The 144,179-nt window shown below is 44.5% G+C and overlaps 2 protein-coding genes across 2 annotated transcripts; one reads left to right on the forward strand and one right to left on the reverse strand.

Annotated features, from left to right (window-relative positions):
- The first annotated feature begins 1,810 nt into the window (after positions 1–1,810).
- SLC18A2 (solute carrier family 18 member A2) lies at positions 1,811–29,354 on the forward strand. Its single transcript, XM_056121047.1, has 16 exons — positions 1,811–1,935; positions 2,324–2,458; positions 4,189–4,552; positions 13,197–13,255; positions 13,404–13,487; positions 13,666–13,758; positions 14,360–14,449; positions 14,552–14,595; positions 14,819–14,879; positions 16,603–16,698; positions 18,734–18,812; positions 19,012–19,063; positions 19,707–19,770; positions 21,793–21,912; positions 22,224–22,357; positions 29,197–29,354. Exons 2-16 carry the CDS (start codon positions 2,338–2,340, stop codon positions 29,299–29,301), a joined length of 1,566 nt encoding a protein of 521 aa, XP_055977022.1. The 5' UTR covers positions 1,811–1,935; positions 2,324–2,337; the 3' UTR covers positions 29,302–29,354.
- Positions 29,355–31,112: 1,758 nt separating this feature from the next.
- PDZD8 (PDZ domain containing 8) lies at positions 31,113–100,168 on the reverse strand. The gene is made up of 5 exons (XM_056121045.1): positions 99,055–100,168; positions 75,158–75,283; positions 65,340–65,442; positions 40,965–41,127; positions 31,113–37,049 (listed from the first exon to the last, which is right to left on the reverse strand). Exons 1-5 carry the CDS (start codon positions 99,948–99,950, stop codon positions 34,834–34,836), a joined length of 3,504 nt encoding a protein of 1,167 aa, XP_055977020.1. The 5' UTR covers positions 99,951–100,168; the 3' UTR covers positions 31,113–34,833.
- Positions 100,169–144,179: the final 44,011 nt, after the last annotated feature.

Here is a 144,179-nt window from a genome sequence, read left to right on the forward strand (position 1 = left end):
CCAACAAGCCCGCTGCCCACAGCACCCCCAGAAGCCAACCCCACTTTTTGCCAGTGTTACCCACCTGTGACGCTTGCTCACTTCCCTGTGAGCTGTGCACTGTGGCACAGTCCATTTCCTGGGCATTTCCCGCCTCTCACACACGGTCTCTCCCTGAGCTTGAAGCATCTGAGTTTCCCTTCCCAGAAACTGGCCGCCTGGCTCCCCGCCTCCTTCCCTGCGACACGTCAGCTGCTGTATCATTTGTGTCTCTTCCGGTCTTTGCTCTTCTCGGCTCTGACCCATTATTTGCGTTTCAGAGCTCCAGCCCAGCGTTGGTTTGATTTGTTTCCGTTTGTTGGGATGAACGACTGGCGTGCTGTGCCCAGCACCGGAGTATTTCTTCTGGGTGCTCAGTACCCCTATTGCAGGGCTGGAGAAACCAAGGCACCCACGATCGATCCATAACTGGCACATGGTTAGTGACGGAAGAAGTAGCAGACTGGGGGTGGAAGGCAGGCCTCGACCACAGTGCCCCGACACACCGGGGAAGGCCTCAAGACTTCTGGTTTTGAGAATGGACCCTTGGGGACACTCAGGGGCTGTGGTCCCCTTCCCCACATGGCACACCCGCCATCTGCTCCCAGCCCAGGTGGCATCCTTCTGGCCACACCGCTTCATACACAAGCTCTGGCTTCCCCAGTGAGTCCACGATGGAGGCTCTGACCTACTTGTGTACCCAACCATCCGTCTCACAGCAGGGGCAGCGACCGCGGGCACAGAGGGGTCTGGGGTGGGAGTTGGGTGCGGGAAGCCCTTCCTATCAGCGGGAAGCTCTCAGCCGTCTCGGCTGAGCAGCAAGACAACATGAATTAAACACGGCTGGACTCTGCCGTGCAGAACAGCTCCTCGGAGTGGCTTTAGATGGCTCTTGCTCCCCGGCAGGAAGCACAAAGCATGGCTGCTGCTTCTCCTCATCTAAAGGGCCGGGAAGGAGCTCTGAGCCTGCCAAAGGGAGGGTTTCAGCTCTGGATCAGCCTCCAGTAGGCACCCGTCTGTCTTTTGTTTCTCCAAAGAGACATTGCAGGGGGGTATGGGTGGGGGTATGGGTGTTGCACCAGGGCCATATCAGGCAGTGCTGGGTGTGAGTGATACCACAGGCCGCCCTTGAGCTGGCTCTGCCTCTCCCCAGGTGGGTCCCTGGATGGTGACCAAGTTCCCAGGGTCCCCAGGTCCAGGCTCGAAGTGCTCAAAGTGCTTCTTTCTGAGTCCCGACTGCAGAGTGTAGGGCTCTGCACCCCTACCGCCCACCACGGGGAGATTCTGAGAGACGCCCTCCCCCCATTCCCATCTCTGTTCCAGGGGACCCAGGATGAGGCTCTGGGGTAGGAGGGCACCTGCTTTAGGCTCCAGAGATGCGAAGGGGGTTGGGGAGTGGCCGCAGGAGAGAGAGAGAGCTGCCCGACAGACAGTCCCCATCTCCCGGGCACACTCACCTGCTCGCTAGCCCGGCCTGTGGGTGGGTTTCAGCCACAGAGACGGAAGGAGCAGCCTGGTCCCGACGACTTGCGGTCGGGTCGAAGGACAACGCTGGGTTCCGCTTCTTCCCTGGGTTGCCCGCTCCACCATCTCCCCGAGTCCCGTCCAGGGACGCTGCTCCCTTGCCTGGACGTCTGGGTTTCACCCCGCGCTCTGCACCCCGGGGCGGGCCAGGTCGTGCGCTCCAGGCTACAGGGGACCCGGAGACTCGGGGTTCGGGTGCGGGGCGGGGCCGGGGTGGGACAGCCCGAGACCTGCCCCCCCTCCTCTTCGGCCCCCCGCCCCTCGGCCGTGACGTCAGAGCCGGAGCGGGTAAACTGAGCGGCGGCGGCGGGGCGGGGGCGAGACGGCGAGCGGAGCGCGGGGCGGCCAGACGGAGCTCGCGGCGGCGGGGCAGGCAGCGCCCGCGACCCCCAGGTAACGGGACCCCGCTGGCTGCCGGCAGGGCACGGACGGCGCGGGGGTCGAGAGGGGGGTTCGCCGGGGTTCCCCTCAGAGAGCTCCTAGCGCGCGGGGTCCCTCGGCACGGGCTGGGCGCGGGGCGGCGCGGGTTCGGGCGGGGACGGGCGGGGACGGACGGGGACGGACGGGGACGGACGGGGACGGACGGGCGGGTCCCCGGGTCGGCCCCGACGGCGCTCGGACGCGTTTCCTCCGGGCGCCCGGGCTGGTGGCGACGCGCTCGGGGACCCGGGACGGTCGGGCACGCCCGGGCGCGCGTCTCGCTCCCCGCGCCTCGGCGGTCTGAGGTTGCGGGGTGCAGGGACGCGCCCGACCCGGCCCCTCACCCGCGCTGCGCCCGCAGCCGAGCCCCCAGCCATGGCCCTGAGCGAGCTGGCGCCGCTGCGCTGGCTGCAGGAGAGTCGCCACTCGCGGAAGCTCATCCTCTTCATCGTGTTCCTCGCGCTGCTGCTGGACAACATGCTGCTCACCGTCGTGGGTACGTACGGCCGGGAAAGACACCCCCCTTTTCCGCGTCCCCTGTCGGGGGCGCGCCCCCCCCCCGTTTTCCCGAGCGCTCCTCGTCGCGCGCGCCCACCTGGAAAAGTTGAATAGGCTTCGCCCCAAATTGCCCGTGCGCACACACACGCACACAAACGCGCGCATACACTCATACACACGCATACACGCGTACACATGCACACGTCTGCACACAAGACTCATACACACGCACACATACACGCACACACGTACACATACGCATACACACGCACGCCCACACATACACGCGCCCATGCGCGCGCGCACACACATACACGCACACACATGCATACACGTAGACACACATGCTTACACGCACGCACATACATATACGCACACATACGTGCGAGTGCGCGCACACACACATGCATACACACACACGCACGCGTGCACACACACACACACACACACACACACAGTCCCCAAGACTGCCGGCCCGGGCTAGTGGCAGCAGTTTGTGGGTTCATTTTCCTGGTGGTCGGATCTGAAAATTGACATCCGATAAGATGCAGGGCGTGTGTTTCCTTCTGATAATTTCCTGCTTCCCCTTCCTACTGTGCTGCCACTACGACGGATTCGTTGAAGAAGCAGCTCGGGTTTGGGGAATAATGTCAAGGTCATTATTCCGACTCCCAGAAAAGGGGCTTCCTTGGGAGAGGCCTCCTAGGGTGCAGCTCCAGACCCCGCCTGCGGGGGGCGCTCTCGGGCGCCTGCAGTGGACCTTCCCCAAGCCGATTGTGTGGGGCTGCATTTCTGAGGGAGTTTTGAAAAATGAAATAACTGGAATCCATCTCTCCTCATTAGCAGCACAGTCTTTGCACACTTTCCCACTAAAAACAAACAAAACACCAAGACGAACCCAAACCCTCAACTTGAATGAATCAGAAGTGGTTTTTCACTTTAGACCCGCAGGTTCTCACAGCAGTTTTTTTGAGCACCTCAGAGCTATTTATTTCTGCTTCATTTTCTCTTTTCTTTCATTTTTTTTTCCGGGAGGGGTGTTCACACTCAGCAGTGCTCAGGGACTGCCCCTGACTTAGGGCTGGGGAGTGGGAGGGGCGGTGGGGGGCACTTCCCGGCCCTCTGAGTTGATTTTCACTTCAGGGAATGCCAGAACCGGTGTCCTCCAAGCTCCTAACTCAGGCCTTCCTCTGGCTGAACCCTCTGTACACTCCCAGCGTCTACCCAATACATGTACATCAATTTTTCTTTTTCCTTACGAAAGTCTCAGAAATTTCTGGAATCTCCCGGGCTGTAAGGAAAATTTCAGATTCCCCTTCAGGTAACAGAATGACAAAGTGGTTCAGTTGCAGAAATTCAGGATTCCTGCCTCTTCTGGGGATTGCCTTAGTGGATTGTTCCCCTAAGACCATCGCCCCCGCCCCCCGCAACTCTCCCTCCTTGATTCATTTGTTTCAAAGGCTTTGGAGCCTCTTCTGAGACACACTGGCTGGCTGATGGGACTTCAGATCCCTTTCCTGAAATGTTCCCACCAGGAGCTCTGCCAGGAGACACCCCCAGGACATCCCCGTTCTGGGAGGAATCTCGGGAACTCCCACAGACCTGGGGCTCTTCTCTTGCCCACTCGGGTGCCCGTTCCTGGGCTGCGGAGCCAGCCACTGGGACTCCTTTAGCGTGGGCCCTGGCCGTGATGTGGCTGGCCACCTCCCCGTTCTGCTCTGTCCCCAGTCCCCATCATCCCGAGTTACTTGTACAGCATCAAGCATGAGAAGAACGCCACGGAAGTGCAGACCCCCAGGCCGGCGCTCCCGGCCACCACCACCACCACCACGGGCAGCTTCCAGAACATCTTCTCCTATTATGACAACTCCATCATGGTCACGGGCAACGGCACCGGAAGCCATCCAGGTGGGCCACCACCGCCCAGGGCCACCACGCAGCACATGGTCACTAACCGGTCTGCTGCCCCTTCCGACTGCCCGAGCGAAGACAAAGACCTCCTGAATGAAAATGTGCAAGTGGGCCTGCTGTTCGCATCCAAGGCCACCGTCCAGCTGCTCACCAACCCCTTCGTAGGGCTCCTGACCAACAGGTGGGCCGCGGGGTTTGCTCAAAGGCTCTTGCAACAACTCGGTTCCAAACTCACTGCCCCTGAGTCTCTGTTCTCATCCATTTTGCAGAGAAACGGGCGGGGGGTGGGGTGGGATCCCACCTCTGCCCCCTCCCCCCTGCGGCTCATAATCGTTTCTAGATAGTCCCTGCTTTCACCTCCTGGTCAGACTGGCGGGGTCAGGCCCTGCACTCGCCCTTCTGATTGCAGTTCCTGTCCAGGGGGCCACTGACCAGGCCAAGGTGGGAGTAGACAGACACGCGAGCTCAGCATGCACAAGGATCTCTCCTTGTACATCTCTGAGGCTGATTTCTAGGGAATTCCAGCTGCCCCAACTAGCATTGTCTTTATCTGGAGGCCCAAAACATTTTCGGACTCATGTTAGTTTGAATAAGTGTTACATGGCCGGTGTTGATGTGCTTCCTGCGTTCATTCATTCAATCGTTCTTTATTTCTCTCTTTATCTCTTCCTTCCTTCCTTCTTTCCTTCCTTCCTTCCTTCCTTCCTTCCTTCCTTCCTTCCTTCCTCCCTCCCTCCCTCCCTCCCTCCCTCCTTCCTTTTCAACTAATCCCAGCTGGGTGCTGGGCAGGGGTCACCCTCGGTGGTATTCAGGGGCCCTGTGGTTCCAGGGGCCAACCCCCTGGAAAGTGTGAGCCACATCCCTGAGCTACTGTTTTCCTCCCAACTCAGCCTGGACCAGGGAATCTGAAAGCAAGGGACCAGGGCTTGCAGCAGTGGGAGGAGATGACAGCTGCTGAGAGGGAGCTGGGGGAGGCAGGAGGAGGTGAGGGGTCTGTAAACGTGGTGGGAGGGGTCCCGAATCTCTGGGAGCCAGGCCTGGAAGCACGGCAGGAACCAGAAAGGAGCGAGAATGGAGGAGGAAGGGCTGGGAGATGAGTAAAGGGACCCTGAAGCTTGAATCAAAGAGGAGGGCTTTGTTCTGGGATCCTGAGGAGCAGCGAGACCAGGGTTCAGGCAAGGGAAGGGTGAGCAGGAACAGCTGTGTAAATTATGGGGAAGATTTTCGGGGAGGGGAGTGGCCGGGGTTCTGACAGGGAACCCTGGGGTCCTATGGTGCCCTGCTCCAGCTCTGCCGGGTGCTTGGGTGCTTGGGTGCCGGAGTTCTAAACCATCTGCAGTTGGGCTCTCTGGGTTGGTTAATGCCACTGATTCAAGGTTAACCATTGCAATCCCGCCCCGCCCTCCTAGTGGGCCTCTAGAATATTCCATGGGGGCCACAGGTGAAAATTGCATAAACAGGGAGAAGCACAGCACGAGAGCAGAGGACCACAGGAAGGAAACAGGGTGGGACGGGGGCCACAGTCAGAAAAGCTGTTCTAGTCTGCGTCGCGCCAGGACTCTAAGGCTGTCCCATAAAATACACAGATGGACCTGGAGCAGGGCTGCCAAGGAAACCCCTGGTCAGGGTGACCTTCAGAGGCTCTCTGTTCTAGAAAGACTGTGTTGTAATACACGCTTGGTATAATTGCAGAAAGGGCGTAGGGTTTGTGTTCGGAGAAAGCAAACAAGTTAAACATTATCTGAGAAAATTGAGGTCCCTACTGTAATGATGAAGCCTCAGTGATTTGCTTGGTGAATTGTCCAAGCAAGTCACCGGGGCGCCAGTACTCCTGGCTCTGTGGGAAGGGCCTCAGCCGAAAAGATGCAACTGTTCCCTTTTCCCACAGGTGAATGACCCATGGGAAAACTCTTTAAGCCCCCCCATCTTAGAGGTATTAATGCTTATCTTACCCCGGTGGGGGAGAAGCAGCAAAATCCAATGAGACCTTTCTTTTCCTATTAAAATTTTCAAAGTTTTCACACTACAGTGACTCAAAACTCGTTTTGAAGCTTTCAAAATTTGTCTGCTATGAGATTTGTGATTCGTGACCTGTGACAGTTCACTCGATTTGCTTGGTGAATTGTCCACTTTGGTTCTCTATTGGTTATGTAGAGTGAAATTTGAATCCCTAATGGGTCTTCTCGTTAAGTTTCAAAATCAATCCTTGTTTCCTAGCTCTGCCTTAGAAGGTGAGCAGGCAAGCTCTTTGTTAATGTTGCTGTGGGTGGGACCAACACGCCAACTCTGGTCCTTCAAAAACGATTGAGTGGTCCCTTTTCTACTATTTTCCAAGCCCCGTAGACATAAATTTGGAACCTGGCAGCAATTCTGAGCTCTCTACAGCTCTGCTCAGAGAAGCGATAAATGTGTCCCCGTTCCCCTTACAGAATCTTCCCCTTCGAATAGTCCTTTGATGTAATTTGTGCCAATCACATCCTCAATTACCGACAAGCTGTGTGACTCACGGTTTCTGCGTTGTAAACAAGTGTGTTTTAGAAAACGGCGGCGTGTTACAGTGGATTCGAATGTTTCTCATCAAAGAGTAGTTAAAACCCTAGCCCTGGAGGGCTCTGCCCACTGGGGTAATGAAGCAGTGTTTACAGTTGGCTATATGTTTCTGATTAAAGAATTATTAGAATGGAGCATCAGAGCTCCACTGACTCGGATCCTGGCTGGCCGGCTGGTCCTGGTAGTTTTGCAGGCAAAGGAAGAGTCTCCAGTGCTCAGGAGGAGAGGACCTTTTGTCTCAGCTGTGGCAGGACTGAAGCCAGTGGCCAGCCGTGGCCAGTTCTTCCCTTCCCCAGCTTTTTGTTCTCACCCACAACCGACTGCCATGCAGCCAGCAGCTACTGCCTTTCTTGCTTCTCCTTGGGTCGTTTCAGATTGTACTACGCAGAGCTAGTAAAGTGCCACGCGTCGAAGCTGTTTGCTATTTTTAATTTGTGTTTGAGGAATTGGATGGGGGGGGGGGGTTGGGGGGGAAGTCAGCCTGATCTGGGGATCAGTCAGCCCATCCTTCACCTCCCTGGCCTGGCTTCCTGTCTCTGCAGCATCTCTGATTATAGAGAAGCACTTGTGTGTGGTTTGAAATCTTGTGTGGGATCTCGTGCTAGATCCTGAACAAAAAATAGCTCTGGGGAAGTGTCTGAGTGCTCACTTGGTTGCATGGATGGGTGGAAGGGACTCCTGCTTCATTTATTCTTTTTTTTTTTTTTGGTTTGCTGTTTGTTTGGGGGCCATATTGGTGATGCTCAGGGATTATTCCTGGCTCTGTGCTCAGGAATCACTTCTGGCAGGGCTTGGGGGACCATGTGGCTATCCCGGGTTGGCTGTGTGCAAGGCTACCTGCTGGATTCTCTCTCCAGCTTGCAATTGTTAATGAAGTGTTAAAATTCTTAACATTATTCTTCAAATGTTAAGAATAGGGGCTGGAGCGATAGCACAGCGGGTAGGGCATTTGCCTTGCATGCGGCCAACCCGGGTTCGATTCCCAGCATCCCATATGGTCCCCCGAGCACCGCCAGGAGTAATTCTTGAGTGCATGAGCCAGGAGTAACCCCTGTGCATTGCCGGGTGTGACCCAAAAAGCAAAAAAAAAAAGTTAAGAATAAATGTATTCTTACGCAGTTCACTTTTAAATTTTTATTTAAACTGAATATTATTTTATTATTAATATATAATAGGTAAAGGTAAGGTAAAGGCCCTCCCGTTGATCGTCGATTTGCTCGAACGGGCCCAGTAACGTCTCCATTGGAGACTTCGTTGTTACTGTGTTTGGCATATCGAATACTCTCTGTAGCTTGCCGGGCTAATGTTTTATTATGAATATTATTATTTTAAATAATGTTATTATTAAACTGAAAAGGATGTGACCAGGTAGGGAGCGAAAGTTCTTCATTCTAGGTAAGCATGGTGATGATGTTTCTGGCTCAGAGATCAGAGCCCCTAAAGGGATCGTCTTGTGCTTTGCCTGACGCGATTTTCAGCTTTGAGGCTGTGTGGCTTATTTTCTGTTCCAGTGTAACCATTCATTTCCTGGTTGCAGTTGTGTGTTGGGGTTGGGGTGGAGATGACATTAGTGTCACTTGTATCCTTTGGCCCAGGAAATGAATTTTGGGGAGATACAGAGAAAAGGAATCTTTGGGCAGATAAACAGTGAAAACGCCGTTGGCCTCTCCTTCCTATGGGGTTCTGATGTGGCAGCCTTGGGCTGGTGAGGCAGTGCAGAAGGTTGGAACTGCATGAGGCCCTGAGTTCGATCCTCAGCAATTCATGACCCCACCCAGCACTGATACGGATAGTCCTAGAGGCCCCTGGAACACTCCTGAGTGTGACTCTGGTGACCCCCACACTGCTGAACCCGGGCTTCGCTGCATTGCAGAATCTGAGCACTGCTTGGGAGACGCATCCCCACCCAAAGATAGAATGTGGCATTTGCTTCACACAGAGCTTGCCTGGCGGTGCCCACTGCGTCCACAGTGCGTCTTGGCCAGCGGGACGGTCGGGGAAAGGGTTAACCCTGGCCTCTGGGGCCTGCTCTGCTTCCTCCTTAGCTTGTCATTGTCTCTGTGGTCTGCTTTTTATCAAGCCAGTATCAGTGGCTTAATTTATTTCCATAGTTACCTAGTACATGTGAAAGGCAGTTATTTTTCCTCACAAGTCTTCACCCGCATCTGCATGAGGCGGAGGAAGTCAGAGGGCAGGCAATCTCGACCCCATCTCTCATGGCCGCTCCGGCAGGCTGTTTCTGCAGTGGGCTCTGTCCAATAAGCAGTGACCTTTTCAGCTTCTCTGTGGACAGGAAAAGCAGCTCCTTGGGGTGGACACTGAGGCTGGAGGCTGGGAGCGTTTCTCCCCCTTGAGCTGTGCGGCAGAGAGGGGGCGACTTCTCAGGCAGAGAAGCTGTGCCCACCCCTCCCACCTACCCCCCCCATAACTCCCAGCAGACAGGGGAGCAGAAGGAGAGCTCCCCACCACTGACCCTGAGGGCTTGGTTTTATTACAAGAGGAGCGACAATAAACGTCCTTGCTTGCGTGGTCGGTTGAAAGCATCCTTTTCTGTTTACTGGACCGTCTTCTCTCTGAGAAGCGGGTTGAAGTCATTGAGAGGCGGGAGCTTCACCTCTTCTCTCCTCTGTGGCAGTTTGCACCCTTCCTGCCTCTCCCTGCATCCTTGCTTTGGTGACAGCCGCTGTAGAGGTGACCAGGTCTCAGCAAACCTGAGAATAGCTCTTGCTTCGGGTCCTCCGGGGAAGTTTGAAAGGCCTCATGAGCATTAGAGAGAGAGAGAGAGGGATTCGGTTGTCAGTGGTGATGCGGGGCCCAGGGCTTCTCCACCACGGAGCAGGCACACAGCAGGCAGGCATGGTGGCTGCCCTGTATTCTTTTCTAGGAATCCAGCATTACCACTTCCGCCTGTTCCAACTGAGTTAGCTGTTCCCCGGGCTCGGCCGTGATGCCCGCGGGCCCAGGCTGACTCACAGGGCTGGGGACGGAATATGTGGGGATATTGGGTTAACGGTTCATCACATCAGATCGGGCTCTGCTGGGCAGAGTGTTCGTTGAGATGGCAGTCGGTGGAGACACAGGCCACCGGATGTTTCTGACAAATGTCAGCCACCTTTCATCTATCTCGGGGACGTGGTCCAGCACATTCAGCTCACATCTGGTGGCCCTGTCTTGCTGCAGCTGACCACTACTCTAGGGTGGGCGGTCAGGAGCTAGAGAAGGTGGAGGAAGCCCAAAGGGTTCTCAGTGTGCCGCCTGCTGGGGGCTGGGGAAGAAGACCCCCAGCATTTGCCTTTGAGAAGCTGTGCCCACCCCTCCCACCTACCCACCCCCCATAACTCCCAGCTTGGGCAGTGGTAAACATGATGGGCACACGTGTCCTGGGAGGGCAGGAGGTGGTGTTAGGGGCACTCCAGTTTGTTCGCTTGCCTTCCTTCCTTCCTTCCTTCCTTCCTTCCTTCCTTCCTTCCTTCCTTCCTTCCCTCCCTCCCTCCCTCCCTCTTCCCTCCCTCCCTCCATTTCTCCCTCCCTCCCTCCCTCCTTCCTCCCTCCCTCTTCCCTCCTCCCTCCCTCCCTCCCTTTCTTCCTTCCCTCCCTCCCTCCCTCCCTTCCTTTCTTCCTTCCTTCTGTCCCTCCGTTTCTCCTTCCTTCCTTCCTTCCTTCCTTCCTTCCTTCCTTCCTTCCTTCCTTCCTTCTCTCCCTCCCTCCCTCCCTCCTTCCTACCCATCCTTCCTACCCATCCTTCCTTCCTCTTTTCTTCTCCCCCTCCCTCCCTCCCTCCCTCCCTCCCTCCCTCCCTCCCTCCCTCCTTTCCTTCCTTCCTTCCTTCCTTCCTTCCTTCCTTCCTTCCTTCCTTCCTTTTCTGTTCATTCATTTCTTTCTTTTTACTTTTGGGGTACACCTGGCTGTGCTGATGCTTACTTCTGACTTTGTGGTCAGGGATCCCTGCTGGCAGTGCTCAGGAGACCACACAGGGTACTGAAGTTGGAACCAGGATTGGCCCCAGGCAAAGCAAGAGCCTTCCCCCCCCCCCGCCCCCCCTCCCCGCCACAGCCCATGCTCCAGCATCTCCACCCCGCCCTGCACGAGGCTGAGCTGCCCCATTTCCGGTCAGCCTGGGGCTTCCATCTGTCACTGCCTCTGGCCTCATCAGACATGCAGACATGCTGGGTCAGAATCCCAAAGGCAATGAACAGGGGCCACAAGGAGTGTCTTTTTGTTTTGTTTTCGGGCTACACGGACTATGCTCAGGGCTTATTCCTGGCCATTCTGGGGGAGCGTATGGGGAGGGGGGCCAGCGATTGAACCTGGTTCAACAAGTGTCCTCTCCATGCTGTACTGTCTCTTTGGCCCCACAAGCAGTGGTATTTATTTTATTTTATTTATTTTTTTGTTTCTTGGGTGACACCTGGCGGTGCTCAGGGGTTACTCCTGGCTCTGCACTCAGGAACTATTCCTGCCAGTGCTTGGGGGGACCATATGGGATGCCGGGGACTGAATCCGGGTCGGCCACGTGCAAGGCAAACACCTTTCCTGCTGTGCTATCACTCTGGCCCAAGCAGTGGTTTTCTGCTTTTGTTGTTGTTGTTGCTGTTGTTGTTTTGGGCTATTCCTGGTGATGCTCAGCGGTTGCTCCTGATTCAGTGCTCAGGGATCACTCCTGGTGATGCTTGGGGAATTGAGTGGTGCCAGGAATTGAACCCAGTTCTCCTGCAGGCAAAACCCTTGTTCCAGCTCATGAAGCCATCTCTCTAGCCCCACAGTTTTTTTTTTAAATTTATATATTTTCTTTTTTTTTTCTTTTTTGGTCACACCCGGCAATGCACAGGGGTTACTCCTGGCTCTGCACTCAGGAATTACCTCTGGTGGTGCTCAGGGGATCATATGGGATGCTGGGAATTGAACCTGGGTCAGCTGCATGCAAGGCAAATGCTCTACCCGCTGAGTATCACTCCAGCCCCTTTTTTTGTTTTTTTAAAGCACAGCCCCTGGTCTTGTCAGAGAGACCCATAAGCACACAGGTCTCAGCAGCTTAGAACAGAAACTGCCTTTCATCCCTGCCCAGTCTCTCCTGGGACTGGCATTGCCACCAAAGTGGCACACCTTAGACCTTCGAGATAAGTCTGTTACTCTGAATTAGGGGCCTGTCCCGTAAGTTCCCTGAACCTCAGTGGAATATGTGGAAAGAAGAAAAAAGCGACCTCTGTTTCCCAGAGTTGTCTCTCAGCCCCTCCCATACACCTCTGAGATCTGTCTGGAGTTTTGGTCTTTGGTTCTGAAGACCCAGAAGAAAGTTAGGACAGGAGAACGAGAGAGAACTTTTGGAAAGGTTTTCACTGAAGCCAGCTGGGAGGATGCCAACTTGCCAGGCCAAGCACTGGACCAGGCAGAACAGCCCCAAGTGGAATCAGCCCCAGGACAGGGGACCGTGACCTCAGTTTCCCCTTCTGCCACCAGGAAGATAGATTGGCCGCCCTTAACCCTTCTCCAATCTCTGAACTGATTAGTGCCAGCGTCTGGGGACTGAAGCAAACCTTCCAGTGAAGGGACTGTTCGACTCAGACCTGCCTGCACCGGAAGGGCCCCTTCAGGCTGAGTGTCGGGGTTTGGGGCTCCCTCTCCTTCCACTTTCTGGGTCTCGTTTGGTTCTTGGCCAGAATCCTGGGGCACAGAGAGACGGGAAGAAGAGGCCTGGGGTTCCCCCTGGTTCCTGCCTCTCAGGTGACCACCTGTGCTGACACCCTCAGGGCAGGGACCAGGAAACTGCCCTGCTCCGACCTCAGCTGCCTGCCCAACCCAAAGAGGGTAGAGCGAAGAAACAGAGGGGGAGGACCCCACTTTCTGGGGTCCCTTCCATGCTCTGGCTCAGGTTTAACATCTAGTCTCCCATCCTGCGCTCCTGGGACGGACAGGGGTCTCTTTGTGGGTGGGGTAGAGTGGCAGGGCAGGACTGGGCATCAGGCCTGAGGTCGCCCTGGTACCGCCCTGGTCTCTTGCTACAGCCTCTCCTGGCCATGATCTCTTTGGGGACAGAGCCGCTCCTGAAAGGCTGCCTGCCAGTATCGCGGCCAGGGAAGCCTCGGTTCAGGGCGATGAGCTCCACATGCATCCGAGATGGGCAAACACACAAAGGTCAGGCAGGAAGCAGCGGCCGGGATGAATCCTCCACCCGGTGGCTGCAGCTAGTCCGTCCGTCTGCTGGGTCCCCAGGGTGGGCGGTGTGAGCCGTGAGCAAACAGAGGCGGCCGCTGAGTTCCGCGCCTTCTCTCTTGCAGAATCGGCTACCCCATCCCCATGTTTGCAGGGTTTTGTATCATGTTTGTCTCCACGCTCAGTAAGTGCCTGATTGCTTTGGGGCGAGTGCGGCCGGGTGGGGGGGAGGGGGGCCGGGGGGGAGGTTGGTCCCTGTGAGGCTCACTCGAGGGGGGGCCGTTGGGGAGCCTGTGTGAGGGTCAGCAGCCCGCTCTGTGCTCCCCCTGCAGTGTTCGCCTTCTCCAGCAGCTACGCCTTCCTGCTCATCGCCAGGGCACTGCAGGGCATCGGCTCCTCCTGCTCGTCCGTGGCTGGTAGACGGGGCGCCCGAGGGAGGGCGCAGGGAGGGGAGTCATTCAGGGACTTGAGGGCGTGATTTTTGGCTCTCAGGTTTCTTGGATACGGGCAGGGTGGGGGGGGGCTGGAGAGTCGAGGGGTGAGTCTTGGGTACTCTCCGAGCTTGCCTTGGTCACCGTTTGTCTTCCTGTCCAGGCATGGGCATGCTGGCCAGTGTGTACACAGATGATGAAGAGAGAGGCAACGCCATGGGGGTCGCCCTGGGAGGCCTGGCCATGGGGGTCCTAGGTGAGAGGGGAACGCTGCGCCCCACCTCCCGGCCCTCCTAGTTCCCCCCGCCCTTTCATGGAGCCTGTGAAAGACAGTGGGAGGGCTCCAGTTCCAGGAGGACCTGGACACCCCCTGACTCTTCCCCACCCCCATGTACTGCAAACAAACCTTCCCCGGGCCCAACAGGAAAATGAAGGCTTGAACAAATGGTGTGCTGAGATACTGTCTTCTAGAACATTCCCTGAACTGTAGCTTCCAAGGGCTTGCCTCCACACCTGGCCTGGCCCAATTCCCAACATTTCCCCCCCTCCCGGCCCTGTTCCCCAGAGGTTTGGTCCCCTCCCTTTCTGTCAAGTTCAAGCCTGCATTGGGGGGCCCTTCCTGAGCCCAGTGCAGTGCCTTTGACCTTTACTTTTGGGGTGCCCCAATAGATGCCCACCCTGGTCTAAGGCTGCAAGGGCAACTTCATCTTACCACACAGAGTGGAGGGGCCACTCCCAAATGTTTCTTTGGAGCAGAGACCCGGGAAGGGGGAGGGGGTGCCCGTTGGGAGGTTCTGGTGTGAGGGGGCAGGTTTGCTCTTTGAGACCCAGCCGGGTCCCCCATCTCCTCCCCGCAGTGGGCCCCCCCTTCGGGAGCGTGCTCTATGAGTTTGTGGGGAAGACCGCCCCGTTTCTGGTGCTGGCGACGCTGGTGCTCTTGGACGGAGGTGAGTCCACGTGGATGGCGCAGTGGCCGTGGCCTCCCTAGTCGTGGTCTCTGGGAGCGAGGGGCTGAGGGCTCAGGGCCACGCTCTCCTTTTCTCTCGCAGTGATCCAGCTCCTGGTGCTCCAGCCATCCCGGGTGCAGCCGGAGGTAAGCGGCGGAAAGAGGGTGGGGGTGGATGTCGAGGGTTTGGTTGGAACTGGGCTTTCTCCTAGTGACTGTGTCCAAGACCTTCATTACTCGGCCCTGGAGGGGGACAATCTGATGGGCCAGGGGAGGTGTGAGCAGGGTCTGACCACAGGGGCTCCCCACTTCCCAGAAGAGGGCCCAGAAACTCCCTTCCGCTCTTCTCACCCCCATTTCCATTTGGCAGAGCCAGAAGGGGACTCCACTCACCACCCTGCTGAGGGACCCCTACATCCTCATCGCTGCAGGTGAAACCCCACCTAGTGCGCGCCCTCTGTGCCTTCTTGAAGCCCGCCTTGCGTGCTGGTGCTGGAGGAGGGGCCTGGAGTGCGCGCACGGGGAGGGGGTGCATGGGGAGGGGGCGGGCTGCGGGGGGGGGGAGGTTGTACACGGGGAGGACCCGGGCTGCCGTAGAGGCGTGGAGGGCGCTCACAGGAAGGGATGGGCGGGCGTGGAGGGCGTGCAAGAGGCGGGGGGGCTGCTGAGGGGCGCTGAGGGCGAGCACTGTGGGAGACTGCGGGGGAGGAGCGTGGAGGGGCTCAGAGGGGCACACTATGGACTGGGGAACTGCGCAGGGGCGTGGAGGGGTGCACTGCAGGCGGGGGAGGGTGGTTTGAGGAAGGGGCGCACTGGGAGACTCGGACAGCAAAGGTGTCACCTCCAGGAAGCTGCTTTTTTCCATCCCTGATGTCTCACACTCGGCTGAGTCCCTTTACTTTTTTGGGGGGGCGCGGAGGGTTGAGACACCGGGGTCCCCGGGACACGCTGCCCCAGACTGGTTTGGGACCGGGTTTTCTCCTGCTGGTTGTGTGGAAGACCATGGTTGCTCGCCCCTCCAGGGGGACAGTGTGATGGCCATGAGGAGGTGTGAATAGGGCCTGACCGCAGGGGCTCCCCACTTCCCAGAAGTGTTCCTGAAACTCCCTTCCACTGAAGATGGCATTTGGGGAAGCTCTCAGTCTGGATGGACCCTGAGGAAATCCTGGGGTTCTTGCAGGAGAAAGTGGAGCTCCCCATGGAGGGGATTGAAGCTTCGGTCATTCCATTCCGACTCAGTGTGAGAGTTAGGGGCTCGGATGTAAGCCCCTGAGCTGGAGTTCGGCTCCCAGTAGGCGAATTAGCAAAATTAAGGGAACCGATGTTGGATGGGGGGCAGGGGAGGGTTCATCCACTGTGAAATCCGTGGGACAGAGTAAACGGTCTTTCTGCATCATGCGAGCACCTTCACCATCAGGGTGCAGTGTTCTTTGAATCGGGATTGGAGCCATTAGAGGTTCCCCAGAGCCAGAGCCCAGAAAGTCCCTGAGGCCCCCAGGAGCACCAGGGCGACCCTTCAGCTTCCTGAGCCTCGGAGCTTCTTGGCGATGGCTGTTAAACTGACCCGCAGGGGCTCGGCTGGTGCCACTGGCCCAGAACCCTGGGGCACAGGTGTCCCAAGCTCAGTGGGCTCCCTGGGAGCAGCTGTGATGAGGCATGAGCCGGACCCGGTGGGGCTTGGAAGTGCACTCTGCTGGGGTGGGGGTGGGGGGTTAAGCATCTTGCGACTCTTCACTGATAAACTGGGGTGTTAAACCATAGCACCCCTAAGGATCCCTTGACGTCTAACCATCTGGACTCTGACATTCGAGTCATAGTCCTGATGAGATGGTGGTGGTGGCAGGGATGATATTAAACCAACCTTCCTCCTAGCCCCTTGACTCATTATCTTTGGGGAGCAGTGCTAAGAGTGTGCTGTCTGGAGTACTGGGGACCATGGGGTCTGGGGGAGCAAACCTTGGGCTACTGCATGCCAATCCTGTGCCCTTTGAATGCCCTCCCTGGTCCTCCTTATTTTTCTTTCAATAGCAGACGTTTGAGGTTTTCATGTGGGTTTGGGGAATACCCGTGGTTACAGGCACATCACTGTGTTCAAAGGGGCGGGGTGGGCTGGGGAGTCCCTGACAGACAGACCCGAACCCCTTTCCTTTGCAGGCTCCATCTGCTTCGCCAACATGGGCATCGCCATGCTGGAGCCGGCCCTCCCCATCTGGATGATGGAGACCATGTGTGCCCGCAAGTGGCAGCTGGGTGAGCCCAGGGGTAGGGCGGAGGGCTGTTCTCACTCTACAGCATGGGTTCCTCGGTGGCTTCTGTCATCCTTGCTCTGGTAGAGCCGGTGATACGGTGATGGTTCCTCTTGGGATTGGAATATTTGAGTCCGTTTCCAAGGAGCAGTGAGTGGGGTCCTCCTGTGCGTGGGCTCTTGCATTTGAACTTCCCGATGGGTGCAGAGTTGGTGGCCTCAGAGACCTCTTAGCAGAGGGAAAGTGACGTCACATCATGGTGATGAAGGCTGGGAATAGATTAGCCGCGTTCCTCATGGACACGGCAGGGAGGGTCATGGGAAAGACCAGCCCATGAACCTGGTTTTGAAGAGGATGGGTTTTTGGAAAGCATTTAAAAATTTTATTATTATTATTTTATATATTTTAGTCAGGTTTCAGTCATACAGTGTTCCAACACCCATTTCTCCACCAGTGTACATTTCCCACCACCAAGGTCCCCAGTTTCCCTCCAGACACCCTCCCCTCGCCTGTCACTATGGCAAGCACTGTCCTTTTGAAAGCATCGTCAATGTACCAAGTAGAACATGCTTATTATTTTATTTATTATTTATTTTTCTTTTTATTTTTCTTTTAGCTTTTTGGATCACACCCGGCAATGCTCAGGGGTTACTCCTGGCTCTGCACTCAGGAATTCCTCCTGGCGGTGCTCAGGGGACCATATGGGATGATGGGAATAGAACCCGGGTTGGCCCCATGCAAGGCAAACACCCTACCCCCTATACTATCACTCCAGCCCCACATGCTTGATATTTTAGAAGAAGCAAAGTACAGTTGGAGGAAGTCAAGACTCAAGTTTATCTAAAAAGAATCAGTGCGTTTCTTATGAATGACTTTGCCCACGGTTCTGTGGAACGCTTGTCTTTCCGGTTTGATCTGTGTGTTCCTGGCAGGCTACGGTACGAATTCTTTCCCCGAAGTCTGACTCGCCCGCCCTGGCTTGGTCACATGTCTTCAGAGACAGCGTGTTTTGGGTGCCGGCTCAGAACGCTGGAACCGGTGGGATTTCCCTCTCTGGCCCCTCTGTTATCGCAAATCAAACCCAAAGCGGCTCGGACGATGGGTTTGGTGGACAAGACATCGGAAGTAATCTAATGCCTCAGATGGAAAGAAACTCAGAAAAGAGTGGACTGAGATAACTGACTGTCCTGGGGTCTTAGTCTTGAGTGGGGACCAGAGCACCAATGTGAACAAAGGCCCTGACAGCCGGGCTGGCCAGATGTGAGTGGGTCGTTTGATGCTGAGGATGTGGTCAAAGGTCAGCTCAGTTTGACCAGAGCTGCATCTCTTGCTCCTGAAGGGCTTTAAGCCTTAGACTCAGTGAAGCTGGTCACCTGAGTTAGTCACAGACCTGACCGGAAATCATCCTTTTTTTTTTTTCCAAAAAAAAAATCATTAGGGATTTGTAAAGTGGAAAAAGCTACACAGTGCAAAATAGAATAGCAGGTATGGTTCCTGTTTGGGTGGAAGCTGAGCACAAAAGTCTGGTCCCAGGCAGGCAGATTTACTTCTGTCTAGAAAGAGGGATAACTTGATTGTTAGGGATGATTTTTAACGTGTGTGTGTGCTTATCTTAATGTTCGCTAATTGTGTCAGTGCCTGTGTCTGACGTCTGTCGTGTGAGATAAGGTCAGGTAGCAAGGACCAACGCAGAAACCACCCGACTTGCTGGCGCGTGTGAGGTCACCGAGGCCCCGTGCCGGGAGCTGGCGCTGGCCAGGCCAGGTGGAGAACTGGCCCCGGGCAGGGCTGAAGGGAGATGAAGTGGCCGATAGATAAACGAATTTCCTTTCTGGAGTGTCTCGGCAGCTTTGTGCGTCTGGATAAGCGACGTGGGGTCCGGGCTGGATCAGTCAGCCGCCGGATATTAGCTGCTTGGGTGCTGGCCTGGGGCTTCATTTCATCCACTGTAATCACCGCAGTGGTGTCTGACGATTATTAGTTTTCCTAACATGTGGCTGAGATCAGGCCTGATATGGTGTCCTTTCATCAACTTTCAGGCATCGCTTTCTTGCCGGCGAGTGTCTCTTATCTCATTGGAACCAACGTCTTTGGGATACTCGCGCACAAAATGGGGAGGTAAGGTTCACGCAGCTGTGCTCACTGTTCCAACCGGGCTGGGCTTTCTAAAAGGCCAACTGTGGCTCTCTCTGGGCTGCTACGGGTAATTGTTTGGATTTTCAGTGAAAAATTGGACGGGGAGAAAAATCGAAGTCATTTATGGATGGTGCTTTTGTTTTTGTTTGTTTGTTTTCTTTTCTGTTGTTGTTGTGGCTAGGTGGCTCTGTGCTCTCCTTGGGATGATAATTGTTGGAATCAGCATCTTATGTGTGAGTACCATGACATTTGACGAGGGGAATCAATCTGGGAGAAAATTTCGCTCTGGGCAGGAAGCATTAGGAAACACTTGACTGTACTTTGAAGTTTATTGATCTTAGTCTTGCTAAAGCCTTCCATTTTCTGCTAATTTTTAAAATTACCTGTAAAATGTGGGGGACAAGATTCTCCCAGGGGTGTATTTGTGTCCGTTGCAAATTATATCTCCCTCCTCCTCTCCCCCACCCCCATCATCGTAAACATCTCGGTATCTTAAACTCTTTGGACATTCAGCTTGGCTGAGAGAAAACAAACCAAACACCTACCCATGGCCACTGTCCACCCCTGCAAGACCTCTACTGCTCAGATATGGGGCGGACAGGCTGGGCTGGTGTCCACAGGTCCAGAGCAGTTGTAGCCTCTGAAGAATTAGAGGGTCTCCGCCTTTCCAAACCCTGTTCCTCCTCCTGATTCCTTCTGAAGGGAACATACGTGGTTTCAACTGAAGTGAATGGTTTTATTTAGGAAGAGAGAGGGGAAGGAGGAGGAGAAAGACTTGCTGAGGGTGCTGGCAATTCTAGGGTACCCTGAGAAAACCCATTTCTGACTTTCCAGAGCAATTTAGAGGTAAGCATAGCTGTTCTTTCCCCCTTCCAGGTTCCTTTTGCAAAGAGCATTTATGGACTCATAGCTCCAAACTTCGGTGTGGGGTTTGCAATTGGTAAGTCCCATGAGCCTGTGCCTGCAGTTAAAACTTGGATGCAATAGTTCATATTGAGAAAAGAAAAAACAACAGCCAACCCGCTTTTCCTCCTTCCTGAGAAAGACTTCCTCTAAAGAGGACAACTCGGCCTAACATTGCTAGAAGCCTGAGAGGAGGCTGTGGACAAACCTGTCACTTGTCCCCAGGAAGGCACCTACCTAGCTGCTTCCCCAGACTAGTTGCTTCTGTCCCACACACCACCGTTTGCACAAACGTGCCGTTTACAGAAACGCACAGCTGCTCTCTGCTGCTGTGGGCAGATGGGACAATTCTTCCGTTAGAGCAGATTGGTTTGGGCTCAGCTCTGTGAGCTGTGCTCAGCCCTGTCGTGGGAAGCTGGGAGGCAGAGATCAGGGGACACACATGTTTTTGAGATATTGGTACATATTGGTGCAGAACAGGTGAGCCACAGGTGCTGTGGTGTATGATGATCCCTTGGTAGCGTTAACTGAGAGTAATGTTACTCTAGCTGGACAGTCTCCTTGTCTCTCATCTGTCATGGACACATGGGGAACGGTCAGTGCTGAGTCTCATGGCATAAAAGCAGGGATTTGAACTTGGATTGGGGCACTGTAGGAAGAACAGAACTTGTGCTGACCCCCACCTGCCAGGCCCAGGGAGGGTTCCCTGGGTTCACAGGGCCCTGGGCATATGACTCTGCATTGTAGTTCCGGCTTTTTCTTTCTTCTTTTTTGTTTTTTTTTTTTTATTTTTAGGTCACACCTGGTGATACTCAGGGATTACTCCTGATTATGCACTCAGGAATTACTCCTGGTGGTGCTCAGGGGACCATATAGGATGCCGGGGATCGAACTTAGGTCAGCCGCGTGCAAGGCAAATGCCCTTTTCCCTGTAGTATTGCTCCAACGCCTGTTGTTCAGGCTTTTATTCTGCTGAATGGGCAGCTCTGGTGTTTGTTTTGCTTATCCAAAGCTGTGGCTTCTTGTTGTAGGGAACGACCAGCAGTACCTGCTCCGATGGAGCCAGTGGGATGCTGACAGTGAGACCTCAGTTGGGGGCATCCACAGGCCTGTTTCATTTTAGGCTGCTGTGATCAGCCCCATGTATTAGGGGGAACGAGATGGGGCCTGCTCACCGGGCTGGACAAGTGAACCCAGACTCTCTTGTTTGTTTTGAGGGACACTCCCAGAGATGCTCAGGGGCTCCTGGGGATGTCCAGGACCATGTGGTTTTGGGGATCAAACCTGGGCCTTCCATATGGCGAGCTAGAGATAAGGTCTCTGAGCTGTCCCTGGCCCCTGAGGAAGGTAGAGTTCTGAACAAAGTATTTTTTTTTTTGTTTTTTGGGTCACACCCGGCGATGCTTAGGGGTTACTCCTGGCTTTGCACTCAGGAATCACTCCTGGCAGTGCTCAGGGGATCATATGGGATGCTGGGAATCGAACCTGGGTCGGCCGCATGCAAGGCAACCGCCCTACCTGCTGTGCTATTGCTCCAGCCCCAGTATTTTTTTTTTAATTGCCACTTGTCCCCAAGTGGTGAAGAGACCAGATAGTCTAATGCTGGCAGTGGTTTAGTTGTTGGTTTAGCCAGCTGAGAAGATGCTTTTGATTTGAGTTTCCTGTGGAGAGTCAGGTATTCTGGTACTTTCCACTTGAATTCTCCTGGTCTAAGTGAAGTGCGAGCATGGATGGGGAGATGGGTGGGCACGTGGTGTGTCAGCTCAGGAGGGACCACCCCAGGGAAGGAGGCCTGGGGCTCATGCTGCCCTATACTGCAGACTGGATTTGCAGAGTGGCACGTGAGGTACTAGACCACCAGGCGACCTCCCCCAGAATTCATGCTGTTCATGTGAGGCAGGGCAAGTGCTAGCCTGCAGTACTGGTGTTCTCTTCAGAGCAAGGCAGGTTGCAGGGAGTTTGCCTGGAGCCCTGGAGAAAGCGATGATGAGAGGGGGAGGGTGGTGCCGGCCACTCAGACCACTTCCTGCTCACACCCATGTTTCCTGACTGTCCACAGGGATGGTGGACTCCTCCATGATGCCCATCATGGGCTACCTGGTCGACCTACGCCACGTGTCCGTCTACGGCAGTGTGTATGCCATTGCCGATGTGGCCTTTTGTATGGGCTATGCCATAGGTAAGAACCATCTTTGACCTCCTGCATGACAGATGGTGCCTGCCAAGAGTGCAGCCAGAAGGTGATGTTCTGGGGCTGAAGCAAAGGCACAGCGGATAGGGCGTTTGCCTTGCATGTGGCTGACCTGGGTTAGATTCCCAGCATCCCATATGGTCCCCCAGCACCACCAGGACTAATTCCTGAGTGCATGAGCCAAGAGTAACCTCTGTGCATTGCCGGGTGTGACCCCAAAAAGCCAAAAAAAAAGTAGGTGGTATTCTGTCTACAAGGCATCTGGAGAGCATTGGGTCTAACCTTCTCTTTCCCAAAAGGTCCTTCCGCCGGTGGTGCGATTGCCAAGGCAATTGGATTTCCATGGCTCATGACAATTATTGGAATCATTGATATTCTTTTTGCGCCTCTCTGCTTTTTCCTTCGAAGTCCCCCTGCCAAGGAAGAAAAAATGGTAAGAAAATTTGAGAGGGTGCGATGAAGTATTCCTTGATCATGTTAGTTTGGCTGTCAGGATAGTCTCCTTGTGGTTTAATGGTAAATTTCATTTTTGCGCCTTTTGGAGATAACGTGAATAACAAGAGTTCCTTTTAAGTTTATACCTCCTCGGGCAGCTGCTACTTTCACTCGATCAAGCATTTTGTGTAGACATTTGAAGAATGAAATTACTTAAACAGATGATTAGTCATTAATACAGCTCCTTTATTGGCCAAATATAAAGATCGGATAGTTCCATTCAGTGTTCAGTGACTATTGAAAAATCTTGGACATAATTTTCCTTTCTGCCTCTCCTCTCCTAAGATTAGTCATTTTTGGTGTTCTTTGCTTTGCTCCTGATGCTTATGGTTTCCAGTAATAGTGTCTTGGTCATTAAGATTCTGGAGAGGAGTGAGTGTAGCAAAAAGGTCCCCGTATAAAACTATCATATGAGCACATGTATGCCCACATTACCTTTTATTCAGAATTTTATGACAGAGTCATAGTATTAGGCAGGGCATAATAGTGAGAATAAGAAATATGTTTTTTGAACAAGTTCCAACTTATCAATTCTAAAATTTGAATTTTGAAATGGCATGTTACTTTAACCTTTCTGATGACTGTTCTTACGTAGTAGTGCTGATGTTTTAGACATCAGATAGTGGCAGACACTAATGTGGCTGAAAGACAAGTACCTTGGATTAAGAATGAATGAGATAAACAAGGAGATACACGAGGAAGATGGCATTTGTGTTTGTGGATGGGTCTGAGGTTTGCTGGAGACATCCCCTTGAGAAAGCTGTTTGTTCTGATGGTTGAACTGAAATGGGTCTTAGTGCTTCAGCATTTATGTTCCTCTTTTGACTGCCCCCCACCAAGACGTTGACTTAAAGAAGTTACAGACCCTGCAGTTAGGCCATGTCCAGCCTCTGTTTGGGGGCCTTGTTTGTGTCTTTCATTCATGCTTCCTATTCAGAATCTGTATCCAGCATTGAGCACTGACCCTGGGCTCTTTATTTTGTATGGCTGAAATAGATTGTTTCCAATTGCTCACGACCCATTTGGTGCAAGGGGAGCAGACAGTGCTGTGGGCATGTTCTGAGGGCACCCTGGCCACGCCTTCTCTGTACCCGGGCACATGAGCAGACCTAGCCGGGTGCTTTCCCTGTCTCTAGCCTGGTGCCTGTACACCTTAGTGTAGCTGCTACCAGCACAACCTTCACCCAAATGAAAGTCAGACGTTCACAGTGCAACACCTCAGAATTCTGTCATTGGAGGTGGAACAAAGTTTATTTCTCAATAAAAATTGGACCCTAAAATTTGCATTTGATAAAAAGCAAAGAAAATAACAAAAGCAAAACAAAATAGCTTTAGTCCACCAGGCGATGGCTTGACTGTTGGGAGAGCGTGGAGGGTGTGCTGGAAGTGACAGTCGTACCCTTCAGGGATATTGGGAGGACTGAAGCTGAGGCTGCCACATGCTCGGCTGCATGGTCACCCCACTCTTCTTGTTCTCCCTAAGTGCTCCCTGGGCTCTCGCCTCTTCCGTGAGGTGAGGAGCTGCTTTATTTTTTTTCCACACCCGGTGATGCACAGGTGTTACTGGCGATGCACAGGGGTTACTCCTGTCTCTGCACTCAGGAATTACTTCTGGCGATGCTTGGGGGACTATATGGGATGCTGGGAATCGAACCCCGGTTAGCCGTGTGCAAAGCAAATACCCTCCCCGCTGTGCTATCACTCCAGCTCCATGTGAGGAGCTGCTCTTGACTGTCCAGACCCCAGCCCTGCCCAAGTAGCAGACCTTGGAGACCGGCGTCAGCTAGCCACTGAGCTATTGGCTGGCAAGACCTGAGACTCATTTCACCCCAACCAGGCAGACCTGCTGGCTTCGCAGCATGCCAGTGGCTCGCCTGGGGCCCGGGAGGACATCAATGAGGCCAGAGGATGTGCTGGCTGGTGGTCCCAGCTGGCCACCACCCCAGGACTCAGAATGACGAGTAGAAGGGGCTCAGGCCTTCTTTTCTTTCCACCCTTACGCTGTGCTCCAGCTCATTCTGAAACAAAAAAACTGAAGGGTCTGGGAGGGACAGTGTTGAAAGGCAAAGTGACCCCAAAATGTAGGCTTCTAGAAAGTCACTTTGCTACCAGACTCCCCGAGCAGGGGCTCGCAAGAGGAAGTCATTCGGAACCTGGGAAGATGTGCTCTTGCTGTAGGTCATGGATGCCCCTCATCCAAGGCATCTCGTCAGAGATGCCTGGGCTGGTAAACTGGTCACATGTGAGGTGAGAGCCAGCTGTGGTAGCCTGTCGCTGGTTACATAGGCCAGGGGTAGGGGTGGGGCAGGTGGAAGGCAAAAGCCTGGTGACAGGAGCGAGGCCAGGCAGCGTGTGCCTTGGAGGAGAAAGAGCTGATTATGTCGCTTGAGGAAAGCCAGTGCAGACAAGGCGCGACTTTCTGGGGCGCGGCTATGAAATGAAGGGCAGAGAGAGCAGAGCAAGGCTGACTCCAACTTTTCAGGCGGCTCTCAGAGACTGGGGTGTTGGGACTTAAAGCTTCTCTGATGTTGAAAGCGTCAGCACTTTTCTAAACCCCAGTCCTAGGTGCATCAGCTAGAGATAACATGAGCTCTTGGTTTGGGCTGGATTTCTATTTGAAAAAAAAAATCATCAGTGGTGATTACAATAGTAGCACTTGTCTGTAGCACTGTCCTCCTGGTTCCTCATCAATTTGCCTGAGTGGGGACCAGTAACATCTCTATTGTGAGACTTGTTGCTGTTTTTGGCATATCGAATACTCATGGGGAGCTTGCCAGGCTCTGCCGTGCGGGTGAGATACTCTCAGTAGCTTGCTGGGCTCTCTGAGAGGGACAGAGGAATGGAACCCAGAGGAATCGAACCCAGATTACAATAGTGAGAGAGGGGGAAAAAAAAGCGGGTTCATTTCTTAAGTCTCTCTGCAAGTCTGAGAAAGAGCAACACACATTTGAGGAAAGTGTGTTTCAGTTCTATGAGTTACATGTAGCAAGAAACCCACTGGGAACAACTGTTTCTGGCCTGGGGGTTTCAGGTAGAAGAATTTGTTTTTGTAGAGGAAACTCCCAGCAGTGCTCAGGGCTTACTCGTGGCTCTGCACTCCAGAGTCACTCCTGGCGAGCTGGGGGAAGGGCCGGGGGGGGGGGGGGGACTGGATGGAACCTGGGCAAGCTGCTTGCAAGAAGAGCACCCTACAGGGCAGGGTACTCCTTACCTCTTCTTCAGGTTTCTCTTTTCTGACCAGACAGGGTGGGTGGGCTGTTGGGAGGCCAGATGGCCCTGAGTGTTCATTGCTGCCCAGGGGCTGGTTGCCTTGGCTGGGCTGTGTGGGCTGGAAGCTGAGGAGATTGACTGTGTTCTTGCAGATTCACTTAATCACTTAATCACTTAACTTCCCGTTAGTCGTCGATTTGCTCGAGCGGGCGCCAGTAACGTCTCCATTTGTCCCTGTCGCGTGCTAGTGTAGCCCAATGGCATCTGTTCGCTCCGGGAACATGAAGGGCCTCAAACCGATCGTTCATGATCTTCACGAAGAAGTCTGACCATCTGGAAGGTGGGCGGCCACGCGGTCTCTTGACATCCCGTGGAATCCAATCAGTAACAGCTCTAGTCCAGCGGTCGTCTTTAAATCTCATTACGTGACCAGCCCATCTGATTTTCGACACCTTGGCAAATGAGACAGCGTCCCTGATCCTTGATCGTCGACGGATGTCAGAACTCCGGATTCGTTCTCTCATTTGAGTGAAACGTGATAATTCCAAGCATAGCTCTTTCTATTCTTCTTTGGGAGACCTGAATGGCGTTCTCATCTTGTTTGCGTAGGGCCCAGGTCTCTGAGGCATATGTTAATGCAGGAAGAACAGTGGAATCAAAGAGATGTGCCTGGGCACATCTCTTCTTGCAGATTATAATTCCTAAAAGCATACTTCTCTTGCAGGGCACGTAAGAGCACCACTAATTCTTGCTAAAGCAGGTTAAATGAAGTGTTCTAGCACACAGCTTAGCTGTCTTTATCTCAAGGGCTGAAGTGGAAACCTTGCTTTGGGTGTTTTCAAAATCCCTGCTGAGTCTCCGCAGCACATGTATACTGTTTGCTCCGACAGGTATTGGTGGAGCCAGACTTTGCTCTGTGTCTGATGAACTATTCCTCTGCTCTCAGGAACCAGGCTCTGGGCTGTCATCAGCGGACGCTGATCTTTTTTTCTTCCTCTTGCAGCAGTACCTGGGGGAACTTGGTTTAAAGCACAACTCTCCCCCTGGCCCCTCTCCCTGATACCACGTGGTGTACTCATGCTTCTCTCTAAGGCACTCTGGGATAGTAAACTCCCTCTGGAATTTCTAGGGTGATGGGGGACGGGCTCTTTTTTTCCAAAATGGATAGATAGGTTGTATCAGCAGAGTTGCTCAGTTCCCCTCACTGTGGTCCAGTTGGCTGACTGACCTTCTCTTGCAACGCTCCTAGTTAAGTGTGGATTGAGTACCCTGGGCTGCAGTGCGAGGTCCTTAGGAAGCTGACATATACGCAGTCAGCACTTATAGTGGATGGACTGGGGCTGAGAGGGTGATCCCAGTGAGGTCTAATAGGGCCCCCTTGGTGCCTGCGGGCCCTGTCAGGGTCAGGCTCCTGTGCTCAGCATTCCTGACTGCCGTTGGACTCTGTTGGGCTTTCTGATTGGTTGGTCTCATCATACCTAATGGTTTCCAATGGTGCCCAGGCTGGCACACTCAGAGGTCCTCTTTTTTTTTTTTTTTTAAATTGAATCACCATGAGATACAAAGCTTTCATGTTTTAGTTTCAGTCATACAATGATCAAACACCCATCTCTCCACCAGTGCACATTCTCCACCACCAATGTTCCCAGTATACCCACCCCCCACCTTCCTTTCTAACCCTCCCCCGACTCCATGGCAATTTCCCCTATACTCTCTACTTTTGGGCATTATGGTTTGCAGTACAGATACTAAGAGGCTATCACGTTTGGTCTTTTATCTACTTTCAGCACACATCTCCCATCCCAAATGATTCCTACAACCATCATTGTCTTAGTTACCTCTTCTCTATTCTAGCTGACAGTGGCCCTGTCTTAATGTTCCCAGGTGGTGCAAAATCCATAGCCTACTTGTCCCCAGTCCGCCCATTGCTGCTCCTTTCTCCCTTCAAGGTCCCAGCCTGCTCCCTCTTTTCTGTGTAGCTTCCCTGAGCACTCCCATGGGGAGCTCTATTGTGAGCCTGGAGCCCAGCACGGTAGGGGGGCTCCACCGCTGACAGACACACCCAGTGGGGGCCCACAGGCCACCACCCTCTGAAGACTCTGCTGTGGGCCTCAGTAATGCCCCGTAACAAGGGCTATTTCTCAGACATCGTGCTACCAGCCCTGCCAGATCATATCAGGAGGACCCTCCGTGATTTCATTGAGGCTCACTGATCTTGGGGGTTGAGCGGGGGACCCCTCTCCCCGGGGAGGGTAGTGGCTGTGTACAATGCCTCGGTGACTCAGAAATTGAGGTCTTTATTTGATGCATGTATTTGCTCACCTTGGAGAAACAGTAAAAAATGTGGAGGGCCATTAGTGGCTGGCACCTAGAGAAAGTCCTGTGGGCAGCTCATTTCAGGGTTCCTTGGGATTGAGCACCTTATCAGATCTCTGGGAGACACCAAGAAAGGTGGCAATTGGCTCAATAGGAATGAATTTTAACCCTGACTACCATTTTCAGTTTCTACCCAAAGCTAACAGGGTTAAAGAATTCAAACGGGGTGTGGGCTGGGGGTTCGGGTGGGGAGTCCAAGACAAGTTGGTGAGGGGATTCAGTTTAGTTGTACCCCATTGTCCCACTGGCATCCTTTGAACTCACCCAACCACACCGAAGTGTTTCAAAAGCTGACTTTGCTGTAAGGCTTCCTGGGTGCCTTCCTACTAACTCTAGCTTTACTTCCCCATGCGAAGCTAGAGCTCTTAGGGTACCAATTTATCCCACATAAGGTTGTGATGCTGGGGTACCACACTGAAAAATGCATGGCATGATCTTGGCAATGTAGATGTCATGTATTGTCAGACTGCATGTTTGGTCTCTATTCTCAGGAGGAGTAACAAGTGCTTATCAGCAGAGCCCCTATGTAAAGCATTGCTTCATGCTGTGGTTGCTTAATCTTCACTAATAAGGTTTTCATGTTTTCAGGAGGAATGTACTTTGTATCATTTTGGTCCAGGGATTTGAGTAAGGGTGGTCAGGATTTGGGGTCAGGGGCTCTGTAAAAGGCCCTGTGATGTTTAGTCTTAGAAACCTAAGGGGCCATAGCACGTATCTTAAAATGCTCTAAGGTCAGTCTGTGAAGATGGTACCAGAACCAACAGAAACAGGTCAGAATCCAGTCTCGGGCACACTTCCATATGGAGGGTGCATCTCACTGGGAGTTAGCATGTCCTTGTTATGGGTGTTAACATAACTTCTGTGAATAGAATTTGGATTGGCTGATGTCCAGAATCCTTCCAGTTCCAAAGTCTAAATATCTTCCTTCTAAAACCTAACCAGCAAGTTTTTCTTAGCACAGTTTTGCTGCCAATTAATCTTTGGTCCTTCTACCATCTCCTTTTGTTGAATTCTTTCTAAGTATAGATCACCAGGTCTCCTAGCCAGCTACTTGTCAAGGGCACCAAGTGATTGGGTGACAGTGGGTAGTACCAAGACAATCTTTACATTAGTTAGTAATCCTTTAAAAACAGTAGATCAGACCATCTTCCCTCTATGAAACAAGTTAATGTGCACTTTCTTCTCTTCTAGGCTATTCTCATGGATCACAACTGTCACATTAAAACAAAAATGTATACTCAGAATAATATCCAGTCGTACCCAATAGGTGATGAAGAAGAATCTGAAAGTGACTGAAACCCTAAAAAATTCATCCTAGTATTTGTGTCAAGTGTTTTCAAACAACTCACTGAACATCGTCTTAGTCATACCATCCATTCCCGTTGAAAAAGTATGACAACCAAAGGTTCTTTTTTTTCCATGGTTATGATCGATTGCCAACAGCCTTATAAAGAAAAAGAAGCTTTTCTAGGGGTTTGTATAAATAGTGTTGAAAACTTTATTTTATGTATTTGATTTTATTAAATATCATACAATATATTTTGACGAAATATAGTGTAAATCTATAAATATCTGAATCCAAATCAAATATAATTTTTTTAACTTACATTCACGAACATCTGGGCAAAAAAAAGTCTATTTTTTTCTGAATATTGGTAACGAGTGTTTAAAACTAAAGTACATGTTCTGAGACACTTCTGACAATGAGAAATAAGAAAAACATAAGCAAGACAGCATATATATGTAGTGATACTAAGTGTTAACTTGTAATCACTGTAATCAATATATCTGAGCAACAAGCTAGTTATCTCAAATGCAGAGAACAAGAACTCATCAGTCATCTTTGGGATTTATCCATAAATCTTGGCTGGTCTTCTATGTCATTATCTACCTGGAAACAGATGGCTGTAAACTATGTTTACATGTCAGGTAGTTGGCATTAAGTAAAAGCCAGTAAGGGAGAAGTAAACATGTTCTGAAAGTCAAGAAAAGCACCCAAAATGTAGAGTTAGGAACTAGAAGCTTCCTTTTAAGACACTTACTTGATCATCTTACTGGATGATAAAACTGTGATATTTACTGTCAAGGTTGTTGAAGCACAGCAAGGTATATTGAATGAAGATCAATTTTTAGAAAAGAAACTTAAAAGCTGGTATGACGTGGGGAAAAAAAAGGTTCTGATAATCCTTGACCTCTTTGGAGGTCATCCAAGTGCTTCCTAGGGATTTATTAATTTTGAGTTATTTGAAACTATTACTTTTTAGATTTCTAAAAGTTGTTTACATCATTGTGAAGACAAAGGAGGAATGAAATTGTCTTGAATCACATTAGGAAAACAAACAGGTAAAGACAGGGTGCTCAGGGCACCCTTTTTCACAGGCAGGAGAAACCAAACATCTAAGATGTCTGTGTATTACTCTACTGTCCAGTACTGTGTGATGTGGTTTTTCTAAGCATGACAACATTGACGTGCCTTTTCAGTGTAGCAGCAAATACTGTTAGTGAACATTGTCACTTTACATTGTGTATGCGATATGACGGGAGTGTGGAGATAGTATGGAATGTCTCAAATAATAGACTTGTTAATTCCTTAGTTCTGTAATCATAAAAAACGACCTAATGTCAGTTCTTTGGCTAGAATTGTATTTGTTAGCTTAGACATCAAGAAGCAAAGAACTCTAGAAGACTCAACCATGTAACTGTCTAGCAAAGTAGCTAATACTTTCATTTTCATTCTCTACGAAGATTTTAGATGGGGCTTTGCAGAGATCTGAACTCTGGGTTTCAAGTGTGTAGCTAGAAGCAAACAAGCTTCCTATGCACGTCTGTTCTGTGCAACTGGCACAGGCCTGCTGCTTTGGAAGGTGGTACTGGAGGCACTCATGTGGCTACAAGGAAAAAGGCAGGATTGTTACCACCATGTGGGGAAAGTCAAAACATGTTATAAATCAATTCTCAGAGGGTTTGTAGTTCTCCCCACCCAACATCACAGAATTTATCCACAATTTTTGCCTTTAAGGCCTCAAGAATGACTAGTAAAAGCATGCCTGCTGCTATCCCAAAGGATGAGAGATTTTGGTTTAGTTTAAAAAATTTTTTTAATCAAAAATATTCTTTTAAGCAGAGTTTTGGGATCAAAAGACACCAGTTTTATCTGAGGGAGAAAACATTTTAAGACTTTTGTTTGCTAATATTCTGGGGTTACCAAGACTATGAAGATAGAGGTTTTAAAAACATCTTTTAAAAATGCTTTAGATCATGTTTTTTAGAACAAAAATCATGCAGCTCTCTGAAGGTTTCTTTTGAGCACAGGCATATTTTGGGTTGTACCTGGCAAATTAAGACAGAAAAATCTTAATGAGGTAGCTACGAATGAATGTTTTTTTTCAAATGCTGTATTGAATGTCTATACCATCCTTAGCTAGTTTACTTACTTAATAAACCTCCTGAATGCTACTGTGCCTGATTGTATTCCTTTATAAGCCAGATGTTAATTATAGAATAAAATACATCAGAAGGTATCATTTTGAATGTGGATATTCAATAGCTATTCTTTGCTTGAAAGCATCACGTAAAATCCACTCCAAGTTAGTCTGAGCCATACATTTTGGTTTTGTAAACTTTGTCTTACATTGAAATATATACTAGCAACAAGTCATCTATGTGGAACCCCAGTAAATTATCCTTGCATCTCTAAATATGTCTCTTCCTATGTGAAAAATTTCCTTTGTGAACAGTTAACTGTCTGATGGAAAGAACTGTAATGTTCAGACTTTTGACAGTGGGTCCCTGGAGGGTCCTTCAAAGTTAAAAATGTATGAGTCTTTGAAAGTTGAGAGCAATGGTTTTAGTCAGACCTTAAAAGAGGGATATATACAAGGTACCCTCCTGGAACCCCTTTAAAGGAAAACTTATAACTTACATATCAATTTAGAAATAAAGACAATACATTTTTAAATTAGTGATTAAATTTATTGACTTTTAGGGGACTTTTTAATTATAAGATTATTTATCTTATTAATTAGTAAGAACAAGTATTTTTCAAAAAATCCAGTTAGTCTTAATTTAGAACTTGACAGTACTCTCCGAAATGCTTGGCATGTGTTTTCTCCTCTTAAAATGACAAATAGCCACATAGTGTTTCAAGTGGTTTTAGTAATGAAGAATGTAAAGTTTTATATTAGGAAATGTAACCTATTGATCCCAAAACAATGCTAAAATGTTGCTCAGCTTGACTGTCTAACCCAATCGCTAAAACCAATGTAGAAAGTTTATTTTTAACATTCCTACTGACTAAACGCAGGAAGTCATAATCCTGATTATTTCAAAGCTTAAAGAAACACAAACCAAACACTGATGCTTTTAGGCTATTCACAAAATAGAAATTCTATTTAGCAAAAGTGAACTTTGTTAAGCTTCTTTGCATAGCCAAATTGTACCAGGCAATAATTCCATAGAGATGCAGCCATCACCTTTTCCAGGTGTCATCAATGAAGATATTCTTGTTTTCTGTGGTAGTTTTTATTCTTTTAAAAATTTTTAGCTATTGATAACATAGCATGGCAGCAAGATTACATCAGAAATGTAATAGAATACAACTTCTCCCACTGATGCCTTACACCTTCCTATGTATGCCCTAGGCTACTTGGAGTGCCCCCCACCCCCACCCCTTGCACTAAAGTATAACTGTGACACCTTTACTGCCTCTCCCAGGATATATAAAAATATTGCACTACATTAAAGGTATATTTTACAATTATCATTAGCAGCATTACTGAGCTTTTCCATAATTGTGGTTCTACAGAGTTAAATACTTTAAAAACACGAGATTTTTGTAATGAAACCCAAGTTTTGCATTATTTCTACAGCTTCCAAATGCCCCCGATTTCAGCAGCATGTCTGGATGTCACTAAACGTCCACGATCTAATCCATAAATACCAGCCTCTTATAGACACTCCGCCTTCCAGGTTATCAACGGTAAGTTATTTTTTATAAGATGGAAGTTGGTTATTACATTGGGCAGAATGTTTCAAGCTTATGCTACACAACAACATTTTAGCTTTCAGAGAATTTGGTATATAAAGATTTAGGTGTGTTCCTTAAAAGGCAAGCATGCTTAAACACAAAGGAGGGGGGGGTATACATTAATATATTTTGTTGTAAACTTGGCGAAGGAAGTTTCCTAATATTTCACTTAATAAAATAGCAGGAATGAGAACTGGCTACTGGTTTTAAAAACAGAGTGACTTTTGTGTTCTCAAATACGTTTTTAATCCTCTTATAAAGCATACCTTCTGAGGTTTTTCTCTTCAGGGCACTTTTGCAGCCATCCTACATTTTCCTCACAACAATCCTGTGAGGTAGTTATTGTTATTTCTCCTTGGAGCTGAGTGACTGCAGCACAGAGTCCTCCGGTGGCCTGCTTATGGTTGTAGTTCACTAATGGCCAGTGGAGGAGCTTCAACTCTGATGTAGCATCCTGTGCAATAGAGTCAGAATCTCTACTCCTGTATGCTTTTTGTCCTGCCAGCTGTCCACCTGTTTCAAATTCATGCCAGTTCATTATTGCAGATCATGTACCATAGTAGTAACCTACAAAAAACAGCCATTTTGTAGGTAGATAAAAGGCTCACACTTATTACCAACAGAGGTCATGCTCACACATTCCCCTTAATCATGTGCTACTGGAATCTACAAGTTAGACCCAGAATCAGTGTAGATGTTCGCTTCCAGAGAACTGGCCCCAATTCCTCTGTATCTATACCATTTTTGTTTGTATTTCTTTTTTTTAATGAGTGAAGATACAAGCGTTCAGGATGATCACCATTCCTTTAAGCTTGCGGGATTTGCGACAAAGCAACAAATCTATTTACATAATTCCTCTCATTTACAAAGTCTCCAGCATGAAAATAATTTCTGAGACAGTCAAAACCAGTTATCAATATGGTGACTTTAAGGACAGTCCCCTGAAATTTACATATGCTTTATTCCCTATGAGAGAAATGAAGAAGAAAAATAATTATAAATGTTTAGAATTTCCACCTAAAAGGAAAGTATCAATTTTGAATATTTCAAATTTCTACTGCTTACTGTTTAAGAACATTAACCTCATCACAAAAGTCTGGACCAATTGCACACCTATTTATACCCTATTACATTTTAATTTTCAATGCAAACTCTTCAGTTGCACAAAACGTTAAAGAAAAAAGTCACAGAAGCATAGAAAGCAAGCAATATGTCAATTAAAAATAAAACTAAATTCACATCACCAGCTAAAACTGCAGCACCTGCTTTCGTATTACATTTGGCAAAAACAAAAAAGCACCCTTCAAACCCCCCAATAAGAAAAATGTCAAGCAAATAGAGATGATAAGCTTCATGTTCCCTCAATGATTGCTGTTGTCAATATCGGCATGCAGCAAATTTGCTGTGGTAACCGTGATGGAAATGAACATATATAAAAAATTTAGACAGTATCTTATGTAACACTAATTCCAAAAACTGAGAAAGAAAAGAACCACAATGAGATATCACATATACATAAACAGGAAAAGTTAGCTTACATAATTAGAAAAAGTTAAAAATAAATTAGTAAAAATAAATTCCCAGTATAAACCCAAAAAAGCTAGCTATAAATGCAACCTGAAACAACCAATTTAGTGATCTGGTTGTATTTTTGCTGGAAAACGATCCTGCTCATTCTCGTTCCTACACAAGCAAATAATTGTGGGGAAGCAGACCAGAGTGTTATGAGAGGGCTTAAGGTCTTAGTCTCTGTGGGACTCAAGAGACAACTTTTCCTCAATCACTTCAGAGTTTAAACAGTGTCACACAGACTCGGATGAGCCAAACAAGTCATCAGATATGCTGCTGAATGGTTGAGAGTCTATTAGCTGGCTTAATTCACTATCGAGGTCTTCTTCTGCATCATCTGTGTACTTGCTCATTTTTTTGGAGTGCTGGTCTAAAGACAGACTTTCTAAGGATTCCATATCTTCGATGCCTGCTCGATAGTGGATCATAAGGAGAGTGAGAGCTTGCAGTCTTTCGCCTGACTTAGTCAAAGCAGCAGAGAGAAGTGACTTCTTCCTTGTATCAGTTGTCTCTTTTTCTTCTTTAACAAGGGAATTATTATGTTCCAGCTCCTGATCAATTTCATTCTGCAGCTTATCCAGCATGAACTCGAGTTTCTGGATCCTTTCCTCTGTAGGCAAGCCCCTATACAGATCGCGGCCAATTTCTTTCACAGCAATGAAAACACTGTCGTCCAGACCACCCTCCTTTCTCACCAACTTTATTCCCGTGTGGTTTCCTCGTTTAGAAGGGCTGTTTGGCCCGCAGACCTCTGTGTCGCTGCCTTCGTTGTCTGACGTGTTGGGTGTCTGTTTGGGTGAAGGCTCTACTAGATCAGTTCCTGGTTCCGAAAGTCGAGTTTTGGAGACCTGACGCAAATTTAACAAGCGAGAGCTAGTGTTGATGATATGTCTTGTCAAACCTGTCGTTTTATTCACTGACTTGCTAGCTTCAGCATCGACACGAGGAGGCAGGCCTAAGAGGCTCTCTTGTCCTTCCAGCCTGAGGTTTTTGAGAGTCCGGTCTATCCGTTTATCAGTTGCTCCACAGAGAGGGGTCTCAGCCAGACACTTTTCCTGACATTTTTTATGGCAAACGTAAGCACAGAACATACACTGGGAAGCAGCTTTAGTCCAAACTTTTTTCTTACAGTAATCACACCAAGTTGGGTTCTGGAACTGAGTATCCTGGAAACTATGTTTATTTTCTGGTAAACCCATCTGTCCCACAAAGTGTTCCTCTTTAGGTGGAGCAGAAAGATCTTCAACTAAATGGAGTTCTTTTTCTTTCTCTAAGTTACTGACTACATGGTGGTGGTCTGATTCTCCTTCTTTCAAATATTTGAAGTGAACAGTAATGTCACCAAAGCAAAATTTGTCATTGAATCCTTTTTTCATACTCAGATTGCGCAATGCAGTTCTACTGACCGCAGCTTTAGGAGAGGGGGCTTCCAGCCTGAATTTGGAAAGGTATTCCATGTTTGATGTGGCAAGACAGCCTAAAGCCACCTCCTCGAGTTTTAAACTAACGTACCCCAAACAGATGAGGCCTCCTAATTTGAAAGGATCCCTGCACCACAGGGCAATGTTTAAATATCTGTGACTGGCTTCAATGTCAAAGAAACATGTCGCTCTGGCTTTTGTCCATTTTCCTAGCTTATTACGGTAAGGAATTTCTGATGATTCCCATGTCTGAGGGTCATCTGAACAGTCCTTCGGAGGGCAGGAGCTTTCTGAAGTAAAATCTCTCGGCACTTCTTGCTTTGTTAAAAATTGCTTCGAAGCAGTAACTGCATCTTCAACATGATCCAGGCCTTTTGCTTGTTTCTCAGCAGATTTATCTGCAGGAGGAGGAGGAGGAGGAGGCGGGACCTTCTCTGGCTTTTCAGCAAGAACATCTGGTTCTGCTGGACTTGGGGCATCAGCAGAAGGCAAAGGAACTTTCAGTTGTGGTCGTGGTGGCACAGGTGGTTTGAAGGAGGATCCTTGGGTAGGTTTTGACACTTGCACGGGGTCTGTTATCTCAGGTTTTACTAAAGGTTTACTTCCTTCTTTGGATGGGAGTTTTGGAGGTGGTGGTGGGTGACTTCCTGCAACTAATTTGCGATTTAAAACTGGTGATATAGTTCCAAGGGGTTTAACAGAAAGTGTTGTTGGAGTACGTTTGGGACTATGACTTAGAGACTGGGCTTCATCCTTGAGCTCACTTTGTGCTCTAACATCACTCGCCAAGTCTTCAAATTCAGAATCCAAGTCTCTGCCTTCAGCATCTATTGCCAACCCGGTTGTTTCCTCTTCATAATTTGGTTGGCATGAGCTTGGCAGAAGGTTTTCTTCCAACTGGCCCAAAGTATCTTGTAGCACTGCCCCTTGACTGCTCTGGCCAACAGGCCTTTCATAATAGACCAGGACTCGGTCACCAGCCTGCTTGATAAGTTTCAACACCTGTAGCGTGGATGTGATTTTCACACCTGTTTAAAGATTTTAAAAGGGAAAACATGTAAATTTTTGCAATTTTGTAAGGTTAGCTAAATTTGCTATTTGCAATCATTTTCCAGCCTTCTCTAGGTTTAAATGCCATCATTTCTCAAACTTGAAGTAAGCAGAGTGAGACTTACTGAAACAGATTTTAAGGTTAAACCAGACTTACAGTAATAAAAAATTATGATTCTACTAAAGAAAATTCTAAAATGCTTAAGGCATTACAAGCTATGTAATGAGCAGCTCAAATCAAGAGACCAATGTCTGATAAACTCAGCAAAAGACTATACAATGAATAATGGGTTCTTTCACAGAGTTTTTCTAAATTAGCTCTACCCATTAATCTTTCCTAGGACAGAAAGACAACAAAAACATAAAACGTTATACAAGTCAGTTGAGTATCTCTGCATTCTATATCAGTATCATCATTTTTAAATTTAATCATATTATTCTCTAACAGGTGCTATATTAACATGGTTCAAACTCAAAAGGTAAGAAAGGTAGATGTACAATAAAAAATCTCCCGGGAAAACTGTCCTATTCCTAAGGTAGTTGGCTTTTGCTTTGTTAGCATTTAAAGCTTCTAGGCTTTCTGATCCCATCCACTTTCCCTGAGACAGTGCTTACTTAAGCTATCACTATATGCAGGTATAGAGAACACTGAGAAAGGGGGTCTTTACTTTCCTCAGTATATCAAAAAAACATCAGCCCCATGTGATAACCTGCTCTTAGAGCTCTTCAATTTATATCCTATTATAGCTGCCAGGCAAGACCCTACTTTGATTTTGGGGGCAGGGTTGAGGGTCGGGGGGCAGAGACTATTTCAGATTTAGAGGCTATTCCTTGTAGATAGTACAGCATGAATTGCATGAGTCTGACTGGGCTTGATCAAACTAGATCTCATGCACTCCAGCCAAATGATCTATCTATCTTCCCTACTCTACATACATATAGACCTGGCCATCATTTGGAAGTCTTCCACATCAAAGATCCACAGGTCCAATCATTCTGCTGTGTTCTCATGGCTAGCTGATGTCCTGACATTCCATCTTGCTGTTTTTCTCCTTAAGATTTCAGTGATGTTATTCTCAGACTTTTGATCTCTGGCTAGAGCTCTTTCCTCCTTTTCTACCTCTCTATCATTCTAATCTCCATCTCCTGTTTTCTGTTTGCTCCAGAGCTTCTCACTTGAATCTAGCATCAAATTATGCAATCCATGCTATGTTCAGCATGGTGTTCAATATTATTTTATCATTCTTTTGACTCATCTCCTCCTACCTCCTGTTTTTTCTCCTCTTTTTATTTTGTTTTAATGACTAAGGGTTGCACACATGCTGTGCTTATGCATTTAACTATAGCTCTCACCTGAATTTTTTGCTTTCTGGGTCACACTTGGCAGAGCTTAGGGGATATGGCCTGATCCCTGGAGATCATTCTTGGCGGGGTTTAGGGATCCATGTAGTGCTAGGTAACAGACTGGAGCCTTGTACATGTGCTCTGGACCTTTGAACTACCTCTATGACCCTCACACTTGACTTATTTTAAGCACTAAACATTTGCTTCCACATTTCTGAAAGCTTCAGCCCAAATTCTTTAGCCTAAAAACTCATTAATACTGAAGTTTAGATCATTCTAAGAAGGTTCTTTATAAATTACACATCCAGTCTTCTATTACTTCCCTTGAAATATATACAAGGAAAACTGTCGTTTGACCTGTGCATAAGAGATAACTCTAATGAGCTGTAGCAACTAAAATAATAGTCTAAACTCATTATTTGGTAACTTAACACTGGGCCCGCTCGAGCAAATCGATGAACAACGGGAGGACAGTGACAGTGACAGCTCTTTCTTGAATATCAGCATTTTTGTGGCAATAGCCATATATCCCTTATGGGATATAAGGCTGGTTGACCAATGTGAATTCCTTTCTATTTGGAATATTTTAAACATACACAAAACTCTAGAAAACAGTAAAATATAACTGCATCATTCAGCTTCAAATACAATGGCCACTTTGGCAAACATATATCAATAATTACAATTCTATTACAAAATATTTTTTTAAAGGGCTGAAGCGATAGTACAGCAAGTCATTTGAACTGCATGAGTCTGACCTGGGTTTGATCCCAGGCACCACATACGTCACCTGAGCCATGCCAGGAGTAAGTCCTGAGCACAGCTGTGTATTGCCCCCTCCCCATCCAATATATATGTGTGTATACTTATGTATGAATCACACACACACTATATAGCATGTATATCCATACAGAGAAATTATAGCTATGAAAAATGAACATACAGTACTTTAAAAAAATGTGAGATATAAGTCAATGAATTTTGCTTTATCACTATACATACAAAGCAGAGAGAAGAGAGAGAGAGGCAGAGTGAGAGAGCATGTCTGGATTCTTTCCTTTTAATAATATTTACTATTTAACTAAAACTATAAACCTTTCCTAAAAGAGAACACAAAAATTAATTTTAATTGGAAGATATAAATCTAAACAATATATGAACATGTATAATGAATTGTGGCTTTTAGTCAGGGAGAATAACTTTTCTGTTTATATTATACAACATGTGACAAATACAGTCTATTTTTTTTTGTCTGTTTATTTTTGGGGTTACCCCTGACTCTGAACTCAGGAACTAATTCTGGTAGGCTTGGGGACTATATGGTATGCTAGGTATGGAACCTGGGTCAGTTGCAAGGCAAACACTCTACCAGTTATGCTATTACTCCAACCCCAAATAGGGTCTATTTTATGCCTTGTACTCTTTAAGTCTATGGATGGCTGCAGCATCTGTGCGCTTGTTAAAAACAGACTAATAGACCCCATCCCAGATCTACTGAATCAAAATCAACACTTTGGCCTTTTCCACTTTGGAGAAGCCTCTTGACCTTGTTATCAATCTCATCTCTCTCTCCCTTCTCATTTCTCTCAGTAAGTTTCTTTAAATAAAATTATCTTGAAAAAAATCATTTTAACACTATGTATGTAGGTGACTGGCATACAAAGTTCAAGAAAGCTGCTATGCCACGCTCAGAGAGATTTCTATGTAAAACAGTGAGTTGGGGTGGGGCCCCTCCCAGTGCGCAACAAAATCATAACTGATCTTAATCAAAGGCTTTTTTTTTTTGGTGGGGGGGCAGGCACGTATATCCAAGACTATTGCTCCTTCATGTAGGAACTGATGTGTGTTACTATCTTAAGTGTTAGACAACAAAATTGTCACTGTGACCAACAATGTGTTCAAGAAATCTTTGCTAAGTTTGAAATGGGTGAGCAAGGTAGTAGAAAGGTTAGGAAAAGTTTGCACCTTTCCCCCACTGACATGCACTGTGGAACTCCACTGCCTATTCACCATCAAGCAAGTAATCTGCCTATCAACATGGTTTTTGTTATTAACAATCCAACAGACAGGAAGGCACACAGATAGCAGATTTTTCTACGTTATGGTCCTTTGGTCTCCATTCTGAATGACAGTGTCATGGTGGACAGCGCGGGGGCTACAGGTAAGTGGAGGTGTACCTTTCTGGACAGGGAGTATTCATTTCCCCATTCTTTACCGTGCACTAAATCATAAGGAAAGCCATATTAATACTAACAATTTCAGGGTTAATAATAATGGTTGTGGTTATAAGGAAAGGAAACTGTTGAATTATCCTTTCTTCCACATTCAATAAAAGAGAAAGAGAAGGGAAGAAGGGAGGCTTAAGTAAATTGGTCTAAAGGTGAAGCATTATATATTATTTTGGAAGACTCTTTTAGATTTTAATTGTACTACAGTTACTGCCTTCTCTTCACTATAAAAGCACCATGTACTTAGAGAAAAAACAGAAGAGAAGAAGAGCTCCATCTCTAAATCTGTTTTTTTCTGAAAGGATGAAATATATTGATTACCTCCAATAGCAATTAGTCGATCTCCCCGCTGAAGATCTGCAATTGCAGCAGGTGAGTTTGGGGCCACAGTCTCTATTATTACGTGCCCGGCATATCCATCGGATGACTGGACGAGACGAAGTGTAAGTCCAACACTTTGTAAATTCCCCTTGACTAACTCAACCTTTGATAAAGGAAAAAAAAAATCTACTGAGTTCAAAACAGTAGAGTGAGAAAAAATAGTCACATCCCAAGTGAACTGCAGCTGCTGCTTTTGTGCTCTACTGCCGAGCATGTCAACTAATATTAACTCTCAACACCTCAGTTTATTAAAAAACTTAAACATATACTTACCATATGATTCAGGTATTTATTGAAAGGAAAACATTTCTATATAATCTTAAGTCTACATAAGAGCTTATATACAAATATTGAAAAAATAAAAACCAATGAGTCAACAAAGAAGATCAAATGACAGAACTCTGAACATCCACACAGCTGGAATATTTCTCAGCCACGAAAATAAAATATTAATAGAGCAAAATGAACAAATCTTGAACAAATGCTTAGTGAAGGAGTTAAATATGAAAGGCCATTTTTGTTTGTTGTTTTCGGGTCACACCCCGCTGTGCTCAGGGCTTCCTCCTCCTGGTGCTTGGGGAACTGTGTATGATTCCAAGGATCCAACCCTGATCGGCTTTATGCAATGCAAGCATGCTACTCACTGCACTATCTCTCTGCCCCTCAAATACTTATGAAATTGGTATGAAAATCTCAAAAAAGGCAAAGACAGAGTGTGAGAAGAGCAGATTAGGAGCTGCCAAGGAATAGGAGTTGGGGTCCAGAGACTGAGGGCAAGTCAGGCAAATAAACTAGTGAGCTGGTTTTTTTTTTTTTTTTTTTGGCAAGGGGTAGTGGAGAGGGAGTTCCTGCTGCTCAAGTAATGCCGGGGGGGGGGGGGGGGGGGCTAGAGATTCCTGGTCAACTGGGCAGTATAATCCAAGGACCATGCAGTGCTGAGGACAACTACCCTAGCTATGCCGTGTTCAAGGGCCTCAAGAGCTGCTGCACCAGACAATTATTGGGGGACCATGTGGGAACAGCAATCAAACTGAGCTCAGATGCATGTTTACCTCTACTGCCCCACATCTAGTGAATTTATGCATTTGTACCAAACCTCAAGGTATTAAAAATAAAACACAGACACAATTCTGAATGCCATTTCTGCAGTAAGACACATAAATACATATAACTCATTCAGTTAGCCCATAGGTTTTTTTGTTTTGGGATCACATCTGGCGACACTCAGGGATTACTCCTGGCTCTACACTCATAAATGTGACTCTGGACAGTGCTAAATGTGACTCTGGACAGTGCTAAGGGGACCATATGGGATGCTGGACATTGAAGCCAGGTCAACTGTCTGCAAGGCAAGTGCCTTACCCACTGTATAATCTAAGCCCCAGTCCTTAGTCTTTTAATTTATGCAATTAATAATAAAATTAACTTGTGATGAATTTAGATGATGCTTTGTGAATCATGAAGGACAGCAGCCTTTAGAGTCATTCCATTTAACCTATGTTAGGTAAATACATGCTGACCCTTAGCCTCAGATAAATGGAATGCTAGAATAGGATTAAATCAGACATAATTATAAAAACAAACAGTGATGGAAATTTTAAAGAAATCAAAGTATAACCTAAGTTTTAATAATAAAATTTCAATTTTACCCAGTACTTGCATATAACGTAAAATGTCAAGTTTATGAATGGGAAGCTGTCCTTTGTCTTCCACACACCTACTCCTGTATTAAGGCAACCTCCATGATTGTTTCTGTTTCTAGTTGTGTTAGGATTATTTCCTTTCTCTAGATATCATATCATATTTCAGATGAAGTGTTGACTTCCTACTGTAACAACGATGTTAATTAACTCCTGTTCCTTCCCCACAAGACCAGTTATGTCACTATTTTTAATTCCTCCCACATAACCAAGACTGCAATTAGTACACTTTTACCAGTATTTTTAATTTTGTCAAGCACAGGCAACTCTTTTAACACCAAGTCTTCTACACTTCACCTCTCTATACTCTTTATCTTCCAAACTGCCATCACAGTCTGGCAAGGTGAGGTTATCTGTGTACATCATTGACCAGAAATGTCAACACCACTGTAAAAGCGTCACCTTAACTTTAGTAAATTTAAAAAACAAATTATGCCATCAAATCTGCAACAACTATTTTCATTTACTAACCATATTAAGTTATCAAGGTTATATGATTATAAAAGCTGAAAGTGGGTATTTTGCAATATTAAGGCTATATAATATTTAAGTAGAATTTAATGTAAGGACTACTTCATTGATTATTGCATAAATGTCTCTATCCAAAGGTTTCTACATACAAAATTTTAGTACTTTGTTGGAGAAAAATGTTTTCCTTAACCCCATCTTCTGCCAAAAAAGAAGCTGGCTATAAATAAATATAGAAGGAATGATCAGATTAGAAAAATCACCCTTTTGTAATCCCCTTAAAAGACTGGACTGTTTTAGATGAAAATTTATATTTTAAAAAAAGGTAAGAAACTAATGTAAAGTATAAAAAATGACCAAATCCTAGTTAAAAAAAAAAACCAATTTCTAAATATGTTGTGTAAAATGGTAAGAAACAGATCTTACAGGTTTAAGTTAAAAGGTCTCACTTGAGCAGCAAAGTGTTCAAGCACCAAGTCCCTGCCTGAATTAGCTGAACCCAGACTAGCTACCCCAAGGCCAGGATTTAAGAGGAGAGGTTTCCGGACTATGTATCTCGCCTGCATGGCAAAGGCAAGCTACCCATGACGTATTCAATATGCTAAACACAGTAACAACAATTTGCTTGAGCAAATAGATGAACAACGGGAGGACAGTGACAGTGACAGTGTTTCCTTTCTATTCACGTGAACTGAACCCTGCTTCCTTCTTTTATGTAAGGGGCAGTGGGCCAGTTTCTAAAGAGTCAGTGCAAGGTTAAACAGAGGCAGAGAAATTATACTTCATGTTCCTCTCTTTGGGTGGCTCGAGCAGAGGGATCAGACTTGAGACAGGAAACCCTGTAATAACAGAAGAGGCCTGGACAGGATCTTTCTCTGATCCCATCACCTTAGATGATGGAAAACAGCTAAATGAGAACAGCACCTGCTTCTAGAAAAGGGAGGCTTTGAAGATGAGACCATTTTCTTCCTGAGCCATGATTAAATACTCAACTGGCATATTTTGAAAGTATGTTACTGACTGTATAGTTTTTGCCTGATTCTCCCCCACCCCACCAACCACCATCACACTCATCTGTCATAGTCTGACCACCTAAATTAAAAAATTTCAAAACACACTTTTGATATTGCAGAAATAAATGTATTGTAGTATTATTCAACCGGTTCACACCTGTGGACCAGCACCTGCCCTGCATACTGATCCTTTGACGTGCAGTTAGAACCAAGGTGGCAGACCAGTGTTTATCAACCTCTTTATGCCTATGGTCGGCTGGTCTGTGTACTGTATAGTTTAGTTTTATATGGGAAATGCTATTTTTCTGTAAAATTCTAAGTATTCTTAGACCTGCCTTCCTGCCAGGCCTCTTCAGTATGTCGTCAGTTCTGCTGCTTTACCTACTTTCTCACAGATTATGGAGGCTGCTTTTCCCCACCTTAAATTCTTTTTACACAAAAGAGCCAAAACTGATAGTTCTGAGGGTGGAATGGGAGAAAAGGGAGGGAGGGAGCAGGGGAAGGGTATAAAGAGCTGGGGCACTCCTATGCTAGGCATGCACTCTAACTCTTGAGCTATCTCCCCTGCAACTCTCTACCATGTCAGTTTTGGAGCCCCACTCGGCAGTGTTTGGGAGATTGGAAACTTTATGCAAAGCATATGATCCAGCCTTGAGTCATCTCCCTGGCGCAATCTCTCTACCTTTTAAAAACCTTCACTGCCTGGCTTCCAATCACCAGACAACAGTGCATTATTCTTGCTGAAAGTCCCTCTGGCAAGGTAAACAGCCTTTTAAGAAGTACAGAGACTCCAAAAATTAATTGAATTCTCAGTCCTCAGAGACAGTACAGGGATTAAGATGACTGTCTTGCACGCTGCCAATCTGGTTGAACCCCTTAACATATTTGGTCCCCTGAGCACCTTCAGGTCTGGCCCAAAGACTCCAAAACAATTAGTTTCTAAGTTCTGGAAAATAAAATAAAGTTGAAATTAAAGCTACTTGTTTGTGCCAACCAAATATTTTGGATATTATGGAATTATTAAAATTTTAAATAGAGGTCCTTGAAAACGATTAATGCAGCATCTAAGTAAGCATTTTTACTGAAAAAATTTCTTGGCCTTATAAAATGACTGCTGTATCATGGGCACATAATACAGCTCCTTTGATCAAACCAGCACTACCTATTAAGTATCAAGAGGACACTAAAAATGGTCAATTCTTTTCTAAATAGTATGTTCCTCTAACAATGATGGATGGAGGGGCTCAGGAGTGACCAGGGTCACCCTGTCATTGTGGGAATGAGTGGAGGAGGTTATGCAGTGCCAGGAAACCCACGCCTTGAGCCATCTCTTTGGCTCCTAAAAGTCATCTGTTTTTGTGGGCGATTTTACAGATTATCTTTGATCGGCGTCCAACATGATTGTTGAATTCTGAATCTCACAGATTAGGCAATTATGTTTAGATCAATAAAAAAAATTTCTCCAATTTTTAATTAACAATTGAGGTCAAGGTTTATAAAACTAGAATAACTGTTTTTAAAAGTAACTGAGTTATTGGCAAAAGGGACTTTAAGTACATCAAATATACTTAGCACAGAATGTGTTAGACATTTAACTTTCTAGCCTTTCATTGAATGCCTGATGTCAGACTAATTTGCTAATGGGCACAAATTACTGCCAGGCTACAAATAATCTGTTTATCACCCATCTTGAAAAGAGGCAGCAACAAGGCTGTCTCACCTAAGAACGAGATTTAAATCTTACTTTTCATCATGTTCACCATTAAAAATCTCTATAATTGAGCCAGAGTGATAGTACAGCAGGTAGGGTGTTTACATTGCATGTGGCCAACCCGGGCTCAATCCCTGGCATCCCATTTGGTCCCCAGAGCACCACCAGGAGTGATTCCTGATTGTAAAGGATGGAAGGGAAGGATGAAGGGGGAGAGAGAGAGAGAGAGAGGGAGGAAGGGAGGAAGGATGGAAGGAAGGAAGAAAGGCTATAATTGATGATCCTATTCCCCCCAATTACAGTCATGCTAAATATTCATAAGGAGAAATATTCTACTGTTCAAATTCGTTCTATCCCAACCCCTTAATCACGTCCACTCCATCCCCTTTGGTACAAAGTAGTACAAGTAATACTTGCTCCAATTCTGAAGTGACTAATTTAGAGTCAGAATGCTATGAATTAATTTCTGCTAGAAAGTTATTTCAATAAATGATAATTCAAGTTAGTTACCAAGTAATTGCAGGGTTTTAGAAGAAAGGAAACAACATGAAAAACAAACTGAGTCTGAAGAAAAAAAACAAAGTAAGTCTATATTAGCCTAAGAAGCATAGGTAGTTTTATCACTACAATGCTGACAAATTTCATGGGACACTTCAACAACTAAACAATTATGTTACATTCTTTCCAAGGAGTCAAGTAAATATCCCATCATCTATTAAGGTTCATCAACCTGACAAAAGGATGTATTTATTAAGTCCCCTTTTGACACCATCTTTTATCAGCAAAGAATATTCACACTGTGTATACAGTGTCTTTTTCTGAAAAAATGTAATTCTTGAAAGAATACAGCAAACATTTTAAAAACATCTATTGGTGTAAGAATTCTATCAATTCTCACAGAACTTTACAAAGACCTGTCATTAAAGTTGAATGAATTCATAAGGTATAAATGAGAACAATTCTAAAACTCTTTAGACCATATAATATGCCAGCTTACAAAGTGCTAACACAGGGGCCAGAGACATAGTGCAGCAGGCAGGGCAGTTGCCTTGCATACAACTGACATGGGCTCAATCCCCAGCACCTCAGAGAGTTCCCCGAACACCACCAGAAATGATTCCTGAGCACAGAGCCAGGAATAAGCCATAAGCATCGCCAGATGCACCCAAGGAAACAAAAGTATGCCAAGTAATGTCTTAAAGAATGTCAACAGATAATACTCCTAACACTAATTTTAGATATCCTTACAGCATTAAAACAATGGAAAATTACTAAGTGTTCATCAATGGGTGCTTGATTAGCTAAGTTATGGTAACATTAGAATATCATGTAGACAGGAAAAAAGACATGCATAGGGGCTGGAGCGATAGCACAGCAGGTAGGGCGTTTGCCTTGCACTTTGCCAACCCGGGTTCGATTCCCAGCAATCCATATAATCCCCCGAGTACCGCCAGGGGTAATTCCTGAGTGCACGAGCCAGGAGTAACCCCTGTTCATGGCTGGGTGTGACCCAAAAAACAAAACAAAACAAAAAGACGTGCATAATGGAGGTAAGAATGTGACCTCCAGGACAGAGGGGTAGAACAGCATGTAGGGTGTTTGTCTTCCATGCTGCCAACCTGGGTTCAATTCCTGAGCACAAAGCCAGGAGTAAACTCTGAACATCACCAGGTGTGGCACAAAAAAAAAAAAAAAACAGAAACAAAACCAAAGCACCTATACACACAACTGTTAAGTAGGGAAAGGTTACATGATTTACATAATCTATCTCACTTTAAAGGATAATAGTTTGTCAATTATTTTATGTCTGTTTGTAAGGGCTAAACATTTTTTAAACAAGAATTTACAGTGCTTCTCTCTGGGTATTAAGAATATGTTTGAGTTTCGCAGTTTTCTTTATAGCTTTCAAAAAATATTGTTTTAAGGGGCAAAAAAATAGCTCACATCTATTTCCAAACCTCATTATCTCATTTATAGAAATCCATGTAAAATATGCATTGTATGCAAAATGTGTTACTGTAAGATACTTATGTTTCTTGAAATTTTGAAATGAGAGCATCATGAAAATTAAAGCTATCACCATGACGGTGATTACGTCCTTTTGTTCAATTGTTTTCTACTCAAGACATTTCACAACATTTTTAGTAATAAAGACAATTCACACATTATTCATTTCAAAACCATCTAAACATATTCTGAGTCATTTAATGACCTTTAAAAAATATTATGAATTATCCAGAAGTCTTATTTACAGTGCTTAATGAAACACTCTTATCTCTTCCACTATAGAACATGCTGTTTTTATATAAACAGCTTTCAAATATAACCACCTATTTGTCTTGTACAATCCAATATCAATGTAAACCAACATGCTTACAAATGGGAAACACAGCTGTTCCCAAACCCACTTTAAACACTATTCATGTTCAATATTTATGAAGAAAAATACACAACACCTTATGGAAGTATTAAAAGACTGAGTTAATGGAACACAGTGTTGCTACCCTTGCCAACTGGCTATTCAAAGACAACAAATATTTGACTCAAATTTTACTTTTATTGAGCATCTTTAAAATGTCTTCACTTTAATTAGTAAATAATAGAATGAACTTCACATTTATAGTAAAATGAAAAACTGTCAAGTACTCGAGGTGTCAAAAACCAGTTTCATGGACTATTATTCCCAAATGTTCTAGAGCTACAAGTTATTACAGGTCATGAAGACCAGTGGTTTTCAACCATTTTTACACCTGTGGGCGGGCACTGCTCCACAGACTGCCACATGAAAATCACTGACAGATTTATCAACATTATGACATTGATGGGCTGGAGCAATAGCACAGCGGGTAGGGTGTTTGCCTGGCATGGAGCTAACCCAGGTTCGATTCCTCCATCGTCCCTCTTAGAGAGCCAGCAAGTTATGGAGAGTATCCCACCCACACGGCAGAGCCTGGCAAGCTCCCCGTGGCGTATTCGATTTGCCAAAAACAGTGACAAGTCTCACAATGGAGACATTACTGGTGTCTACTCAAGCAAATGAACAGCAGGACAGTGCTATATGACATTGATGTAAATCTTTAGTCATAAGTTTCCTATTTATTTATTTATTCTTAAAGTCTTAAACCACACTGAAATTTATGTGTCTGTCAATGCTTTTACCATAGTTGAATATGCAGCAGTTAGTTAACTGACATCTTTTTTTTGGGTAATTGTTGGGGGAGTCACACTTGCTGGTACTAGAAGTCAGGACATGCGATGGGGACAGAATTCAGGGTCTTACACACATAAGGCATCCAAGGTTCAATCACCTGAGCCATAACCCTGGTCTTCCATCAAATATATGATAAACTTGCTGATGTTCTTAAATGTTACTGTTTGGCTCTCAACTTTAAAAAAAAAAATAAAAGGCAGTCCCACAACCAAGTCATTACTCCTGTTTGCCTCATCTTACTCAGCAAGAATTTAAACAATAGAGAGTGGGAGCAGGGGATTTATAAAGACAGACAAAAATCAGACAGCATTATGACAAGAGAAGGTCTTCAGGGCAAGTCCAATAAGACAGCCATAATTAATTATGCTGTGTCAGAAACTGCACTATTTTACAGACATTTAAACCTTATTCCTGCTACTAATCCCTGCATTTTAAAGCTTATCATGTACTCATAGTCATTCACAACACTAGAGAGGAAGAACCCAGACGTGAATCCACCATTTGTGGAAGTGATGGTGTAAGGGCGAACTGACGCCATGACAGGCAGCAGAAATCAGCAAAATCAGCTAGGCCTTGGGTCCAGTTCCTAGAACTGAAACAGTCTCAGTTTCTCAGCAATGAAGCAATGTGTAACTAGCCAACCTGAACCCACCTGGGAAAGTTCCTTGGCTCAGCCAGTGGGCTCAATCAATCTAATTCTCACAATACCCCAGAAATTGCCTTTTGTAAACCCTAAAAGAATGAGTAGCATATGTAACCATAAACTGCTAGTGAAAACTACTGTTTAACTATTGCCTGACCACTGTTACCCTGGACACTTGCCAAAACACCTTTGTTTGGTAACTAAGTAAGTTTTCTTTCTGAAATAGTAAGGCATGTACTGCTTATACAATCAAACCCTATATAAACCCCTTGGTGCCTGAAGTCAGGGTCCCTATTAAGAGACCACTCTGTGGGTGAGATAGTTGACTCCAGCATATTGAAATAAAACTATTGCTTTTGCATTATCGAGTTTGTGTCTCTGTCTGTCTCGCTGCTTGGGAACCCATGGTCCCGGGCTTAACAATGGAGCGAAGGGCAGCGGCTCTGGAATCACACTGCTGGATATGCCAACTGTCTTTACCACTAGAGAGCTAGGTGATCTGGGAATGCTGCTTTTTTGTTTCCATTTCCTCATATATAAAAAATAAATATAATTATAGTTATTCTGAGGTTTGTTATGAGAATTAAATGCTAAATGCATGTGAAGTCTTAAAGTCATGATAAAAAACACTGAAAAACACCATCCTCCCATTGTTCATAGATTTGCTCAAGTGGGCCCAGTAACGTCTCCATTGTAAGACTTGTTGTTACTGTGTTTGGCATACTGAATACGTCACAGGGAGCTTGCCAGGCTTTGCCGTGTGGGCGAGATACTCTAGGTAGCTTGCCGGGCTCTCCGAGAGGGGCGGAGGAATCGAATCCGGCTTGGCCGGGCTGGCTGCGCTCAAGGCAAACACCCTACCGCTGTGCTATCAGAGAAATGGCTCTTATCTTGTTTTTATTTTTTTGCTTTTTGGGTCACACCTGGCGATGCTCAGGGGTTACTCCTGGCTCCGCACTCAGGAATTACTCCTGGCAGTGCTTGGGGGACTATGTGGATGGTGGGAATCGAACTAGGTTGGCTGTGTGCAAGGCAAATGCCCTACCCACTGTGCAATCGCTCCAGGAACTGGATACACTGCAAGATCTCTGTAATACCTCTCAAATTTTCCTAAATTGTTTACTTCCTGGTTCTGCATCTGAGTGTATGACTTAGAGAAATCAAACTATTTGGCTAACTGAGTTCTTATCAAAAGGAGTTAAATGTACTTTGAATAAGATATTTTAGTTCATGACAAAGCATGAGCTGAATGAATCAGCTCTTCTTAAATCACAGTAAAATTGGAAGGACATGAGACACAAAATTCAAAAACAAAGTTCTATTAATGTAATTTCTTTAACTTGTTCTCAAAGCTCTTTAACAACTACTCAGATTCTTACTTTATAGTGAAAAATATACTGCTTTTCATTATGTGAAATAACATCTCAAACAGAGCAGATGCCCCAAATAAACTTCAACTTCCGAGATAAGTGGTTCAAAGTCCAAATAGCACCGAGAATATAAAAACCAACCCTTGATAACCACTGTGGCTCAAACCTAACATGTCCAGGAGATCTGTGTCCTCTTCCCTCCACCTCCTCATGGTCCCAAGTCTTCCTGAATGCCTCTCTTACTATCTGAAAACGCTTCCATTTTCAGTGACATCCATGGCATACTAATTCTGGTTCAAAGTTTTAGTTTCTTTCACCTCTACTATTTCAGGTCTTACCCTTATCAAATCATCCATCACTTTCTCCATTTGCTGCCAGATTTGATAAACATGTTAGTTATGAGCTACGGAGATACAGTGCTAACATTTTTATACAGAGAACCCCATTTGTCCCTCATACAACACATAAAAGCATTATCAGTCCCATTTTACACAGAAATGAAATACTTAGTGGCTCATATGGGTTTAGGAGCTTGTATGATCATGCTACAATTCTACAAAGTCCAGAGTCACACCTGACTAAGGCAAGATTCTGATGAGATCATTTTAATTCTAAAATCTTCTGTCTCCATACCTCCTACTCTCCTGAAGGCTAATAGTCAACACTTTTGAGTTTGGCATTTAAAGGACTTCTATAACATGGTTCAAATCTTTTATTCTTGCCTTGAGTAATCATCCCCTACTGATACCAGCTTATCCACTGTGGACAAATCATTATATCCTGCAAACAAAAGAATATTCTCTTATGTGGATTTATCCCATAAGAGAATATTCTATTTATTCTATCTTGAAACATCTAAAAATCTTAGCATACTGGAAGATGGTCAACATGGCTCAAGTAGAATGGGAAAGCTAGAAAATTAGATATCAGGTATATTTGATAGAACTGATCAAAGAACTGGGTCTTATTCTAGGAGCAGTAAGAAACTTCAGAGACTGAAGGTAAAAACTGATAAGATCAGATTTTTATTTCAAGAGCACCTCATTCTCTCTTATTCTTTCCAGAACATTCACTCAACAACTGCAACATGCTAGAAAATTCTACTAGGTACAGAATGCAGAGCATAAAAAGAATATGGCATATTCTGGATTTTACCAGTGAGTATTGTCTCAAATGTCATCTCCTTCACAGTTTTTCCTGGTTTCCCCAAGGCTAGCTTGCTAAAGTCATGCAGTTTGTTGCTACATGGAGGGGCCTGGAAAGTATGTCAAGTGAAGTTAGTTGGGGGAGAGGCTGACACAGAATGCTGTCTCTCAAATGCAGGGTCTAACGAAACATAATGGGGGAATAAGAAATGCCCCAAGACAATGGAAACAAAGAACATGAGAAGTGATAGTATGAAGTGGTAGTCATAGCACTTGAGGGGGGATAGCACCGGGAGGGGCAACAAGTATAGTGGAGGGAAGATCAACTAGGAGGAAGAAGTGGCGATGAACGGTGGTAAAGTGTCATGTATGATACCCTATTGGCAATAGTACTGTAAACCACCATACCACAATGCAAAAACATATATATATATGTGTGTGTGTATGTATATATATACACACACAAAAGTGTGTAAAAATATATATATATATACATATTAAACACACACACAACACATACACACAAACACACACACACACACACACACACACACACACACACACAAAGTGCCCCTCATAGAGGCAGACAGGTGAGAAGGAGGCAAATAGGGAAAGGGAAGAACCTGGTGGAGGAAAGTAGGCACTGGTGATGGGACTGGGGTTGAAATAATGTATGCCTGAAACCAAATCATGGATAACTAATTTCACTGTGACTAAAGAATAAAATTCAAAAGAAAAGCTATCTTGTCTTCACAGAAACCTTCACAATGCTGTATCTCAGAAATTCTTAGGAGTACTCATGTACTAACATCAATCCTGATGTTCTTTGTACTGTGACCTGATTTCCTCATTCTGATCTTCCTTTAAGGGCAGACCACTCACTGTCTTATACTTCAGTTTCTTCTCACAGTAATTTATACTAATTTGAATTAGAGAGAACTGATGTTTCTATATTTTAACCTAAGTTCCTACTCTTTTCACAGTATTTTCAAAACAATATTAAATATACTCAGAAATCTGAAAGAGAGCTGCCTTCCTCATTTTTTAATCAAGGTGAACTTTAAGAGTGGAAATATTGCATAGGATTTACTATGAAAGCTCAGAGGTGTTTAGTTTAAGAAACCAAATTACAGAACACTACATATGGTTAAAATTTCACGAACTCCCTGCTGCATTCGCAAATATTGTCAAATTGAACTAAACCAGAGCTTTCATAAAAACTGACATTTTCAAAAAAGCTTTATTTGCTTTAATCTTTCTCTTCCTTTTGATAAGATTAAGACTGTAAATGGCAAATGGTTAAATAAGAGTACCAAAAAGCTATCTGCAAGGTATCTCTGGCTTTAAACCAACACACCAAAATGCCAACTGTGAAGCTTCTGGCCTGCTGCATTTATAAATTAGTTTCCCATGTCCTTTCTTGAAATCACTTCTGTAGGGTACTCTTTTAGACTCTCTGTATTTACATTCAACAATCTATGGATAGATCTGAAGCGGTATCATTCAGCAAGACTTCAGACACTCTGCAAAACAAAAGGGAAGACAAGAAAAAAATTTAGACCTGTCATTTTACTCATATACCAAAGTTCTCTTAGGGAAAAAAGAGACAGAAATGTGACTGAGTTGCTCTGAAACCTGAGAGTCTGGAGCAGTGGCCTTCAACTACTGGTCCATGGACCGGTGCCAGTCTAAAAGTGTAGAAAGGTTAAAAACTACTGTTCTGCCACTTTGGTTATAACTGCTGGTCCTCAGATAGAAAACGGTTGAAGGATGCTAATCTAGATGGAAGTGTTGAAGGTCAGTGGGAGTTTCTGGGCAGACAGCTTCAAATCTCCTGGAAACATTTATTGAATATCCTCAAGATCTCAGGTGCTGTGAACAAAACCAGTCAGAGTGCCTGTTTGAAAGGAAGATACTGGTAGGGATAACAAGAAAGTATACAACTGTAAATGTGAAATGCCAACTGTGGGAAGTGTTATCCTAGTTTCATCTCAGTAGGGAAGGTTTCCCAGAGGAATGATGATCAGTTGGTTTATCGGTTGAGAGAAAACAGAAAATGCCAAATGTATAGAGGCTCTATAAAACAGAATCATCACAAAATAACGGAAGACTTAAGGTCAAAGAAGAGACAGTGAAGCAACTGAAATATTATTTGTAAGAGTCAAAGTCATTACCAGCAGTAGGATAAAAGACAGAGGGAGGAAGTGATAAAGTAGAGGCCAGGGGCTCTACTTTAGCTTCAAGAAGCTTGAGGCCTGGTGGTTCTGTTCTCTGGAAGTCTAAAGCCATGCAGGGCCCAAGGGCCCAACAGCAGCTGTCAGGCATGCCATGCAAGTAGAGTAAAGGAGAAATACCCTGGAGCTCCCTAATATACACATTTTCCTCCAGATCTCCACACTGGTCAAATTTAGGTCAAAGTAAGCTTTGGCAATACAGTTAGCAGAGGTCATGACATAGCACAGGGAAGGGCTGGAGAATGTATCTGAGAACATTTATGTTCCTGTAAACCAATGTTAACTGGAAAAAAAAAAGTATCTGAGGGCAAAAGAGTTATCTTATTATTGTATTATTTATTATTATTATTATTATTATTATTATTATTTGGACTTTGAACTGCTTATCTTGGAATAAGTTACTAGGCAAAAAAGTCTGGCAGAAGCAGAAATTTGAAGACAGAGTAGGTAGAGGAATGCGAGATGCATGTGAAAAAATGTCCTGGGGGAAGTTACACTCATACAAAGGCTGTGTAGTGGAAAGATAATGGCAAGTATGAAGGAGTGGAAGATGGTCAGCATGGCTCAAGGAGAATGGGAGAGCTAGAAAGCTAGAGATCAGGTGTATTCGGTAGACCCCATCAAAGAGTTGGTCCTTATTCTAGGAGCAGTAAGAAACATCAGAGACTTAAGGAAACAACTGATAAGATCAGATTTTTATTCCAAGACCACTTTCATCCTCTCTTTTTCTTTCCAGAACATTCACCTAACAACTGCTACATGCTAGAAAATTCTACTAGGTACAAAATGTAGAGCATAAAAAGAATATGGCATATTCTGGATTCTACCAGCAAGTATATAGGATTATTAAAGACCTTTTAAAAGTGTCCTAGCATTTATCATCTGATTATTATTAAGGACATAAAATTTATCTTCATAGCTCCCATAAATTTGGTTCCTAGCTCAGTAAATTTGTTGATAATCCTCCTGCTTACTTTTTCTAATTACATGCTTCCATTAATCATTCACCTGTCTTTCTCAGCTGAAGATCATTAATTTTTTTCCCATCCATTTATCTTTATATGATTATGCACTTCCACGTTAATTTTAGTTCTGTCTCCTCATCTGTTCCAGCTGGCATAATTTTTTTATATTACAGAAAACAGAAATGCAGATAATTAATTCTCTGAGAATCTTGACTTTTAAATAAGCATGTTCATTCTTGGCTCTAACTCTTGTTTTGTTTTGGGGCCGTACCTGGCAGTGCTGAGGGCTATTCCTGGTATAATGCTCAGGAATCACTCCCTGTAGTGCAAAGCATTGAACCTGAGGGTTCTACACACAAAACAAATGCTCTAGCCTTTGTGATCCTTCCTGGTCTGTATTTATTTTAGAGGCACAATGACACGCCGTCTACTTCTTTAAGAATCCTAGACCTTGTATGTTTTTAGTAATAGTCTGGAATGGAATTAATTATTTTGCAGGATCCTCCCAAGTAGTGCTTCTAGGCCCAGGGCCCCCTTCTGGTAATCTAGGCCTGGTTCAGAGGTTGAATAAGGGCTCAATGATGTGGTACTGCTCAGATTCCATGAGGCTGAGCATTACCTATACCTCCACAGCAGTGCTTAGAGCACTCCAGGGTTGCCAATTTAAACATTTTTAATTTAAATTAAAAATTTTAAATTAACTGGCAATGCTTGGGGGAACCGGTAGTGCCAAGGGCTGAACCAGGGTTGGCCACAGACAAGACATACATAGTACTTTATCTCTCCGGCATCTGAGAGTTCCCTTTAATATTTTGCTTCTCTTGGCTGGAGCAATAGCACAGCGGTAGGGCGTTTGCCTTGCATGCGGCCGGCCTGGCCGAGCCAGGTTCGATTCCTCTGCCCCTCTCAGAGAGCCCAGCAAGCTATCGAGAGTATCTTGCCCGCCCTGGCAAGCTACCCGTGATGTATTCAATGTGCCAAACAGAGTAACAAGAAGTCTCACAATGGAGACGTTACTGGGCCCGCTCGAGCAAATCAATGTACAATGGGAGGACAGTGCTACTTGGCAATTCTTAGGAAACTTTGAGCTATGTGCAATTATGAATGTTCTACTGTACATTTCTTCTTGGTCTACGCTGTTCAGTACAGTAGCCACCAGCCATATGCAGCTACTAAGCACAGTAAATGTGACAAGGATAAATTGCAGGGTGCTATAATTGTAAAGTATAACTGTATTTCAGACTCGGTATAAAAAATAAAATACCTCTTTTATTTTTCTGCTGGTAACATGAAGAAATGGAAATAACTGGGGTACATGGTTCAAATACAGCATTACTAAAATTAATTTTACTTTTTTATTTGGGGGGCTGGAACAATAGCACAGCGGGTAGGGCATCTGCCTTGCACATGGCCAATCTGGGTTCGATTCCTCCGTCTTTCTCAGAGAACCCGGCAAGCTACCGAGAGTATCTTGCTCGCACGGCAAAGCCTGGCAAGCTACCCGTGATGTATTCGATATGCCAAACACAGTAACAAGTCTTACAATGTTACTGGGCCTACTCAAGCAAAAATTGATGAACAAGGGGAGGACAGGGACAGTGATAGTGACAGTTTTTATTTGGGGGGCTGGAATAATAGCACAGCGGGTAGGGCATTTGCCTTGCATGCGGCCAACCTGGGTTTGATTCCTCTGCCCCTTTCGGAGAGCCCGGCAAGCTACCGTATCTCGCCCACACGGCAAAGCCTGGCAAGCTACCCGTGACATATTAGATATGCCAAAAAACAGTAACAACAAGTCTCACAATTTGTTGTGAGACGTTACTGGTGCCCGCTCAAGCAAATCGATGAACAATGGGAGGACAGTGACAGTTTATTTGGGGGGATCCTAAGCAGTGTTCAGGAACTGGGGCGGCCACTTTTGAAATTCTCAGCCAAATAAACCTAATGATCCAATCCTCAAGACCTACTGATATGGTAACCTAAGGGTGGTGGTGCTGGGGTTTACCAGGGTTATACCAGGTAGTGCTCAGGAGAGCCATGTGGTACCAGGGATCTAACTCTGGTCCCTCTGAATGTGATGCATGCACCCAACTTCTGGATCATCACCCCAACCTCTCCAGTTGTTTATTTTTAAAATATTGTCCAAGAAAATTTATAAATTACCTAAGTAGTGCACATTAGAATTCTACTTTTTGTACTGTTTCAGACCATTCGTAAAAACGAATCAAAGTTCTGCACTCAGTCATTTATAATACTATACTTGATCTTGACCCTGATATTACACTTGACTTGATCTTGATACTACAAGATCTTGACCCTGCTTCAAAATCATATCCTTAAGGCAGACTTGTGACAAAATATTCTCCTAGTCACTGTCACTGTCCTCCAGCTGTTCATCGATTTGCTCAAGCAGGCCCAGTGACGTCTCCATTGTGACAATTGTACTGTGTTCGGCATATTGAATACATCACGGGTAGCTTGCCAGGCTTTGCCGTGCGGGCGAGATACTCTCGGTAGCTTGCCGGGCTCCTAGTAATAAAGTAATTTGGGAACCTTTGCTATAGATCTTGAAATTTTTTCTAAAGGCCAGAGAGCCAACTCAAAGGGCTGAGCAAACACTGAGCATGCAGCAGGGCCAAGTTTGGTCCATGGCACTACTGTCAGGAGCAAGCACTATTAGGACCAACCCCAAGAACAAAGCCATGAGAAGGCCCTGTGCACTGTTTGGCTTGAGCCAAAATAATAATAATAATAATAATAATAATAATAATAATAATAATAATAAAAATTCCTAGAAGTTAAAAATACGTCTACTATTTGTGTTTCTTCTATATGCTTATTTAGCATCCTTTAATTTCCCTATATCCCTATTCCCAGAGTCTCCTGCCCCCGTGCCTGGCTGTCCTCACTGGGGCCCCTTGGAAGGGGGAGGGTTGAGTTTCTCTCTCCCACCCCCGCCCGCCCCGAGCAGAGTCCCAGCAGCTGAGGGCCTCCGAAGCCAGCCACGGCCATGCTGGGACCACTCTCCACGTCCGGACGGGCCTCATGCATGAAAGAACTGGCAGAGGAACCCAGGCATGCGGGTCCCGGGGCTGAGGTCTCCAAGCCTACTTGGATTGGGACTGGGCCTTTTCCACCCAGACCCCCCATCTTCCAGTAGGTAGGCGTCACACCCACCAGCTGCCGCCAGTGCCAGGTTGGTCCCATCAACGGCCAAGATGCAGAGACTATAAAACACAACTCCCGGAAGCGTGTGACCGCAATGGCCACGCGACATCTTATCTTATTTTTCCTTTGGAGAACCTGGCAGGCTACCAAAAGTATCCTGCCCGGACGGCAGAGTTTGGCAAACTTCCCATGTCGTACTCAATATGCCAAATACCAGTAACAATGATGGGTCTCATTCTCCTAATCCTGAAAGAGCATTGAAATGGCTCTTTTAAAATCTCAGGACTAGGAAGAAGGAGACGTTACTGGTGCCTGCTCGAGGAAATTGATGAACAACAGGGTGATCGTGAATTTCCCTATATACTGTGTTTTCTCCCAAGAGATCACCTTCCCTCTGCCAAGAGTCTCCTAATTTAGTTGCCTATCCTGTATTCTAGGAGACTCACTGGCCTCTATAATAAGGCAGACCACTTCAGTATCAGGTTCAATTTGGGCAGTTGACTAAATGATGTTATTCTTAAGGCCCCCTTACATTCCAATTCCATTTTTCCATAGCTGCTCTCTATGATTCTATTCTCAAATGAATCTACTATCATCATTCTCAAACTTCTCATTATTATTGTGCTATTACAAAACCAGTTTTGGTTAGAGGTGATAGAGTTTAATGTAAAATAAGGATAGATTTTATAAGCAGAAGACTTTGTCTTTTTTGAATGGAAAAAATATTTTCACGTTGAAATACACCTGCTGTGAAATACACATTAGCTTGCATGTCTCTTTTCCTATCCTGACTAGTTCTTACAAAGCAAGCATTATATCCTCAAATGTTACTTTAATTGTAAGGAATGTTAAAAAAGAAAATTAAAGGAAACCTGGCATAAATCATTTTTCAATCATATGCTTTCAAGAGGCTTTGAAAAGGAAGCAATAAAGAGAAGGAAAAGCATTAATTCAAATAAAAAGATAAAGTCTAGAATCTAGGAGATAAATTCTGACTTCCTACTAATTTCAGGTACATCTGGCTCTACCTATTGCTACGCCCTCCTTTTATTTTTGTTTTGGGGCCACACTGAGAGGTGCTCAAGGGTTATTCCTTCTCTCTTTACACTAAAGAATTACTCCTGGCAGTGCTTAGGGAACCACATGGAATGCCAGGGATTAAATCTAGGTCAGCATGTGCAAGGCAAACACCCTAACCACTGTACTATCACTCCAGTACCAACATACTTTTTTTTGGTTTGGGGGCCACACCTGGCAGTGCTCAGGGCTTTCTCCTGGCTCTGTACGTTAGGGATCACTCCTAGAGGCTCAGGGGACTATATGAGATGCCAGGAATCAAACCCAGGTTGGCAGTACTTAAGGCAAGCACCATCTTCTGTACTATCTCTCTAGACCCCTATGGCCTTTCTTATAGCAGTTGCCGAGTGTGAAACTGCTGGTTGATGCCATATAACTCTGGATTAAAAATAATACTTTTCATTAAGAGTTCCAAATTACAATTTATGAATTCTTCTCCATTGTTCAATTAAATACTCTTCATTGACATTACTTTTCAGGCAGATCTGAAATATAAAACTTCAATGCCTTTAACCACATTTAAAGTCTAGTGCCTGCAGATTGGGCTATATTAAGATATGCATTAATATTTAACACATGACTGTTCCTGTAGCTCTCTTCTACCCAGCTACTGTACTTTCAAGGGACACAGAAGTACCATCCTAATTCATTCTTCATTTCAAAATGGGAAGAAATTCATATTCTTCCTTCCTCTCTGATACATATTTATGCCAATATACTGATTTAACAATTATTTGTTAACCTTCCATCTCCTTATTGTGAAAGAAAAGATTTGATCTCCTGTGAAGAACAACTGCTATTAAGTATTTGACTGCACTGTGATAACTTGAAAGGAAGAGGAGGACAGTCAGCAGGAGAAAAAGTACATTAAAAGCCTGCCTCTAAAATCAGAAATCTTCATCCTTTTTTTTATTTTTGGCTTTTTGGGTCACACCCAGTGATGCACAGGGGTTACTCCTGGCTTTGCACTCAGAAATTATTCCTGCTGGTGCTCAGGAGACCATATGGGATGCTGGGGATTGAACCTGGCCGGCCACATGCAAGGTAAACACCCTACCCGCTATACTATCACTCCAGCCCCCAATCTTCATCCTGTTACTCAAATGCAGAAGAGAGAGAGGAAGACTAAATAGGTGCAATTGCTCCCACTGCCTTCTCTTCTACCCATAAGTCCCAGATTCAGATTCCACAGCCCAGTTCCATAATTCCTTTAATTTCCCTAAAAGGTCCTCAATGTCACAAGTTTCTTGTAGAATAATGTCTATAGAACCAAATGACAGCATGGAAAAATGACATGGCAGAAGAAAACACAAAGAGGACACAGGCAGGATAACTGAAATAGGCAGAGAGACAGGATAAAAGAACATTTACTAATAATGTTTTTTCCCTTGTTTTGGGGAGAGGTACATTCAATGCTCTGAGTTGACTCCTGGCTCTGAACTCAGGGATTATTCCTGGTGGTGCTTGGTGCTGGGTATCGAACACAGGTTGGTAGCAGGCAAGGCAAGCATCCTACCTTGGGAGTCAGAGAGACCATATAGGAGTTAGGGCAGGGAATGTGCATAGGGCCAACCAAGTTCAATTCTCAGCACATAGTCCTCGTGAAGCCCTGCTGGGTGTGGTCCAGATAATTCCAAATACAGACCTGAGAGTCACTGCATTCTTGGGCCTTTACCCCTCAGCCTCCTGAGCACCACGTGGCAAGTCCCCACCCCAAAATTAAAAGGAAAAGCAAACCATGAAATCGATTACATTTATGGGATCTATCTGCCATGCACATAATGATGATTATGTGTGCATCACTTTTTAAGTTGTAGATACATAGATGTTTTCATGGTTTAATAATGAAAAATAATGGTTGTGAAAGTTTCAAAATCTTAAAACTTCCTACGTTTCCTCCTCAGTGAAGAGTAAAGTGAAACCTGCAAACATAATTAAAATGAATCATAAACTGCCTTTGTTCTTTCAGGTATAGGCGAAGGTACATTTAGCATCAATTATTATCTCAAGTAAGGAAACTAAGTTTTGCTAATGACGTGATGCCAGGAATAGAACCTAGACCCAGCACCTTACATGTGAAGCATTTACTCTAGCCCTCTGTGTTATCTTCCTAGAAGTGGCACCAAGGGCTCCCCAGCACTGCTGGGAAGGTCACCACCCTCTGCCAAAGAAATAAAGTTTCATTCTGCAGTCATGGAAATCAGCAGCTAACTTAATACATTTAAATATCTAAAAACCTAATAATTTTATTTATACTGCTTCTAAGCTTATTATTTAAGCATACTTATTGATTTATTTATCTATTGCTTTTTTGGGTCACATCTGGCAATGCACAGGGGTTACTCCTGGTTCATGCACTAAGGAATTACTCCTGGAGGTTCTTGGGGGACCATATGGGACGCTGGGGACCGAACCCAGGTCGGCTGCGTTCAAGGTAAATGCCCTACCTGCTGTACTATTGCTCCGGTCCCCAAGCATACTTATTTTTAATGATACATTTTTTTTTTCTAAGCAAAGTTGCAACACATTCCAAATTATCAAATGCTATTCTTTAATTTTTGTATGTAGTCTTAAACACTCTAATTTTTCTCCTTCAAGTTATTAAATTCCGACATATGTAACTTAATACCTGGAGAAACTACTGATGACATTTTCAACATTGGATGTAATTACTAACCTAGAATTCTTTCTGCAAAACCATTTATGACATGTTAAAATCTGAAATAATAACTCAAGATTAGAGTCTTGGTAACCTTTGTTATAAAATATTAAGTCTGTCTAATCTCATTATCTTTGCAAATATAATAAAGGAAACTGAAAATGTCAATAGCAAAGGCAAGTTATGACCTGGGCAAAACAATAATGCTTTTTCATAACAAATCATGAAACTGATTATTTCTTGGGAAAGCTGCTTCAAATCATTTGAAACATAAATTAAAAGTAACTTGGGACATGACAACCTCCCAAGAAAAGAGATGTTTTGAAATAGATCATCATTTTGACCTTGTTACTCAGATGCATAGAATCTTCACCAATTTGCTACTATTTCCAAAAACTTAAATTGTGGGGTCAGAGAGATAGAAGAGTGAGTAAGTGCCTTGCATGTAGCCGAACTCGGTTCCATTCCTGGAAAAACATATGATCTTCTGAGCACTGCCACGAGTGATCCCTGAGCAAAGAGCCAGGCGTAAACCCTGAGCATTACCAGATGTGGCAAAAAACAAAACAAAATTTAAATTTAAACTTAAATCAGCTCATCCTTCTAAGACACAGTGACTAACTTACTCTATTTACCCCCAAATAATTTCACAATGCTATGTTTTGTATAAGGATGTTCACAATAATTACTACATAAATTACAATCAACTTAAAAGTTAAAGGAACATTCGTAAAAATACCATATAACCATGTTTATCAAGAGTTTGATGAAATGCTTATGCTCCTACTTAAATATCTAAGAATGGCAGCTATTTTAAAAATGTAATGAATATTAGGATTACTTCAGAACTACCAAAGCACATTATTACTTCTATAAAACAACTGTGCAGTACATTTCAAAAGTGCCTATTCATCAGTATAATTAGTACATAATAGAAAGATACTTTTCCTAAATATTGGCTACATAAATAATCATAGGATTGGCTATACTGCCATCAGGAGTTAAATGTGATAGAAACAAGTAAATATGTTATTAAATGCAGCTTTAAAGAACACAACTATAATTCATTGCTAAACCAAACTAATAATGTGCTAGATTTCATTTTTAAAAACACTAAAGAAATTCTGAAAACACTTAGATAAACACTCTAATCTTTAATGAGCTATTAGATTCATGTAAATTCCAGAAGGATATTATAATTACAATTAAAACTGTTATGCAGAATATTCAGAAAATATCAACGCAACTTTGGAAATAAAGTATTAAATAACCCATGAAAATTTTTATTTAAAATAAAAATTTTTAAATTTAAATTTAAATTTTTACAGAGCCCAAGCGCAACACGTGGTTGATACAATTTAATGGTAGAGCATATGCTCTGAATGAAAGAGTTCCTAAGTCCAGTTCTTGGCACCAAAAAAGGAAAGCTAATCAAAGTAAAGCACTCCTTTTATTAAATTCAGCTCTGAAATTATTTTAAAAGAAAACTACGTTTCTTTTAATCTTGCAAGTTGAGGTGACAGTGTCTTCTGAGACAAATAAAAACAGAAACTTGAAGTCTTTCATAAAACTGAAGTGTATCAATTGTGATCTTAAAACTCTCCCAACTGTAAAGACTGGGGAGCTAACTGACAGCGCTGGAGCCCATACTTTGCATGCTGGAGTCCTGGGTTCAACTCCCAGCATTATAGGTTCCCTAGGCACAGTGCTATCGTGCCCGCAAAACAAAGACAGAAACAAACCTCTTGTACCACAAATAATGGTGGTCAAATGGAAATTAAAAAATATTAACATGCCTCACTAGATTAAGCATGATTCAATTTCACTCATTTTCTAGCTGCACTAGCCTTCTATCTGTCCCTCAGACATACATGCCTATTCCTCAAACAAACTCCCTTCCCACATCTGTGGTTCATTTGCTTGAAATGCCTCCCTTTACTATACCTAAACCCTGCAGCTACTCACTCCTCCTCTTCACGTATTCAGGCCCCACCTCCAGTGTTGTTGTTCAATTAGCAAAACACAAAAACTAAGGAACATAATTATACTGGAAAAATAATTTACTGTTTATCTGAGATTCAGGTCTATTAAGTATTCTGTATACCCTTTGGCAAGCCTGTTCAAGTGTCATCTCTTAAAGGCCTTCCCTATAAAGAGTCTCGTTTGTTATAACTCCTAAATCATTTATCATGGCACCAAAGTTTCTCTATCCTACTTACTCACTTATTGCTATATTCTTTCTCCATCCTAAGTTCTACCTCACCCTACTAACCATCATACAAAATCCACCCTGTGCTAATCCCTTAAAATGTTCCACATGCATCTAAAACAGTACTTAATATAACAAGCTCTTTGAAAGATCTTCAAGAAGTAGGTTGCTTGCTTTGCATGCATTGAGCCAGGTTGGATCCTTGACCCTGCCATGAGTGACCCTCGAACAGGAGTAAGCCCTCAGCACTGCTGGGTGAGCCCCCACTCCACTGAATTTATGCCCCCAAATGCTGAATTTATATGCTTTCTAAGATTTAGAATTCTTTCCTTATAATTTCATAACTATAAACACATACTAAGTCCTGGAAGGAAACTAATCAGACTAGGTTTCTTCTTCTTCTTCTTCTTCTTCTTTTTTTTTTTTTTGCTTTTTTGGGTCACACCTGGCAATGTTCAGGAGTTGCTCCTGGCTTATGCACTCAGGAATTACTCCTGTCGGTGCTTGGGGGACATACGGGATGCTGGGCATCAAACCTGGGTGGGCCGTATGCAAGGCAAACGCCCACCCGCTGTGCTATCACTCCAGCCCCCAGACTAGGTTTCTTATTGTCATACTATAGTTTTATGTGATTCACTCATTCCTGCTGCTGTACTTCAAAAAGACATTTAAGAGTACACAATGAAGGTAATAAAAGCATACTGACAGAATAAAGACTTTGAACTATACAAATCCATTTTACCGTTTTAATAGAACTCCTTTGTTTTTCTTCCCAAACACCACTGCTCAACTCAAGTGTGCAATGAATATTTGCCTCTCTGTCATAGGATCCAAAAATGAATAACCTGCAATTATAAAAATAAAAAAAGAAAACTATTATATCAGTTATATGAATTAAAGTTTTCATTCTGATTATATCAAAGAGCAATTATTTACCCCAATACTATTAGAATTTGGGTAACATAAAAATTAGGCGCTGGAGAAATAGTACAGTGGATAACGCACCTGCCTTGCATGTGGCTGACTTGGGCTGAAACCCTGGCATTCAATAGGGTCACCGAAACATTGCCAGAAGTAATTCCTGAGTGAATAGCTAGGCATGGCCCCCAAATAAAAAAATTAAAAAAAAAAAAATTTGAACACTTGGTACACCCTCTAGTGGGAAAATGAAGTAAAAGCTACAATTAAGAACTATCTCAGGACAAGCTCTTTTTCAACAGCTAAATCAAATAATCATAGAAAGTAGGATATATACTTGAGGTCAGCAAAGTGATCAGATATTTGTACATACATTAAAAGGTATAAATTCACAAAATGGATTAGTTTATAAAATAAGTTGCATATTAATGCATATAGCACGATACCACATTTATAAAAACATACAAAACAGTGCACTATAGTTGCTTCTCTCTCTCTCTCTCTCTCTCTCTCCCCCACACATACACATACAGACCCCTAATGTGACTAAGTAAATTTTCAATATCACTAAGCCCACCTCCAACTAAAAAGCTTGAAATAAACACAGTATTGGGGGTTGGAGTGATAGCACAGCGGGTAGGGTGTTTTTGCCTTGCACACGGCCAACCAGGTTCAATTCCCATATGGTCCCCTGAACACCACCAGGAGTAATTCCTGAGTGCAGAGCCAGGAATAACTCCTGTGCACTGCTGGGTGTAACCCCCCCCCAAAAAATAAATAAATACAGTATTCCTTAGAAGTGGAGAGTAAAAGAAAATTCATACAAAGTATTTAGCACACATACTACTAAATCTCAAGTGCTCATGGTTTTTATTTCTATTATCTTGATAACTATCCAAGGTATGGTCACATGTCTAATTGTATTATTTAATATTAAGATGAAGAAAGGAAATCTCTGGTCTAATCTTAAAATGATTACATTACTGAAGGAAACAAAATATATCCAATTTCTAAATCAAAACATAAGTCTGCGAATGTGTTTCAGGAGTAAGCTTTAGCATTAATCAATATCTTCACTACTATTCTATTACTTTATTTCTCCATGATAACAATGGTAACTAGAGTGAGATAACAAAAGTAGATAAAAACACGTCAGAACAACTATACCTCATGGTGTTTCACTAATAAAAATTAAAAAAAAAAAACAAACGTCAGAATAACAGAAAAAAAAACATTTCCAAAGTTGGAAATTTCAAATAAATTGTGCAGTTTATTAACCAATATTAATAAGTCTGATTAAACTCAGTTAAAAAAATTTACATTTAATTTTTAGTCGAGGCTGTAGCGATAGTACAGCGGGTATGGCACTTGCCTTGCACGCAGTCAACCTGTGTTCATCCTTGACATCCCACAAGGTTTCCCAAGCCCTGCCAGGAGTAATTCCTTACTGCAGAGCAAGGAGTAACCCCTGAGCATTGCTGGGTATGGGCCAAAAACCAAAAAAAAGGAAAAGAAAAAACCCCACATTTTCTTTTTAGTCTTAAAAGGAAACTAAAAATTTAAGAATTTAGAACACACTACCAAAAAGGCAAACCATGAACATTAAGTCTTATAAAATATTAAGTTTATTTAAAAAGGAAAAAACAAAACAAAACAAAACCAAGAATTTTTCACTCATCAGAGCTCTGCTGCCACCATCTGTGCAAAGGGCAAAACTACCTTAAGAGTCCTGACCACACAAATCTCTGCACTAACATGTGATGCAAAGTCCCACAGATACTAATCTTCACGATTTAGGAATGAGAAACTACAATTTCTGGAATTATCCATAAAATTAGAACTTAGCATTTTTCATAATATTTTCTTACATTTAAAAAAAATAAAAAATAATGAATAAAAATGAACTCAAAACTTTAAAAGGTTCTCCAGTCCTAGAATTATCTGTCTCCAATAAACTCCAGATATGGTTCCCAGAACACAGTTTATGCTAGTGTTTCTTGCCCCTGCATTTAATTTATCACCAATGTATTCCTTCAATCAGTAAAGACCTAGCAACTACTTTAGTTCTCATAGAAGAATTATAACATCCCCCCCCACACCTTCATTTTCCTTTCATCTTGAGCTATCTCTTGAGATTTCGGAGAATATAAATTTCTGAAAAATAATCCCAGAAAGAAATTCCCATTAGAAACAATAGTATCAACTATTAGATGAATTCATATGGAATTTTTGCTTTAGTTTATAAAAGAATATTTAAAGCATTCAGAAATATTGATTTTCATTCCAAATTTCTAAGTACTTTACATTTACAAATTCAATCTTGACTTAGAGGTTTTTCATTCCAATGATATAGTCATCAGAAAATAGTAGTAATAAACACGGCTAAGACATATTTTGAGTGAGTGGAGAGATAGTACAGCAGGGTACTTGCTGTGCACACAGACAACCTAGGTTTGATCCTGGCACCCCAGATGGTCCTCCTGAGTATCATCAGGAAAAATTCCTGAGTGCAGAGGCAGCAATAACCACTGAGCATCTCCAAATGTGGTCCAAAACCCAGAAAAAAAAATTTTTTTTCAAGTAAAATTTTTTTTACTTTTGGGTCACACCCGATGATACACAGGGGTTACGCCTGGCTCTGCACTCAGGAATCACCCCTGGCGGTGCTCCAGGGACCATATGGAATGCTGGGAATCCAACCTGGGTTGACCACGTGCAAGGCAAATGCCCTACCCGCTGTGCTATTATTGCTCCAAGTAAAATATTTAACATATATCCAAGAACTCAAGAACTGAGGACAGGGGTTGGAGCAACAGTACAGTGAGTAAAGCCCTTTGCCCTGTACACGGCCAACCTGGATTTATCCCCAGCATCCCTTAAGCACCACTAGGAGTAATTCCTGAGTGCAGAGCTATGAGTAAACTGAGCATTGCTGGGTTGCCCAAAAAAACAAAACAAAACAAAACAAAAAAAGAAATGAGAACCAACCAACTTCTACTATTATAACTACCAAGAGGGAAAGAAGAGTACATACTGCCTCTTCCAGAAACCCGGGTTTCTTATGTTAGCTCAGACACGTTTAATAACTTAACTCTAATAAAAGATTAACAATAACTCTTTCTGTGCTAGCAAATGTCCCCCAATTTAGTATTTAGTGTTTTACATATAATACTACTTCTTTCAGACTGATCCTTGAAAATATAATTTTTCACTTTTATCTTAACAGCTTTTTTTCAGTAACCTAAAAATCTATGATTCAACCTGTATACCTATCTCAAGAAGATACACCTTTTCTTTTTTCCTTTTTGTTTTTGGGCCACAACCAGTGGTGCTCTGGGGCTATTCCTGGCTTTGCACTCAGGAATCACTCCTGGCAGGCTTGGGAAGCCATGTGGGAAGCCAGGCATCAAACCTGGGTCTGCTGGATGAAAGGCAAATGCCCTACCTACTGTACCCAAGATGATAAACTATTTTAGCCATGGAATATTCTTCATGTTTGCTTTTGTACCTCCCAAGTGGTGCTGAGGGATCAAACCTAGGGTGCTATACATGCCAGGATTAACCTAACCCTCAGAGTTATATATATATATATATATATATATATATATATATATATATATATACACACACACACACATATATATAAAACACCTCCTAAAGAAAATACTAATATTTAAAGAAATTATATATGTGAATGGCTTACTACAGACTTACACTGTAGGTAGTAATGTTATTAGTAACAAAGGCAGTATTTGCAAAAATGTGCCCCAAACCTTCAAGTTTAGCTACTTCCCCCTTTTCAAAAAGGTAAAATAAACCTCAAAACAAAATGCAGAGAATACAAGGAATTTCCATGAAAAAATAATATTCAGCATTCTTTGCTTCAGAATGATTTTTCCAAAAAGCCACTACTTGAATTAAAATAACCAAGTAAATGGAATCAAACTCAATACTAGAATAAATGGAGAATTCACAAATACCTGCAAGGACGTATTTATAGCACCAAATGATTCTTTTTTTTAAAATTTTTTTTTAAATTTATTTATTGAATCGCTGTGGGAAAAGTTACAAAGCTTTCAGGTTTCGGTCTCGGTCATGCAAATATCAATCACATTTTCCTTTACCAATACTTATTTTTCGAAGAACCCCAATAAACACCCCCCCATGTCTGTGGGGCAGATGAATTCTAGTTAACACTCTGTCTACTTTGACTAGCTTCATTGTTTCGATAAAAGTTGCACCATTATTATTTAGACTTTACCCCCCCCCCCCCCAATCAGCCATGCTGAAAAAGCATTGTGAAATGATTTGCTTTCTACAGCTGGGTTCAAGAATTAAATGATGTCTGATGGTTTTGGATTTCTGCTATTTTATTTATTAACCCTAGAACTATTTCTCCGAGAGTCAGATAATTAAGAGATTGGTTTCTGTGCTTCTGGGGCCGTGGCCATGCCGGAGAGCCGCTCGTGGAGGGGCAACTGGTGACCTCAGTAGGGCGTGAAGGACGTGCCGGAACGCCCCCTCCCCCCATGAGGTATCCGTCGCGCCCCCCACCCCTAGCTCAGACCTGCTCTCCACAAGGCTCCCATGTGGCTGCCATCTTTCTTTCCAGAGAGGAGAGGGCGAATGGGGCAACACCCTTTCCCCTCCGGGCAGGCAAGATGGCGCGGATTAATGCATAGTCCGCTTTTCTGCTCCAAGCTGCTGGATTTCTGTATTAAGTCCTTGTGCTTCTGGGGCCGTGGCCATGCCGGAGAGCCGCTCGTGGGGGGCAACTCACCAAATAATTCTTTTAATTATTAAAAGAATTAATAATTATTTTAAAATAAAATAATTATTACAACTCATCTTGTATGTGAATTTCAAAATTCCTTAACAACCATCTCCACAGAACTAAACATTTTATTGTATTAAATGGAGATAATGTTTAAGAAACAATTTCTTCTATCAAAATTTAGCTTGAAGCTGCCTTGGTTAATACACGAAGCGGGATCAACTGGTGTTTATTTAAAATTAATGTAATCACATTACTTACTAAATGCTAAAGTCACCTATTTCTTGTTCTAGAAGGATGGCAGTGGTAGTGGCACTGTTTTAAATCTTCCCAAACCTCCTCATCAAAGCACAGGGGCAACAAGAAAAACAAAAGCAAAGCTGTCAACAACATCTACAGTAAAACCAGGTAACTGATATATTAGGTAATGGAAAGTCATACAACTCATTACAGTATTTAGAAAATCTCGGGGGAAATTTTTTAAAAACACAATTTGAGACAATAAAGATCTTCCCAAAAGAGACAGAAGCCAGATGTCTAATGTCAAAAAACTTGCAACAAGTACAACTTGTACTTTCTGGCATGAGCGCATGATCTAACATGAAGCAGTCTTGGGGTCAGGGATATGGTGGTGCAGTCTGAGCAGAACTTGAAGTCTCAGAGGTTAAAAAATGTTAAAAAAAAAATGTCAGAATCCAGGGGCAGAGCAAGCAGGGGGTTCAAACTGAAGCAGACAAGTAAGCCCAACTAAATTTTAAATGAATAATACAATCACACCAGAGGTAACAAAAATTTACCTAATTTATAGGTATCTGACCATGTGCCCTCAAGCTTAGAGAAGAACTACAAATAAATGAGATTCTTAAGTATTTCATTTTTACTTATTTTTTTTTTTTGCTGTGCTTATATGGACAAAACAATTCTGAAATTATTTGAGAATATTATAGGATTAAGTAACTGAATAAAAATGCTCATTTCACTTGAGCCAGTGTTCTAGGGCACAAAAATATAAGTTGGGGAAAACCAAGAGGAGAATTATGTCTTTGAGAGTCAACTAGAAGTGGATGGGTGAGGCAAACTCAAGAATTTCTTCATTTTTATGTATATAAAAATGAATATACACACATGTATTTCCTAACTCTCCACTGAAGGGGCATCTGAATATATAAAGAAGCAATAAATACATTCAATACCTGATCCTTGATTTCTAATGTAATTCCTTACTGAAAATAATAGATTTGGGGGATAGTATACAAATTAGGATTGTGACAGAGACACAAAATATATCTGGAATAGCTTGATATAGCAGAAAGTTAAGAAGACCTTAGAAAAAAAAAAGCTTGGGGCTGCAGTGATTAGTACAGTGGGTAGAACACTAGCTTTGAATGTGGCTGATTCAGGTTCGATTCCCAGCATCCCATATGATCCCCTGAGCACCTGAGTAATTCCTGGAATGCAAAGCCAGTAGTAACTCCTGGGCATTGCCGGGTATGACCCAAAAAGTAAAAAAAAAAAAACAAAAACCCACAAACATACAAACAAAACAAACAAACAAAAAAAAACCCAAAAAACAAAACCTTGTCATTTCACAATTTATATAGAAGTTGGCCTGAATAGGTCTCTTAGTAGCCAAATCTGGATAATTCTGGCATTGAAGTAATTTTGAAACAAAAATTAGACCTACAGAAAATAAAAAGAAATTCATGAGTTTGCTGATAGTAGATAAATGTGGAAAAGGGAGGGCTCCTAGTGAAATGCCAACTGCTGTGCTTATGTGTACTAAAAATTTAACATTAAAAAATTTTAATAAAGCATATCTGAAACCTGCCTGGTTAACAAAACAACACCTAGATAGATGCTGCTGAGTGTATGATTCAGTGACAAATTAACCTTAATTAGAAGCTCTTCCTGTCTATAATGAGGTCAGGCTATTCTAAATATATTGCTTTAGAGTACAGTTATCTCATACAATAGAACCTTTTTCTTTTCTTTTTTTTGGGGGGGTGGGGTGGGGACAGAGTGGCACACCCAGCAGTGCTCAGGGTTTAGTCCTGGCTCTGTGCTCAGGAATCACACCTGACAGGGGACCGACCATTTATGTGTTGGGGATAAAACGTGGGTCATCTGTGTCCAAGGCAAGAACCCTACATCTGCAATCTCCCTGGCCCACAACTAAACTTTTAAGAGGCCTTGCTTTCACTAACTCTGATCTTAATTTGTTTTGTTTTGTTTTTTTAAATGCAACTGGTAAAGCCAGTCCCCTAACCCCAGCACAACCCTCCCTCCACCTCACAGGGTTTTGGGGGTGAGGGAAGGAGGAGAGGGGACAACAAATAACAACAACAAAACAAAAGAGTAAGCATGCATTGTATTATTCAATGATTGCACTTTAGCATGACTTCCAGCTTGGTGCCTGAAGATGAATTTAGGCAGCGCTCAGGGGACCACGCAGAACCAGGGATCAAACCTGGGACTCCAACATGCAAAGCACACACTCCAGCCCTATGACCAGTGCCCCCGCCACCCCCCAATCCAGTTATTAATGGGGTTTTGTTGCTGTTTAATTCCACTTCCCTTTCCCTTTTGGTGGTATCTATTTGCTGGTGGTGCTGTTTGCTGGAGGTCACACTCTTTATTCTCTGTGTCTGTATATGTGCTCACTGTGGGGAGTCATACTCCTGCCCAGGACATTTGCTAGACATTACACACTAACTGCTTCCTTCCCTCCCTCCCTCGGTATTATGACTGTAATACTACGTGAAATAATTTAGTCTTCCAATAGCACTAAGAATATAGCAACTGAGTTCATCTCTGGTTATAAAAGTCAGCTCTGGTCAATTTAAAACAAAAATTAAACCTTTCACAAAAATCTCATTTAAGGAAATTGACAAATACAAAGTGTTAGTACCAAATTTTACAAACAAAACTGCCATTTCATACCCAAGCTTTTAATTGGGATATCTAAAAATGATTATTTCAGATAAAAAAGAATAATCGGGCTGGAGCAATGGCACAGCCACTAGGGCATTTGCCTTGCATATGGCAACCCGGATTCAGTCTTCATCAACCCATCTGGTCCACTGAGCCTGCCAGAAATGATCTCTGAGTAACAGAGCCAGGACTAAGTAAGACCTGAGCATTGTGGTCCCAAAACCAAAAATGGAGAGAAGAATGTCCTGCACAGTACAACTTTAATTAGTACAATTCAAATCCTCATTCTCACATTGAACACATAAAAGAGAACAATTTTGTTTAATGATATTCTTCTTGAATAAATACTATAATGATAAAATATGGCACAATAAGTCATATCTACTGAAGGCTTACTATGTGAGAGGCATTATTACTTATTTACTAAATTTCTATCACAATCACAGGAAGGTCAAAAATAATAAGATACATGAGTGAGTCATAATCTCACTGGCAATGATGAGGCAGAGGAATTGGCTCTTGGGGTAAACATTCTGAGGTGTCAAACTTGGTTTTGCAACTTTTCAGGGTACTCCTAATTATCATAAACAATTCTCCAAATATCCATGTTTAATACAGCTCTCCAATAGTTTGAAACATGCTAACAGATTACTGCAGAAAATTTATGCCTCCCCCAAATTACATGTCTTCTTTTTTGGAGGTAAGCTGGGCCACACCCAGAGGTGTTCAGGAATTACTCCTGGCTATGTGCTCAAGGATTATTTCTGGAGGGCCTCAAAACACAGGTGGGCTGCATGCAAGGCAATTTGCCCTACCCACTGTACTATCTCTCCAACCCCATATAATGCTTCCTAAAGATTGGTATATAATTATTTTTAATTATTTTTGTACTGTTGTTATCAAGGCAGCATGTTTACATAGTGTTAACATTTACTGTTTTGATGTTCAGTTACTGTTTCTCACCACTACCAAGTGCCCAGTACCACCCAACAATGTCCTTATTACTTTTCGTTTACCTTGTCATTTCTTCTAGCATCCCACATCCCTGCCTGGTAATAATGTTTTCTAATTCAAGGCCAAGGGTTTGTCACCACTGTTTGCCATCGATTCCCCTGTTTTATTTCTCTATATCCCACAGATGAGTGGGATCTGGTATGTGTTCTCCTCCCTCTGATATATTTTACAAAACACGATGCCTTCCAATTCCATCCATTATTGTGAACTACAACATTTTATCCACAGCCAGAGCAAGAGTATGGTAAGTAAGGCACTTGCCTTGCACATAGCTGACCTCATGTTCAATCTCCAGGACCCCAAACAGCTCCCCTGAGCCCTGCCAGGAGTGCTAAGCGAAGAGCTAGAGGTAACCCCTGAGCACTGTCAAGTGTGGCTCAAAAGCCAAGACCAAAACAAAAAACCAACATTTCATCTTTTCTTATAGCTACATAATATCCCATTGTATATATTATGAAAGCTACAAAGAACTTCTTACACAGTTTATGAAAAAATTTACACCCGAAATAACAAATATTAGCACTGTAGCATTGTCCTTCCATCATTCATCACCTTGCTCAAGCGGGCACCATTAACGTCTCCATTGTGAGACCTGTTGTTACTGCTTTTCACATATCAAATACGCCATGGGGAGCTTGCCAGGCTCTGCCGAACAAATATACTGTTTAGTACACTTTCTTTTTTCTTTTTGGCTTTTTTTGGGGTCTCATCCAGCGATGCTCAGCGATTACTCCTGGCTCTTCACTCAGGAATTACTCCTGGTGGTGCTGGGGAACCATATGAGATGCCGGGGATTGAACCTGGGTCGGTCTCCTGCATGCAAGGCAAACGCCCTACCCATTGTGCTATCGCTCCAGCCCTTTAGTACACTTTCAATGCACTTTTTTCCCCATAATGTAATAAAGATGAAACAATGAACATACCTGCTACATTCTAACAGTGTAACTTTAAGGCGGCCCTCAGTAAGTGCCCATTGCTGTATGTGGATGTGCTCGTCTTCATCTTCTTCAAATCCTTGCAAGGTTTGGAATGGAAAAAACGGCTTAAACCTGACAAAAGTGAAAAATAAGTCTAAATTTCTTATTAATAATAAATGGAAAGGTTCAAAGTATAACAATAAAAAAAAACCTGACAAGAAAAAAAAATAAACACCTAATATAGTATAAACCCCACAGAGCATAGCTTTGTTTTTAAATGGAAACAAAGTAACTAATGATAATTAGGATATGATAATAATATTAAACAACAGCTGACTGTGACAAAATATTCATCAGAGATGTTCACTCTTCATAGAGAATGGCCCCAACATTTTCAAAGGAAAAGCTTAGGAACTAAATCTTGTTAATACAATACCATAACTGAGTGCCCCACTCCCACTGCCGTGCCCACAGGTCAGACTCAGGGCCTCACACTTGTGAAGTGCTCTACAGATGAATTACATTCCTGGCCACAAGACTTCTGACTCTTAAAGAACATAGAATATTACTCTGTGATATAAAGCAGTAACACTGCACACAGCCAACTCTGATTCAGACCCCAATCCCTTGCACCCCTATCTTGCAAGGGGCAACCCCTGTTTCATCCTTAGCACCCCATGTGGTCCCCTGAGCACTGCCAGGAGTGACCCTGAGCACACAGATCCAAAAGTAAGCCCTGGACATAGTCAGGTGTGGTCCCAAAACAACAAAATCACATACACAAAGCAACTGAGGGTATAATCGATTTGGTTATAAACATAAGGTTGATAAACCATAGCTGCTTAACTTTTCTTAACAAATATAAAGCTAAAACTTAAGGGCAAGGAGTATATTCAAGGGGGTGGAGCCTCACTGGTATGTGCAGAGCCCGAAGTTTAATCTCCAGCACTGCATGGATGCCCAAGCACTACCATGCATAGCAGTGGACCCCCAAACAACCCTGGGTAAGGTCCTTATGCACTGTAGCACTGTCTTCCCATTGTTCACCGATTTGCTCGAGCAGGCACCAGTAATGTCTCCATTGTGAGACTTGTTACTGTTTTTAGCATATCGGATATGCCACAGGGAGCTTGCCAGGTTCTGCTGCGCGGGCGGGATACTCTCAGTACCTTGCCTGGCTCTCCAAGAGGGACAGAGGAATAGAACCCGGGTCCGCCGCGTGCAAGGCAAACACCCTATCCGCTGTGCTATTGCTCCAGCAGAGGTCCCTATACAAAATATAATTTAAAAAAATCTCGTGAGGGGTTGGAGTGATAGCACAGCGGGTAGGGCATTTGCCTTACACGCAGCTGACTCGGGTTCGATTCCCAGCATCCCATATGGTTCCCCCAAGCACTGCCAGGAGTAATTTCTGAGTGCATGACCAAGAGTAACCCCTGTGCATCGCCGGGTGTGACCCAAAAAGCCAAAAAAAAAAAAATCTCGAGTTTACTTGAATGTTAAATGAATAAATCCACTTTCAGTTTATTAATGCTTCTGGAAGCGCTTGTTAAAAGACTTTTGTATAAAAATACATTGAAAATTGAAGACAGAAATATGCATTCCATTTAAAAAGAACACACTAGAGTTTGAGAAACAATCCAAAAGTCTGAGATATGCTTTGCATGAGGGACTCCCAGGTCCTCTGAACATTGCCAGTAATAACCCTGAGCCCATCCAAGTGTGGTCCAAACTCCATCCACCCCCCCCCCCCATCACCACCAAATTTTAAATAACAGACCAGAATTGGGGATAGTTCTGTGGTCAGAAGTGCATGCAAAGCACGGGACTCAAATTTGGATCCTAACACGGCACCTCATGTATAAAGAAGGATGCAGTCTAATAGACATTGTAACTGATGATACAGAGAAACTGGGAAAAAAGCAGAAAAGAGTAAGAGAAGGTATTATAGCAAAGTTTTCATCTAAGTTGTAATCCAACGAGCAGAACACATTTAAAGTTGCTAAATCAAGAACAGTTGTAGGACTGTATTGAACAATATTTACCATGCAAAAATTATTTCATTTATCAAGCTCTCAGAACAGTTCTATAAGCTAGGTACTATAAATCGCCACCATTTTATAGATAGGTTGTGAAGGCACCAAGAGGCTAAATAACTTTACTCAAGGTTAAAGGGTCAGTAAGAGACAGAATCATGCTAAGAATCCACAACTGAGTACACAGGCAAGCCCCATCTCCAGACAGTGCCTCAACCCACACTCAACTTCTTCTGGCATACAAATGGCCCAACTGCAGGAGTGATCTCAGAGAGACACCAACCTGCTGAATCATCCCAGTTCCACCCCTCCTGGAGCACGTGGCCTAGATGTCTCCAAATTTCCCAGTACTGAGAGCCCAGTAGGGGCACAGCAAATTAGATGGGAACATTGCATAGGAGTCAACTAAACTCAGTGAGCAAAAACAGTAACAGAGAAAGCTCAACTAGTACTAAACAACTCAGTGAATTCTCAGGCAAGGACTTTAGTAATGCCTGCGATAAGTGAGACTATGTTGCAACAAGCAATATAGTTATTTTGTACCTTCGCACCTGTACAGCAAAGCCTGGCAAGCTACACGTGATGTATTAGATGTGCCAAACACAGTAACAACGAGTCTCACAATGGAGATGTTACTGGGCCTGCTTGAGCAAATCGATGAACAATGGGAGGACAGTGCTACAGTGCTACCTTCTAAGGGGGGCAGACAAGGGGGCTAGTGGGAAACCAGGGACAGTGGTGGAAGGAAGGTCACAAAGATGGTGGGATTGGCGTTAGAACACTGACTACCTGAAACTACTATATTATAGACCACTTTGTAAATCACAGTGCTTAAAGGTGCTTAAATAAAGTTTCAAACAACAACAAAAAAACTCTTAAGCAGCTGGTTCCAAAATCCATTTCTTAATTTAAAAATGTGTATTACTTTGGTAACATATTAAACATATATATTTAAATTTTGCACCTACAAGAGATGCCAAGATTCTCAAATATGGTTCTGAGAAAATCTTTTTTAACTTCTACATGTTTTCCCTCTGATTAAGATGTTTCTTCAATACAGTTCTATAAGCACCCTGAATGCCAGCTGGTGACATCTCGATCACATGGCGGCAGTAAAACTGTTTGCAAACACTGAGATCTCCAGAGAAAAAGGATTTACTATGAACATGATATAAAAATTGTCCCAAGGTCTAAATCTACTCTTGATTCCAGCATGGGCTTGTTCTTGCCCAAGTAATAAACCTGCTAGTTTTAGTTCAATAAATAGGAAAACTTACTAACAATTAAAGCTAATAAAATTAAAAAGGAAAAAAAAAAAACCAAAGCTGTTTCAAATGCCTTGGATGACTTGCTCTGTACTGCTGAAAATACTCACACAGAGACTGAATAAGGCTTTGTCAAAATAGAACATGTTGTGAAAAAAAAGCACAAAATTTAGAAATCATACATATATATTATTTATATTTAAGAACCACATAAATATCGTCTCAACTTCTAGAGATTTGTACCAATAATCAAAAGTGAATTGTAGGATGTCAAGTTACCACAGTTCTAGAGCACAGGCTTTGTATGTCAGAACCACAAGTTTGATTCCTAGCACCCCTCAGTCACCTAGCACTGCAAGGACTGACACTGTAGTGCCCAGTTGGAACCCTGGAGCATTACTGGGTGTGGTATAAAAATAGGAGGGAGGGGAAAGGAGGGAGGGAGGGAGGGGGGAAGGAAGGAAGGAAGGAAGTAAGGAAGGAAGGAAGGAAGGAAGGAAGGAAGGAAGGAAGGAAGGAAGGAAATGGTGGTTAATTTAGCTATTCTCTATGAGAAAATTTCTCTATAAAAAGCTTGAAATTTTCCATAATGAAGTTTGTTCTATATACTAAAGCAACTTGGGTTCTGCTTCCTTCCTCATAGCACTACCACTTGTTTCTCTGTGCTTCTGCATCAATATGCTTCTATAATGATGTCAAGCAAATCAAATTATTTTTTCTTAAAATTTGCTACTCTTGGGGCTGGAGCAATAGCACAGCGGGTAGGGCGTTGGCCTTGCATGCAGCAGACCTACGTTCAATTCCCAGCATCCCATATGGTCCCCCGAGCACCGCCAGGAGTAATTCCTGAGTGCATAAACCAGGAGTAACTTCTGTGCATCACCGGGTGTGACTCAAAAAGAAAAAAAAAATTTTTGCTACTCTTAGTGAAGTCAGTCTACAGAGAAACATACAGAATGGCCTACTATTCTACTAACCAATTCTATTTACTAACAGTATTTTAGTAGTATTTAATATCTACTATTAACTATTATGCTACTAATCAACCTATTTACATATTTGTCTTTCTAGTTCTTCCCACCACCTCCTCCTCTCATCTAAATGTGCATTACCGAGAACACACACACACACACACACACACACACACACACACACTCAGAGGTAGGATCAAATAGTGGTGATAAAGAGCAGAATCTGGAATCAGTTTAAATAGGAATCCCATTTTGCCACTTTCCAGCCATAGGACCTTGAATAAAATCAAATGACTTTAAGCCTCACTTTCCTTACAGTATGAGAAAGGAGGATCATAATTACACTTATCTGACTTTACTGTTAGCAGGAGTCCATAAAATAATGAAAAGCACTTAGCATCAAGCTAGCAATCAATATTACTTATCACGAATATTCAGATTAAATTCCTAGAAAATGTCTAGCACATAAACTGGCATTTAAAATCTACCTACTAAAACAATAAAGCTGTTCAATGATATAAAATACAACTTTGGCTTAATTAAACTACAATACTTAAAAAAGTTTTTGTTGTTTCTGGGCCACACTGGTGGTGCTCAGGGATTATTTCTAGCTCTAGTCTCAGGGATCACACCTGGCAGGGTTCATTTGGAGTGCCAGGCAATCAAAGCTGGGTCAGCCACATGCAAGGTAAAGCCTCACCACTTTACTATCCTCTCTGCCCCTTAAGTTTTTTCAATTATTTTATGCATGTCTTTTCCCTTTTATAAAGCCACAGGAATCAGAGTTAAGGGTCTGGATTTCCTTCTTTATTCACTACAGGACCCTGCTCACTGATAATAGAAATACATGTTTTACTTTATTCTCCACCTCTTTTGAGATAACTTATTCTTGATGAATTTCGTATGTTTCTCTAATTTTGCTTAAATATAATTTGTACATACACCATTAATTCATTCATTCTAACTTCATTTAATTCACAGACTACTGCTGAATCTGGAAATATCTACAATTTTCATTTCAACATCATTTAAGATATTAACTTTCCATTTTAACATTTAATAAATTAAAACAGGGACAGGGTTGGAGGAATAGCACAGCGGGTAGGGCATTTGCCTTGCACGCGGCTGACCCGGGTTCGATTTCCAGCATCCCATATGGTCCCCTGAGCACCGTCAGGGGTAATTCCTGAGTGCAGAGCCAGGAGTAACCCCTGTGCATTGCCGGGTGTGACCCCAAAAGCAAAAAAACAAAAACAAAAACAAAAAACAGGGACAAAGTCAATTCAAAGATTATCATTCAAGTTAGAAAACAGCTACAAATACTAATTTTTACCATAAAACATTAAATATAAAAGGTGACTCCACAAACAGGCAACAATTTGAACTCCCTCATTTTACAAATTGGGAAAATCAGATGCAAACAAGAGAAATATATTTGTTTTGGGTTTTTGTTTTGTCTTGTTTTGATTTTGGACCATACCTGGTGATGCTCAGGGATTTACTCCTGGATCTGCAGTCAGGAATTACTCCTGGAGGTTCTTGGGGGGATCATATGGAATGCCAGGGATGGAACCCAGGTCAGCTGTATAAAAGTCAAATGCCCTACCCAGTGTACTATCACTCTGACCCCAACAAGAAAAATATCTTAAAGCTAGTTGCAGATTTGAGTCCAAAGCTGCAGGTACAGTGACATCAGCATGGTGCTGTTTTAGGAATAAACATTTTAAGAGCACCAGCAATATAATTCTTAATAGTATTTACAAAAGCCAAACTACCTTGGTATGTACTCTGCTATTAAAATATCCTAGATGGGAAAGGGGCGGGGGGAGGGGGATGGAGAAAAGGGGGGAAAGAGGGGGATGGAGAAATCAAGGAGAAATAAAGAGAACAATTAAAAATAACCCAGAAAACTTTTAAATCATGAGGGGTTATTTTTAATATTACTGCCCATCTGAAAAATATAAATTCTTGCTAACCTCATTTGAAGTTTTGGTATCTCTTAGCCTTTAAAAAACTAAAGTATTTCAAAATGCAAATGTTACCACTTTAAAAAACTTTTGATAGAAACTTAGCAATTTTCTTCTAATTAAATAAACAGCAAATGTTTAAAGAAAACAAAATGTATTTATAGCTGTAATAGTTTACAAACATATAGTAAAACAAAAAAGCTTCTGTTGGACATGGAAAATGAGAATATAATCTTTGCTATGTAAAACAAACTAAACATATGTGCTGAAAACAGCCTAAGGAAATTTTAAACTCAATGAACACTTTAATAACTTTTGGAATTATCACTAAAATTCAGTTTAGTGTCATAATTAGTTATTTATGGATGAAATATGTAGGATTTGCTTCAAAAGAATTCATGGGTTGTGAGGGTCAGGGAGGTCACAGATAAAACAATCCTGTTTTATCAGGATTGGCCAGGCATTAACAACTGTTAAATTTGGGTAACAAGACCATGGGAGTTTATCTTACTCTCTACTGTTGAACTGTCTAAAGATTTTTAAATTTAAAAAGTCCTTTATCTTAAAATAATAAACTGAATATGATATAAATGTGAACTTTGCATTTTCAAGAGATCTGAATTTCAATTTGAGTAACTCAATTTAAGCTTTTTGAGCCTTATTTATATATGACAGAATATCACTATTATGGAGGTTCAAGAGTATTCAGAACTTCAGAATACTTTTCTGGCTCAAAAATTCAGCCCCCTTTCCCTTCTCTCAAAGTGTCTCCCTGTTCTTTAGACTAAGATTAGTTCTTTACTAATTGCTAACTCTTCATTCCCTTTGCTGCAATCCACAACTAATTTTAATTCCCATCATCTCTGATTTTCCTTTCATGGGTTTATTTTTATTTATTTTTCAGTTTCTGTTTGAATAAGGCATTTTAAGTGTTAAGCACATATGTTTAAGAGTAAGAACTTGGCTTTAAATTTTGACTATAATTTACTAGCTTTGTGGCGGGTTAAATTACTTCAAATATGAAAGGCTCAGTTTCTTCCTCTGCAAAATAAGGTAATTCTTAGCAACAATCTTACAAGGTTATGTAAGGCTTAGGTAAGAAATTTCACATAAACGCACTATGTCAAAGGCATAATGTGGTGTTTTAGAAATATATCTTACCAAACATTTTCTATTTAATTGTAATAAGTCTGTATGACACATCAAGCAGCAAAACGTCTTTCCTTCCAAAAAGAACTATTCCAGACTAGAATTCACTATGTATGATGGTCAGGCCAATGGCTATTTGTCTTCCTCAGGCTTCAGAGAACAATGACCATAATTTTAGTCACCATACTTTTTTTTTTTAAGTGAGTCTTTTGTAAGGATACCAACTTGCAAATAAAAGGAAAGAATGAACAATAATATACCTTCCTGCCTAAGATTTCACCTTTCTGTTACTAAGTTTTATAACTAAGGATTATATTAAACTGAATACATTAAGACACTGGCAATGAAACCCATGGAAATTTTTATTCTATTTCTGGAACTCTTTGGTGTGTACTACACTGACAGTGTTCAGATTTGGGGAAAATATTTTAATTTCTACATTCTTAAGAAAAAAATGTTATCCTAAGTAGACATAAAACCAATAAAAACAAAGGGGAAGGAGAATACTTTTATTAAAAATCTTCCTCTGCTTATCTACATACTCTTAACCTAATATGAAACTTCACTTTAAAAGAAATTGTTTTTAATTAAATCACTATGAGATACAGTTACAAAGTTGTTCACAATTGGGTTTCCCTCACACAATGTTCCAACACCCATCCCTTCACCAGTGTACATTCTCTTCTACCAACCTTCCCAGGTTCCCTCCTTCCACCCCCAGTCTACCTCTAAGGCAGGCGCTTGCATTCAAGCGCTCCCCTCCCCCCCATGCCCTCCCTCTCTCCCTTGTTCTACTTCCTTTTGGGCATTATGGTTTGCAATATAGGTACTAAAGGTTATCATGTATATCCTTTTACTCACTTTCAGCACTAACTTTTTGTCCAGAGTGATCATTGCCAACTACTATTGTCAGAGGGTTTCCTTCTCTATCCTAACTGCCCTCTCCCACACACCACTTTTATACAACCTATTTTCCAGAGAATAATCAAGATCTAAACTGCCTCATGATCTTAAGAAACGGTCTTATCTATACTGAACAAAAAGAGTGCTGAAAGAAGCTATATTCTCAATATAGAACAGCTGGCGATAAAGGTGAGTCAATGTCAATTGATAGTCTGTGCACCAGAGATAAAATATCAAATAGGATCAGTTGCTTAGGGAACCAAAAAGTAATTCTTATGACTGTACTGATAAATCTACCTTTTATTTTATCACAACCTACAATGTGAAGTTCCCTTGCCATAGTGGAGGATCAGTTAACATGAAATTCTTTTTAAAGGGGGTGGGGGGAAAACAATGACAAAATTCCTGTTTCTAACACTACTCTGAAGACAAACTGTCAGTGGACATATGAAAAAGTGCTCATCACCACTTATTACCAGGGAAATCCAAATCAAGAAAATAGTGAGGTAACATCTCACACTACCGAGAATAGCATTATCAAAAAGACTAGAAACAACTTGGGTTGCGGTAGCCAAAAAAAAGGATCTCAAATACAATTGCTGATGGAATGTTGTTCAGTCCAGCCCCTATGGAGCTTTCTAAAAAAACAAGGAGAGCTTCCATATGATCCAGTGATCCACTGGGTATAACCCCAAGACACAAAATTTCCATTTAAAAGAAATGGAAATGAACAAACGCACACCTTTGCTCATTGCAGCACTAGTACTATAGACAGGATATGGAATCAACCCAAATATGCAGTGAGTTGGATAATTAAGGTGTGGTACACACATAACAGAGTACTCAGCAGTCACAAGGAATAATGAAAGCAAGAAGAGAAAATACAATGGGTAGGGCACCTGCCTGCATGCATGGGCTGATCTGGGTTCAATCTCTTGCATCCCATTTGGTTCCCTGAGCACTCTCAGGCGTAATTCCTGAGCACAGAGCCAGGAATAAACCCTGTGCATCGCCAGGAGTGGCTCAAAAAAAAAAAAAAAAAAAAACCCGAAAGTGGGACAACTGGGATATCTCTTTTATACAAAATAAAAACAAAATTTAGGTCAGAAAAGCAGTTATCAGTTTAATCACAAGACCACTACACTTTTTTCAAATTAAGGACTCGAAAGAGCTGTTTATGGTGTTACCAACATTTACCACATTAGAAAGAAAATAACACTTTCTTTTTTATGTTTTGCGGTGCCAGTGATTAGCGCAGGACATCCACAGAAGCAAGTGCTATACTGCTGAGTTTTATTCCTGGCCCAAAATAACACTATGTTTTGAGGCCACACCCCGCAGTGCTCAGGGCTCTTCCCAATGGTGCTCAGGGAACCCATGTCCTGCATTCAAAGCCCTAAGTAACTTTTTTGTTATTTCTTTTTGTTCAGGGGTTTGCACTCAGCGGTGCTCAGAGCTTACTACTCGCTCTTTATCCCCCTACCTGGAACAGTTAGTTCAGGAGCAGATGGGGTTCTGGGGACTGAATACAGCAGCTGCAAAGCGAGTACTCTACTGCTATACTATCTCTCTGGTCCCCCCAAAAACTTTTAAATATAAAAATACACAGCTCACATTTCATTAGTTTCAGGAATGATGTCAGGTAACTCCTGGACAACTCCATTATACACTTACTTCTAAGAGGAGGAGAGTGAAAAAAGGCAAATAACCTTCCGTAATATTATGGAACTACTGACTTAGGGATCCCTGTTCCCAACATTAGAATGCTAAAGATCCAAAGGGGACCCAAACAAACATACTCTAGAAACCAAAGTTACTGTAGCACATTCAGAAATAGCAGTGCTTCTTAAATTCAAAACTAATCCGTTATCTTACTTTTAATACATCTTGTGTATCTTAATACATGGAAGGACTATTTCTTACAACTAATTCTCTTTGCAATATATTAAGCATAAGATCTAGTGGATGGGATTGCGGGGAGGGAAAAAAAATCTTAAAGCAAACTTCTACCTTCTCTACTGTGTAAGAATAAAGCACATAATAGAGAAGTGTGGTCTTCTTAAGCCAATAAGATATGTTAAACACACAAACACACAAACTTCATATCCCAGATATGAAGATGTAACAAAGATCTGAACATAAAAATGAGAAGAGAAAGTTAGTAGTTAAGGTTGTAACTCTACAGCTTCCTTCCCCGCCCCCCATTTAAACAAAAGAAGCAGAGCATCATCTGAAGTATAAATGATTTTACTATTTCTGCTTTTACTTCACCTAAAGTGGAATAGCTTATTAAATAAAAATCTTTAAGATGATTTAATATCTGTATGTGTGAGACAAATCTCCAAAAATGTGTCATATTAAATTTGCATAAATCTTTTCTCTAAGAAAATTAGAAATTTTGAGTTTTATTTCGATATTTAGTCTCAAAAATAAGTTGCACATCTTGCCCAAGGCTACACTAAATAACAAATAAGTGGTAATTCCAAGAAAGAAAGAAAAAATATTTCTTATTGTCTAATCCTACTGTTTCATAACAAGGGGCTGAGTTACCTTCCAGAGAAACTTTGAGAGCCTAAGACACTGGGCTGGGGAGACGCTCAAAAGGCTGTGGTAATGCTTTGCGTGGCCTGGTTCAAGACATGGCACCACAAGATCTCATCAATCACCAACCCAGAGCACCCCAAGGTGCAGACTCGACACACACACATAAAAAAGCACAGGGCATTCCCAAGGTCCCACAATTATTACTAGAGGCTGGTTGAGCACATGCTCATTTCAAACAAACATTTAAGGATATTACTCTGATGTGAAGAACATGCAATTTTAATCCTGATTAAAACCTGAAGTGACATACTAAGAATACCTTTCCCACTATGGCAATAAACCAGACATCACTTGTTCTAAATATTACAGAAAATACACTATAATAATGGTGAGGGAAGGTTTTTCAATGCATTAGCAAAATAATTATACAATGGATTTAGCTATATCAGAATGACTTTTACTTCCCATGAGGCACATTTCACAGAACTAAAAGGCTTTGAATTATTTACTCTCTTGACCAAATGACTAAGGTAGCAAGACTGCAGTTGGTAACCACAACCATCTTTAGTAATGAGTATGAGTATTATGTAGTATATATGAAAGACTATCTTGTGAAAAGGACACCAAATTAGCAAACAATACAGACACTTCATATAGTACTGAAGATACTGATGTTTGCCAAAAAGATATTATCTAAGAATTAAACAGTTGCATTTCAAAATATTCTTGTAACCAACTACTAAACTATCTTTTCACTAATTAAAATTTTACAGAAAAACCAGAAATCACTTATAATGCAGATTACACATATAAGATATTGACTAGACCTTTGAAGAAACACCATTTCTAACTATTCTTTGGTAATATTTACTCATATCTTATCAATAAAACACAACTTTATTGTGCTAATCACAGCATTTTTTTTAGGCACAAATAGAACTAATTATGCTGGAGAAGGGAAATTTTTTAGCTCTTTTGTCAAAGTTATGCAAATTGAAGCAGACATTTCAGTACTCCACCCACTATATCATCCACTCCTTCCATTTTCCCAACAATACATGAAGAATTCATGGGCATAAATATTCAAACTGCTGATTACAGAAGACATGTCCTAAAGCTTTCTGATTTCATGAAAATAATTAAGAACCTAGACCCAAGAAAATAAACTCATTATTTTGGTAATTTAATTACCAGGGCAAAGAAAATACAATCTAGTTTATCAAAACAGACCTTTATGAAGAACGTGAAATCAAAAACCAAGGTTTCTGTAGTATTAGGAGATTGCGAAACAGTCCTTTGTTTTATGTTTGAGTGATGGACTGTGAGGAGAGATGGTATACAAAAAGTGCAAGACAGACCCTGAGGTAGTACAAATGACCTCAATCAGCAAAACTGAGAGAGAAAGAGGTACAAACAGACCTTAAGGTAGTACTAATGGCCAGATACCTTAATCAGCAAAAGAGAGAGAGAGAGAAAATTTATGTCTGTGATTCCTTCCTCTTCATACTGACTTCATGATTTGAATTTGATTACCCACAATCATATACCCATTTTTATGGTGACAACTTGCAATCTTTAATAAAAAAAAGTTTGTTTTATACAAAAAACAAACAAAAACATTGTCCTCCTGTTGTTCATCGATTTACTCGAGTGGGCCCAGTAATGTCTCCATTGTGAGACTTGTTGTTACTGTGTTTGGCATATCGAATACGTCATGGGTAGCTTGCCAGGCTTTGTACTCTCAGTAGCTTGCCGGGCTCTCCAAAGCGGAGGAATCGAACTCGGATCGGCCAGGTCGGCCTCATGCAAGGCAAACACCCTACCTGCTGTGCTATGGCTCCAGCCCTGTTTTATACACTGCTTAATAAATTCAAAAATATGTTCTTTAGACACTCAGTTTAGAATCCCAGCACTTCAATTACATGGCTGAGTTCATTTTGTAAAAATACATTGTCATATACTAAGTATGTGGGCAGGTTTTGTATACGTTACACATCAATAAAGTTTGCGTAAAATATGGGGGGAGGGAGAGTCAGCATTTATAGAACTAATGAATTTTTCTGGGTAAAAGATAGCTAAAAGAAAAGATGTAAACAAGCCACTGAAAAAGGATGGAGTGGTGGGAAAAACATTACTGAAGATTAGTGAGGGCCTTGGAATAAAAACATTCTTTAAAAAACAAAGAACAAAAATGCTTACAATGGTGTACCAACTATGGTCCTGTTTTTAATAACAAAAATTAAGAACTTTTTAAAATATGGGAAGCCTCCAAATTTAGTTTTTAAAAGAAATTATTACAGATTTGTTACTTTGATATTTTGTATATTTCCTTTTTTCTTTTGAGGACTGGGGACCAGTCCCCAGCTGCACTTAGGCACCTAGGGGCGACTCTAAGCCACACTAGGCCGGCAATGCAGGCCTGATGAGTAGGTGCTTGGGCCTAGTGGTGAAGGACACAGGAGTCACCAGGGCAACATCTGGTGGTGCCAAAGTGCTGTGTGTTGCCCAGGATTAAACTCAGGCCTTGGACAAGTCAGGAATACACTCTATACCCTTTGAGTTATCACCCATGCGCCAAATATTTTCAAACTGAATTTTTACAATGAGCTTATCACTTATTTGAAAGGGAAAGTTTTAAGGTAACATTTAGCAAATGTCTGACATCTCTAGCAAAACTGACTGGCATCTGTAAGATAATCAGTAAGTGTATATATTCAATTACTTATTAAAGTGAAGATAGACCATTTACTCACCATGCATCATACATGTGACATTTATGATCTTCAATGAGCTCTTACCTGCATTTCTATTTTGCAGCTACAGAAACCAAGACTAATAGAGGAATGAGCCTTTTATCCAAAGTCTCATACTCAGTACAGTGCTGAAGTCAGGTACACATTATTCCAAAGCTCTATCTATTGGAATCAACAAATTAAGTAATTCTCTATAGCTCAACTACAAAGAACGAAAAAAATTCCAAAGTACTAGCAGTCTCTACTCAGCATCTGAAGGTAAATAATGAACAATTAGACCCCATCTTCCCCTCTATAAATACAGTAAGTATGTGGTTTGATGCTAGTCTTAGGTAAGAGAGATTTGCCATTACTCTGTAAAAACCAATAAACCATTCTGCTAATAACCAGGTTTTATGTTAGTCTTCGGTAAGAGAGATTTGACATTACTCTGTAAAAACCAATAAACCATTCTGCTAATGACCAGGTACTCGCTTTAGGACTCTGCAATAAAGGGAATGTGCTCTCTGATTCCATGCCAAATCGGGAGTCCTGTAGACCCTGAGACTCTGAGGAATAAAGGATTTTAATAGCACCTGTTTTCTGGTTGAGAAAATGGAGGAAGAAACACTGCATGAATATTTAACTTCTTAAGAAAGGTGGTTCGTGGTAGACACTTGACCTTGAAATGTTAAAAGATATTCTTCTTGAACAGATTCAAAATATACCAGCCTGCCATAGAAAATTTTATGAAAGAAAATCTACTCCCTTTCCCAGCATTTTTAAATGCCTATGCTGCACAAATCCTGAATATACATTTTAATAAGACCAGCAAAATTATAAACTGCTTAAAATTATTTCAGCATGTTAATTTTAGTTGTACTAATAATGGGGACAAACTTGTATCCTTCTGTGTTTTACTACTCAACCTAGAATTTAAGAACTCTAGAAAGGTTTCCAGAACCCTACTAATTTCATAATGATCTAAGACTATGTATGCAATTTTCTGCAGGGTACATTCAACAGTTTTTATTAGCTTTCCAAAGAGACAATAAGACCCTCCTAGCTATGAAGGACCAGAGCACCCCTACCCAGCCTTGGTGATCCTCAGGCATTGTCTAGGCAGCTCAGCTTTCTCAGGCTCTACCTCTGAACTGCTATAGCCCAGCTGGCTGAGTATTGATGGGAGGTTCCCAGCACCAAAACAGCACCATGCTATATATTTGTTCTATTTTGTTTTGGGGCCATAAGCAGCAGTGCTTAGGGGTCACTCCCAGTGTACTTGGAGTACCATGTAGTAATAGAGTATCTAGCACAGGACTCCTACATGCAATACACATGGTCAGCACACTTTTTGTTTTTAGGGATTTTTGTGCTTCAAGAGTTTGGAACAGGACTGGAGCAATAGCACAGCAGGTAGGGCGTTTGCCTTGCACGCGGCCGACCCGGGTTTGATTCCCAGCATTCCATATGGTCCCCCAAGCACTGCCAGGAGTGATTCCTGAGTGCATGAACAGGAATAATTCCTGTGCATCGCCGGGTGTGACCCCCCCCCCCCCCAAAAAAAAAGTTTGGAACAGAGATTAGTAAACCTTTCCTGGTACTACTTTAGAATTTGTAGGTGTGAATTGTCTATGCGACGACTGGAATGGGAAGGAATGGGAGTGAAGATAGATGGTCGGCAACTACTCCACCTCTGCTTTGCTGATGACATTGTTTTAATAACACCAAACATCAGCCAAGCGGCACAAATGCTGGCCGACTTTGACCGTGAGTGTGGAAAGGTAGAACTACAGCTGAATCTTACGAAGACAATGTTTATGAGAAACAGCCTCGTTCCTGATGCCCCATTCGCTCTCAATGGAACGACCATCTCCGAATGCAACAGCTATGTGTACCTAGGTCGAGAAGTCAACATGACGAATGACCTGGCACCCGAGCTGCGCAGGAGGAAGAGAGCGGCTTGGAATGCCTTCAAGAGCGTCGAAGAGATAGCTAAGAGGATGAAGAACCTCCAGCTCCGGGCACATCTCTTTGATTCCACTGTTCTTCCTGCATTAACATATGCCTCAGAGACCTGGGCCCTATGCAAACAGGATGAGAACGTTATTCAGGTCTCCCAAAGAAGAATAGAAAGAGCTATGCTTGGAATATCACGTTTCACTCAAATGAGAGAAAGAATCTGGAGTTCTGACATCCATCGACGATCAAGAATCAGGGACGCTGTCTCATTTGCCAAGGTGTCAAAAATCAGATGGGCTGATCACATAATGAGATTTAAAGACGACCGCTGGACTAGAGCTGTTACTGACTGGATTCCACCGGATGTCAAAAGACCGTGTAGCCGTGTAGCCGTGTAGCCGCCCACCTACCAGATGGTCAGACTTCATCAAGATCATGAACGATCGGTTTGAGGCTCTTCATGTTCCCAGAGTGAACAGATGCCATTGGGCACGCGACAGGGACAAATGAAGACGTTACTGGCACCCGCTCGAGCAAATCGACGACTAACGGGAAGTTAAGTGATTAAGTGAATTGTCTATCAATTTAAAAACATAGAAACAGGGCAGGAAAGGCAGCTTACAGGTCACAGTGCATGCTCTGCATGCAGGAGCCCGGGTTCAGTTTCCACCATCACATGGCGGCCTGAGCATTACTGGGAGTGACTCCCAAGCAATGTGGGCATGGTCTTTAAAAATTCCTTCTTTCCTTATCTTGTTTTCGGGTCACACCCCAGCAGTGTGCAGGGGTTACTCCTAGAGGTACCAGGGATAGATCTGGAGTTGGTTATATGCAAGAAAACATCTTAACCCCTGTTCTATCTCTCCAATCCAAAAGTGAAAACATTAACTAACTGGGTAGAGTACCAATTAGTTTGCAAACTGCTAGGCTACAGTAATATATACAACAAGGAATTTGGAGTCCTGAACACTTCCAGCTACCCACTGCTCCTTCCCCCTCGCCCCCACCCCTCACACACACCTGTTTTGTTTTTTTAAAATTTTGCCTCTTAAGATTCCACCAGTTGTAAAAATTAGATGCCAACCTCTCTCACAGTTTTATTTTTTTGGTTCGTGTGCCAGAACCGGCTGTGCTCAGCGCTTACTTCTGGCTCTGTGTTGAGGGATCACTCCTGGCAGGGCTCAGGAAACCATATGTGATGCCAGGTATTGAACCAGGTTGGCTGTGTGCAAGCCAAAAGTTCTACCTGCTGTTACTATCTCTCCAGTCAGCAGTTTTAATGATCACGTGAGATGATGACCCTGGTGTACTGTTAGCAAACCAATTTTACTATCCCTGTCTGTCTCATCCAATATACCATTAGTATTACCTGTAAATCATTAGTGTGTGATAAGTTATGCTCCTCCACTTTGTTAACTTGCAGGAACAAACAGGTTTTCCCAAATTGCCAATAAACCAGTATGTTACTGATTATAACATAAAAGTCTACTCAAAATTAAAGGGGGGGGGGGAGATAAGTGCCAGCCATAGAGGTAGGCACGGGGTGGGGGTGGAGAGCGGATGGTGGGGAGAGGGAAACTGGGGCCATTTTTGGTGGAAAATATACACTGGTATATGATTGAAACCCAATTAATGAACAAGTTTGTAACTCTGTATCTCACTGCGATTCAATAAAAAAAATTTTCTCTCTTCAATACATAAATCTTTACAACAGAGATTTACTTAAACAATATGTTATTTTCCAACAATAATTCACGGCAGCCTAAGAAAACCCAGAAGCAAGAAGTTAAAACTAAACTGGGGTATACTTAGGTGTCTATAGGAATTTAAAAGTCACAAAATATCATATAACACACAGGTATTTGCCTTAGCAGGAATACTGACCTTTCATCCTTATTATCAACTGAAGATCTTAAATATATCCAAATGCCCTTACACTGAGCTTTAATTATTCTTTTATCTATTTTATTGCCTGAACCATATCCCCACATTATGAACAGTAATTACAGCAAGCACTTTACCTGCAGTCACTATCTACTTAGTAACACTATACTATAAAATGGAAGATAATTCAAGGAATTGAAATTTTTTTCTGAAACCATGGTGCCTAAAATAAAATTTAAGAAGTAATGATTTTTTCAAAAATTCTTGACAGGGGCCAGAAAGATATGTAGCTGACCTGGGATCAATCTCTAGCTCCCCTGTATAGTCCCCCAAGTACTGCCAGAAATGATCCCTGAGCATAGAGTCAGGAGTAATCCCTGAGCACTGGTAGGTACTGGGGCCTAAATCTAGAATCTCTTAACACATATAAGGCATAGGCTTTATCCCCGGCCTTCTCAACTAATGCCCAACACAGTAACTAATATTCTTTCCATTTTTCACTGCTTAAGGACACACAATATTTCCCATTTGATATGGACGTCAAATTCATGATTACAGAAACAAGTAAGTGCTGTTACTAGTAAGACAGGAAACTGCAAAGGGCTTCTCCCTGCAGCAGCTACTAGACTCCACCTCTCAATATGACTCCTGCACTCAGAGATCTGTCCCAGTGGGCTTGAAGGACCATATGGAGTGCCAAAAATCAAACCTAGCTTGGCCATATGCGAGGCAAGTGCCCTTCCTTGTACCACTACTCCAGTCAACTGGTGCAATCATTTATTCTGAAAAGCCAAAAATTCTTATTATGCAAAACAATTAACAAGCAAAATGATGTGCAGGCCAAATAATATATATCTGCAAACTGAATTTGGTCTCTAATATTATGCAACCAGTGCTAACCACACAGCATTACTATTCTAAGAACAGAGCATTGACTGAAAGTTTCACTGTTTGATTCTCAAGTCCTGATCCTCCCAGTGTTATTCAAATTTTCTGTGAAAGATGGATTTTCCAGGAAGTCAAGATATTAGTGGTAAACTTTCTCTCTCCAAGACTCAATTTTGGGATGACTTTAGATATACACTACTATCTTATTATTTTACTTTTAAAAGTGGGGAGGTCTATAGCTCAGTGGTAGAAAACTTGCCTTGAGGTGTGAAATCCTGGGTTTGAGTAAGGCACCACAAAAAAAAAACACAAAAACCCAAAAAACTTTTTATTATTTTAAAGTATACATTGTTTAAAAATCCGAACAATACTGAGGTGGCTGAATTAGGATCCTTAACTCATGTTGCTTCAAAACTCAAGGTAAAATACCAGGAACTGGCAAGCCTGACAGGGCACTTCACTTTATAAACATAAAAAAAAATAAGGAGGAAGAAGTGACAACAATGCTAATTGGCAAGATATTTTTGTTATATAATAATTAAACACACCAGAGGCTGGAGCAACAGCACAACAGGCAGGGCATTTGCTTTGCACGTGGCCGACCAGGGTTCGATTCCCAGCATCCCAGATGGTCCCCTAAGCACTGCCAGGAGTAATTCCTGAGTGCAGAGCCAGGAATAACGTTACCCTGTGCATTGCCGGGTGTGACCCAAAAAGCAAAAATATAAATAATTATCTAATTAAACACACCAAAGGACTCAATGAAAATTTTCTTAACGTTTTAGATCAGCGTTCCTCAAATGAGGACCATATGGCTACCTGCGAGTCACAAGTGAAAAAAATCATATTAAATGGGGGCCACAGCATGAGACCAGGGGGCCAATCTCAAAGACAGGGAGGCCACAGGAAGGGAACAATATAGGAAGAGGAATATAATCAGAAAAGACTGAAATACACAGCTTCCATGCTTTAAGTTTTGAATGGAAAAAAAAGGATACACTAGCAAGACCTTCTATTTGGAAACAAATTCAGGTTAAAAAAAAAAAAAGCCTGTGAAGCAGCATCCAAGGATATAACCTTCTGATTAACCTTAAAAGAATACTCCATGAGAACAAACGGGAATGCCCTGCCACGGGGCAGGGGGGGATGAGGGGGATGGGGGTGGGAGGGATATTATCCATGGTGGTGGAAATGGGTATTTGATCATTGTATAATCGAAACCCAAGCACAAAAAATTGTAAATCTACAACTGTACCTCATGGTGTTTTACTAATAAAAATTTTTAAAAAAAGAATACTCTATGTAGTGTGTGTTATACAGGTAAAGGTAAAAGGTAAAGGCCCTCCCGTTGATCGTCGATTTGCTCGAGCGGGCCCAGTAACGCCTCCATTGGAGACTTTGTTGTTACTGTGTCTGGCATATCGAATACTCTTGGTAGCTTGCGGGGCTCTCCGAGAGGGGCGGAGGAATCAAACTCGGGTCGGCCATGTTGGCCGCGTGTAAGGCGAACGCCCTACCCGCTGTGCTATCGCTCCAGCCCGTGTTATACAGATTCAATGCAATTTCTATTAAAATTCCAATACATTTTTCAAGAACCTAGACTAATCACAAAGAAAATGTCTATGAAACCAAAAAACTCCTCAAAGCCATTCTGAGAAAAAAAAAGGTTGGAAGTATCACATTTCTAGATTTTAAATTATACTTTAAAAGGGTGCAGCAAGATTTCAAAGTAAGGTGCTTGCCTTGCATGCAACCAACTGGAGTTTGATCCCCCGTATCCCATACTGTCCCCCAAATCCACCAGCAGTGACTCCGTGAATGCAGAACTAGGAGTCAGCATTGAGCACAAAAACCAAAACAACAAAAACTAAATAACTGAATCATGCTCTAAAGCTATAGTATAATGGTGAGGGGGGTCACTCTAGGTCACTCTGGTAATGGTGAGGTAACTGTACACATCAAGACCATTATCGTCCACATGATAAAGCCTTACCTACAAACCAAAATTGTGTGGTTTGGAGGCCACAACTCGCGATGTTCAGGGGTTTCTCCTCACTGCACTCCAGAATAACTTCTGGTGATGCTTGGGGGATCATATGGATGCCAGGAATCAGAGCCAGGTTGACTGCGTGCAAGGCAAGCATTCTACTCAGGTAGGTATTATCTCAGGCCCCACTAATATATATTTTTTTGAATTTCTATAAAAATTTTCATTTAAGGGGAGGAAGAGAGGGCCCGAAAGAGTACATAGGTTAAGGAACTGTAATTAACAGCACATGCAGCAGACCAGGGTATGATTCCTGACACACAGAGACCAAAGAATTTCTGAAACATTGCTGGGTACAGCCCTAGAGATCCCAAATCACAATGGAGGGACCAGGGTGAATCCTAAGCAGCGCAGGGCCAGAGCAGTACCACATCCTTGGTCAGAACATTGAACCATGGCCCAGTAGACCAGGAATGGCTGGGAGGGGGGCCAGAGTGATAGTACAACAGGTGGGGCATTTGCCTTGCAGACAGCCAACCCGGGTTCAATTCCCAACACCCTGAATGGTCTCCAATTCCCATCAGGAGCGGTTCCTGAGTACAGAGCTAGGAGTAATGCCTGAGCATCACCAGCGTGGCCCTCAAACAACAACAAAAGAATGGCTGGGAGGGAACTTCCTAACCACACCCCATCCCCACACATTCTCACTCTCCCAAGAACCGGGTTTCTTCCCCCCCCCCCCCCCGCCCCCCCTTCTACCTGCCTCCATCCCCCAAACCTTAAAAAAAGAAATTATGTTTTATAGTCACACTCTTCTCAGTTTTCAGTAAATTTGAAAGGATACCCTCCTTATTGTATTGATGGCACACTTAAGAACAGGGGCCTGAGAGATAATACCCCTAATAGTCTTAATAGGGGGTTAAGACTCAACTTACATAGCCTTACCTGTCTGATCCCTAGCACAGTGCCAGGAGTTAAGCACTGAGCATTACCACATATGGCAGAAAAAGCAAATAAATTAAAAAAAAAAAAACAACTTAAGAACATGGTACAGTTTTTCGTTTTTGTTTTGAACATGGTAGTTTTTTAAACTCAGCTTCTTTTTTTGTTAGAGCTAGAGTTCACCGCTAGCTCAAAAAGTGAGCTAGTGGTAAACTCAAAAAACAGACTTTAAGCAAGTTATTCAACTACACTTATTAGTGCAGTGCTAAACACCACACATTCATTTATCAAAGAGGATTAACACTAGTTACTTTTAAGTCTCATTTTGAGAATTGTGATACATCTTAAGTGTACTTAAACTCATTTTCTAGAAAAAATACAAATCACTTCCCTAATACTGTTAGTTTAAAAACACTTCTGGCAGAACAACTGCACATACAAGAGAACTCAACACTTTCTGAAGCAGCCCTTTTTCATCCTCAATTTTCTTTCACTAAAATTAGCTTCCTACTTATTTCAACCTTATCAATCACAACCTAGTTTAAATTGTATTAAGTAGAACTAATTCCATTTTCACTAGACTCTAAGTGACAAAAATGCTGAGACTGCTCAGTATGGAAGCATCAGTACCTTTCAGAACTTGAAAGCATCATTTAACATCTAACTGAAGTATCATTTAGAACAATGATAAGACACATTGCAGGTTATACAATAAATAATGGCAGACTTAGGAAGGCGTTTTGTGGAGTAACCACTGAAATGCCTTCAAATATACAGTTATTATGTGTACATTTTTAAAGTAATAATATTTAAGGATTAAACCTTTTAAAAATAAATATCCAAGCTCATGGTATGTATCCCTTCGGAGATAGTAAATTAAAAGCAGTTTAGTTGTACTTTAGTGATCCCATCAATGCTACAAAATGGTATTTCCTTCAAAACAATGAACTCATTAATGGTGCTAATTACATCTTCAGATTTAATGAATTCCAAGTATACACTAAGAAAAACTCAAAAAAGTATACGTAATTTCACTGCAACTGGCTATTCTGCAAATAACCCCAAAATAATTGTTATAAGGTTTGCCTAAAAAAAAATTATAGGTATTGAAATTGTGATAGAATAGCAAAATCTGTAACAATTTTTTCTGAAGACTTTCTTAGCAACACACTGCTATAAATAAGCATCTCACTGTTTCAACAGTACAACTCATTTATAATTTAGTCACCTAAACTCCAGTTTATAGGTTTCATAAAGTAGGTCCTAATTCACAAAACACAAAATAAATACAGCGACCAACCAGTTCACCATCCACCAATTTAGGGAAGTTATGTCCATTATTAAGGAAATGTCTTCTGCCACTTGACAGTTTCAAGCTGTCAATCGGCTATTAGGCTAAACAAAACAATAAACCTGCGACATGTTCAAGTCAATAATCTACTCTAACTCAAACATGAAATATTTCTGGATTATCTGGTCCCCTATGCTCAAAACTGGAAGGAAATAATATGCAACTTCCACTGAATGAAAGCGACTACATCACTGGCACACTTTTATATAAAGAACAAAGCCCCACAGCGTCAAACATCTTAATGAACACAAAAAGGAGAGAAAGCAAAACTTAAAACTCCGCGATTTGGGGTAGGTGCAGAGCACTTTGCCCTTGCCTGTGTGAGACCCCGGGTTTCATCCCTGACACCACTAGGGGAAGAAAAGAAAGAAAAAAAAGTTTTCGGAGAAACTCAAAGTTTACACCATTTCTGCTCCAACAACAACAGCCTTCCCAGACCAACGATGACGAAGAAGCTCTAGCCCTACCAAATTTCTTCGCCCTTTCCACTTCTCTTACCCAAAGCTAAAATTCGTAAATAGCATGCTACAGAAAACTAAGCCACACAAGATACCGGAGAAACTTAAGTGAAAAAAAATCAAAGATTAAAAAAAAGATGCCAAAGACAGTTTTCAAATCAAGTTGCCAGGATTTACAAAGCTGTCGTGACCGAGTTTCAGACACCGATGTCCTGCCCTGCTGCACCTGTGTCCCCCGGGGTCCCTCCCACCCCCGCCACCTGCCGCCGCCCCCCTGGGCAGGTGGGTTTTCCAGCCTCGTTACTGCAGCCGGGGTCTCCTGCTGGCAACCCCGTGGGCCCTGCGTTTGGACACAAACTCAGAGCCGATGGATGAAGCGCCAGCTGGGATCAACACTCCCTGCAGGGTGATTTCAGGTACGGCCGGTGCAGGGCTTCACGGAGTCCACTCCGGGGGTGGGGGTGGGCAGAGTCCGGCCTGGGCCCCAGAAGCTCCCCGCGAGGGGAAGGGGCCCGGACCTCCCAGCAGCGGCTCCCGAGCGCTTTTGCAACAAGCAGGTGGCGCGGGGGAAGCCCCTTCCTCGCCGGGGACACCCGCCGCCCGGCCCCGAAACTCGGCCCAACAACAACAACAGCCCTGCAAGCCGCAACAACGCCCCCAAACGCCCGGGCGTCCCCAAAACACGGGCTTTTTTTATTTTTTTCTTTCCAGCGGGGTCCTCCACCTCCCACCCCCTGAGCCCAGGCCACGCTGCCCTCCGTGTGTATGTGCATGTGCATGTGCATGTGTGTGTGGGGGGGGGGATACACACAACCCGAGAGGCCCCCTCCTGGGGGAGGGGGGCAGGGGGCGCCGGGCCCGCACCTGATCTTGTAACTGGGCAGCGTGTGCTTGCGCTTGACGATCTTCTTGAGCTGGTTGACGATGATGGAGGTGAGCTGCGGCATGGGGCGGCCCTCGAACTGCGAGCGCACCTCGAAGTCGATGAGCGGCTCCTCCACGAAGGAGAACCACCAGTGGGTGAAGGGCACGCGCGTGAGCACGAAGCGCAGGCGGCCCACGACGCGCGACAGCTTGACGAACAGGTAGGCCGACTTGCCGAAGACCAGGTCCACGTCGATGGCCAGGTGGAAGCCGCCGTGGTACTCCACGTCCGCCTCGAAGGCCAGCTCCTCGGGCGAGGCGGCGGGCGGCGCGTCGGCGGCGGCGGCGGCATCGGCGGTCGCGGGCTCGCCGGCCGGCGCCACGGGCCGCAGCAGCCGCACCGTCTTGATGAAGGGCACCGCCTCGCCCAGGAACACGTCGCGCAGGCTCAGGCCCTCGAGCAGCCGGCCGGCCGTCTTGGTCTGCAGCAGCTCCTCGAACTCCACCTTGATCTTCTTGGTGACCCAGCGGCGGGCCAGCGCCGTGTCCCGCAGCTCCCGGAACAGGAACAGGATGGTGGCGTTGAGGAAGTAGCACGTCTCCCGCGTCGGCGGCGCGGGGGGCTCGGGGGCCGGGGTCGCGCCGGCGCCGCCCTCGGGGGCCCCCACGGACGCCGCCGCCGCCTCCTCACCGCCGCCGCCGCCGCCGCCGCCATAGAGATAGTCGCGCAGGGCCAGGCCCGGCACCGGCCTGAGGTAGCGGAAGGCGTCGGCCGCGCGGGCCGCCTCGTCCGGCGGCGGCTCGGGCGGGCGGCGGTACAGCAGCAGGAACTGCGTGAGGAGCGTGAGGACGGCGCCCAGCACGGCCGACAACACGATCAGGAGCAGCAGCCCCATCCCGCCGCCGCCGCCGCCCGGGCCGCCCGGACGCCGGAGCCCGCGCTCGCGGCGCCGCTTTCTTCACGCCGTCTCCCCCGTAGCCTCCATCTTGAGCACATCGGGCGGCGCGTTTCGGGGCGAGGCGGCTCCCGGAGGACGAGGCCGGCGGCTCAAGCCGGGGCGCTTCGGCGCGGACGCCCGAGTCCGCACCGGCCCGCGGCGGCGGCTCCTCAGACGCTCCCTCAGGCGGCCGCTCTGCTGGCGGCGGCGGCGGCGGCGGCGGTGGGCGGGGGCGGGAGGGGGCGGGCCGAGGCCGCTCTGGCCTCCGCTCATTGGCCGATCCTCGCGTGACGTCACGTGCGTCCTCGCTCCCGGCGACGCCGCCTGGAAAGCCCAGGCGCGCGGCCGCGCTGCCTGGCTCACCTCTCGGCGCCCTTCCAGCCCCGCGAGCCCGCGTCCACGGTGCGGGGAGGGGGTGGGGGGAACCCCAGCGGGCCACGTGGCTGTCACTCGATGAGGGGGGGAGGGGAGGTTCGGGGGGGCGGAGCGCGGTCAGAGTGGACACTCCCGGGGCTCGGGGCCGCACGGGGGAGGAGGCGGCCGGGCGCGGAAGGCGTGGCACATTCCCGATCGCTGGCTTCCCGTTAGGTGGGGAGGGCGCGGGTCCCCGTCATTGGCCGCCTGCCCTGTCTGTTAGTGCTACGGCAGTGGAGGGCAGGGCTCGCACCCCTCCACACACACACACGCGACCCCCCCACCCGAGGTTGGCCGGGCCGCGGCTCTGCCCGCCCTGCAAGCGGGCCGTGATGAGACTCCCTGGACTTGGGGACAGCTGCCCCGCAGATCGCCCTGGCTGGGCTGCCAACCAGCCTGAGGGTGGGCGAGGGGAAGGGGCGCCCCAAGACCCGACCCAGATGCGGACTGACCACCGAGAAGGGGCTGCCGTCCGAGATGGCAGTGAGAAGAAGGACAAGGGCCCCGGAAAGGTGCAGACGATGAGTTGTCCAGGCAACCACCGGGAGGTGCCTGGCCGTGAATTCAGGTCTCACCCTGTTCTAGTCCAGCGGGTAGAGCTCTGGCCTTGCATACGGCCGACCAGGATTTGCTCCCCGCAGGCCCCCATAGGGTCCTCCGAGCCCCTCAAAGAGTGATCCCTGATTGCAAAACCAGGAATAAGCACTGAGCATCGCTGGATATGACCCCCCCCCCCCCCCCCCCGGGCCCAAAGTGAAAGTCTAACCCCCCCCTCCCCCAGTTAGCCCATCTAAGGATCCCACCCACTTTTCAGATTTGAGCTCTGGTCACTAGATAGAACCTAATTGGTCTAGCACACAACCCTAACTCATCTGTACCATGACACTGAGTTGAAGAGGGCTTTTAGAGTCACTGGGTCACTGGGAGGGAGGGCTAGGGAGGGGGTCAGAAAAAATGTAAGGGGATCCCAAGACATAGTACAGGGAGTGAGGTGCTTGCCTTGCACACTGCCAACTCAGCTTCCATCCCTGGCATCCCACATGATCCTCTGAGCACTGTCAGGAGTAACCACTGAGCATCGCCAGAATGTGGCCCCAAAACCAAAAAGAAAAAAAAAAGGTGTAAGGGAATTTGGCTACAGGGCTCATGGAGCCAGGATGCCCAGAAATATTACCCCTTCCCCTTGGCTTCTTGGTGTAACTTGGTAAAAGTTGATGTCCGCGCACCCACTTAGCTGTCAGAGTAGTTCTGCCTCAAGCCTTATGGCAAACCAGCTATTTCATACCTTAGTCAGGCCCATTCTGGCTGGTCCTCAGGGATCAAGGCAGGCCTCCTCTCTGAACCTCAGAGATCTTTCAGCCAGTGATTCCCTTCAGCAGGCTGATTCTAGACCAAATGCAGAGTTCTGCCTCCATGGTGACCAGCTGGGACAGGTCCTGAGCCTGGAAACCAGGCCCATCTCTGGAGAGATCAGAATGGCTCCTTGATTATGAAAATGTAAGGAGGTGCTAGCTGGAGAACCAGGCTCACCCAACGTTGCACATCCTATGGGAGTCCAATGTCTTGGCAGGATTTCTGGATGCTCCAGGAAGCATCTGTTCTTGTGGTCACTCACCTCTGGCGCTTGATTTCTATTCCTGGCTGTTGTCTCACTTTGACACTGTTTCAGTTCCTTGGTTCCCCCCCAAGTCTTACCCGTAACTCATGTACTGTTGAAGTAAATGTCTCAGGTACTGGAGTTGGGCAGAGTGAAAAAGAAGTTCTTTACAGGTGTTTGGAGGATACTTTCAGGATGGGAGATGCATGTTGAAAGTAGACTATGGACCGAACATTATTGCCACTCAATGCCTCTTTTGCAAACCACTGGACCCAAAAGGAGAGAGAGAACAAAAGGGAATGCCCTGCCACAGAGGCAGGATGGGATGGGGGGATACTGGGATCCATGGTGGTGGAAAATGGGCACTGGTGGAGGGATGGGTATTTGATCATTGTATAATCGAAACCCAAGCACAAAAATTTGTAAGTCTACAACTGTATCTCATGGTGTTTCACTAATATATATATGTGTGTGTGTGTTTGTGTGTTTGTGTGTGTGTGTGTGTGTGTGTATAAAAGAAGTTCCTTACAGTACAAGTACTGAGGTACAAATTCTCAAACTATTTCCTTTTACATCCTAACAGGTTCCTCAATTACCTCCTTCCCCCACACATCAGTTGATGGTCTCCATGGGCATGAACACTACTCACCCCCCACTCAACACACACACACACACACACACACACACACACAATATCTCTCAGTCCTTCCACAGGCTCCATCTTCTTTCTTCCTCCCATCTCATTCCTCAGATGACCTCTGGGAATTCGCCTCTCCTGGATCCATTAAATAGTCTAAGGAAGTTACCCAGCAAAACTCATTCCCTAAGGGAAAACTCCAAATCTGTAAAGAGAACTCTTGACACACCTTTTGTGAAGAGGGTGCCCCTGAGAACCACCAAGAGGGACGCTGAGTATAGAGCAGTGAATGGTCCCTGGACACCACCAGATATGAGTCCAAACCCAAAAGACATAAAATCGAATATTTTTGAACTACTTCAGCAAATAATATTACACAGGAAGGAAACTGACTATGACACACAGTTCTGCACATTTTTTGTACCTTATTAAAAAAATCAAACTGTAGGTGAGTGTTAGCTCTGTTCCTTCATCCTGCTCTGGTGGGTGGACAGTTGGTACAGCCCCAAGGCAGCTGAATCTAACAGGCTCAGAGCTTTCGCTGCTTTTTTTTTCATTAGGTCATTCAGTGAACCCAAAATTTCTTAATAGCCTTATTGCCACATGAAGCTGGAAAATTTTTTATTGCGGGGGCTAGCTAGTGTGTTGCAGGGGGTAATGCTGTGTTAATAAATACTTATTTTTATTTGTGTTCTGTATGATTATGGGCCACAGCTGAGCAGTGCTATGAGGGGCTTCTCCCAGGTAGGTACTTGGCGGTCTTCCTGGGGTGTTGGGGATCCTGGTGGCAGGGACCAAACCTGGGGGGTCCCATATGCAAAGCGTACACTCCTGTCCTTCTAACCATCTCCCCAGACCCAAGAAATATATTTTGTTTGTTTCTGTTTGGGGGCCAAGCCTAGCTGTGCTCAGGACATACTCCTTGGCTCTGTGCTCAGGAATCACTCCTAACAGGACTTGAGGGACCATATAGGGGTGCCAGATATCGAACCCAGATGGGCTGTTTACAGGACACGCTCCCTACATGCTATATTATCTCTCCAGCCTCTGTTACAGTTTTAAGTGGCCTTTTAGACAGTGCTCAGGAAGCTGGAGAGCACTCTCCCCTCTTCCCCAGTTGGTAGTTCTTACCGACTATGCAGGTGCTCTAGGATTCCCTAGGATTCCCCAGGCTATGGTGATGCTCGGGATCCTCCAGGGCCACACCCAGTGGTGCTTGGGGGCTAACGGGGAACAGGGCTGCACCCAGAGATTCATGTGTGTGTATGTGGGGGGGAAGGAATTTTGTAGTGCTCAGGGATCGAATTGGTGTGAGCCACATGCAAGGCATGTGCCTTACTATCTATCAAGCCCCAGAGTGTATTATTTTTGGGTTTTGGCTGTTGTTGTTTTGGTTTTGGGCCACCCAGATGTGCTCAATTATTACTGCTGACTCTGGACTCAGGAATTACTCCTGATGGGTGCTCTGGCGACCATACGGGATGCCAGGGATTGAACCCGGGTTGGCTGTATGCAAGGCAGGCACCTTACCCACTGTGCTATCTCTCCAGTCTGAGAAGCTTATTATTTTTAGTGACCTTCCTGGAAGAATAGAAATTCAGCAACCACCCCCCAAATTATTATTATTTTAAGACTTAAAAATCTGAGAACCACAGGTTTCAGTTCTGACAAATTATGATTTTTAGCAGTTTTTTGGAAGAAGTTGTACTTAACTTACCTGCTGACTGTTCAGTGGGGTTTTTGTTTGGTTTTGGTTTTGAGCCACACCTGGTCATGTGGCTTCTCCTGGCTCTGCTCTCACCTGCCCTAAGTGCCTTACCTACTGTACTATCGCTTCCACCTCGGTTTAGTGAGTTTTAAATAATCACTGAAATTCTGCTGCCCCAGCAAACCTCCATGGGAAGTATATTTCAAGGTTAAAAAGTTTAATTTTAGACTGTGGGAGCCTGTTAGATGGGCTCCTCGCCCAACTAGAAAGTCAGTTCCTACCATTGCCAAACTCTTGACGCCTGGGCCATCGGCAGACAGGCTGAGAAAGCCACAGCTTGTGAATGTGGAAAGCTCATGAGTATCTTGAACACCAATTTGATAAAAAAAAAAATATTTAAAATTCTGCAAAGGTAGCAAAATACAGGGAAAGCAGAGAGAAGTAGAAAGATTGCCTAGCAAATGAAACAGCTAATACACTTTTATGAACTGTTAGAATTCAAATTCAGCCACTAATTTCAGCTGCCAGCATAGATCAGGCCCTAGGGATTCTGAATGAACAGGACAGAGATTCTGTGGCTCAAGGAATTATTCCTGACTGTTCAAAGATAACTCCAATACCAGAGATTTGAACCAGGCTTGATGTTGTACAAACAAGGCAAGTGCCTTATTTCTTGGACTATTTTTCTAGATTTCCCCTACCCCCCCCCCATTGTTATCTTTTGCCTAACTTCCTGCCACTTTCCTCTAATTGATCTGCCCTACCTCCAACTTTCCTCTTCTTGCTTTATTCATCATTGAGCAATCAGGCCAAATGAAACCACTCTCTGCTGGAAATCTTTCAGCAGCTCCCAGGAGACTTGTGGATAAAGTGTTAATTCCTGAGAGTGATCCCTGAGGCTTCCCTGGTCTCATAGCTGTGCTGCAGGCTTGCAGACCTGCTTGGGACTCGGCCTCTGCCTTGCTCTCACTCTCGCCTCCAGGTCTTTGCACACACACTACTGCAGCTGGAAACTCTCACCTTCCCTTTGCAGGCAATCACTACCCTGCAAGTCTACATATTTTCTTCAAGCAGACTTTCCTGGCCCTTTCCTTAACCTGGCCCTCTGTAGTAGACTCAGAAAACACCCTGTTCTTTGCTGATGCTTGTGGCAGAGACTGCTCTGGCCTCTTCAGTATCCACTTATTCTTGCTTTAATTTCAAAGAATCTGAGAGCAGCACATTGTTCACCTTTAAAATAGGAAATTTCTTGAGCCAGGGAGATAGGACAGAATATGAGCCACTTGCCTTGCATGATGCTACTTCAGCCATAACCCTGGTTCAATCCCAGGCACTGTGTGTGACCCCCCCCCCCCCCCCCACCAAGCATTGCCATGCTAAACGTCATACCAAGAGTAATCCCTGAGCAGTTCTGGGTATGACTCCCAAATAAATAAATATGACTTTTCTCGAGGCTGGAGTGATTGTGCAGCAAGGTGGGGCGCTTGCCTTGCAGACAGCAGACCCAGGTTAGATCATCACACCACAAGTGGTCCCCCGAATCCTGTCAGGAATGATCCCTGAACTCAGAACCTCAGGAGTAAGCCCTGAGCGCTACCGAGTGTTGTCCCAAAGCCAGAAATACAAGAGAGGGACAGAGATAGAGACAGAGAGACATTCCCCAATAGCCTTGCAGATAAGTATGGCCAATTAAATAGATTCAGAAGTTACATATGAGCTCTTTGAAGGAGCACCCTTAAGTCTTTAAAGGATTCTGGCTCATACAGTCCATTTGCTTTTGGTGGCGGTGGTGGGGAGGGGTGTTTGTTTTTTTGTCTTGGCCTCTCCCTCCTCTCTTCCTGGAATATAGATGCAATGGCTGAAACTACAGAGCTCCTCTTATAATTATGTGGCAGACCTGAGGCTAATGCCATACATTAAAGGTGGTGTAGCACAAACAGTGACTTTGGGCACTGATGTCATTGCGGCTGATTTACAGCTTCATAGCCCACAGCTCTGCAATTCTTCATACTGGAAAAAACAACAACAAAAAAAAAACCCTGACTTTGTTGAGCTACGATTCCTCTTACTAGTAATCAAATACCATCCTAATATGTGATTGCTAGTTCATCATGCTATTTTGTCATCACTGATCATATATGTCCCATCTACCAGCATCTCCTAGCTCCCAGCACAGCTCCCTAGGAGATGCTGGTAGATGGGACATATATGACACTTGGCTGGTAGATAGTAAGTGCTCTCTTTATGAAAGGAACTCATCAGTTTACACAGCACACTCCACATTTGGTCAGAGTCTCTTTATTCTCCCTCTCAGAATCTGAAGGATTTTGAAGTGAGAAAATGCTGACACCAAATGCCTGTGTAGACTGCAGAAGGGCTACTGCCATTGAGTGCAGTCCCTTGGTACAACAGAGAAGGCCACTGGTGGAGGAGGGGACAGGAGATAAGAGTTTGCAGCAACAAGAGACTTGAGATAGAAGAGGTGGTTAGTCTTGCAATCTACTGGTGAAGCCAGATATGACAGAGATATAGTTTAGAAAGTGATGGAACTGCTGAGGTCCCAGGGTATACCAGCATGCCCTCTTTTTATTTACATGCCCTCTTAGGTGACTTAATCATGGTTTCAATACTTTTTTTTTTAAACATGGTTTTAATACTTATGGTTTTAATACTCATGGTTTTTAATAATCATGGTTTTAATAGTCATGGTTTTAATACTATTTTTTAAACATGGTTTTAATACTATGTTTATGCCTTCAGATGTTTTTGTTCCTATTGTACCTCTTCTCTGAACACCTCTAAGAAACGCACACATCCAGTAGTCTAGCAGACAGCTCCATTGAGTGTGGAATGACTACCATGTGCAAAACTGAACTGAGAGCCACCCCACACTAGTTCCTTGGGATCCCACCCCCAACCCCAGATAATAACATCTCTGTTCTCCTGTTGCCCAGGCCAAAAGCTTTGTGCTATCCTTGAATTCTTCCTTCTCTTGTATAGTCCTTCAACATGGCCTGTTAATTCTTCTTTCAAAGCACTTACCTGAATTTTTCTCCCCACATTCACCGTTCTGCATTAAGCACTACCTTGGGCCTGGACTGCTGGAGACTCTTATCTGGCCTTTCTACTTCTGCCCCAGACACTCCAAACTCTGTGAACAGAGAAGCCGCAGTGACCAAAACTGCCGGTAGTTCTTGTGGAGGGCAGAATCATGAACCCCACCAAGGTTGTCTATATTTTAGAGCTCAGACTTTTACATCTGTGGTAAAGGAAAATTAATGCTGCAGATGGACTCAAGGTTGCCATGCAGCTTTTATCCAGACCTAAAGAGAGAGTCTGGATGATGCACTGTACCCAGTGCAAGCATCATAATCATGGCAAATGGAAGAGAAGGACAGGGGAGGATGTTGTGATGAGAGAAAGACACAAGTGCAGGAAGTGAGAGCACCCTTTAGGAGAAAGAGCAAAGAGAAAGCTTTACTTGGATACTTTACAGAGTCCTGCCAATACCTGATTTTGGTCCAGCGAAATCAGCTAGAGGTCAAGAATTTGACTTCCAGAACTGTAATAAATTTGTGATGTTTTAAGCCACTAAATTTGTGGTCACAAGAAACAAATCCATTTCCCTGTTTTGTGCGAAATAAAAGCCAAGTTCGACCATGATGTCCAAGATCCCAAAATGGCCTGGTATCTCTCAGGTTGCATCTCCCATTTTCCATGGTCTCTTTGAACATATTGTCCTTTTGCTTCAGTCATGCAGGAGCAAAATTTGTAGGCTGAATGAGTGAATGATTTCAAAGCTCATTCTTTTCCAGAAGAAAGGGGTCCCTTTTTCGTGGTCCCCTATGAGGGACCTGAGACCAGGACTCTACCCCAACTGTCGTTCGATTACTCTCTCTAGTAAGCTTTCCTTTCCTCCTCCAGAAAGTCTTGTGGTTAAATCTCCTCTGGCCACCTACCAAAATGTTAAAAATTCCTTTCAATGAGAGAACCTTTAAGCTGACATGTAACTCCTTGCCACAAGAAGAGCTCATTTCTTACTGTGTGAAATTCAATGGCAGAAATATTTTGCAGTAAAAGGCCCAGCAGAAGATATATCTGGATCATCCGATTATACTGATGAAGACAGGCCAGTTTGTAAGGAAAAAAGACAGAAGACTTAACTTTCCTCCATCCATAGAGGTTTACTATGTGGATTCCTGTGTATACCCTGGGCTGCAGAATGAGCTTCACATAAACCTAGACACATGCCTAAGTTTTGTTGGCATTATTCTCCGTTGGATTCTCCAGTGCCAGTGATTCTCCATTTTACTAACTTGACATGGAAATTTCCAACTCAGAATGTCTGATTGGTCAGCTAGAGAGCACTCAGTGGAGCACCCCCGCCCCCGACATTGTTCCCAAACTAATTTCATAATGGTTCAGCTGTACTGTGTGCGTAATAGCTGGCACATGTTTCAGGCTATTCCAGGGCTACTCTGGTTAAGTCAGCTCTGGCCTCAAATCCTCTAAAGTTTGTGGTTGCCAACCTGGCAGAGATAGCAGGTCTATTAGGTTTAGATTGGGGTAGAAGTTGTTTGGGGTCACACCCAGCCATGTGCAGGGTTACTTTTAGCTCTGTGCCCAGACAATGCTTGGTGGGTGCAATCCCTTTGATAGATTAGCAGTTGTTCTAGAAACTCAAGGGTTTGGAAACCTAATCTATAAAAAGTAGCTAAGTAGATGCTGTCTTCCTGCTGGGTGAGTCACTCAGGAGGCCTTGCATGTGGACTTGTCCAGGGGAGAACACTTGTTGCTGCAGGAACCTAGACAGAGTCAAGTGAGGAGAAGCGGGTGTTTTTTTTGAGATGGTAAACCCAAGTCTAAGGGCTACAGACTCCTCTTTATATCTGTCCTTCTTGACTTCTCTGAGCTACCTGAACCAATGCCTTCCTTTCTGCGGCATAGCAGGCTTGAACTGTTTTTCTGCCACTTGCTCCCACAGGAGTCTGGCCAACAGAGGGGCTTGGGCTGGGAAAAGCTGAAGGTTTTTTTCCTGCTGACCACACAGATCAATGCCTGAGCTCCCTCTGAGGTGCCTTTGGGCAGTATCTATCTGGGAACACCTGAAAATGTGAATGGCTCCTGCATGTTCATGCTCCAGGTCCTGTTCTCCAGCTCTTCCCTCTCGGAACACCCAATGACTTCCCTCGGCCCTTGAGATAAAGGCCATTAGCCTCCCCCTGACTGCATGGCCAGATCTAGAGTCTGCGTGCTTTCCCCCCCAAAAGGCAGTGAGGAAATCTGCAGGACTTTGTGAACCATAAAGCCACCCTGGAAATGACTCAAATCTGCTGTTGTACTGAAAGCAAGCATAAGGCAGGAAGCAAGCAGCGTGTGGCCGGGCTCCAGGAAGACTTTATTTACAAAAATAGGCAGAGGGTGATCATTTGCCATACCCTGGAAAATCTGGACGGTCTGGAAGCCTGCACCCCATTAGCCCCATATATCTAGCCTCACTGGCTTCCTGTCAGATCTTTCTTCTCTCTCCTGAAGACTCCCTCTCATAGATGCCCAGCCTGGCCCATTCTCCCGGTCTTGTGTGTGGTTAAACCCCAGATCCCTGTTAGAGCTTCCTCCCTGATCCCCTGAGACTGGGCTGGATTCCCCTACTACAAACTCATGCTTATAACCTACCTCCCAGGTATGGCATTTGTGAATCAGCTGTCCTCGTCGTCAGTGTTTTCATTTGATTTTGTGTCTCCCCACTAGGCATAAGGGCAAGACCTTATCTATTTAGTGCCTGTCACAGTCCTCAGTGCTGAATAGTATATTTGGCTGGATCTTGGAGACGCTCTGGACTCAGCCCACTAATTCAGGGTGAACTCAGTGATCGGATACCCAGCACCACTCCTATACTTTGTGCCTGTCATCTTCAAAGAGAAAAGCAAGGCTCTGCAGCCCTGAGCAGTACATGTCAGAACTGGAGTTGGGAGGGTTGAGGAACGCTGCCAAAAGAGACCCCCAAAACTAACCCTTCAGTGATGCTTTTCCTCAGCTTAATACTGAAAAGTTGAGAAATAGCTTTTTTTCTCACAGACCAGAGAAATAGCACAGTAGGTTAAAGCAACTGCCTTGGATGCAGCCAACCTGAGAGTGCTCCTTGAAACCATAGATGGGCCCCCCTGAGCCCTGCCAGGAGTGATCCCTGAGCTCAGGGCCAGGAGTGAGTCCTGAGCACAGCCGCTGTGACCCCCAAACCAAGCCAAGCCAAACCAAAATAGACTGAAATTCCCATTTTGTTTATGTATTTACTTTTTTTTTTTGTAATTTGTTTTTGCAGTGCCAGGGGAACTACTACTTTTAAAAGGAGACACACATACTGGTTTTGCGGATGGGGACTAGTCCCAGGCACTGTGGACCACACTGTTCAGCTCTCAACCTGCCCTTGTGGGGACCAGCGCTGCTCAAAACCACCCTGGGCCCTGAGTCTGGGTGGTATCAGACTCAGGACTGTACATACCAGGCATGCGCTATACCACTTGTTCTGTCTTCCTGATCCTTAAATAGTTTTATACCATTAAAACTATTCACGCGGCCAGAACAACAGTACAGCAGGTAGGACATTTGCCTTGCATGTGGCAGATTTAGGTTCATTCTCCGGCATCCCATATAGTTCCCAAAGCACTTCAGGAGTGACCCCTGAATGAAGAGTGAGTAAACCCTGAGCACAGCTGGCTGTGGTCTCCAAACAAACAAACAAAACCTATTCACATTCTAGCATTTGTGAATTTGCTTTCCCCTCTATCTTTCTTTGTCTATCTCTGTCCCCTCTCCCTCTGTTTTGTGGTCACATCCAGTGTTTCAGGGGCTAGTCTAGGTTCTGTGCTGTTAGTGCTGCGGGGGACTAAACCCAGACCTCCTGGCATATAAAACATGTGCTCAGCCCCTTATGCTATCTCCCCAGCCCTCATTCTCTTCACACTTCATTCATGTTTTATGTAGAATTACAAGAGTAAAATGAATTGTTTAATATCATCTATGCTTCTCAGCTGCCCGGGGACATATTTCTTTAGATTCCCTCCCTCCTCCTCTATCTCCTCAAGGTTGTTGATGTTGCAGTGATGACTGGGCTTGATGCCTCTCTGACTGTGATGCTCCCACCTTCTTAGCTATGGTGTTCACAGAGGGTCGTACCTCCATTGTGGTGCTCACACACTCAGTCATGGTGCTCACCAAGTTTTGCATGTCTTCAGTTGTGTTCACCCTCATGCCGGGATTGCATGGAGAATTGAGATGCACACGCAGTATGGCTGTGGCTGCTTGTGGTCACTGCCCACATACGTACACACTTCTTGGCCTGTGATACATAGCCTTTCCGTTGTGCTTGCAAGAATGGGACCCCTTCTTGTGGTGCCGAAACACACCTGGCTGTGGGATTGGCAACCAGGAATCTCTGGCATTGGGGATAAAGACAGCAGAGTTGCCAGCATCACACCCATTGGCATGTGGGATGCCAATGATTTGAACTTGCGACCACATGTCGCAGAACAGGCATTCTATGCCCCTGTGTTGTTCCTCTAGCTCTGCCAGTATTAATGCTAATTTGTGAGTATTAGGTGGCAGGGCAGAATGCAAAAGAAAAAAGAGATGCTCTACACTGGAAGGAGTTCTATTGAAAGGAACACTACTGAGCTTAGTGGAAGGCTATTTGTGTGTTGTCTAAGAGGAAGGAATTCACACTTAATTTGCTTTTCTGTGCCCTCTAAGTAGCATCCTTCACTGAGGTGAGCAGCACTACCTGCCAGACTTTAGTTAATCCAATCCACTAGCTTTGTATTGAGGATATAAGTTTTCCCTGAAACTTGAATGCTGTTGGTCCCAAGAGGTGGTACTTAGTGTTGGGCTGACGCTGTTGATCTCAAGAATAGGCACACACGTGTCATTAAATATATGTGAGAGAGAGAGAGAGAGAGAGTGAGAGAGAGAGGAGGAGGAGGGAGGGAGACAGATGGACAGAGAGAAAGAGAGACACACAGAGAGGTCTCAGGACTGTACGGAAAGGAACTTTCTGGCTAGTTACTTGATTGGTAGGTCCTTAGGAGTATTTGCATTGCAGCAAAGACTTTGAACACCCAAGGAATCCCTGGAATGAGGGTTTCTTGTGAAATAATATTGAGCCAGGAGATATTTGCAATGCCTCTTCCCTCGCTGTCCCTTTTTTGCACTGGAAGAATGAGGTTTTCCATTTGGGCAAACTCTTTCACCTCTACACTCTACAGAGGTGAAGGAATCTGTCCAGAGGTGAAGGGGTCTGCTAAACAGCATTACAACGATGGTTGTTGTGTAATGAAATTCTTGACAGTCAAGTGTTTGAGCTTCTTGTTTCGTGATTCATAGCAAAGTTTCAAGGCAATACTCCAATGAAGATGAAACACATCCAAATCAAGCAGCAGTAATGAGAGAATAAGATACTGATCTGCAGAAAATGCCAATGCTATTTTATAGAAGTCGGGAAAACTTATTTTTTTAATTTTTTTATTTGCTTTTTTGGTCACACCCAGTGATGCACAGGGGTTACTCCTGGCTCTGCACTCAGAAATTACTCCTTGCAGTGCTGGGGGACCATATGGGATGCTGGGAATCAAACCTGGGTCAGCCATGTGCAAGGCAAATGCTCTACCTGCTATGCTGTCGCTCCAGCCCCAGGAAAAAATTTTTTATATATTGCTCCTAAGTGCCTACTAGAAACCTTAAAATAAAAAAAGGACCATTAATGGGCATGGGAGCATGGGCTGAACCTTGAAATAAAGCTATTGGTAAGTACAGAACTCCCATTTTACAGAGAGAAAATAGAGGCCCAGAGATTCTAAGTAGCTATCGCAAGGTCACACGGCTCCCGAATCATAGAGAAGAATTCCAAAACAAGTTCATTTGGGTCCAGAGTCTGACTTGGTGAGCACAGGCATATCACCTCTTTGTTCTAAAGAACCAGGGACTAAATAACCAATTTATGCAGAGCAAAACTCTGTGGCCTGCTGGTAGAGCCCCTGCTGCTTGCTCTTCAGGGTTTCCCCAGAAGCAGGGAAGTTTTGCACACACTTTGCAAACACTTAAGGCAGGTGTTAAGGTGTCAGGCTCTAAGACACCAGGCAACAACACTTGGTGACCTACTTTTATTTTTGGCTAAAACCCAACTGCTGGAACTTTGGGGTCCCTCTTCCTTATTTGTAAAGATCAAGGACAAGGTCAGTGCAAATTGACAGATTGCTGATTGGACCTTTAGTAGTCGTCTGTGGGTCGTGATCATGGTGTGGCACCATAACATTGACAGTATCTTGATGTTCAGTCAGTATCTTCTTCACTGAGAACTATTTTCCACATAGCGTCAAATTCACCCAGAGTGTTCTATCAGTTTGTCTGTAAGATATTCAGAGCTATGTCACCATGATCACAGTCTAATTTGAGAACATTTTTAGTATCCTAAGCCCACGTCCTTTAGTCATCTTGCCTCACTTCTTTTCAACCCAGCTGTGGCCAACCTCTGATCATTTCCTGTCTCAACATATTTGATTAGATTGGATAAAAGAAATAATTTTATTGTTTTTTTTTTACTTGTTTCTTGAACTTGGCAAAATTTTTCAAGGTTTCTCCCTCCTAGAGTGTGGATTTGTATTTCATGGCTAAATAATATTCCACAGTGTGGCTATGCAAAATGCAGATTTAGGTTTTTTCCACATTGGATATGTTGCTATTAACACATGTTCACAAGTGTTTGGGTGAATATATGCTTTCATTTCTCTTGCATACATACATATGACTATATTGCTAGCTCATATTTTCCTTCTTCCCTCCCTCCCTTTCTCTCTCCCACTCTCTCTCTCATGTCTCTCATGTACTCTTTCTCTCAGTCTCTCCATTTGTCTTTGTCTCTGTCTCCGTCTCTCTCTATCTCTCTGTCTCTCTCTCCCCTTTACTTCCCACTGGTTCATATGTTGGGAGAACTAACAGATTTTTTCAGAAGTGCTGCACCATTTTCTATTTCTAAGAACCAGGTGTGAGAATTCTAATTTCTTCCCTTTTGCTTCTCTATTTGTCATTTGATTTTAGCCATCCTAATGGGTGTGAAGTAATGCCTTTTTGATGGCTTAGAGGTGGTTTAAAAATCTAGTGATGATACTTACTGGTTAATGTCATCAAATCTTTTGCTGGTTTTTAAATTGTGCTGCTTATCTTTTTATTATATAGGTTCTGAAAGTTCTTTATAAATTTCAGATTCAAGTCTTTTCTCACATATTCGATTCACAAGTTTTTCTCCCACTCTGAATTGTCTTTTCACTTTCTAGAGAGTATCCTTGGAGGCACAAAAGTTTGAAATTTTGATGTACTCAAATATACATACACACGTGTACACACATATGTTGCTTTAGCTTTTGGTGTTATATGTAAGACACTATTGCTAATCAAATTAGATCTAAATTCATTTTGAATTCATTTGTGTTTATGGTATACAACTTCATTTTTTGCTTGCAGATATCTGCTGCCCCCCATACTGTTTATTGAAAAGACTGTTCTTTCCCAATTGAATTGTCTTGTACCCTTTTTTTTTGTCTTGTACCCTTTTCAAAAATCAATTGGCCATAAATGTGAGAGTTTATTTCTGGATACTAAATTCTGTTCTATTGATCCACATGTCTGTCCTTATGCGAGTAACCCACCGTCTTGATTACCTAACTTCGTAGTAGATTTTGAAGTTAGGAAGTGTGAGACTTCCAACTTTGATCTCTTTCAGGACAATTTTGATTATTTTATGTCCCTTATATTTTCATATGAATTTTTTTAAGATCAGCCAGTCAATTTCTGCCAAAAAGGCAATGGGATTTTGTTAGGGATTTCATTGGTCTGTCAATCAGTTGGGAAATAATTATCACTGTAACAATGTTAAGTTTAATGATCTAGTAGAGGATACTGTCCTATTTATTTAGACCATCTTTGGTTCCTTCCCATAATACTTTATACTTTCCACTGCACCAACCTTGTGCTTCTTTGTTAAATATACTCAAGGTTTTTTTTTATTCTGTTGTGCTTTTATAAATGGTATTGCTTTCTTATCTTATTTTTGTTATATTCACTGCTAGAATGTAGAGCTACAACTGATTTTCATACTGCTCTTGTATCTTCCCACACTGTAAAATTTGCTTCTTATTTCAAAGTTTTCAAGTGGGTTCCTTGTGGTTTGCTTTATACATGATAATACAATCTCTCCTCATCTGCAGACATCATTTTATTTCTTCCTTTCTGATCTTGATGCCTCTGACGTTCACAAACTGGAATACCTAGTTAATGTTAATACAAATTATCCTAAGATCCTAGTACCATGTGAGCAGATCTGGCAGAAATAGACATTCTTTTATTCATCCTAGTCTCAGCTGAAAAGCAATTAGTCTTTTCCTACGAAATATGATGTTAGTTGTGGTTTGAGGTATATGCTCTTAATGAAACTGAGGAAATCCCTTTCTATTCCTAGTATGTTGTAAAGTGCTTATATTGACAATTTTGATTTTCAGCTTTAGTTGTTATCTATTGAAGTCTTGATATAGAATAGTACTTGTGTCTTTATCTCCTATTTCTTCATTAAAATTATAGTCTACCATTAGATTAATATTTTCCTAGCATACGATTTGGAACTGGAGCGATAGCACAGCGGTAGGGCGTTTGCCTTGCACGCAGCCAACATGGCCAACCCGAGTTCGATTCCTCCGCCCCTCTCGGAGAGCCCGGCAAGCTACCGAGAGTATCTCACCCGCACGGCAGGGCCTGGCAAGCTCCCCGTGACGTATTTGATATGCCAGACACAGTAACAACAAAGTCTCCAATGGAGACGTTACTGGGCCCGCTCGAGCAAATCGATGATCAACGGGAGGGCCTTTACTTTTTACTTTTACTTACGATTTGGAATCTTATGTAACTGTTCAGAGTTGACTTGTATAGTAAACTGCGATTATTTTTCCTTTTCTATTTAACTTTTCCCCTCTTCTTGGGAGATACTCTCCTTATGTCTAATAGTTCCCTAAGTACTTACTAATAATTCAAGCCCAAGATCACGTAGTTTTCTTTAAAGTATCCCTTCTAGAGTCTTGTGAGGAACTCCCCTCTGCATAGTCATGCTACACATCTTGTACCTTGTGCCATCCAGAATCTTTCTGCCACCGTTTTTGATTCCCTTCATTTCTCTTCCACATTGCAATTTGCTCTCTCCTATCTTTCATATCTCCCTCTTCCTTTTACCCTCCACTTTGATAGAGAACATTTTCTAGGTACTTCCAAAGAGTGAATGGGAGGTAAATTTTGGAGAATATATATATATCACTTAATCACTTAATCCCCGTTATTCATCGATTTACTCGAGCGGGTGCCAGTAACGTCTCCATTCATCCCAGTTGCGTGCTAGCGTAGCCCAATGGTATCTGTTCGTTCTAGGAACATGCAGAGCCTCAAACCGATCATTCAGGGTCTTGACGAAGAAGTCTGACCATCTTGTAGGTGGGCATCCACGTGATCTTTTGATGTCCCGTGGAATCCAATCAGTAATGGCTCTAGTCCAGTGGTTGTCTGTAAACCTCATTACGTGTCCAGCCCATCTGATTTTTGATGTCTTGGCAAATGAGACAGCGTCCCTGATTCTTGAGCGTTGACGAAGATCAGAACTCCGGATTCTATCTCTTATTTGAGTGAATCGTGATATTCCAAGCATAGCTCTTTCGATTCCTCTTTGAGAGACCCGAATAGCGTTCTCATCCTGTTTTTGTAGGGTCCAGGTCTCTGAGGCATATGTTAATGCAGGAAGAACAGTGGAATCAGAGAGATGTGCTCGTAGCTGGAGGTTCTTTGTCCTTTTAGTTATTTCTTCAACGTTTTTGAAGGCATTCCAAGCCGCTCTCTTCCTTCTGCGCAACTCAGGTGCCAGGTCATTCATCATGTTGATTTCTCGACCTAGGTATATATAACTGTTGCATTCGGAGATGGTGGTTCCGTTGAGAGTGAATGGAGCGTCAGGAACAAGGCTGTTTCTCATAAACATTGTCTTCATAAGATTCAGCTGTAGTCCGACCTTTCCACATTCACGGTTAAAGTCGTTCAGCATTTGTGCCGCTTGGCTGATGTTTGGTGTTATTATATATATATATATATATATATATATATATATAGACAATGTTTTTATGCTGCCTTCATCCTTGATTATGATATGACTGGGGAAAAAAATCCAACCAAATACTGGAGGCCTATATCTAAGAGAGAAGGGTCTCAGAGCTGATGGTAGCTTTGAATACACTGGCAGGTGTATGGATTTTGATTTTTGCTAAAATTATTTCTGTTGTATCTTTGCCCGTCAGCTCTTTGATTCTCCTGCCTGAAAAACTCAACTGAAATGTTGGGGTTCTGAGGACTGAATGAGGCAGAAATCAAGAGGAATCTCAGAAATAATACTTATTATTAGTAGATAATACTTTTATTAATTTTCCATGTGCTTACCACCTTCTACCTATTCTCAACTTTGTTTCACTTTCTCCATGGATTATACAGCCAGTCTGTCCCTGGAAAGGAATAGTCAGTAGTAATATAGAGTGGGAAAAGGAAATCTAGGTTTCTGAGAGCATTATTAGTCCTCCTTATTTTTATTTCTCATGTCACCATCATGTTTGTCTTTCTTTCTTTCTTTCTTTCTTTCTTTCTTTCTTTCTTTCTTTCTCCTTCCTTCCTTCCTTCCTTCCTTCCTTCCTTCCCTCCCTCCCCCCTCCCTCCCTCCCTCCCTCCCTTCCTTCCTTCCTTCCTTCCTTCCTTCCTTCCTTCCTTCCTTCCTTCCTTTCCTCCCTCCCTCCCTCTCTCCCTCCTTTCTTGCTCGCTTGCTCGCTTGCTCACTCGCTTGCTTGCTTTTTGGGTCACACCAGTGATGTTCAGGGGTTACTCCTGGCCCTACACTCAAGAGTTATACCTGGCAGTGCTGGGGAACCATATGGGATATTGGTGATCGAAACTAGGTCAGCTGCATGCAAAGCAAATACCTTACCCACTGTACTATCACTCTGGCTCCTTAATCATTAATTTCTGAAAGTACTCATTTCCACCAATTCCTGAATCTTAAATTTTCTCTATTTCTACTTATCTGCTTTGGTGCTCCACTTTTAGCACTACCAGTTTAAAATTCAGTTTTCTTATTTTTTTTTGTCAGTTGACACACATCATCTACTTTCCAAATTTTTGATATTGTCTTCTACTTTACCTTTCCTGTCTTTGTGGGTTTAGATCTTACTAAAAATTCCCTCAGTGTAGTTATAAGTGAGGGTTGAACAACAACAACAACAAAATGTTGAATGCTTAGGACCAGTTAACTTTATTTAACTTGTGATATTTTATCTAAACTAGAGGGCCCAGAAAGATAGTACAACAGGTGATATATCTGCCTTGCACACAGCTGACCTGGGCATCTGTGGGTGTGGCCTACCTCCACAAATAAAACAGAATCTAAAATAGATTCTAAAATCTATTCTTTTTATTTTTTGTGTTGGGGGAAATTTAGGCCACACTCAGCAGTGCTCGGGACTTATTCCTAGCTTTGTGTTTGGGGATCACTCCTGATGGGACTCAGGGGACCATAGGTGGTGCTGGAGATTGAATTTGGGTCTGCTGCTTGCAAGGCAAGTGCCTGACTCACTGTACTAGCTCTCTGGTTCCTCACTATCTTAGGAATAATGAATAGATGTCGTGTTTATCATTCTTTTTAAATTATTTTTTCCCATCATGCATTCCATTCCTGTTCTCTCCCAACTTAGATTTTAAATGCCTTGGTTCCCTTTTATCCTTCATGTCTTTAAAAGCATCAGCTAAGAATAAGGCGATGAACATCATCCCAGATCATGCTTCTAAACTACTCACAGTCCCATCACTGTCTCACTTTGCCCAAGTGTTCCCTTAATAACCCTCCATTTTTTACTGACCTGTTGATTCTGTCTCTTCCCATCAGAAAGCAAGCTCCATGAAGGCAGGAACTGCATCTGTCTAGCTCACTTCTTTGTTGAACAGCATCCCCCTGGTGCGTCATCATTACTCCTCTATCTCTTGATCTCCATTTTTTTAATGTTTTCTCTCCCCTTTCCTGCTCTCATCAAGCTTAACCATTATCAGTCCAGAGACTATTTATACCTTGGGGCCTTTGCCCGAGTTCTCTTATAAGGAAGTGCCCACCTTCCTGCTTTACTCCTCTTTTCTTCTTGAAGACTCTGCATCCCTCTACAGGCATTCTGACAGCCCTTTTTTGGAACGTCACTGTTGTGTGCTTAAAGTTCAGTCTTAGACTCTGTTACTCCATATTATCCTTCATTTTCTAATATGCTTATCATTCTGCTTAGACTGTGCTTCCTGAGGACAGGGATTAAATATCTTCCATCTTATATAGCTCAGATGCAGGAATTCAGTGTATTGAATAAATGATTCAGATGCATTTAGTTACCTATAGGCACTGCAGGTAGAAGCACACATATACCACTATTAGCACTGGAAGGTGCATCTCTGGCCATGTTTTTCTTATGCAAACTTAAGGAGAACTTTGATGATTATTATATTCATTGATATCACTCAGCCCTCAAGTGAATTTTATTCACTTTCTCTGAAGTTGTTTCTTCTTCAACCTCTCCAGATTATCTTATGTCCTCTGAGAACTTTGGAGCTATTGAAAGAAGTTCATGTATTTCTGATGTTTTTCCCTTCACTACCTCACTTCCTGGCTCAGTCCAAAATATTTTTGGACTGCAGACAGTTCAAGAACTGGCTAAGGCTATCGATCCTGCCCCTTTTAGACCAAATGCCTTTTTATAGCCATTCCCATCAGAGTGAGTAATTAAGAGTGTCCCCTAAACTGATGAGTGTACAATCCTTCCATAAAACTGCTAACTGGGCAGACTTTTTTCCTTTGATGTTCATTACTTCAAAGGTCTGTGGTGGTGGATAAGGGGAGCTGCTTCAGCAGTATTTGGGGGCCTGGGGCCACACTCAGCTGGAGGTGTAGGCTTGATGGTTTTGGCTAATGGGGCTTGTGATGCCATCTTATGAGTCCTGACTTATGAGTTCTAGGGTGGGGACTGACAATGCCGGGGATCAAACTTAGGTGTATGGTACAGCAGGCATGCACCCAGCTAGCTCCTGGATGAACCCATTTTATTTTCTAATTTATTTGGGGGGATGGGTAATATCAAGCAATGCTCAGGAGGTGCCAAGGGGCCACTCCCAACTATTCTTGGCCAACTAGGTTGGCAGTTTAACGCTTGGGCCGGAAGATGTGGTGTTAATCTACCTGGGCCACCCCAACAACAGTGCTTTGGGGGCCTCCGGAGCTGTGTTTCTTGGTGCTCAGTAGGCCGTGTGGTACTAGGGATCTAACTGGACTCTGGAATCTTGTAAGACATGTGCTAGCCCCTATACTAACTCTTTAAACCCAGGCCCCCCCCCCCGACCCCCGAGTGAAAGAAAGGAGAGAGATTATCTTTGGCCCAGGGCACCTTCCCCCACCATGTGTCTTTCTCCACTCCTGTCTTCTGGTGAACCACATAGACTCATGGTTTCAATGTGAAAGGAAGGTCAGGAATCTTCCATGCTGAAACTGTTCCCCAGATCTACGTCACCGTGGCCTCCATGTGACTCTTAACCACAAAACCACCACAAATGGCCTGGCCTGGCTCCCTTCCCCTGCCCTTTGCTTCAGAGTTCAGAGGTCATATGTTTGAAAAGTTGATATAACTAGAGCGCTCTTAACTGGACTGAAACTTTTCTTTCTTTCTTTTTTTCTTTCTTTTTTTTTCTTTTTGGGTCATACCTGGCAATGCCCAGGAGTTACTCCTGGCTCTGCACTCAGAAATTACTCCTGATGGTGCTCTGGGGACCATAAGGGATGTGGGAATTAAGCCCAGGTCGGCCGCATGTAAGGCAAATGCTCTGCCTGCTGTACTGTTGCTCCAGCCTCAAGAACTGGAGCTTTTCTGCTACTGACTGAGAAGCTCCTACTGTCCTCCTTCAGCAGGCTGAGTCCTTGGATGGAGCCAACCAACATAAGCAGTATCACATTCCTGAAGGCTTTAATTCACTCATTCAGGAGCTCGTGGCCTAGACTCAGATAAGCCCACGTGACCACCTGGAAATGTCTCCCATGCTTGTGAGCCCAAGTAGGGCTGCGGGGCAGTTTTCTCCAAAGGCATCTAAGCCCTGAACACTTTCACCTCAGCTTACCTCTTGATCAGGTTCCCACTCCATGGGTCACACTTGGGAAAGGCTGCCTGACAACTCTGATCAGAGTCTTACCTCAGGGTTTGCATCATTCATTTGTTGCTACTCAGAACCTGGGCGCTGGCCTCCCTGGGAGCAATCCCTCCTCAAGAAGGAGGAATGCTTGTGATGCTCTGGGCATGTGTGGTTTAATCCATGACAGGGAAAGGCCTTCTGTTAAATGACAGAAGTGAAGACAATAGTGATGAGCTTGAGGTCCTTCATCCAAGGGAGAATCATTGATAGATGGAGTGAAATCCAGTCGTTCACGAACATCTTTCCTGTGGGGTTTGGGACAAGACTGAGCCTTCCAGGAGAGTGCCACTGCATGACTGCATGACCGGCTACAGCCCAGATGTTCCCTGGAAGATCTACTGTCTGTTTCCTAGCATAGGACAAACTGGCTCAGTTGGTGAGTTGTGGTGGGTTGGTGTATGGTAGGCTTCCCTAACAAGTATTTCCCATTAGTGTAGGCTAATTTAGGCTTAGATTTCTGATGTGGGCTGGGCAACCAGAGTGGCCTTAATTTGGTGAGTCCCGCTGTGTAGATTAACTGTATAACTCCAACATAACTTTATCAGTAACAAAGGGGACTCTCATTTCCATCTGCCTGTGTCTATTTGTTCAAAACCCAGTGGACTGGTTTTCATTTGATCCCTTAAAACCCCAACAGCAGCCAATAAATAGAAGAGTGGGTCCTCCAGACACATTTTGAAAACCACTGTTCAAGTTCAAGGGGGTCATCTCTGAGTTGACAGCAAAGGAACAAGATCAAATTTAGTGACGGTGACAGAGTGGTGGCGGTGGCAGGAAGAGCTGATGGACTGCAGAATGGAGATAATGGAGGCCTGATACAGTGATGGCCAGGGGAGAGGAATCCAGGAAGGCCCAGCAGGCTGGTCTTGCCAACCGATGGCTCAGGAGCAAGGGCACCTGAGGAGGACATTTTGATGACTGACCTGGGGAACTGTGTAGGCAGAGTCACGTGAAGACGAGTAAAGAGATCCTTGTGATCTCAAACTGAGTTCCATGCTCCCAGGTCTTCCAGATGAGGGGGGAAAGATCCCACGGGCAATAAGGAGGAGGATGAAGATTAGGAAGTCACGTGGGAGAGGCGGGGGAAGCCCTTGAAATGAAATCCTTTCTTTGGTGTGGGGTGGAAAATGACTGAGATAAGACATGTCAAAAGAAGCCATCTTTGGGGGCTTGTCCTTGAGGGCTGCTCCCCGTGAGTTCCCACCCATGCTTACACTTCAGATGTGACAGACCAAGACTGTAATTCATCCCGAAATATTAAAAAACAACTAACCATGAAATTCTCCAGAGGAAAATTGCCTTTCCTTCATGGACCCAACCTTTAGAATCTGTGAAGAGTTGGTGTTGCAGATTGGGCCCCACTGATAACTCAAACTTTGCAAGGCTAACCAGGGATCGTTATGAACTCATTTTAGGGTCTGGTAAATTGTAAGAGTTGGATGGTGCCCGGCGCTCACCCCAGTCCCACCAAAGGTACATGAACATCCTAATAGGTATTGAGAGACATTGGAAATGTCTGTCCTTGGATAGTAACTTTACATCTTGAAAATTGGTATTTAGTTGTAATGCCGTCCTGAGTAAAGCAAGTGGACCCTGAATCTGATGACATGTGTCCTTAGAAGAAACTCAGGGAGAGGTGAAGTAAAGAGGACAGCAGAGATCAGAGTGACAGATCCCAGAAGCACCAGAAGTTAGAAGAAGCAAAGAATTCTTCCCTAGACTTGTCTGTGAGAACACGGCTTCGCACTGGCTTTTTGGCTTTTAAACTGTGAGAGATTAAAGTTTTCTTGTTTTAAGTGCCTCAGTCTGTGGTAGTCAGTTATAGCACCCAGGAGACAAAGCTTTAGGAAAGAAACATATTTCTAGGGGGTCTCAGGGGGCATGATGGATGCCAAGGACAGGAAGTTCCAAGTCTGTCCTTTTAAGGGATCATGACTTGGATCTAGAAAGCGGGGTCTAGGGTGACTTTCTTGCTCATGGGCACTTGGCCCCTCCTCTGTCATTCTCCGCCTGCAGGCTGGCTGCAACCAGAACATCACTCATGGCCCCATCACACTGACCAAGTGCTAACAGATAAACATGGTGCTGTGGTCAGACTCCAAATTCCAGAATGAGACTCCCTCAGCCCTCCAGGGTATGGAACTTCAGGCCTTTTGTTCCTGGGAACTCACATTTGGGGACAGGAAGACTGCTGACAGCTTTCCTTTTTTGCTTTTTTTTTTTTGATTGAGGTGCAATGATTTACAATACTGTTAATGATGGTTTCCCTGTACATAATTCCATCACCCGTGTACCCACCTTCCTCCCTCAAGGTCCCAGTGTCTCTCCCTTCCAACTGGGCAGTTCTCTTCCAAAGTTTCTACTGGAAGGCATTGGTAACAAGCCTGACAGTGGGAGAGTCTCACCTGCACAGATCTTCCTGCTCTTTCCCACTGTGACCTTCTCCTCTGTCTCCTCAGACTCCTCCCTCTGCCATAACTGCATCATGTTACAGAGGAGAGCAAAGCATAGGAAGAGCTGTCATTAGATTCCCTTCCTGCTCAAAAGGAGAAGTTAATCTACTGGAAGAAAACATTATTGATTTTGATCTGCTATTCTTTTCTGAACCAACAAATGGGTGCTCTGATAGGTAAGATACTCAGTTTGATAAGAGGTTTTGGACTTTCATCTTTTTGTTTGCTTTGCTTATTTGTGTTTCGGGCCACAGCTGGTGGCGCTCAGAGACTACACTGACTCCTTTTCAGAGGTTACTCCTGGCAGTATTCAGGAATCAAACTCGGGCCTCTTGTATGCACTTTAGAACCATCTCCCTAATGCCTAGAGTCAGATTTTTTCCCCCTCTGTTTTTTTCTTTTCTTTTCTTTTTTTGCTACACCTAGCTGTGCTCAGGCTTACTCCAGGCTTTGAGCTCAAGGATCACTACTGTGGCAGACTCACTGGACCATATGGGATGCCCGGGGTGGAACCCGGGCTAGGTGTGTACAAGGCAAGGGTCCTATCCAGCGTACTATTGTCCCAGCCCCTGGACTCAGAACTTAATGGAAAAGAAATTCACTCATATTTCCACTGCCTTCAGCGGGTTCCTTGAGGTCAGGTGGCATAGGAGCTACCTGGAGGCTGAGAAACTTTACCTTTGGCGTTAAAGTTTTTGATCAGCCAAGCAAAGCCTCAAATCAAACAAATCCAAACCAGGCAGGGCTGTGGAGGAACTGGAGAAACGGGTTGGGGAAGAGTCCCTTTCCTGGGAACTCCCAGAACAATAAAGAAAGTGTTAAGGGCATTCCCCACACTGGGTCTTGAGTCAGAGCTGAGGTTATAGAGGCCAAGGGGCTGGGCAGAGCACTCCCCAGGGAGCTCCTGCGCCAGACAGGCAGAGAGACAGCCCTCCCCACCTCCAGTCCCCCTCCCCCAACCTCCGCCTCCCCAGCCCAGTGCAAGCACAATTGGAGACTGGCCAGTAGAGTATTTCAGCCAATAACCCCCAGGAGGAGGCAGCCAGGAGGCTTTTCTGGGGAACGCCCTTTCCCCTGAGATGTGAAGCTGGAGCAAGGAGGCAGGGGATATCCCGCGCATTACCACAGCCATGGGCAGCAGCTCATAAAATGGTACGTGGGGCAGGAGGGATTCAAAGGCGGTTGGTTTTGCTGGTGCTATTAGGGAGTGTGATCCGAGGAACCAGACAGAGTCAAAAATGCAAGCGAAGAAGTTCTTTATTTACACCAAGCACACTTAACTGGTCCACCAGGGTCCCCCTGCACAGAGGGCGACCTTGTCTCCCTGTAAGCATCCCTTTTATCCCTTTACTTGGGTTCGGATCTTCATGCCTTGGGTTGGCTCCCTCCCAGAACCCTGGGATTGTGTTTTTTCCTTGATTTGCTAGTCCCTTCCTTGCTGCCCTCACCTGTAACTTGGATTACCCAATGTGACTTCCTTTCCCCTTTTTAGGCTATAGCCTGCCTCTTTGCCTTTTATGGTCCTGCACCTTTACTTATTCTTCCGCTTTCCCAGAACTTATGCCAGTGATTGTGTTAGCTAGGTTAAAGATAAACCCGGATATCCTGTCCAATATGTCCAATATTTTCATCCTTAACATTAAAATCGTTACACTGTGAGACTATGGCTAACATGAGTCCCTAATGTTAATTCTTGCAGCCTCTCATGCTGGCTTCCAGCCTCTCCTGAAGGACCCGGCTCTGCTCTGAGCTGGGAAGAGCTCCCTGGCTCTGAAGGGGCCTCTGGACTCCTGGCCCGGCTAAGACAGCAGCATGCGAGGAGTGCTTAGTCACCAGAGGAGACTGACCACAGGAGCAGCACGTGCCCAGAGGATGAGAACAAGCGCCATTTTGTTTTCACTTCTCTTGAACCAGAGAGAGGATGCAGCCTTGGGGGGATAAGGAGCTGGCCATCTGAGAGTACCCCCTGAGTGGTGTGCCCATCTGGAGGATGTATCCAGGTGAAGGGCACCCCCTGAATGACGTGTGTCCACCTGGGGTACCCCCTGGGTGAGGTGTGTCCATCTGGGGTACCCCTGGATGAGGTGTGCCCAGCTGAGAGTACCTCCTGGGAGAGATGTGCCCATCTAGGGGCAATCTCCCTGGACGAGGTGTTTCCATTTGGGGGTGCCCATCTGGGGTACACCCCTGAGTGAAGTATGGCGAATGTATCCATCTGAGGGGTGCCCTTCTGAGTGAGATGTACCTATCTGAACTGTGCCATCCTGAGGCTAAGCCCATGCCCATCTCAAGAGCCACCTGGTGTGTGCACCCCAATATGCACCCATCTGGGGGCACACCCCTGGGTGTGTGTGCAACCGAACAGGGCTGGCCTGAAGTGCCTCTAGCCATGCCTGCCTGCTGAACTAAGAAGGACACCTGGAGTCAGTCTTATCCCAGGAGCAGGAACCAATGTGTGGGGAAGAGATGGGTGAGTGGGAAGCAGCGGGTTTCTCCTGAGGACACCTTCCTGGCCATGTAGACCACTCCTTTTTGCGAGTCCCTGGAACCCAGCAAGGGGCCCTCTCAGGATGGGCTCTGCAGTGCTCGGCCAAGCTATGAGCTGTCTGTCTGTCATCCACTAGTCGCTGATCTCCTGGAACAACAATCTTACCCCACACACCCCCTACCCCGAGTTTGGGGTCTATGCCTACCATCTGGCTTCTCTGTGAGTAATACTCATTAAATACTTGTTAAAGGAATGAACACATGGGCCTTATTCGCTGACACTGTGCTTCAGTCCCCAGACCCTTGGAGGCTAAAGCATACTCCCCAGATGCAGAGGATGGGACCACAAAAGGTCGTGGCTGTGACAGATCAGGCAGCAATTCCCAATGCCTCTAGGTTAATACACTGGTGCTGAAATGGAGTCCAAGTTTGTTCCCAGTGCCACTGGTTCTGTCACAAAACTGTATTAACACAACCCTAAGCAGTAATTTTTGAGGGGAGGGGTGCTTCCAATCACCCTTTTCTCTGGATGTAAGGCTGTGTACTTTTGCCTCATCTGAAGCTAAAGCAAAGAGTCTTTCTGTTGGCACCAGCGCTGGTCTGGATAACTGGTTGCTTTCCTTTCTTTTTTTTTTCTTTTATTTTTGGCTCCAGAAAACAAAGGCTTGAGTCGTTCCTTAGAGGCAGTTGGGATGCCCATATCTCCTTGGTGCATAATGAGTCTTGCCAGTTAAGTTCTGCCTAAGGGTGCATGGGGTGGCGACTTGCCAAGATGGTCTGGGGCATTTGGATAAACAAACATCAATATTTATCAGCACTGCTCTGCTGTGCTTCCTCAGCACCAGGCACGGGGCGCTGTCTGGGCTGGTCCGTAGTTTTCTTTGCGTGAAAGACATATCTGCAGCCATTAAGAGGGAAAAATGTTTGTACTCGGCTCCCCAGGTACCTGGGCTAATTTACCGCACCAGGAGGCCTGGTAGTTCATTAATAATATACAAATACAAACCATCGGAAGAAATTGCCTCGTTAATTGACTTTTGCGATGCTAATCTAAGACTCGTTGCCTTAGAGTTTAAACCACACGCTTTGGCGAAAACAGAAAACTACCCAGTGCAAACATTTAGCATCATTTGCCCTGGCCAAATAGAAAAAAAACCTTCCCCTCTGCTGCTTTCCTTTAGAAATCTGGAGGTGGAGAGTACAGAGTAAAAAGGTGATGATGGAGAAAGATGCAGATATTCTAGAATACAGCCCTGGGGAACTCCAAGGAACAGCCAGGGAACTGTTGGCTCTGCTGGGCTGTGCCCAGCTATGGAGGGTGCCACTCTCCACAGCCCAGCTCAGATCACCACAAAAGCTGACTAGAAACAGTAAGAATGTGCTCGGCTAATGAGCACATTTTTAAATTTTTAAATTTTTTTTTTTTTTTTTTGCTTTTTGGGTCACACCCGGTGATGCATGGGGTTACTCCTGGCTCTTCATTCAGGAATTACTCCTAGTGGTGCTTGGGGAACCATATGGGAGACTGGGAATCGAACCCGGGTTGGCCGCGTGCAAGGCAAACGCCCTACCCGCTGTGCTATCACTCCAGCCTCGGTTCATCAGTCTTAAGAAACCCAGTCTCACGCCCTGGTTCTGTCTCTGGTACTGCATATGAGCCCCTCTGGGTATGAGCCAACATCCTCTTCCTTCCTGCACAAAAACCCCAAAAAACCCAAATTTCTTCTGTAGACAATCCTAGGTGAGGTGTTTTGCCTCTTGTCTTTTCTTTCTGATCCCTCTCTATGGAGAAGACTTGGAGTTTTGTCAATTCATTGATAGTGAATCGGGAGTAAGAGTGAGTGCAAAGCTTTCCCAGGTCAGTCTCATGGCCAAAGAGATCTGGATTTGAAAGCTCCCATTCTCCTAACAATCACACATTCCTTCAAGATTCAGAGCTGGAGTTTCACGTTCATAAATGAGACCTCTGCCTCAGTACCCTCCTCATCCCCTGGGCCTCTCTGGGTAACAAACCTGGAAACTTCCTCAGAGAAGTAGCCAAGTAGATTTCATGAGCAGTGAGCCAAGTCGATTTCTGTCAATTGCCTAGGCAAGATAAAGTTTGGTGGTGGGGGTGGGGGGGTGTTAGTTGCAGGTCCCCTCTTAATCCCCATTCTTGATCTTGTTCTCCCAAGAGCCTCCTTGAGAACTTTGCTTCTGGGACATTTCCTGTCTGACTTTGCACTTTGAAGTCTCCTAATTCCTCCCACCCCTTTTCTTTTGATTAAAAGAATAAAAGAAAGAAAATTGGCTCTGGCATGTGGAGCTTGAAATTCACTTTTCTGTCCTGCAAAATGGGGGTGATTGTAATCTTTCCAGAAAGGAGAGAGTGAACCAAAGAGCAACGTGGACATCCAAAGCAATATTTTTACCCAACACAATTCGGGCAATAAATTCAATGGATTGCCTCCAGCATTTTGAAAAGAGAAGCAGGATAAAATAGAAAAGAAAATATCAGAAGGTATGCCTTGCAGGAAGGGTTTTATTTGGTGCATCATTTCTTTCATTTTTATACAGTTGTGTATATGCGTGTGTGTGTGTGACAACGGGTGATGGTAAATGGATTTTTAACTGTAGGTTAGGGTAAAAAATGTTTTGACGTATTTGTCATGAAAATTGCCTTTTCTTTTGAGGCGGTGATTTCTCTGAAACAGAAAGAGTCACAAAACCTTCATTTTAAAAAGATCAGAGTCCTCTGGAAGCAGCCTGTGGCTATGAAGACAACCCAAGGGCACACTCGGGCAGGCCAGGGACTTCATTCTGTTCACTACGTTTTTGTTAGACTCACAGAGCAATTTTTTTCGTCTTTTTTTTTTTTGTAGGGGTGGGGTGTAGATACACAGCAGTGCTCAGGATTACTCCTGACTGTGTGCATAGGGATCACATCTGGTAAGGCTCGTGGGACCACCTGGGGTGCCTGGGATTGAGCCCAGGTCAGCTGCATGCAAGGCTAGCACCCTACTTGCTGACTATCACTCTGGTCCCTCACATAGAATTTATAAAATACTTTGAATTAGGGGCTGGAGCTTTCCTTGCACACTTATTGACCTGGGTTCAGTCCAGCACCCCATACAGTCCCCTGAGCCCTGCCAGAAGTGATCCCTGACCTCTGAGCCAGAGGCTGCAGGAGCCGTGACGGCGAGTCTCTGTTCGCAATTCCAGGTTCTTTCATATTTTCAAGAGTAAACATATTGAGTCATAAAGATGCTCAGATTCAGAGTTATTGGAAAGTAGAAAGGTTTATTGGAAAGTCGGAGAGAAAGGAAAGGGAGCTCCCCATGTGGGGAGGAACTTATAGGACTAAGTTAACTATGGCTCTTTGTGTGGGGGGGGAGAAGGGGGGATTATAGGAAAACTGGGTCTTTGTATTACAGGGAATGCAGGGAAGTTAAAGATAAGGGTTTTCCTGTAGACCTTTTTAAATGAAAATTGGGCTCTTGGCAAGTGTTGTAGAAGATGCAAGGATCTTAGACATCCTAGTCTGGCTATTTGACTTAGTTATTTCCCATTATCTTAGTCTCCCTGTAAGCCTGAACTCTGGGTCAGATTTTATGATGGACAATTTTTTAACTCCCTGTTCATCAGAAAAAGCCCAGGGATTTGCAGGAGGTGGAAAAAGTAGAATGGGGCCAGCCCCCCCCCCCCCCAAAGAAAAAAAAAAGAAACTGCTCACAGCAGTGGCCAGGGTAAACTGAGGCTTCCTCTTTCCAAACAAGTGCTGAGCACTTTGGGTGTGACCCCAACTCCACCCCTTCACTGCCCCCTCCCCGCCCCCCCGCCACACAAACACACATCACAGCCATTTTAAAAAATTAGTGTCTTGAAAATCAGGAGAGACATAAAACAAACAAAAACAAAACAAAACAAAAACAGAACAAACAAAAATAAAACAAAAACAAAAAAATCAGGACATAAAACCCATGATGTTCAACTTCAGGAGAAAATTCAGAAGATTTTTCAGAAGCAGCTCTCTCCCCTCTCTGTCCTTCCGTGTCCTCCTTGCCTCCTGCTGGGCTCTGCAGCACACAGGCCTCATGCCTTGACCTGGAGCCTCCCGCTGGTCATGCTCACTGTCTGGTTGGAAGAATCCCAAAGCTGGAAACACCCACAGATGCCTTTGATCGGAGCCTCATTGTGGGTGGAGGAGGCCCAGGAAGGAGGAACTGGCTCACTCACCTAGGTCACATGCATCACTTAGCGATAAGTATGGGCAAGGGTACTCAGGCTCCATCCTCGGGGACAGGGCCTCTGTTCTGCCAGGGACGCAGTGGCCCCCAGCTTCCTACCATGGAGCAGTATGCTTTTCTTTTTTTTCCTTTTGTGGGGGAGACTACACCTGGTGGTGCTCAGGGCTGACTCCCAGCTATATTCAGGAACCGCAGAGATGCAAAATAAAATTATTTTTTAATAGTTTAGGTGATAGGGCTACAATAATGTTCAAGCGTTTGGTAAAGGTAAAGGTAAAGGTAAAGGTAAAGGCCCTCCCGTTGATCGTCGATTTGCTCGAGCGGGCCCAGTAACGTCTCCATTGGAGACTTTGTTGTTACTGTGTCTGGCATATCGAATACTCTCGGTAGCTTGCCGGGCTCTCCGAGAGGGGCGGAGGAATCGAACTCGGGTCGGCCATGTTGGCCGCTTGTAAGGCGAACGCCCTACCCGCTGTGCTATCGCTCTTAGGGCTTTACCTAAGAGCATTTGGTATTGTTATATATTACCTAAGCGTTTGGTATTGTTATAAAAAGTTGCTGCTCACTTTCCACCCCCCACCCCCCATCGAAATGCCTGTGATACTGTCCCCTCTCGTGTCTACTCTGGTCCAAAGCGCCTTCCCTCTGACTCTTTCCCCATTATTGGATGATTGACAATTGTGGTTTTGGTGAATATCGCTACCTGCCTAGCACTGTCCATGGGCTCCCAATTATATTCCCGTGTTGCTTCTGGACAGCCTCTTCGGTCTCACTCCCTTCCTCCCTCCCCCTAAACCTGGCACTCTCAGGTCTGTATTTACTAGTATCTGAGGTTTATAAATACAAATTTATAGATTAGTCTAGGTCTATAGATTAGTACACTTCAAACCCTTGATTTATTTCTTTACGTACCTGAGATGACTGAGCTCATCCTGTGTTTAACTCTTGCATGCATATGTTCATCACAATAAAGGCCCTCCCGTTGATTGTCGATTTGCTCGAGCGGGCCCAGTAACGTCTCCATTGGAGACTTTGTTGTTACTGTGTCTGGCATATCGAATACTCTCGGTAGCTTGCCGGGCTCTCCGAGAGGGGCGGAGGAATCGAACTCGGGTCGGCCATGTTGGCCGCTTGTAAGGCGAACGCCCTACCCGCTGTGCTATCGCTCCAGCCAATACTTAGTATAAATAGTCGGCGTATGGAAACACACCAAACTTCCAGCACATGAATAGGCAGAGAAGTCACGGTCTAGATACACAATGGAACATTATGCAGCCGTGAAAAAAATAAATTTATGAAGTTGGCTGCAACTTGGATGGAATTGAGGGGTATCATGCTGAGTGAAATAAGACAGAGGCAGAAGGACACATAATCTGGAGACTTTAAGAGACAAGCTTGCTTCCCCTTAAAGTCATCATCAACGCTCACACTGAAGCTTCAGTCCTGACCAAGGAAAATATTTATCTTGCTCAAGAGATACTCAAGCCCCAGAGGTTACAGCTGGTTGATGTGGTACTTACAAGGCCCTGTCCCTTCCTTAAGGACTTGCCTTGTGGCCTGGTGGTGACCAAAGTGGCTGAGTGTGGCTTCTGCAGACAATGCCACCCAGGGAAGGGTATTTTAGTGGACACACAGTGAGTCGCCAACACTGGCTGGGTATTAGTGTCACCCCATCTTAGGGGAGGGACAGAGAAAACCAATTTGAGGTACATTGTGTTTTTCCAGCATGATCCCAGGCAGCACCACTGTCAGCCAGGCTGGCATTTGAATAACCTCCTGCTCCCCTAAGGACAGGGCATGGGGAACTGGAGCATGGTGGAGGGGGAGAAGCACCCTCCCATGCAGGCACAGGATTCTGACAGATATTTTTGTTTGTCTTCAATTTTTCAAAATTTGGTTTGCATTATACAAATAGTCACTGGCACCTGGAAGCTGACTGAGTGGAGGAATGAACCTCCCTTCTTTCAGACTCAACATTTATCAAGATGCCAAGTAGGCTTCCATTTTTAACTTTTTATTTTTCGAAATTCGGAGGCTACATTCGATGATGCTCAGGACGTATTCATGGCAGTGCTTGGGGATCCATATGGGGTGCTGAGGATCGAACCTGGGTCAGCTGCATGCAAAGTTAGTGCCCTACCTGCTGGACTATCTCTCTTGCCCTTTGCTTACTTATTTTAAAGTGACCTCATGTTATTTCACCTTTATAGATGCAAGTTTCTCCAGAAAGTTTTGGGCATTCTCTTACCTAATCAGAACGCCAATGAAATTGTGTAAAAAATTCTTCCTAAGAAGATATTATTATAATGATCTTCATTTTATAGGTGAGCACAGGCCAAAAGAAGCGGAAAAGAATGACCGAGGCCACCCAGAGAGCGGCTGTTGGAACAGGCAGGTCCTGTTGTGTCTTGATGCTGGTCTTAGGGCAGGGTCCACAGCAGGGGACCCTCAAAAGGACAAGAAAGGGGGCTAGAGCAATAGCACAGCGGGTAGGGCATTTGCCTTGCATGTGGCCGACCCGGGTTTGATTCCCAGCATCCCATATGGTCCTCTGAGCACTGCCAGGAAGTGATTCCTGAGTGCAAAGCCAGGAGCAACCCCTGAGCATCGCCAGGTGTGACCCAAAAAGCAAACAAAACAAAACAAAACAGAAGAACAAGAAAGCCTGCACCTCTGTAGATTTTTTTGTGGTTCTACCCAGCTGGATCCCACCATCCAGAAATGACCCTACCCAATAGTCCACAGCAAACGGACACACTCCAGCTGCATTTTTCACACCTGCTGACTGTAGTTCCTGGTGCTTCCCTCTACAGATAGAAGGAAGGAAACCTCCCCAGCCACTGGACGTGTTAGAGACTGCTGAGAGCTTCCTATAGGATCTGGACCTTGAGAAGTTGATGAGACAAGTTAAACCATCAAAAGGTAGAAAGGGCACATGTCTTCAATAGTTTAGATCCTATTTGCAAGTGAGTTCTAATAGTACACAAACCCACATTTAGGAAAAGAAAGAGAAGGAAAGGAAGAAAGAGAGAAAAGAAGGAAGGGAAGGAGGGAGGGAGGGAGGGAAGGGAAGGAAGGAAGGAAGGAAGGAAGGAAGGAAGGAAGGAAGGAAGGAAAGAAGGAAGGAAGGAAGAGAAGGGGCGGAAAATGAAAACTAAGAAAGAGTCACCTAGAGACAGTTCAGGGGACAGTTGAGTGGAAACAAGATGCCAAGACTGCCCCATCATCCCTAAGACAGGCACAGAACTAAATAACTTCTGTGAGCCTGAATCACCCACCAGTGATCACAATTTTCTTCTGTTTTTATAAACTGTCCTTATAGCAGCCAGGTAAGTCACAGCCATGACAACATTCACAGATCAAACTTGACACCCTTCCCAGAAGACACATTTATTGGGTGGAAAAACTTCCTTATGACTTGTTTCTGAAACAGAGCCAGATAGAGCCGTTCAAATGGAAACGGATCTTCAGCAAAAATATATGTCCCAATTACTTCGAAATAGAATCCTCCTCCTCCCTCCTAATGGGCTGCTTGAAACAGCCGAGGTTTTCCAGCTGTGCTTCCTTTCCGGGCAGAGATCAAAAGAGGGGGCCTCAGGGACAGGGGGTGGGGGGAGCCAAGAGGAGGCTGAGGGAGGATTGTGGGGACTCCAGGGAACTTCCTCCTCTCCTGCTCCGCTGTCTGGCTCATTTCCACCTGTTTTATGTCTAACCTCCCGTGTCAGGCTGCTCTGGAAAGCCACCGGCCTGCTCCGTTTTCCTTCTCCTGAGCCGAACCGCGGTATGTGTGTGTGTGTGTGTGTGTGTGCGCGCGCGCACGCGTGTGCGTGCATGTGTGTATGTGCATGTGTGTGTGCATGCGTGTATGCGTGCGTGCGCGCGTGTGTGTGTGTGTGTGTGTGTGTGTGTGTGTGTGGTGCCCAGCAGGTCAGCTGGCACTCTGCAGCTGCATTCTGCTCTGACCCAGGACTTCGTCTCCCCATCTGGCTAAGGAAAGTATGGCTTTACTTTTTGTTTGGGGGACCACACCCAGCGGAGCTTGGGGACTCCAGCTTGTGCCAAGGATAGAACTTGGCTCCTGCCTGTCAAGCATACAACCCAGCCCTTTGGGCCACCTCCCTGGCCGCAGTCTTGTTATAATTGGGGCTGGGGGGGGTGCTCCCAAGCGGTGCTCAGGAGGCCTCGACCCCCTTCCCAGCAGTTCTCAGCCCAGTCCAGTAGGTCAGTAGGAGGCCAGGGGACGCTGTGGTATTCTGGTTCTGGGGTGCTAAGGATTACTGGGTCACCCCAGTAGAGCTTGGGAGGGGCTTTCAGGGCTGCTCCTTGCTATGCTTGGGGACCATGTGGCACCAGCAATAGAACTGGGGTGTTGCTCTGAACCCCCGTACTAACTCTCCAACCCCCATTTCCCACTTTTAAGTTGTATTTTAATATAGTTTAGAGCACTAGTTTTTTACCTTTTCCCCACTGGTTTTCCTTCCTGCGGCATCCCCCTGTCCTACCAGCGAGGACCCTTGTCTCATACTGTGGCTCCCCCTTGACTTGATTCTCACCTGTGGTCCCTTTGGACTCCTCTGGTGGAGAAAGTCTGACTTCAAGTATCCATTAGACTTTGAAGACTGCTGCAAACTGGTCTTCACCTGTCATTCGGGAACCCACTCTTCCTGTGGATGCTTCATTTTGTACAAAGCCAAAGTCTGTGATCCTAGTCAGCTAGGAGACAGCAAGCTGGGGATGGATGTATTATCACTTTCGACACAAAGACGATTCATGTGAGCAAGAGGAGGACAAGCCTACTGCCTGTGACCCAGAAAAGTGATCTCTAATGCCCTCCTGTGAGTGGTGCCTGGCCATCTCTGTGTTTTCCTGTGTCTGGGCAATAAATCACTTCCTTGGCACAGTGTCAGGACAGCTTACTACCCACTCGCCTCATTAGTCACGTGCTTCCGGCTCTCGAAGCCTTTCCCAGACCCTTATTATTCCTTCCAAAAGGACCAGACAAAACCTCTTCATCTCCCTGTGCCACTGAGAGCCAAGCTCCAATATAAGCATGAGAGAGCGTGAGTGCCCCAGAAGGAACCACTGAAATATTTGTCGAAGGCTGCTTCTGCTCCAGGCTCGGTGCCAAGGAATTATATAGCTAAGATGACATTTAATCCTCAGGGCCACCACTGCATCCCTCACTCCCTACTTTGGAAGACCCAGACCCGGTGGATAGCAAGTCAGCGCTGGGACTGACTCTCCCCCACCCTCATCAAGACAGTGCTCCCCTCACTGGAGCTCTGGGACTGAATCCACCTCCCTTGCCCTGTCCCCCAGCACTTAAAGTCAAGGTCTCGCCCTTGATTTCAGCTGCCTGGCTCTGATTGGTCTATGCGCTGAGTGATCCAGGATCCCTCTTCCTCCATCTTTGCCATGATCTGTCTTCACTAAAGGCTGGCTGAGCCTTCTTCCAGCTTTCTGAGCACCAAAGGCAGGGGTGGCCCCTGAGTCCCCTGAAATAACCTCCCGATCTCCCCCATAGTCAGGTGGTATTCAGAGGCTCGGAGTCAGAAAACCTCTGGAGGCAGATCCCCTTTTTGTTAAAGAACAGAAACAAAACTTTTTAAACGAATCACTGTGAGATAGTCCATCACAAAGCTGTTCATGATTGCATTTCAGTCATATAGTGTTCCAACACCCATCCCTCCACCAGTACACATGTCCCCAGGTTCCCTCCCATCACCTCCCCGCACCCCTGCCCCCCACCGCCTGCCTCTATGGCAGGCACTTTTCTTCTCAGCAGATCCTCCTTTAAAAAATTTATTTACTTGAAGCCCAAGCACAAAAAATTGTAAATCTACAACTGTACCTCATGGTGTTTCACTAAAAATAATTTAAAAAATTAAATTAAATTAAAAAAAAGAGTAGTGAGACCAAAAAAAAATTTAGGAATTGAGCTCCCATATAACCCAGCAATTTTATTTATTGGCATCTACCACAAGGTTCCAAAATCTCTGTGTTCATCACAGCACCATTTACAATAGCCCAAACTGGAAAAACACCCATGTCCAAGAACAAATGACTGGATTAAGAGACCATGGTACATATGCACAATGGAATACTATTCAGTTTTAAGGAAAAAATAAATCATAAAATCTGCTGCTATGTGGATAGTTTGGAAAGTACATGCTGAGAAAAGTTAATCAGAAATAGATATAAAATTTCTCTCTTATATGCAAGATATAATCATAGTAGGGGAGTAACAAATGCCCAAAAGCAACATAAATTGAAAACTGGTCTTCAGCAGGAAGCTTACTATGGGGAGTGAGAAGGGGGAGGCTCACTGGGACATTGGTGGAGGGAAGGAGGCACTAGTGAAGGGCGTGGTGCTGGCATGTTTAATGTAGGAAAACCTATCAATAATAGCTTTGTAAATCACAGTGCCTAAAATAAAGTAATAATTTGTTTTTTTTAAATTTATTTACTTATTTTTGTACATGTTTGTTTCAGTTGGAGAGGCACATCTGGTTGTTCTCTCTCTCTCTCTCTCTCTGGGTTTGCTCCTGGCTCTGTGCTCAGGGATCACTCCTGGCATCCCTCAAGACCACATGTGATGCTGGGGATTCAAACCAGGGTCCGCCACCTGCAAGGCAAGTGCCTTAACCCCTGTGCTCTCTCTCCCACGGGCCCACGTTCCTTTTTTATTTCATTTCACAAACAATGAGGGAAAAAAGAATTCTGCTAATAGGATTGTCAATGCAGCAGGCTTAGACTAGCAACTCCCAGTGCACAGAAAGCATCCCACACACCTCACGATAAAGGGCCGCCAGGAGCAGTGGCAGGCAGCCAGAAACTCGTCACCAAAGTTGCCCTTCCTAGTAGGGAGGGAGGGAGGTGTGCAGCTGTCACAAACAAGTCTTGTTAATTTGATGCCCATTCCTCCAGGGGACCTTGTGGCTCCCAGGAACAGAAGAAGCTGCTCTTCCAGACTGCCTGGGTGCACCTGTCTGCCCAGGAGGGTCTTCCTGAAGTCCAGAGGTGTCAAACCCTCTGTTCTTATGACCTGGCTGGGAAGAGACTGGGCTTCTAACGCCAAGGGGCTCCGCCTCGCCAATCTTATTCTGGCACCAGCAGCTCTAATTCTGGCTTCATGGACCACAGTTCGCTTCCAGACTGCTCACTGCTGCCGCCTCCTGGGCCACCATCTCCAGTGCTCTTCTGCTCTTGGTCCTTTGCCAGGCTGCCTGGAGGGCAGTGGAGAGTAGAGACCCCGATGGTACCTGAGAAGCATAGACCCCACTCATAAGCCCCTCCTTTCTGGTCACAGTGACTTTGCATAAGCCCCTCCTTTCTGGTCACAGTGACTTTGCATGGAGAGTGACCTCTGGTGGCTCAGATCTAAGGAGGAGTTGTCCAAAGGCCTCAAGAGACATCCCGAAACTTCATAAATTTACCGTTGATCACACAGGCTACATCCAGGCCAAGACTTTTCCAGAATGGGGCCGGAGCAGGCAGGGATTTTGCCTTGCACATGGCCCCGTTGGAGTCAATCCTCAACACCATGTTCCCCAAGCACCCCCAAGAGTGATTCCCTAAGCACAAACCAAGCTCTGTGCATCACCAGGGATGACCCAGTTCCAATACACCTCCTAATTTTTTTTCCAAAATGATCATATTCAGACTCTCATCTCAGCTTTCCTTCTACCCCTTTACTTTGTTAATTGATATGCTTTCTCAATTTCTGCCTCTATTATCACCTCCTCCCTCGCTCTTGGGAGGCCTTCCCTGATGTGACCCCCTCATCTTGTTTGTCCTATAAATAGCAGGTGAATGTCACTCACCTGTGCTGTGTACTTTTCAAACTGTTCAGTACCACACACAAAGAACAAGAGGACTTGTAGAGATGTTTCAGGTAAAATTTGTGAGATACAGGAAAATTTCACGACTGGGAAGAACGGAATCATTTCTTGTCTCTCTCCTCCTCTCTCTCTCTCTCTCTTTGGCCTTCATAGGGGATGCTACTTCTGACGATGCTTAGCCCACACTTAGGGGTCAGTGCTCAGCCTGGTAGAGCTCAGGTGCCACCAGAGTCACATCCGATGTTGCTAGGGGGTGCTGCAATGCTGGGGATCAAATTCAGGGTGAGGCGTATGCTCTATCCTTTAAGCCTCACCCTGGATCTATTTCTACCCCTCTGAAATCTACTTCAGAGGCCCCAGACTTCGTTTCCATTTTTTTTCGAGATTCCAGTGATATTCCCGAGCACCACAGCCATCCTTGGAAATAGCAGTTTCTTCTTTTTTAAATTTTATTTTTTATTGAATCACCATGAGATAGTTACAAAGCTTTCATGTTTGAGTTTCAATCATACAATGATCGAACATCCATCCTTCCACCAGTGCACATTCTCCACCACCAATGTCCCCAGTACCCCCCATCTCACCCCTCCCCCTGCCTCTATGGCAGACAATTTCCCCCATACTCTCTCTCTACTTATGGGCATTATGGTTTGCATTATAGATACTGAGAAGCTGTCACGTTTGGTCCTTTATCTATGGAAATAGCAGCTTCTTAGGTTTTTCTTTCACCATACCCAGCAGTGCTCAGGTGTGGGATGGGGTAGGGAGACTGTGCGAAGTTGGCAGGTAAGGGCCAGCTCAGGCACACCCACTGTGGGGCTGCAGCCTTCACACACTGCATGCCTGTCACCAGGAACTCTGGGTTCCCCAGAGATAGGAGACTGCCTCATCTCCAGAGAGAGATGGACAGGGCACATCCCCTTCCACATCCCCTTCCAGGGCAGACTCTAAGCTCCCATCTGGCACCTTGAAGACGGGGTTAGAAGACCAGACCCTGCCCAGCACTGCATTGGCGGGACAGGATTGTCCCCTGCTGGCCCTAGTGCAGTTCTATCCTTGACTACTGAGTTTATTCTCGGCCCTTACAGGCTCTCCAGATTCCTGGATTCCTGATCTTCTGGTGGGTTGGTTTAGGAGTAGAGGGAGGTTCAGGTGGGGGAGGATGTTTAGTCTGCCGAAAAAAAAATAAGACACAACATGGGGCAGGGGCTGGCGGAGATGTGGAAGTCCATCAGAGCCTTTCTGTCTCACCATTAATAGTGCTGAGAGATTCGAGGGGCTTTGCTTTATGATCTGTACAAACCTGTGGGTGCATAAGAAGAGTCACTGATAAGGTAACCTGGCCAGCAAAATGATGTGGCACCGAACTGCAGCAGCTGCACGTGGAAAGGGGCGGAGGAGCCCAAGTCCCAGCAGTGGACCCTTGCGGAACGAGGTTCGGAGAGTCTGGGCTGTGGGGCTCACACCCATGCTCCACCCACACACCTGCTGGTAGTCACCTGACCCACGCAGCCAATCAGAGTGTTTCCCCAAGAATTTCCCAATCTCAGAACCACGAAGTGTATCGGGTCGTGCAAGAGACGTTGTGGGCTGGCATGTTTTCAACCACCTGGGGAATAGTGAGCTGCAGGAAGAGTGAAATAACAGCCACGGAAAATGTGTTGCTGGGATTGCTGCTGTCAGTTGCTCCAACAGCCCACTGTAGCTCCATCCCGCCCGTTGTTGAATGAGAATATCCCCCACCTCCTTTTTTCCCTGACATAGTTTGAGTAGCGGACCCAAATGTCCCTCCTCACAGGAGCAGAACTGTATCAAGCATTGGACCTGAGAACAGTTTTTTGTCTTTAGACTCCTGCCTTCACCTTGAGTTGACCACAAGGGAGTTGAATGTGCTTAAAATTCCCATACCAAAATGATGCCAAGCTCACCTAAGAGCTTTTGAAGCGGATTATGTGCAGTTTTTCGGTATTCCAGGCTCCTCAGTTCTCAGCGTTGTTGCGGCTTCTGGAGTCTTCCTCTAACCTGGGTGTGGTGTGCGAGGGTGGGTGGGACGCTGCCCTTGGATCCCTGATTCTGGCCCTTCCCATTACCCATGATCGGGCACATCACGCTGCAGGGTTACTTTCCACCCATCAAGCACGCTAATAAGTATGTCTAGCTCACAAGTTTATCACGAAGCCCGAACAAAGTTCTGAATGCAAGTGTTAATGACGCTCTCTTAGAAAACCCACCGAAGGGACCAACCAGAGTGATTCGACAGCAAATAGAGAGGGCTAGCCTTGCATACTGCCTGCCTGGGTTCAATCCCTGCCATCGTATGGTCCCTTGGGCACCACCCTGGAGTCACTGTCACTGTCCTCCCGTTGTTCATCGATTTGCTCGAGCGGGCCCAGTAACATCTCCATTTTGAGACTTGTTGTTACTGTGTTTGGCATATTGAATACGACACGGGGAGCTTGCCAGGCTTTCCCATGCGGGCAAGATACTCTCGGAAGCTTGCCAGGCTCTCCGAGAGGGGCAGAGGAATCAAACCCGGCTCGGCCAGGCTGGCTGTGTGCAAGGCAAACACACTACCACTGTGCTATTGCTCCAGCCCCTGCTATTGCTACAGTCCCACTACCAGGAGTAATTGTTTTATTTATTTATTTATTTACTTACTTACTTTTGGGTCACACCCAGCGATGCTCAGGAGTTACTCCTGGCTCTGCACTCAGGAATTACTCCTGGCAGTGCTTGGGGGACCATATGGGATGCCAAGGGATCGCACCCAAGTCAGCTGCATGCAAGGCAAATGCCCTACCCGCTGTACTATTACTCCAGCCCCGCCAGGAGTAATCCTTAAGTGCAGAGCCAGGAGTAACCATAAGCATTGCCGAGTGTGGCCCCCAAATCAAAAAATAAAACCCACAGAAGGTCACAAGGTGGGATGTCTCTTCAGGCAAGCAGCCACCACATTCTGGCTCTAATTCTGAGACCAGCAATGCTGTCAATGGCATTGAAAACTGGCTCATGAGGCTGGCGTAATTAGAACCGTCTCTGCAGGTCAGACCCCATGGAACAGTGGATGGGTTTATGGTCGGTATGTGGTGAATTGAAAAGGACAGAGAACTCCCTAGTATACCTAGAGCCAAGTTTGAGCTTTATATCTCCATGAACTGTTTAGAGACCCAGGTACACCTGGGTCATGTGAGTGGTGCCTGGCTGGGGAGAGTGATGACAGGGATGGAGTGTCGGGATGGGGTGTGTTGCATTGCAGCCAGAATCCTGCAAGTCATATGCACTATCATTTGAGCCATATCCTGGGCACATTGGCTAATACAGCTTTTTCTTTTGGTTTGGTGGCACATCTGCTGGTGCTCAGGGCATAATCTTTGCTCTGTGCTTGGGGACCATTCTAGGCTGTGTTTAGGAGACAAGTTGTGGTTGCCAGGGACTAAACCCGGTTCGGCTTCATGCAAGGTAAGCACTCTGTACTGTACAATATTCTTGCTAGATAGTAGGCTAATATTTTTTGAGTCTTAAGTTTCTGACAGGCAAAACAAGTTTGTGCCCATGAAGCGGATACACAGCTCCGAATCAGGAAGCAGGGTTTCCACGTCTGAGATCTGACCTTTCCAAATGCCAGAACAGCTGTTGCTCTTGCATTATGTATAATAGAGAATAATAGAGGCAACTTCAATGTCCATCTGTAGGGGGTCTCCCTAATGGGACATTTGGCAGCTGATTTTCAAACACGAGTTAGAATCATGACTCTTCTTGTGGAAAGAGGTTCAGGATCTATGGTCAAGTGACAAAACAAATTATAAAGCATTCAATCATATGAACATGCAAAAATCATAGACAAATTGTGAATATTTTTAAGAGACTGGATTAGAGCAGAATAAGCTCATTACTTTTTAAAAATTTTTTTGGCCACACCCGGCTAAGGGCTTACTCCTGATTCTGTGCTCAGGGATCACTCCGGGTGAGCTTGGGGGAACCATATGGTGTAGGAGACCCAACCAGGTTTGCAAGACAAGTGGCCTATACTCTTACTTCTCAGATCCCAGAATATAGTAGTTTTAATAGATTTTTGTATTTTTAAAATTGATATAGTGAACATGTACACTTTTATAATTAAAAATATTAAAATGACTTAAAAAAAAAACCCAGTGATTGTGCTGGGCAGTTGGATCCATATTCACTCACTGTTCACTTCCCTATCTACAGAAACCAAAACCTATAAAACTACGTTTCCCAGCTTCCTTTGCTTTCCTGGCTTCTGAGTAGGTTGTGCTTTCAGACACCCTCAGTCAAAACTTGGAAGACAGATGTGAAGTAGCTTCCTGTGTTGTCAAGGAAATCAGAAGAGAAATTGAGGCCGAGATACCAGAAACTTTATATTAACGCTTGTGCTAGCAGGATGCAGAGCACCATTTGCTGGTGGAGTGGTTCTGTAGCCAGATGTCTCAGGGAAGCGTTTGCCATTCAGCAAGGAACTTCCTGGCAGTAGAAGAGTTAACTGCTTGCTCTCTTGGGCTCTGATTCTGCTGGTTGTCTAGAAATTTCACTCTCCCACCCCTTCAGCCTTCCTATATTCTTACAAACTGTCATAAATCTCTTGCTGCTTAAACTTGCAAGAATGGATCCCTTGATAGATACATTTATATGGGAATCAGCGAAAAGCAGCCAAATATTTCATAGGCTTCAAAGGTTTTTTGATTCCTTTAAGAAAGTTGAAAGAATTGGGTTTTGTTTCTTTTAAATGAAGCTCAGCTTAGGGAGAGAAGACCTAAAGTCCTTAAATCGCAGTTTAGTACTTTGTGAAATCTAATGACCTGAATGGAAAGAGTCGGGAATGTGGGTGGATTTTGTGCAGCCAAGTTTACCCTGAACTTTTTCTCCTGTGAACACACTATTTCTCTCTTTTTCTCTCTCTCTATCTTGTAATTTCATTAAGAGACATTCTACAAGAATGATCTTCTAGGCAAAACTCTGGGGCATATACAAATGAAAACACAGAAAAGAGACCAAAGAACTGAACGTGATAGGAGCTTATCTCTACTACCCCAACTAAACATTACAACAGTTCCCAAGAACGTGCAAAAAAGGGTACCTTCAATTTTTTTCTATGTGTTTGATATGGTGGTGGCTGGTCCTGGAGGTCTTCGGCTGAGATCTCCAAGCCTCCTCGGATTGGGGCTGAGCATCCTCCACCCAGATCCTCCGAATTCCAGTAGGCAGGGGTCACACCCACCAACTGGCCCCCTGGCGCCGTGTAATCCCATCAACGGCCAAGACTCAGAGACTATAAAAACCAGCTCCTGGAACCGCGCGGCCGCGAATGCGGCTTTTATTATTATCTCATTTCTACTTTGGACAAACTGGCAGGCTACCGAATGTAACCTGCCCACAGGACAGACTCTGGCAAACTCCCCGTGGCATACCCAATATGCCAAATACCAGTAACAATGATGGGTCTCATTCTCCTAAGAGCCTTGAATACAGCACTTTCTT

The sequence above is a fragment of the Sorex fumeus genome, unplaced genomic scaffold, assembly GCF_029834395.1.
Source record: "Sorex fumeus unplaced genomic scaffold, SorFum_2.1 ptg000043l, whole genome shotgun sequence".
Classification (NCBI taxonomy): domain Eukaryota; kingdom Metazoa; phylum Chordata; class Mammalia; order Eulipotyphla; family Soricidae; genus Sorex; species Sorex fumeus.

Excerpts from the sequence above, each read along its gene's own strand:
- PDZD8 (XM_056121045.1), bottom strand. The coding sequence starts at position 99,950 with ATGGGGCTGCTGCTCCTGATCGTGTTGTCGGCCGTGCTGGGCGCCGTC. Across the intron at positions 65,443-75,157 it reads ACACTGTTAGAATGTAGCAG|GTTATTCATTTTTGGATCCT; the intron begins GTATGTTCATTG and ends TTATAATTGCAG. Across the intron at positions 41,128-65,339 it reads AAAGGAGTTCTATTAAAACG|GTTGAGTTAGTCAAGGGGAA; the intron begins GTAAAATGGATT and ends CCTTTATCAAAG.
- SLC18A2 (XM_056121047.1), top strand. The coding sequence starts at position 2,338 with ATGGCCCTGAGCGAGCTGGCGCCGCTGCGCTGGCTGCAGGAGAGTCGC. Across the intron at positions 13,759-14,359 it reads CCTGGCCATGGGGGTCCTAG|TGGGCCCCCCCTTCGGGAGC; the intron begins GTGAGAGGGGAA and ends TCCTCCCCGCAG. Across the intron at positions 19,771-21,792 it reads CGGTGTGGGGTTTGCAATTG|GGATGGTGGACTCCTCCATG; the intron begins GTAAGTCCCATG and ends GACTGTCCACAG.